The 119,521-nt window shown below is 33.8% G+C and overlaps 4 protein-coding genes and 1 long non-coding RNA gene across 13 annotated transcripts; 3 read left to right on the plus strand and 2 right to left on the minus strand.

The window, feature by feature from the left end:
* Window positions 1-5,539: 5,539 nt before the first annotated feature.
* Window positions 5,540-6,537, plus strand: LOC111420247 (26S proteasome non-ATPase regulatory subunit 10-like). The gene is made up of 3 exons (XM_023053203.2): window positions 5,540-5,686; window positions 5,772-6,017; window positions 6,070-6,537. The coding sequence occupies exons 1-3, from the start codon at window positions 5,582-5,584 to the stop codon at window positions 6,400-6,402; spliced, it is 684 nt and encodes a 227-aa protein (XP_022908971.2). The 5' UTR covers window positions 5,540-5,581; the 3' UTR covers window positions 6,403-6,537.
* LOC111422093 (maternal effect protein oskar-like) lies at window positions 6,492-16,103 on the minus strand. 2 transcript variants are annotated; one of them, XM_071200082.1, is made up of 7 exons: window positions 16,055-16,095; window positions 15,744-16,005; window positions 15,589-15,679; window positions 15,409-15,539; window positions 15,179-15,353; window positions 6,779-6,857; window positions 6,492-6,711 (listed from the first exon to the last, which is right to left on the minus strand). In XM_071200082.1, exons 2-7 carry the CDS (start codon window positions 15,963-15,965, stop codon window positions 6,555-6,557), a joined length of 855 nt encoding a protein of 284 aa, XP_071056183.1. In that variant the 5' UTR covers window positions 15,966-16,005; window positions 16,055-16,095; the 3' UTR covers window positions 6,492-6,554. The 2 variants fall into 2 exon arrangements, with proteins under 2 accessions (XP_071056183.1, XP_071056182.1); XM_071200081.1 differs by having other exon boundaries at window positions 15,744-16,103.
* A 357-nt stretch (window positions 16,104-16,460) lies between these two features.
* LOC111420248 (Imitation SWI) lies at window positions 16,461-39,125 on the plus strand. 4 transcript variants are annotated; one of them, XM_071200572.1, is made up of 9 exons: window positions 16,461-16,620; window positions 16,755-16,960; window positions 17,161-17,542; window positions 27,578-28,351; window positions 28,411-28,652; window positions 28,710-28,944; window positions 29,009-29,251; window positions 29,415-29,426; window positions 38,032-39,125. In XM_071200572.1, the coding sequence occupies exons 1-9, from the start codon at window positions 16,567-16,569 to the stop codon at window positions 38,944-38,946; spliced, it is 3,063 nt and encodes a 1,020-aa protein (XP_071056673.1). In that variant the 5' UTR covers window positions 16,461-16,566; the 3' UTR covers window positions 38,947-39,125. The 4 variants fall into 4 exon arrangements, with proteins under 4 accessions (XP_071056673.1, XP_022908972.1, XP_022908974.1 ...); XM_023053204.2 differs by having other exon boundaries at window positions 29,009-29,245; XM_023053206.2 differs by lacking the exon at window positions 29,415-29,426 and having other exon boundaries at window positions 29,009-29,245.
* LOC111420250 (uncharacterized) lies at window positions 34,923-36,129 on the minus strand. Its single transcript, XR_011642046.1, has 3 exons — window positions 35,791-36,129; window positions 35,451-35,735; window positions 34,923-35,408 (listed from the first exon to the last, which is right to left on the minus strand). It is a non-coding gene; the product is annotated as an uncharacterized lncRNA (long non-coding RNA).
* Window positions 39,126-63,761: 24,636 nt separating the features above from the next.
* Window positions 63,762-111,968, plus strand: LOC111420244 (CREB binding protein nejire). Of its 5 annotated transcripts, none has more exons than XM_023053197.2 (16): window positions 63,762-64,509; window positions 72,156-72,260; window positions 72,734-73,219; window positions 73,282-73,451; window positions 73,508-73,733; window positions 76,726-76,953; window positions 77,009-78,664; window positions 78,718-79,576; window positions 82,962-83,072; window positions 83,141-83,918; window positions 88,366-88,524; window positions 88,590-88,826; window positions 88,884-89,949; window positions 90,379-90,692; window positions 91,177-91,526; window positions 108,918-111,968. In XM_023053197.2, the coding sequence occupies exons 1-16, from the start codon at window positions 64,428-64,430 to the stop codon at window positions 109,375-109,377; spliced, it is 7,287 nt and encodes a 2,428-aa protein (XP_022908965.1). In that variant the 5' UTR covers window positions 63,762-64,427; the 3' UTR covers window positions 109,378-111,968. The 5 variants fall into 5 exon arrangements, with proteins under 5 accessions (XP_022908965.1, XP_022908968.1, XP_022908967.1 ...); XM_023053200.2 differs by having other exon boundaries at window positions 82,992-83,072; XM_023053199.2 differs by having other exon boundaries at window positions 72,734-73,201.
* The last annotated feature ends 7,553 nt before the right edge of the window (window positions 111,969-119,521 follow it).

A 119,521-nucleotide genomic window follows, 5' to 3' on the forward strand; every position in this document is an offset into this window, starting at 1 on the left:
AAGCTTTGAGTAATTAAATGCTTTAATGATAATTTTACATTACTACATCACAGTCAACTATTATTCGGCCAAATTTAATTGGTTCTTTACCAAATCAATCAATTGGTGGATATCCTCGGTAGCATGAGGAGAAGATATCGGTTGGTGAGACGAATTTCCCGCTAAATTCCTCGGTGGACAAGAGACTGCTATAACATTCAAAAACACTATATTAACATAAATATAAGTTATTTATTTAAAAACACTTACACAATCGCTAAATAAAATTTTTGGGTAAAAAATATGTCAAAAATTAGTTTGTTAAAGCAAGCCAAATTTTTACGACTTTGTACAGAAATTTATATTGTGCTCTACGATATTTAATTCGTTAAACAATAATCTTGTGAAACAAATCTCTATTATTTAGAACTTACTTGTCTAATAATATATTCAACCAGCAAAGGTGGGTTGGCTTTCAGAATCTTTAAACCCAAGAGTTTTTCTTCGGCAGAAGACGTTCTTCCCAGTAGCTGTAAAACTTTTAAATAACTAGCTAAAATATTATAATGTCAAAATACACGCCACAAATAACGAAACATCATGTACTAATAACTAAATCGTCACAACTAGTACGTATATTTAATTTATTAAGTAGTTTCTTACTAATGCTTAGAGGGATTTTTCGTCCTTTTTCGTCCATTATGGGTTCGCTTAATAGATATTAGTAGTAAGTGTTACTAAAAATCTTTTGAAATAATTGATAGCTGATTGTTATTATTTTAAAGGATATTATTTGATTGCATTTACGTTTTAACTGAATACCGACTAGACTGCAACACGACGCGGTTGTTATTAAGATACGTATGCAATATATTATGACTCATTTTTAAACACTAAACTCTACAATAATAATGTTTAATTTACATAGCTAACCAACTTTAAATTGGACCGCGTTATACATCACTTGACTAAGCGACATTTTATCGTTTTTACAGATTTTCATGCTGTTTGGTAGGTAAAGGTGTAACTTATCTTAGAAAAAAAATGCAGAATTCCGAATGACCTAAAGTACTATTTGTTTTAAAGGATAAAGCTAGGCGCCAATCACGTTATACGATTTCAAGTCCGATTTGCATCATACGACACTTAGATACACCAAGAAATTCTACAATAGAAAAAATAGATGAACCTACAATTTCGGACCAGTGTCGTTTTCTAGATGTTAGTATAAAATTAAAAGTTTGTCTTTTATTTTACATAGAATTTAAGTCTAACTAGTTTCCGCCCTTGGCCATTCTTCAGCGACTCTACAAATAGATTAACATCTCTCATCTTATCCATTTTACAAACGACAGCGGTAGGTAGCGCTCCTTAGCATAAGATATCACTATGTTGCATATTTTTATTGAACTAAACCTAGAACGAGAACTAGAAACATTCGGGTTTAGTCGTGAAAAAACTTTCAGTTGTCAATGTCAACTTTCATTTTATTATTATATTCGTAATCTTCATAAAATAACCTTTAAAGTGAGTCCAAACTTGACGCATTTATCTCATAAAACCAAAAAGTTCGAAATTTCAACTTTTAATTTTGACATATTTATCAACTTCATAGAAAATCCTTTAAAATGAGTCCAAACTCGACATATTTAACTTTAATATTAATGGAAATACAATCACTTCCGGTTTGAAATGTCAACGTCAATTTTGACATATTTGTCATCTTCATTAAAAAACCTTTAAAATGAGTCCAAACATGATGCATTTATCTCAAAAAACAAAAAAGTTAGAATAAAAAACATTAATCCCGAAGTTAGCAACAATGAAGATAGCAATTTAATTTTTAAATATTAATACCAACCTTAAATTTTTATTTTTTTTTATTATATTTTATTTTTGTGACAATATTAAGACATTTTATAAAAATTAAGAATATGTCAAAATGACATTGACATTTCAAACCGGAAGTTGCTTATATCTCGAGTAATATTGGAATTAAACGTATGATGTTTGGACTCATTTTAAAGGATTTTTCACGACGATTATAAATATGTCAACATTAAGGTTGACATTTTAAACCTGAAGTTAGTTATCATATAATAGACAAATGGACAACTTCATGCCGTTCTTTGATGATGTATTCTTTATTAAAAAAACTTTTAAAATAAATCCAAACAAGACGCACTTATCTCAAAAAAGCTAGAATAAAAAACATTAAATCTTAAGTTAGCAACAATGAAGATAGCAATTTTTTATTATTATATTTTTGTTTTTGTGACAAATATTAAGACATTTTATAAAAATTAAGAATATGTATATCAAAATTACGTTGACATTTAAAACCGGAAGTTGCTTATAGCTCGAGTAATATTGGAATTAAACGTATGATGTTTGGACTCATTTTAAAGGATTTTTAATGAATATTATAAATATGTCAAAATTGAGGTTGACATTTTAAACCTGATGTTAGTTATCATATAATAGACAAATGGACAACTTCATGCTGTTCTTTCATGATGTATTCTTTATGAAAAAAACCTTTAAAATCAATCCAAACAAGACGCACTTATCTCAAAAAACAAAAAGTTAGAATAAAAAACATTAAATCCTAAGTTAGCAACAATGAAGATAGCAATTTTTTATTATTATATTTTTGTTTTTGTGACAAATATTAAGACATTTTATAAAAATTAAGAATATGTCAAAATGACATTGACATTTCAAACCGGAAGTTGCTTATACCTCCAGTAAAATTGAAATTAAACGTATGATGTTTGGACTCATTTTAAAGGAATTTTCACGACGATTACAAATATGCCAAAATTGACGTTGACATTCTTAACCGGAAGTTGACCATAATTTCATTAATATTGAAGACAAATATGTTGTGTTTGTACTCATTTTAAAGGATTTTTAACGAAGATTACAAATATGTGGAAATTGAGGTTGACATTTTAAACCTGAAGTTAGTTATCATATAATAGAAGTTTTATAACTGAAGTTAATCTAGTGTTAGTCACTTTTCCGCACTTTCTTTTTATTTAGCGGCTTCTGTGCTTGTGATAGCAGTCATCAGTCTTCTGTGATAAAAATGGACAGACACCAAGCAATTTCCAATAGTTGTAGTAGAGCCTGTCTATTCTGAGAAATCTTATATTTTTAAAGAGATGAAAACGAAAATCCCGTTTTTCTCGACATTATTCGCTAAAAATTATCGACTAAAATAATTAACATGATTTTTTTAGAATCTAAATTCATATTTTAGCCCTCCCTTTCATAATTTTATATTACGAGCCCTAACAACTATATATTGGGACAGTTTATTTTGTTTTAATATTTTTTTAGATTAATATCATTTGAATAGATAATTAGCAACAATTTTGTCTAATGAACAACACAAAAAACAAAATACATATCCTATTAATTCTAATTAAACTAGAAAAATGTACATTTTACCTAACAACTTAATATTGGGACAGTGTTAAGTAACTTCCATAAAAATGGAACAAATTAAGATAAGTAAACTGTGAAAACAACGTAAAATGAAATGTCAAATTGCCGGTTTGTTCCAAAGCTTGTAACATTGTTGCTGTTGAATAAATCTCTATTTATCAATTAAAATGGTGCGTGGTATCTCTACAGGTTCAAAAATCCGTGAATTAGTAATTAAAAATTATTGCCACAATAAAACAATACGTGAAATTGCAGACGAACTTAATATTCCTAAAAGCACAGTGTGGAATGTAATCAAACATTATGGAGAAACTGAGCAAATTTTAGAAAAAAGGGTAAAAGTTCAGGTCGGCCAAAGTTAGTTTCTGATAGAAATAAAAGAATACTTGTAAAAATCTGCAAAAAAGGACCAAGAAATACTTTAAGACAAGTTACTGCTGAATGGAATAATGAAACTGGATTAAATTTATCAAGGGAATGCTGTCGCAAATGGATTCTTAAAAGTGGATTAAAGTTTTACTAGGTTTACTTACAAGTAATAATTTAAAAAAGCAGCATTTAAAAAATGGTTGTTTTATAAGCAAAAGAAAAACCACTGTTAACAGAAAAACAAAAGAAAGCCAGGCTTACATGGGCAAAATCTAAACTCTCTTGGTCAGCAGAAGATTGGTCCAGGGTAATATTCAGCGATGAGTCGAAATTTGATGTACATATGTGTAACAACGCAATAAACATGAGGCATTTCATAAAGATTATTTAAAACGTTGTGTAAAATTTCCGAAGGGAGTAATGATTTGGGGCTGTATGACAGCTTCAGGATTAAAATGCTTTGAATTTATTGATGGCACCGTCAACGCCGCAAAATATCAGCAAATACTACAAAACAGCTTACTACCTATCGTGAAGTTAAATGTTGGCGAAAATTACATATTTCAGCAGGATGGAGCGGCTTGTCATACGGCCAAAACTATAAAAAAGTGATTTGGCGATCAAAATATTAATGTCCTTTCTTGGCCTTCCAACAGTCCAGATCTGAATGTAATTGAAACAGTGTGGTACAAAATGAAACAAACTTTGAGGAACAACCCACAACGGACATTGCCAGAACTTAAAGCCAAAATAAAACAAATTTGGGATGGATTTACTCCTGAACAGTGCAGAACCTTAGTGAATTCAATGCCCAACCGAATTTAACCGGTTATAAAATCTAAGGGCGATGTTACTCCATATTACAAATACAAATCGTGCTGTTGTCAGGTAAAATGTACATTTTTCTAGTTTAATTAGATGTAATAGGATATGTATTTAGTTTTTTGTGTTGTTCATTAGACAAAATTGTTGTTAATTATCTAATCAAATGATATTCATTTGAAAAATTTATTAAAGCAAAATAATCTGTATAATTGTTGTTAATTATATATAAATTTTATTTTGTTCCAATATATAGTTGTTAGGGCTCGTAATATATAAAACTTAATACTAAATCAAATACATTTTGTGTCAGATAAAGTATTTTTTCTAGCTAGCTAACTACTTAGTAATTTGGAACAACGGAATCGCAAGCAACAAAATGATAGATTTTTGCATTAGTAACCAACTACTAATAGGAAACACGTAGTTCAAACAAACTGAATAGAAAGTTAAGAAACCTCGAAGAGCTAGAAGAACACTGGAATCTCAATGTTAGATGGAATAAGCTGGAACGGAATGGTAAACGACTAGATAACATAGAAAAAAGGAATAAATGGAAAGTTTGGAAAGAAGTTGAGGGAAAGTCAGAAACAGTTCTCTGGGGTAGCCAAGAAACTGAATGCAAAGCAATTGCGAAATATAAAGAACCAAAATGGAGAGTTACAATCATCAAAAACATGCAAAAACTATTACCACAGAAATAGTTATTCTATGCTATTACGCAGCAAGATTTAAAAAAGTAATCTTTTTGTCCCTAAATGAGGTTCATAAGTATCCCACATTTTCCTTATTATATTTTACATCAAAACCAGATAAAAAGATAATTTTTTAAACGATTTTATCTTTTCAACAAATTATTTATAACAATATATTGTTTACATTTATAATTTAAAAATGACCGATAGATGTCGGAACTATATCAAAACGTCAAATTTAAACATTCATTGACATTTTAAAAATGACGAGTCAAATTTCCGTTTACGAATCAGCCCATAAAGGTGATTTTGAGGTAATTCGAGTTGCGGTCGAAGATAATCCGTTATTAGTACTTAAACAAGATGATGTATGTTTAATTTATTGCCCAAAAAAAGCTTTGTTTACTAAATTACCAAATATACACAAACTTAACCTCAAATAATCTGTTTTAGAATGGGAGAGTTTTATTGCACTGGGCTTGTCTCAGTGGAAACTTAAAGTTAGTCGAATATCTAATCGAAAAGAATAGCCCGATCGATCCAGATGATGATACCGATTCAACGCCGTTAATTTTAGCCGCTTCCGCTGGTCGAGTTGAAATTGTTAAGTTTTTAATATCAAATAAAGCGGATGTAAATCATAAAACGAATCAAGGACACTCCGCTTTACAATATGCTTGTTCGAAAGGATGGGAAGAAGTAATAAATAATAAAAACTAACATTAATCAAAAATAATATATTTCTTTATAGATCGTTGAAGTTTTGTTAGAACACTCTGCTGATATAAATATTTCCGATATCAGAGGGGCAACACCATTACATAGAGCAGCTTCAAAAGGAAATCTTTCAGTTATCCAAGTTCTCTTAAAATTTAGAGAGGAAAAACGTTTGAAAATAAATCCAAAAGATTCTTACGGAAACTCACCTTTGCATTTGGCTTGTGAAGAAGATAGACAAGAAGTGGCAAAATTATTAGTAGAAAATGGAGGAGATTTGGATGGTGTAAATGTGGAAAAACAAACTCCTTTGGATTTGTGTAGTAGGAATTTACTAAAAGTTCTTTCTACCATAAAGAAAGAGTAAAATTAATGTGATTAAAATATTTTTAAAAAAATGGTTAATTGTTTCATTTAAGAAACAGAATAAAATTTTAATAAGTAACTGAAATAGAACATTCTTTGTCAACAAACAAATAAAAAATTATTCTTTAAATTTTCATTTATGTCAATTTTGATTTAAAAGCTATTATCTGGAAATAATTTCTTCTTCAAAGGTTTCATAAGATTGTTGATATTGGCCTCTAAAAAATGTGTATCCAACATAAACCTTAACATCATAAACCCCTTTTTGTTCAAATGGATTAAGTCTGGACGAGCTGGTTTAATGTATTGCCTAAAAAATCAAATTTTTTTTAGGGGCAATTTTCACGAAATATTTTTTTAATATCATTTCTACATACTTTTCATAATAATCCATAGATACAGTATTTGAATAACTAATAAAAATACTGCATAAGTCGATAACATTAACAAAATCACCTAAAAATAACAAAAACAAGAAAAACATTTTTAATAACAAATATCTCAAGAAAGGATTATAAAGTCTATAACCCAAGTATAATCCTATAAGGTGGTCAAATATTACACCATAATGTTATTAGAAACAGATAAAGTCTAAGAGATTTCTAAATAATCATGATAATTAAAAAAAAAAATGTTAAGGAAAATAGTACACCTTTTCCAGTAATAATTTTATTTGTTAGTTTTATTTGCTGTTTGTAGTTTTTTAACTTATTGTTAGTTGTTCGGTCTTGATTTTTTGCGAAGTGATACAACTATTTCAAAGAGCCAAAGTTATCTTTTTTTATGTATTTAGTCGGTATGTGCTTCTGGTAACGTGCATGAAACAAAGTGATCAACCTAAATCTAATATAAATCTATGGCACCAAAATGAAATAGACAACTTTTCTGGTTTATTTTGAAACACACCTACACACAATAGTGCGTGACAACGTGGTCAAATGGCCATTGAATTCTGGATGAAGAATGAAGTTTATTATTTTCAACATCATATCAGGAGAATGAATACTGGAGATCGCCTGATGACATACGCAATCAAATTGATTACGTTCTTTTCAAGAGTACATGGAAAAAATCTGCTACTTTAGTCACAGGAATCTGTCTCAAACTACAGAGCAACAAATGCCGCTCTCCAAAACCCAACCCTTGGTATTATGATGAAAAAGCAGCTTTTTAATATGCAGTTAGAAATAATCTTGACAAAATATCGCCACAAAAAGCTCGATCAAACTCTGATGAACGTTGAACAGAAATGAAACACGCTATTAAGCTCGCTACCGCATCTGTAAATTCTAATAAAGATCAACCAAAGAAACCATGGATAATGCAAGAAACTTGGGAAATGATCTTTGAGTGAAATAAACTAAAAATCAGGAACAACAGGCCAACAACATTAATAGAAGTGAAAACCTTTATTATAGCGTTGACCAGGTTTGTGTCGATATCATATCAACTCCAATGTCTCGGCAGCAGGCGACGTCGACGTTTTGACTGTATATGATTCTTTATTCTATTGCAATTCCAGCAGCTAGCGATCTTGGCGTTTTGAGTATACAGAATGTCCCGAAACTCAACGTCAAGCGGGCACCGGGTGAAAAGCCAACCCATACCTGTTCTGGTAAAAATAAGAAAAAAATTCTATGTCTCTTAGTTAAGTGGTAAGAGACATATTTTTGAAAATGTTAAAAATCGTTCCCGTACATCATATCTTTAGGTACTACGGTCAGAAATGTTCGCAATTTAATAGTGATTTTTTTAATAATGTATTCCTAATGGACCATGCTACTATAGCAGTCAAAAATCGAACAACAAAAGTCGTTAGTTTTGCAAAAAAAAGTATTAGTTTGATAGAATTAAGGTTGCAAGAATTTATGTCTATTAAGTTTGACACACGATTGCAAGTTATTTTAAAAAGATGGCCTATTTAGTCAAGATTCCAAAATGGTATAACACTTGCCATTTTTCTTTTCCTAAAAAATATGAATGCCGTTATTTAAAAAATTCCCACTTTTGTATGTTATTTGTATTTCCTCCAAAATGATTTAATAACATTGTTAGAAGATGTGCCACTCAATATCTACAGAGAAATGTGGTTTCAACAAGATGGTTGCCCACCTCATTATGCTTGTCCTGTATGGGATTACATACAGAATGCCCAGAAAGATGGATTGGGCGTCATGGTTCGATTATGTGGCCTCCTCATTCTCTGGATCTAAATCCCTTCTTATTAGGATTGCATAAACAGTGTATTAAACACCGATTGAAAATCTTGCCGAACTAAGCCATAAATGCAAAGAGATTTGCACAACTAGTAAAAAGATCTTTTCTGTGACGATGCAGAGCTTGTATTAGTGCCGACGGCAAATAATTTGAGCATTTCCCTTAGTTTTAAGAAAATAATGCTATAAAATTAATAATAAATAAATTTATTTGTTTAATTTTGTCTTTAGATTAACCTTATTTGAAAGAGTCTTTTTGCAAGACATAAGGGCAACCATCTTGTTGAAACCACATTTTGTAGTTCGTAGATATTGACTGGCACATCTTTTAACAAAGTTAAGAGGAAATAGAAAGTAAATACAAATAACATACAAAAGTAAGAATTTTTTAAATAACATGTTTTTTGCAGAAAAACAGGCAATAATATTTTTTATGACAAGAAAAATGACAAGTGTTGTTTGGAAACTTGACTAAACAGGCCATCTTTTAAAATTACTTGCCAAGGGTGTGTCAAACTTGATAGACTTAAATTCTTTCAACCTTAACTCAATCAAATTAATATATTTTTTTGCAAAACTAAGGACTTTTGTTGATTGATTTGTGACTTCTACAGTAGCATGGTTCACAAGGAATAGATTATTAAAAAAATCACTATTAAATTGCAAACATTTCTGACCGTAGTACCTAAAGATATGGTGTACGGGTCCGTTTTTTAACATTTTCAAGAGTATGTCTGTTACCACTTAACTAAGAGACATGAAATTTTTTTCTCATTTTTACCAGAGCAGGTATGGGTTGGCCTCGCACCCGGTGGCCGCCTGACGTTGAGTTTCGGGACATCCTGTATATGACCACATTTGTGCTAATATCTTATCAACTCCAATGCCTCGACCGCAAGCGATCTCGGCATTTTGGGTGTATACAATGCTTTATTTACAGTGCTTGCCATCTTTATGTCGATATCATATCAACTAAAGCGTCTCGTCCGCAAGCGATGTCGGCATTTTGGGTTTATATAGTGCTTTATTTACAGTGCTGACCATCTTTATGTCGATATCATATCAACTATGGCGCTGGGGCTGCAAGCGACCTCGTTTTGAGTGTATATAATGTGTTATTATAGTGTTAACCACATTTCTGCCGTTGTCATATCAACTCCAACAGAAAACTTTTAAACACTATTACCTTTCAATTAAAGATTCTTCCTGGAAAGCCCGCGGAAGTCCTTCAAGCCTGCGGAAGATTCTGACCCACAGAAGAATCTAACGTTTCAAGTTCGAGAATGTGAATCACGAATTCAAGGGGACGAAATAAAAACAGCTGTTTAAAAATTATGGAACAGAAAATCACCTGAATCACATAACATAGTGGCGGATATGCTAAAATGCACTGGAATCTAGAGTATTGCTTTGTTACACCGAATTTATATAGATTTGGCGCTATTTGTGGAAACGAAAACGAAATGTGATCAAAAAAATAGAATATCGGAACTGTTACGTAATACAAAAGAATGGACACAAAATAGATAAAATCAGAGGGGGATCATAAAAATTGTCAAAGACGGGGGTTGTCCCTAAATATTTTTATATTTTTATCACAAACAACACAGCGATACCGATTAACAGTGAAACCATTAATAAGTTTCAGCTACAATTCACGCAATCCATCATGAAACACTCTCCAATAGTAACATATCACCATTTCGTTAACAAACTTTTCAAAGATATATTGAATCTAATTGTATATGCTAAGAAGACGACATACATCTATCAGAAGACGAAGGACATAAATTTAAAGACAGAATTCAACCGACTCAATAAGCAAACACATAAAGAAGTAAAAGTATACCAAACTAATCAATAGTTACAAGTTTGTTCAGAAATCAAGGAAGACAAAGAGCGCTCATACTGGAACAAAATTAAGAAAATCACCAAATACATACAAGAGATCCTGATCGATCCCAAACTAATGTATAACAATACCGAGTGTGTATTTGACGTACAGAAATGCAACGCTATGGCAGAACATTTTCTAGATGCATTCTGCATGCGAGAAAACGCAGGGTATCTAACACCACCAATACACAATAAGTTTATCTCAGATGTTAGCGAAGACGAATACAATATACATATTCATAAAGGAAAAAAACACCGCGCCAGGACATGACCTGATAACAAAACTTACTTTAAGAAAACTAGATCCAGAGGTTCACAACTATATACGTAGACTCTTTAATTACTATGTACAGGCACAAATATTCCTTTCCGCGTGGAAATTTGGAACCATCATTACAATACTCAAAAGCGACCATTCAAATCAACCAAAAATTACCGCCCATTACCACTCTATTCTCCCATTACTCCTCTACTTCATTACCTATATTATTTATTATTTTATATTATTTTTATTTAACGCCTTCGATAGCCGGGGGCGGCCGATGTCTTCGAAAACGGCCGTGCTAGTTTGAAGTTGTGCTGGAAAATGACGTAGACGATTCGTGTTTGTTATTTATTTTCTGTCCGTTCTAAGTTTACATGTTCAAGTGACATTTTTTGACGTTTCATTATAAAAATGCTAGCCGGAAGTGATCGATTGAAAACGGCCGTGTTTGTTTAAAGCTGTGCTGGAAAATGATGTTGACCAAACAGAAAGTTGTTATCTATCTTATGTCTGTACTAACCTCATTTTTTCAAGTGACATTTTTTGGTCAGTGTGAATACCATCTACAAGAAATATCATTTTGCACTCTGACAGAATGTTGAAGATAACGAAGACTCAACCTTTGATGACGACAACTTAATGTTCGTGTTCAATAAATTTGTTATACCTAGCCAACAATAAAATACTCTCTGCATACAACATATTTCAGGTCAGTTTGATTCGTGTAATGTCCCACCAAGTATAACAGTAGTATGATAAGTCTGACAAACTACCAAGAGCCATTATGTTAAAGTTCCTTTCTTGGAATTCGAAAGAATTTCATTTTTTGACGCGGCAGTGAAGTTGAACCTTTGGACCAAGTGAAAGACAACAAAACAATAATGGTATCCAGACCTTTAAGTTTATTGGTTGTAGCATGCTGTGCTACAACCAATAATAATATTAATTTATCTTATTATATTGTGGACATTTATATACCCACATTGGTACTTTGTACAGATTCCTAATATCTTTTAATTTTTTGATTATCTTCTCAAATTCTGCATCTTATGCTTTATTGTCAACCTAAAAATATAGTAGGAATTAACCTGTTGTTAGTAGAGGTGACGCCGCAGAGGGGAAAAATTCTTACAAATAGATATATTGACAGTGATTGTAATTTAGTGAATAAACTTTTTTATAGTAATACCGGTATCCCGGTTTTAAAAGTTTTGAATACCGGTATTGAGATTTTGGTCCGGTATTGCAAGTCCTAATCGTACAATACGCGGACGACACGACATTGGTCACCCACGCAAAAACCTAATTGAAACAACAAGAAATGCAAACATTCTACAATGAGACACTTGCCTAGTTATTCAAATTGAGACTACAACCCAACCGTTCCAAAGTTCAGCTCTCACTACCTTACCACAATATCAAAGAGAACTCTCCCTACATCCAAACAGAACATGGTAAATTAGGACCTTTGGAAAACATCAAATATCTAGGTATGATTTTAGACAAGAAACTACGTCTTAAAAAACACTACAAAGAAAAAGAACTAGAAGCAATAAGAAGAGCATATGGGAATAATGGAATTTCCACTAAAACGGCTGTACACATCTATAAAGTAATAGTTAGACTTTTGTTGGATTATGAACATGTCCTAACTACAATAAGACCTCGTTAACGCTGATTTGCTATAACGTGGTTTGTTGAAAACTTTAAAAATGCTCAAAATATAGCGGGATTCAAATTATTGCAGCATTTCATTGATTTCTATAATACGATTATTCCCGAATATATACGCTGTCAATCCCCAGAATGTATGCTTGTTTGGTGTATTTACGTTTTGTAAGCTATTACAGAGTGTTCAACACTTTCACGTTCTGCGTAAAACGTAATTAGTTTATGCACCTAGTAATAATAGAGATTGTTGTGTAAGAAAATAATAAATATTTGTGCATTTAAATTTAATCCTTATTTTCTTTAGATTGTAAAAATGAGTGGGTGTAAAGATAATAACAAAAATGACACGAAAAAGCATTTCGCCCGACATTAAAATGCTTTAAATTTGTCTACTTCTACAATAAGAACCATTTTAAAAAGCAAAGACAAAATTAAGTTGTCAGCAACTATTACCACATCGTATAGTGCAGCAAAGATATTTCTATCAAGAACGCTCCATTTTAGAAGAAATGGAAAAACGTCTTTCTATTTGGATTGATGATGAAATCGAACGCAACATGCCGCTAAGTCAAAAAACCATCATGCAAAAGGCTATAAATATTTTGATTCACATTCAAAATGAAAGAGAAGATAAGAGTGAAAATTTTACAGCTAGCCTAGGTTGGTTCGATAATTTTAAAAAAAGAAGCAACCTCCACAACATTCGAACCGCCGGAGAAGAAGCGAGTGCAGATACTGCTGCCGCTTCAATTTTTTCTACAACGTTAAAAGCCATAATTGAAAGAGGAAATTATTCACCAGAATTGGTGTTTAACGTAGATGAAACAAGACCGTTTCACCCTTCTTCTGAGTGGTAACGCCAACTTGTGTATCATGCCAAAACCCTAGTTTACCCATCATTTGGGATTTTAATAAGAAATCTTGGATCACAAGAGACATTTTTCAAAATTGGTTTATCACACATTTTTGTTCATCTGTAAAACGTTACTCTGAACTAAATAATTTTGAAGCAAAAGTTCTATTACTGCTGGATAACGCACCAAGACATCCCATCAACCTATATCGTCGTTAATTCAGCCAATGGACCAGGAAGTTATTGCTAATTTGACGGCACATTATCTTCGTCGCACATTTCAACAACTTATTGATAAAACAGAAGGTGGAGATAAAGAAACAATTTTGTAATTTTGGAAAAAATATAAAATCCTGGATACCATAGGCAATATCGAGGTCACTTGGCAAGAATTAACTAAGAAGTGCATGAATGGAATGTGGAAGAAGATATGACCGGAGGTATCCCAGGATTATCAACGAGAAGAGTCTACTGTTGGTCAAATTGTCAATCTAGGCGAAACAGCAGGACTAGATGTAGATGAGCAGGATATTGAGAAGCTACTGCATGTTTCTGGTGAAGGCCTTACCAACGATGACCTTCAGGAATTGGCAGAACAAGGAATTGAAGAAGGCGAAAACAGTGGTTCTGAAGACGATGAACCAAAACAAGTTACTACAGATTTTCTTAAGAAATTTGGAAATGATAACGGAAATAGTAGATTAAATTGTAGCGAATGAGCCAAATTTTAACAGGAGTGTAAGAGGAGTTTTGGATGTGATTGTCTGCTACCGACATTTGTTTAATGAAAGAAAAAGAAAGCGACTTCTATGGATTCCTTCGCCAAAAAATCAACAGTATCAGAAGAGTCAGCACCTTCATCACAAATATAAACTTTATATATATTTGTGCAAATGTTTGTGTTATACATTTTCTCCTAAAATTGTTAGTTTGATCAAAAAATAAAATAATACACAGGCTCAGGTAAATTAATTCAGAGATTGGTTATTATAACATATGATTAGTCAAAGAAATGAAGTTATGTCAAATTGATCTCAGCATTATTTTATTTTTTGTGATCAAACTAACAGTTTGTTAGTTGTAAAATGTCACGAGATAAGAAAGTTGCAGATTTTTACCCTTAACTTTAAAGAGCTATAACTTCAAGGACCAAAAAGTTGTGAAAGACAATTTCATCAAAGATAATTTTCATTGAAAAATCACCCCTTAAAATCTTTCGCGTCAATTTAGATCCATCCTGTATAAAATATTATATAAAATGCAAATTACTAGTATTACAGTTTAAAATTAAAGTAAAATTTGGTTATTTTTGGTCGCATCTTCCCGTTTCCCTATTTACTAGCTGTTAAAATGACCTCATATAACGCTGTTTGGTTTAGCGCTCCTATCTCCAGGAATGGATCTACCGCGCTAAACAAGGTACCATTGCAAAGATGCGCCATCCGAATAATCCACTACACAATATTCAAAATAAAAAGCTATATGAATGGACAAACATAACACCAATAACAGAAAGACATTGAACAGATATAGAAACAACAACAAAAATCCTGGATAGAAGACTACCATAGCCAAATAAAGATATATTCTCTCTCTGTTAATATTTGTTTTTAACTAACAGAAAATAATGTTGTATACTCATATACACCATTTTTAGTAAACAAAAACTTCATATTCTGTAAAAGGTGTAGAATAAAATCCATAACATTTGTGTAACATTAAACATCTACCTAATTTTGGTTAATTTTACAATTATTGAAAAATTATAAATTTCATCTCAACTCATAAATATCAATTTTTGTATGAATTACATTTATTTTGAAATTATCATTTGAGATGTAAAGTTAAATTAAAAAAAATAAATAAATAAAGATACCATCTATGAAACTGCCAATAAACTGGTTAAATTGCTGCAATAATTTCCAATGTTTTTTATCACTCTCAAATTTAGCTACTGGAGGAACAGTCATTAAAATGATTTTGGAACATTTTAATTTCAAAAACTGGAGTAGTTGGGTATAAGATGAACACATAACTTGATAATCTGTCTTCTACAAAAAAAAGTTATGATTAAATTTATACTTCAAAATCAGGTTTAAAAATTACTTGAATAAAATCATTAGTCCCAATTAAAAGTATAACATTTTTATGAATCTCAAATTCTCCTTTTAATAATCGTTTCTTTAATTCATCTATTTTTTGACCACTTACACAGTAACCAATACGTCTTATACCATCTGAAAGTTTACTATTTTAATTAATTTTAATTTAAAAAATTTTAATTACCAGAATATAGTGATTTAAATGATAATAATTGTTCGGAAAATCTCATAAGTTGACTATCACCTAATAATTGATAATCTTCATATAAAGGTACCTTAAAAAAGCATAAAATGAATTATTTAGGTAATAATAAAGTTTTTTTTTTAATTAAAACGTACAATCGAATTATTTTCAGTAGTTTTCGCTCGTTTAACTCTATTATGATCATCATTCCAGCTCGATTTCCTTTTACCGGGTGTACTTGCACATTTTGGGGTTGATAATAATAACCGTTCTGGAGTTTTCGGATACTTTTTACTTCCTAAACGGGAATCCACGTTGTCCTCGATTTCTCCCCCAACAGTTTTTGTTGCAACTCTTGGCAAGGAAAAATCAAGCATACATCTTCTTTTCGTTTTTTTCGGTTCACTTTTCACTACCCTAGAAGGTACTTTTATTATCGGTGTGGAATTCTGATCCATTTTCTTACTACGTCTTATAAATGTGATCTAAAACGTTTTTTGTGGGTAGTTTTCAAACCGTATGGTTATATCGGAATGATAATAATACCAACCTTAGAATAATAAAAATCACTTTAACAAGATTTTATTGAAAATAATCGTATGAATAAAATTAAATCTATTTTATTTTAAATAATATTTTATTGTTGAGTGGTATTTGAGTTTATTTTGTTTAAATATTTTGAATAAAAATTAAAAAAAAAATTTACGAAAAGAAATTGTGCTTTTTAATTTAGAAAATGATTCAAATTACTCATTCAAATGTAATATTGAGCTAAATAATGCAACATTTTAAATAAATTAATAATAAATGTTATAAATTTGTTCGATACTTTTTAAGTTGGTATTGGATAGCGGCAATTCGCCGAAAATGTCAGTTAAATGTCAACCATAAAGCCGTAACTACCATCTAATACAAATCGTGTTTTACAAACATTTTTCTTCAAAACTTGACTTAAACTCATTAAAACTCTTTAGAAACATGTCTAAAACAGAGGAAGAAGGTAGTGAAGTACCGGATACCGGTGAAAATTCGGTAAGTGCAATAAAAAATGCGCTTTTAATAGATTACAATTGTTGTTATTTTATAATTCTTAGTAGGCTAACCGTTTTATTTATTTATTATAAAATTGTTTAAATCAACTAACGTAACATCACTTTGTGTAACAGAACGAATCTACTTCCGATACATTATCCTCAAGGGGTAAAGAAGATTTCGAAACTAAAATCGAAACTGACCGCAGCAAAAGGTTTGATTATCTTTTAAAACAAACCGAAATTTTTTCTCACTTCATGACAAGTCAAAATGCAAAAGGAAAAGAGAAACCTAAAACAGGAAGACCAAAAAAACCTAAACCGGACGATTCTCTTGGAGAGTAAGATATCAAAACATGAATTTTATTATTATTATTACTACTACTTTTGTATCATTTAATTTATACTTAATCAGAGTATTCAACAATGATTATAAAGCGTTTGAATTTGGCCCACTTATTAATGTTTTGAAGCAATAAATTTAAACACCTTAAAATCATTGTTGAAGACTCTGTTTATATATACATATTTATCGTTATAGTCACAGACATCGTAAAACAGAACAAGAAGAGGATGAAGAACTTTTGGCTGAGTCAAACACTAAAAGTAAAAACACGATACGGTTTGATATATCGCCGCCCTATATAAAAGGTGGCGAAATGCGTGATTATCAGGTAAGGGGCCTTAATTGGATGATCTCTCTTTATGAAAATGGCATCAACGGAATATTGGCCGATGAGATGGGTCTTGGTAAAACGTTACAAACGATCTCGTTGCTCGGATTTATGAAACACTACAAAAGTATTGGTGGACCGCACATAGTCATCGTTCCTAAATCAACACTGCAAAATTGGATGAATGAATTTGGTAAATGGTGTCCCTCTATTAGAGCGGTTTGTTTAATTGGTGATCAAGAAGCTAGGGTAAGTTGAGTATTTTTAAATATATTAAATTGTTGTTTGTTTATTTTTTTGTTAATATTTTATTTCTTATCAATATATGGAATTCAATCCTTTTTCTGAACCTTTTTAAGGTCATAGATTTTAATAGCAAAACATTTAAATGTTGATATGGAAATATTGTGAGTTAGTTGACTTACTTGTCTTATGGTGGAGCATAAGGCAGCAGTAAAGACGCGTGTGAAGTTGGCCATAGATTTTAAACAGAAAAAAATGCGTGATCAGGGTTTTTAATCGATCTAATTTCAATGGCATAGTATTCATGGTCGCCTCTTGTTTCAAATTCGAAAAGAAAATTTTCCTAACCATTTCCTATAGTCCGGAAAAATCGATTTTCTGCAAACTTTCGCAAAATTCGGCCCGTTCGGGGTTTTTAATCGATCTAATTTCAACGGCATCGTATTCCTGGTGTTTTTGCTTCAGATTGGAAAAGAAAATTTTCCTAACCATTTCCTATATTCTGGAAAAATCGATTTTCTTCAAACATAAGCAAAATTCGGCCCGTTCGGGGTTTTTAATCGATCTAATTTTAACGGCTTCGTATTCCTCGTGGTCTCTTGCTTCAGATTCGAAAAGAAAATTTTCCTAACCATTTCTTATATTCCGGAAAAATCGATTTTCTTCAAACAATCGCAAATTTTGGCCTGTTCGGGGTTACATTACATTGCATTAACTATACCGGGTGTTTCAGACCACCCGTACCAGGGATTTTTCTCAAAAACGCGATTACTTATTATTATTATTATTATTGCAGCCGGGCTGAGGAGGGCGGCCCCTCTCGTTACCGCGACCTATAAGATCTATTGTAACTTTAGCCCTCCAAAGGTTTAGGGCAAATGTAGGTCCTTAATGAACCTTAGTATTGTCCTGAGGTCTTGAACCTTTATGTCGGTAGGTAACAGGGGAGTTTTACCGAAGACGTTGTGCCTTAGACGTCCTCTGGCGACGTAATTGCACAGTATATGTTCAGCAGTTTCTGACTCGTCGTTGCATAGTCGACAAGTTTGATCCTCAGCTTGTCCAATGTGGAAGAGGTGGTATTTTAGGGGCACATGGCCGGTTAGGTAGTCTGAGAGCGTTCTTAGATCCCCTTTGCTGAGGCATAAAACCTCTTTGGTTTTGTTTTGCGACGGAGTTATCATACTCTTCGCTTGTCTGTGACCTGGAAGTTCTTTCCAGCGTAAGGCTATCTTTGAAGCCTCCCAGTTGTTGATTATTTGTTTTAGGTGGCTTTTTTGTAGTCCACATCCAGGTTGGGGTCCAATGAAGGGCGTGTTTGCTGCCTCTTTGGCCAGCTTGTCGGCCTTCTCATTGCCCTCAATGTTGCTGTGACCTGGAACCCACCATAGGGTAACATCATTGCCCCTAGCGAGTTCTCTCAGGTTGTTGGTGCACTCTCTGATCAGTGCGGAGCCACACGTGTAGGCCTGAATTGCCTTTAAGGCGGCCCGACTGTCTGTCAAAATGTTTATGGATGCACCTTTTTGTCCCTTCTGTAGATTCAAAGCGGTGCAGAAGTTTATAGCAAGAACTTCTGCTTGGAAAATTGTTAAGTCCGAGCTGAGGGGCAATTTGATGTGGCTATTTGGTCCACTGATGCCCATGCCTACTCCAGATCTTACTGTCTTTGAAGCATCGGTGTACCAGGCTAGGGCTCCTCTTTTTAGTTGAGGCCCTCCTTTCGCCCAATCATCCCTGCTACAAAATATGACCTTACACGGTTGGTTGAAATTGTATTCCGTCGGTATAAGGTCCGTTTTAATTTCAATCAGGTGATTTAGACATGGGTCTTTGAGGATCTCGAGGTGTCCTCTGAGATTACCCTGCATCAACTTGAGTGAAGAAACTGTTTTCAGTGATAAGGCACTTAAGGCTGCCTCCTTTTGTATATATATGTGGAGCGGTGTGAGACCAAGTAGGGCTTCCAAAGCAGCCGTCGGACAGGATCTCATTGCACCCGTTATGTTAAGACATGCTAACCGCTGGATTTGTGCCAGCTGTTGTTGAGCTGTCTTATGTTTTGTTTTTGGCCACCAAACCAATGAGGCGTAGGCGACCATGGGTCTGATTATTGCTACGTAGGCCCAATGAGCCATTCGTGGCTTGAGACCCCAGTTCCTTCCTAGGAGCCTGCGGCAGATCTGGTTTGCCATGATGGCCTTTTTCCTCACCTTATCTAAGTGTGAGTTCCAGTTTAGTTTACTATCAAGTATTACCCCTAGGTATTTAGTTTCTGTTTTGAGGTTAATAGTTCTGCTTTCAATGGAGGGTGCTTTTATTTGTAGCTTCCTTCTCCGAGTGAAAGGGACTATTTCGATTTTATTGGGATTGATGCTAAGCCCATTGCTTCTGCACCAAGTACTGGTGAGTAGTAGGGCTTTCTGCATTAGCTGAGTTATGATTGAATCATATTTACCTCGGATTGTGATTACCAGGTCATCAGCATACCCTTGTATCTTAAATCCGTTTTTAGTTAGGATGTTCATCAAGTCATCAACTACCAGGCACCATAATAGAGGTGATAGCACTCCCCCTTGGGGACATCCTCTTGCGATTACTTAAGAAGTTGCAATAAAAAAATATGATAATAAAATCGTATATGAAGAATCCAATGCACCAGTTTTTATCACGCTGGTAACACCGGAAGTTGGTGGTAATGACATCAACTTAAAAATTTTTCAAGTTGTCATATGAATTAAGTTTTATCGTAGAATAGATATTTTAAAAATAAACAACTTTTGCTTTAACTCTTCTTAGATTTAATGCAACGTTTAAGTGCTATTGATGATTACAGTAATGATAACTAAACATGTTAAACAATTAAATAGCAATCGGAACAAACAATAACCATGATTTTTTAAGCACCAATTTAAAATTTTAAGAACAAAAACGAACGTAAAGAAAATTTAACGTTCAAAAACGTTGCCATCAACAGCCACATACCTTCTTGCTCGCCTCTTTACAGCATTAACTGCACGACGAATTCGGAGTTTCATATTCCCCCTTGTTGTAGGCGGTTCCATGTAGACTATTTCTTTAATTCGGCTCCACAGGAAAAAATCCAGTAGAGTTAAATCTGGTAATCGAGGTGGCGATTCCACTGGACCCCCACGAGCAATCCAACGCATGGGATAACGCTGGTCAATTACTCTACGTGCAACAACTGCAAAATGTGAAGGACACCCATCGTGTTGATGCCACATTGTTGTCCTTACAAGTAAGGACACATCGCCTAAATAGTAGATGGTCAGCACAATTTGTACAAAGTGTACATACCCAGGCTGTAGGCTTGCTTAATTCGAGGTGTCTGACAGTATACTCCTGCTCCGACCCCTTCCGGCGTTTTAGATCCATCTAACACGCAAATATCTGCCTGAACCAGAGAATTTTCGTTTTCGATCCAGGACTGTCGCTCAGGCAGTACAATCTGGTATCGAGCATTAATCACTGATGGTGATACCGCCAAATCTGACGGCATTGATAGCACAGTATCAGTGCTTATAATGTCTTCCGCAGCCCATTGGTAGGACATGTCGAAACAGTTTTGAGCATATTGCTTAAATCTGTAAATGGTTGTTCTAGCCACTTTCTCTATATGCAAATGCAGAGGAGAAAGGCCAAGCAGAACCTCCATTGCTAGAGTTGGCGTTGTGCTTATCGCACCAGAGATTGCCAATTCAGCTACTCGTTGAATTCATGAAAGTTTACTGAAGTCTGTCGGACTTTCCTATACCAAGCTGCTGCTCTGTATGTGATCATAGGTCTAACCACCAGAGCCAGTACACTCTTTCAGGGGTAAAACCCCAATTTTTTCCACAAATACGCTCTCTGACCCCACGCTGATCGGACCTGCGCCAGGCCGTTGAGCGAGTCGTGCGCTCTGCCAGGACGTTGAGCTAGCTGTGCGCTCCACCAGGTCGTTGAGTGAGCCGTTGCGCTCCTCCGCCAGGACGTTGAGCTAGCCGTGCGCTCCGCCAGGCTGCGGCCGAGATGAAGTGCGGGTCGGGGGGTTGGGGCGGCGGTAACTCGTCATTGGCAACGAGTAAGCGGTATCGTCACATAACGAGATACCTTCTCATACCACCTCAAGCCTCCAAGGGAGAATGCACAAGGGGCCCACTGGGGCCTAAGTGCGAGCGTAAAAAATTACGCACTCCACGCTTACATACATACATGGTATCTAGGGTCACCTGTAGAACTTTAGATATCCTTGGCAAACAGGTTCCTTTGACCATAACGACAATGTCCGAAATGTCGAAATTCCAAAAATACTTTTCCCTATATTACGTAGTAGTCATTGGATGATAATGGTAGCAAATGTTGAAGATCGGCAAGTTTTATTTTTTGATCTAATGACTACTGAAACTAGAAAAGCACAAACTTATTATAAACAATAGTCCAATTGATTGTTGGATTGGCGATTGTTTGAAGAAAAACGATTTTCCCGGAATATAAGAAATGGCTACGAAAATTTTCTTTTTGGATCTGAAGCAAGAGGAGATTAGGAATACGATGCCATTCAAGTTAAATCGATTAGGAACCCCGAACAGGCCAAAATTTGCGATTGTTTGAAGAAAAACGATTTTCCCGGAATATAAGAAATTGTTAGGAAAATTTTCTTTTTGTTTTTGTATCCATTCCGTATGTTCTGTGGTTCTCTGGCAGTTGATTGTTTCACTACCGCCCATCATGAAAGCTTGAACGCCCACTAATAGGTGGTAAGGACCTTGAGATGATCTGAAACAGAAAAATCAAATGGTGTTCTCTTCTATATACATGTGATTATCATCTGAACTAGAATTAAGCAAAAAAAAAATATTGACAAAATGGCGCATTGTTAAATTAAAATAACCGATTTTGCTTTTAAAATCGGTAAGTTTATTGCAAAAAAAAACAACATATGTATACAGGTGTCTCAGCGAGACCGGTCATTAGACGTTTCTGGGGTTGTGGCCAAAATAAAAATTTGAGAATTCAGATTTAAGTATAATCAATTGCGTTCTCTTCGACTAAAATATTTTCAGATTTCTAGCATTTCCGGTTATACCGGAAGTCGCCATCTACTTTATTTTTTTTAATGGAACACACGGTACATTTTTACATATTTGGATTTGTCTATTTTCGAGATTTTTGAATAACTTTTTGCAATTTGATCTTCCGTTCTCGAGTTATTCGATTTTTTTTACAAAAATCTGCTCTAGCAGACATCTCTCTGTTCAAAAAATCAGAGAACACTCGATTTTTGAGATATCAATTTAGGATTCAGAACATGCTTAAGCAACATGATGGAGTATGTTTTGGTGCGAGAACGGCTGTCTAGATCGTTTGGTCACTTTACTATGGCACGCTAACTTTCCGAAATTGTGAAATATCATAACTCAATTTTTTTAAATGGCACCCCCCATATTTTCTTACTTAGTCGTCTTCGGCGTCTCATTTTACATCTTTTATACTCCATATGTCCTATACCTAACGTTAATAGTTTGGGAAATAATTAGGGTTTTTTGAAAAATGCTTACATATATCGATATAAACCTAGTGTGTCATGGAAAACAAATGTTTAATGACTTATTAACATCAAAATCTGATTTACGTTGATGCTTGTGGGTCTAAAACCAGTTAAAATGGTTATTAATAACGTAAATAATGTTTATATACAAATGAAGAAATCCTTAATTTATTTTTTATGCACGGAAAGTGCGACAAAGTTCTTAGAATGTTTAATGAAAACTACCCACATTTATCTCCGATGACAAAAGGTAAATTTAGAAGAACAGAAGCAGTTTTTTTGCGTTTTGGACGAATTAATCACGTGTTAAACTGACCAAAAATGTAGTAGATAATGCAGCGGAAGAGATGAATAACCTTGGCTTATTTCGAGTTCAGTCCCAACGCCTCAATTTGAGGTGCCAAACAAGATCTGGGAATCATACTACGAACTTTGTCGCGCTTTTCATGTATAAAAAATAAATTAAGAATTTCTTGATTTGTGTAAATATTATTTTCGTTATTGTTATCGATTTTAACTCTTTTTAGTACTAATATTAAGGGACCTAACAGATAATTATTAGCTCACATGCATCAAGTGACGTAAACAAGTGAGTCTTTAACAAGAACTCATTGAGAAGGCTTGTTTTCCATGGCACACTAGGCTAATATCCACATGATATGCGTACATTTTTCAAAAAACCCTAATTATCTCCCAAACTATTAATGTTAGGTATGGGACATATTGGGATATAAAAGATGTAGAATGGGACACCGAAGACAACTAAGTAATACAATATGGGGGGTGCAAGTTAAAAAAAATGAACTTATGGTACTTACAAATTTCGAAAAGTTAACATGCCATAGTAAAGTGACCAAACGTTATAGACAGCCGTTCTCGGCACCAAAACATACTCGATCATGTTGCTTAAGCATGTTCTGAATCCTAAATTGATACTCCAAAAATCGAGTGTTCTTTGATTTTTTGAATAAATGTCTGGAGCAGATTTTTCTAGAAAAATTGGAATAACTCGAGAACGGCCGAATCAAATTGCAAAAAGTAAAATTATTTATAAACCTTGAAAACAGACAAATCCAAATATGTAAATATATACAGGTATATATACTTCCGGTATAAGTCTGAATTCTCAAATTTTTATTTTGGCCAGAAACCCAGAACAGTCTAATGACCGGTCTCGCTGAAACACCTGTATACTAAATTGTTGTTTGTTTGTTTTTTTTGTCAATATTTTAGAATTTTTCTAAAAAAATTTGTATCATTTTATTTTAAATGATTATTTATTTCTTATCAACATATGGAATTCAATCCTTTTTGTGAACCTTTTTAAGGTCATAGATTTTAATAGTAAATTTTGTGCTTTTTAGCTAAACACTTAAATGTTGATATGGAGCAAAATATTATGTTATGGGTTAGTTGACTTACTTGTCTTATTTCCTGTCGCTCCTGGTAGACCATAAGACAGCAGTAAAGGCTCTCTATCTGGTCTGGTTAGCAGCAAGACGTTTCTTCTCTTCCACATGTGTGTTGGGCGCCCTCGTCTCTGTACTCCTTGTGTCATAATTCAACGTCATTTCTTCTCCTTGATTTGGTCATTAATGGGTGATTGGTTTGTTCTCTCCCACAAGTATTAATTGGCTATCATGGAGGTGGTTGAAACCTCACGTTTATAATACGTCGCAGGCATTTACTAATGAGCACTTGTAATTTATTCGACATCCCCTTGGTGGCCTTCACACCCATTCAAAAGGACTGGCTTTACGTTGCTATTGAACAAGCGAAGTTTTGTTCTTTTTGCAATGTTTTTATTTTGCCAGATAAAGTACAATTGCATTCGTTTCTTTACACCCTTCATCTGTTGTGACAATGCTACCAAAGTACACGAAAGTTTCAAGTCGTTCTAATCCCTTCCATTAACTGTTTACAGTGTTGTGCGAAATAATAGGTGGAAGTATATTTATGTATTTTCAAGCTGGATCAAGCTCCAGCTTAATCTCCTGACCTTAATCCAATCGTGCATCTGTGGGGAGATGCAAAAAGAGCAATTAGTAATAAACGTTACTTAAATAAAAAGGATTTATAGCGTGCAGTCGAATTTGTTTGGTATAACATACTGGTGGAAAGTTGTCGCCGGTTAATGAAGTTAATGCTTCGTCGATATTCTATGTAATCCAGGGTAAGGCCTTTTTCTTAAGCACTCTCCTCACAATAGGTGCATTAAAGTCAAATAAAGATAGTAATACATCGGAAAATAATTGAGCTTGTCATTATTATTCTCAAAATAATAAACAGCCTCTCAGTTCATTAAATCGAGGTCTCTGCTAAATTTATTCATATCGATGGCATGCAAATCACGGAAGCTTATAAGTTTGGCTATAGGTTTAGCACTTGTAGGAATTATCAATTGACAACAGGTTAACAAATGATCTGACACCATAATATCTTCAGTATCACAAAGGAGAAGAGGCAATACTTTAGATATAATAATAACGTCAATTAGGGTCTCGGAGCAATCAGTAATTTGAGTCGGTTGGTCAACAATTTCCTGTAAATCAAATGCATCCAAAGTAGAAATCAGCAGGCATCAGCAGAAGATTCAGTGGCCAAAAGGTTAACATTAATATCGCCCAAGATTATAACTCCTCCAATACTTCCAAAAACGATCTCAAATCAGAAGATGGCGGTCTGTAGATAACCCCAATAGCAAAATTCAAGCTATTCACTGCAAACTCCAATCGCAGCTCCGAATTTAAACACCTACACCACCACCCCTGTAGGGTCTGTTCGCTCTAAAGAAGTGAAAATGATCCAAATTAACAGCCGAGTCATCGACATTTACACCCAACCATATTTCGGACTCTGCAAAGACATCATAATCAGATTGCATCACATTATCTCGCAATTCATCAAATTGCGCAACCAGTGATGTCAAAAGTAGCAACCAAGCCATAAGGCAAGGAATCAAAATTGGAGTGCTCAAAAAATGTTAAAAAACCAAAAATACAGATAAAATATAAACTAAAATAAAAATAAACCAATGAGAATTATATTACTATAATAATAAAAAAATAATATTATTTATCAAAAGAAGAATCAGTAAGAACAAACACTATTTTGCAATATTTCCCTACTAACGTGTGTTACAAAAGCATTGTGTCGTTAAATTAACATCTAATAACGTACGCCTTCTTATATTACCAGTCTTCTAAAGGTCAGAACAACTTTTGACGGTCATGATTGAACCATTGTCTTTAATTCATACTCTTTCATCCCTAGTCCAACAATTACCAATTCCATATTTTTCACGTGAGAGCATAAACATGCAAGTCCTGTTCTTGCATGTTTCGAGACTCTTTCGAATTTATTTGTGATTAAAATTTTGCCACGACTTATAGAACCACTCGAAGCTAAGAAATTGGATTATTCGATATAATCGGGCATTGTTCCATCAGGTGTTAATAGTTTGTCTTTCACCGCTTCAGTCGCAATTTAGGGAGGTTATTTTTCCCCACCTGAAGAGTGAATGAGAACACCTGTCGCAGTTCGTCCTTATTCGGTTGAGTGATGCCCAGATTCATCTTGGTTTGTCGAAACTCTCTGGCTTGCTTATAGCTGCACTCTTTTCTTAGTCTTCTTTCAAGCGCTCAATTATGTATTGAGTGGACTCCACTTATGTTCTTGCCGGCAATTCCAACGTAGAGGCACGTAGGGGCACAGGGTCGGCGTTAATCTTTCCATATTCTTCTTATATAATAGAAGCTATATGGCTCAGTGGAGGCAGCCAGCAAGTGGGCGGGGCCTTGATTATGCCTGATATAGATAGTACGCATAGTTTAGTTGATTTGGACATCAATATGATTAGTGCGCGAACTATTGATCCACACTGGACACTGCTATACAATTTTTTGCGACGAGTTACACCAGACCCAATGCTGTCGATCTATATGTGGACGCTGAGGAGTCTCATATGGTGCCACTCAGCTTTTGCAGAATGTTATTTCGTTTTCTGAGTTTTGTAGTTGCCTTGGTAAGGTGTTCTTTAAAGCTTGCCATTATCAAGAGTGGCACCTAGGTATTTTGAATGTTTATTGTGACTGAGAAGTGTCTTCAAGGTAGATTTAGTTTAAGTGGAAGCACGATACTACAGTTTAGGTGGTAATGGACTGCAAAATGTTTAATATATTCGATTCGTATTTTGTAATGTTGTTTGAAATTTCTTAAGGATCATAATATAAAAGACAAATTTTGTTATGTTAAAAGATCGATTTTCTAAAAAAGTTTGCGTAATTTGCTGAATTTAGCAGAAAAAGTGTAAGACTATTTTTGTGCCTAGACCATGAAAGTAAACTTTACAGACTATATTTTTCTCATTATTCTAAATCTAAACTATCAAAAGTAATTAATTCACTGTGTTATAATTATACTTTATACTTTTAATGGATGTTAATAAATTCAAATCTGATATAATATATTTTTTTAATGTTTCAATTTAGAGTACATTTATAAGAGATGTATTAATGCCAGGAGAATGGGACGTTTGTATAACATCATACGAGATGTGTATAAAAGAAAAATCAGTGTTAAAAAAAGTTAATTGGCGTTATATGGTGATTGATGAAGCTCATCGTATAAAAAATGAAAAATCCAAACTCTCCGAAATTCTACGCGAATTTAAAACAACCAACCGTCTCTTATTAACGGGTACCCCATTACAAAACAATCTCCATGAACTTTGGGCTTTGCTCAACTTCCTTTTACCCGACGTTTTTAATTCCTCCGACGATTTCGACTCCTGGTTCAACACCAATCAATGTCTCGGCGATAATGCCTTGGTCGAACGGCTACACGCCGTCTTAAAACCGTTTTTACTGAGACGTTTAAAATCAGAAGTGGAGAAAAAGTTGAAACCAAAAAAGGAAGTCAAAATCTACATTGGTTTAAGCAAAATGCAAAGGGAATGGTACACTAAAGTATTAATGAAAGATATCGACGTTGTAAATGGGGCGGGTAAAATCGAAAAGATGCGTTTGCAAAACATTTTGATGCAATTGAGAAAATGCACGAATCACCCTTATTTATTTGACGGGGCGGAACCTGGACCACCCTACACCACCGATGAGCATTTAGTTTATAATTGCGGAAAGATGTCGATTTTAGATAAGTTATTGCCTAAGTTGCAAGAACAGGGCTCGCGAGTGTTGATTTTTTCACAAATGACAAGAATGTTGGATATTTTGGAGGATTATTGTCATTGGAAACAATATCAGGTTAGTTTTTATTTACATTTATATAAGTTTGGTAAAAATAAACAATCTTTTTTGTATAGTATTGCCGTTTAGACGGCCAAACACCGCATGAAGATCGACAACGTCAAATTAACGAGTACAATGATGACGATAGTAAAAAATTCATTTTTATGTTATCAACCAGAGCTGGAGGTTTGGGTATTAACTTGGCCACTGCTGATGTGGTCATCATTTACGACTCTGATTGGAATCCCCAAATGGATCTCCAGGCGATGGACAGAGCACATAGAATTGGGCAAAAGAAACAAGTTCGTGTATTTAGGTATGAAGAAAAATGGTTTAATAATTGTTAATAATAAAGATGGTTATCTTGAATTAGGTTTATAACAGAAAATACAGTTGAAGAAAAAATTGTAGAACGAGCCGAGATCAAATTACGTTTAGACAAGTTGGTTATTCAACAGGGAAGACTTGTTGATAGCAAAGCGAACGCGCTCAACAAAGATGAAATGTTGAGCATGATCCGTCACGGGGCCAATCACGTTTTCGCATCAAAAGATTCGGATATCACTGACGAGGATATCGATACTATTTTGTTAAAGGGAGAAACAAAGGTGGAGACACACAACTAAATATATATTTGCTCATTTTATGCTTTAAAAAAATTTTTTTTTTTAGACGGCCGAATTGAATCAAAAATACGAATCTCTAGGAGAATCGTCTCTTCGTAATTTCACGGTTGATACGCCTACGGAATCCGTATATAAATTCGAAGGGGAGGATTATCGAGAGAAACAAAAAACTCTAGGATTAAGTAATTGGATCGAACCGCCAAAACGGGAACGCAAAGCGAATTATGCGGTGGATGCGTACTTCCGGGAGGCGCTGAGGGTGTCCGAGCCTAAGGCTCCAAAGGTATCTGTTAGTATTCGTTCTATTTTTTTAGATTTCTCTTTATTTATTTTTAGTTTTTAATCAATTCCCACCAAAAATGTCGAAATTATTATTACTGTTACTTGAAAATTGTCGTTCTTTGTTCTTTGCCATGCATTCGCAATAATTAACAATCTGATGATTTGCCTAGCCGAATGAAAAGGTAAATATAAACAAATAAAAGCTAAATAAAGAGCTGAGAAACATTTTAAAAAATAGAATAAAACCAGTTGGAAAATATTAATTTTAAATATGCGATAATTTTAGTTTATCTTCTACTTGTTTTATCCATTTCTTGTTAATAATTTATAATTTTAACATGTCTCATAACAATCATAATTCAGAGAAACGTAACATACTCAAAATTATTTTTTCAAATATGATGGTTATTTTCCATTTTTTAAATAAAATTACAGATATTTCTTAAACACAGTCAAGTTGGCATCTCTTTTTCATATAAGCAGAAGTGATATACATAAAATTACCCTGAAAATGAAGATTCACTTAATCTTTGTATCAATTTGTGAAATCAATTATCATTAATTATATATTTTAAAGGGAACTTTGAAATGTCTTAAATGTATTAATGTTTTGGAACAGTTAGGTTTTATATGATACACTCACTTCTGAAACAAAAATAAGAGTTAAAACAGTTACCATTGTAAATCTCTTGCCCTACAATTAATGTTTAACAGTGTGGTCTCCAAGTGTAAACAAATTGCCGATTCTTCAAATAAATTACAAAAATACAAGTGAAAAATTAAAAACGAACAAATGATTAAAACTAAATGACATATTAAACTAAACAACAACAATTTCTGAATTAGTTTTTGGACAAACTTTACAAAACCTTGATAAGTCTTGACTTTGATGTTGGGTCAATATGCTTAGGAAAATGACCTGAATATGTCGTGGTAAATCTCTTTTTAGAGATTTTAATACTTTATAGTCTTTAGGTTCGGCAATTTCAATCCTGTATTCTACGTAATCTTTATTTTTTTCGTTATTTATTTTGTTGATCAAAATATACGAGTAAAAATGGCAATATCGAACATATAAAAGAAATTTTTATGATTTCCTTTTGGATATTTTCTCATTATTAGCAAGTATGGTAAAATCTGATCTTACCGATCATTCCTTTGTTGTACTCAATGCCACATTTGAGGTTGAGAAGGCATTTAGTGAAAATTGCAACATCAAAAATTTTATCAAAACTTCAAATATTGTTTTCTCAAATACTAAAAGTTATTTTTCAAAACGGGTTGGTTCATTGGAAAGAGGACTTTTATCGAGGGGTAAACCGCTAGTTCAAATTTTGTACACCTACTTCCCCTTTGACATATATTTCTTATACTTCCTACTTATATTCCTAGTATTTCCCCGTACTTCCCCGTAATTCCTCTTACATACTCGTACCTCCTCTCCCTTCGGACGGCATATCCACGTGTGTATTTAAGTAAAACACCCAAATAAAAGTCAATAAAAATTAACATATATTCTTTGGCAAATAAAAACATTGAGTTTTTCTATATAAAAACAGAAAATAATAATACTGACAAAACAGATTTAAAGCTTTTTATAATTTTGTTTGAAAGCTTTGTATAATTTCTTTATTTCTACATCATCATGTCTGCTAATTTGAAATATGCCGTTACCAAGTAAATTAATGGGACCGTAAAATACATACTCTTCATCTACAACCGCGATGTCTGGTGTTTTCGGCCATACAAAAAAATCCAAATCTTGTCCACAAAAGCAAGTCACAGTGCAAGAAAAATGTTTATCTAATCCTTTTTGAATTTTTAGGCTTATACCATTACATTTTGATTCAAATATTAACCATTGTTCCTGACTAACTTTTGTTTTAAGCCAGCACTTAAGAGCTTTTAATATAACGCACTTCTCTGTTTCCTGATCTGTAGCTGCCGTCTCACTTAATGGTTGTGCTGAGGGGTGTGGTAATGTCTGTTCAGAAATGTTTTCAATTATGTCGCTTTGCGTAGACTGAGTCGATATTTTTCTCTCGTATTTGGATTTATAAAATTTGGAAATTAAAACTATTTGTTTTTTCGTACCAGATAGCAATTTAAATTGCTGCGGATTATTTTTAAAAATCCCGTAAAACAAATTTTTTTCTTCCAAAGTTAGTAATTCAAGGTAGTCATTTCTAATAAATGCTTCTATTTTTTCTAGATCATTTTCGTCAATCGTACCAAGCAGCACCTCATTATCAAATCCGCTAATAATAAGAATTTCCTTAAGATTTTCATTTAATTGAAATTGTAGAAAATTTTCGGCCTCTTGAAAACAGCGATAGCGATTTGCCGTCATCCTGGCGCCTAATACAAAACAGAATTTACGAGCGAATCTAGTACCATTGACTCTTCACGATATGTTAATATAAATTTAAATTTTAATATGATACTCATTCAATCTTACCTTTGAATGAAAACGATGCTTCTACTAGTAACAATTCACACACCCTTTATGAAACAGAAACTGCGCACCTAATACTAGATCTAGCTTGTTTATGGAACATCGTAACTTCGATCGTTAGATATCGTGTTTAATCGTGTTCGATCGTGTTTCAATATATCCCCAAATTTCCCTAAATAATTTCCCGTACTTCCCCAATAATTCCCCCCACTTCCCCAAACTTCCTCGATAATTCCCCGTAATTCCTTGTACTTCCCCGTAATTACTCGCATCTCCCCATAATTCCCCAGACTTCCCCGTAATTCGTCGAACTTCCCCATAATTTCTCCGCATTTCCCCTATTTTGTACACCTACTTCCCCAGCGGTTTACCCCTCGACTTTTATTAACACTGGAAAATTTTCATACTCATATTCCAAGAAATGGATTTTATACGAATTTTTAAAACTTAATCGATAAAATTGAAAAATTTTAAAAAATTGTTGATCATTTCAAATCTTATTTTTCAAAAACCAAAGCGATTTTTCAAAACGGCTTGTTGCATTAAAAAGAGGATACTTTAATTAATAATTGGTTATATTTTCACAAGGATCCTTCAAGAAATTAATTTTATTGCAAATTTTGAAAATTATCGATGAAAATTGCAACTCGAAAATTTTATCAAAACTTCAAATATTGTTTTCACAAAAACTAAAAGTTATTTTCCAAAACGGGTTGGTTCATTGGAAAGAGGACACTTTTATTAACACTTTGAGAAATTTTCATACTCATATTCCAAGAAATGGATTTTATATGAATTTTTAAAACTTAATAGGCGAAAATTGTAAAATTCGAAAAAATTGTCTATCATTTCAAAAATTTATTTCTCAAAAACTAAAAGCGATTTTTCAAAACGGCTTTTTGCATTAAGAAGAGGATACTTTAATTAATAATCGAAAGTGATAACAGCAACAGTTCTGTTAGTAATTTATTTTACTTATTTATTTCCATTAAACCTCTACAGGGCAAACCCCAATTACAAAGGTTTTACAAAATTAAACAATAACCGTAACTTAACATTAATCCGAAAAATTTAATTGAATAGTATCTAACATCAAAGAAAATAAACAGTTGTAATCGTTAACATAATGGAAAAACAAATTCTCAAATTAATACTTAATAATACCAGAATTATTAGAGTTTATAAGATTTTACACATAATTTTTAAAAGATTTTGAATCCGAAAAACGAAAAAAATCAACATCCCAAGATTATTAACCAAACAAGAGGTTCTGTAAATAGGTGCGTGAAACAAAACGTCTGTACGGCGCTTGTCTACATAAAAAGTGGTCTGCGACCGTGAAGCACATCTCGGTACATTTAAGGCAATGTTCTCAACAATTTGGTTACCAGTAATGAATGTGATGATGAATTACAAGCGAAGAGAAGGAAAGTAAACGAAACTGCAACAAGAGATTATATATATCGTATTGAGATTCTTACAGCTAAAGATAAACCTGATATAAATAAAGTTGTATTCAATGAAAAAAGCCCTATTGGGGTTGAACTTGATTATTATCTGCAATGTCCAACACCTAAAACAGATACTAATTCCTGTGAAGTGTGGAGTATTAAGTAATAGAGTGTAGATCCATGTTGCAAATGAATTATTTAAGAAATAAAACGAAAAAACTTCTTAACTTGCTATATTTAATAAATTTGAAGTCAAACTAGTTTCGGGGCTTGCCCCATCCTCAGTGACAATGTCAATAGAAGACTAATATTGTAAACTGAATATCATCAAAAAGGCAATTAAATGCATGTATAAAGCTGAAGGCGATATAATGCGGTGTTAAACGTGATCAGTCTCGTTTCTTCACGTCTCTTTAAAGGTTCAACATGGTTTTTGATTATTTTTTAACAAGCGTTTAAAATAACGTGCTTTTTTGCTGTCGCCATTTTAATCCATACATACATTTTAATACATTTTAATTAATTTCGGGGGTTGGGCAACCCCCGAAACTAGTTTGACTTCAAATTTATTAAATATAGCAAGTTAAGAAGTTTTTTTGTTTTATTTTTTATTAAATAATAGATTTTTAATATCCGGCCAAAGCCGAATATTTGGTAACTATCCGGTATCCGGTCGGATTTTAAAAAATGGCCGTATATTCGTTCCACCACTAAAATATAGCAATTACATATTACGTTCTATGGATGAATCTATCCAAGTAGACGCTATTTACACAGACTTCAGCAAGGCGTTTGACTGACATTACCATAATCTGTTAATTTCAAAACTTCAACAGTTTGGTATCGATGGCTATTTGGTATGATGGTTAGCCTCCTACATGCGCGGAAAAACTCAGATAGTGTTAATCAAAGGACATAAATCTAGTTCATTTTCAGTGCCTTCGGGTAAAGTCCCTAGATTATCAAAGTATCGCGTTTGCCGCCATTTTGGCTCGAAAGTCAAGCGGGAAATTTAAAACTATGTCGTTCTGTTGATAAAATTACGCCAAATTTCCTTTCTTTTTTTTCTCGTGGTACTCTGAAGAGTCGAAAGCCCTTCTTACTGCTATTTTTGCAAGAAGACGGCTTTATTACATGTGCACTTTTTGTATAATATGTTTTTTATTTAAATCACTTGTCAAAGTGTCGTCAAGTTGGTATTGAAAGTAAAAGCGCATGTCGTGACTTTTACTTTAATTGTGTGCCACCACTGTCTATCAAATTTGTTAAGATTGATTAAAAAACAATTTTCATATAATTTTTTTGCTGCTAAATCTACCATAAAAATGTTAAGAAAGGGTGGAACGGGATGTCAACTGTCTAAACGCGAAAAAAACTCTATAATTAGGTATTGTGAAGAAGTACAGACGGAGACACCAAATACGAATTTAAAATATATATGTGATAAAGCTTCACGTATTTTTGATGTATGTGTATTGCACTTGAGTTTTAAAATTAAATTTGTATTCAACATAATTGTATTAGGTTCACAGCACGACGCGACGGTTTTTTAAAATTATGCAAACCTACAAAAAATATCAAACTGTAAAAAAACCAAAAACACAAGGGCGTTGTAAAATGAGCTACAAAACGGATAATAATTTATATTTTATTAAAGAAGAGTTAGGAAGACAAATACAAAAATTGCATGAAAAGAAACAGTATTTTAATCTTAATGATTTACTTAATTTTGCAAGAAATGAATGTGATTTTACTAATGGTAGATGAAAATTACATAAAATTATAAAATCTATGGGATATAGATATAAAAAGATTAGCAATAGAAAAGTGTTAATTGAACAACCACATATAGTTTCAAAACGAATTACATTTTTAAAGACATACTTGCAATACCTAGAATCCGGAGAGTATACTTTTGTTTTTCTTGACGAAACTTGGATTTACGAAAATGCCACCCAAGTTTATCAATGGGTAAATGAAAATGAAAGATTCGGTATTCCGCAAAGAGCAGAAGGCGAAGGAAAAAGATTTACAATCTTGCACGCAGGCACTTCGTCAGGGTTTTTGCCAAATTGCGATCTCTTGCTCAGTGACAACACGGAGCACAGAGATTATCATAAAAATATGACGTCAATTATTTTTATGGAATGGGTGAAAAATCAATTACTTCCAGCATTAAATAATTTGGGTGCGAAGTGTGCGGTAGTAATGGATAATGCTCCATATCACTCAAAACAAATCGAGAAAGCTCCAAGTTTCTGCACAAAAAAATATGAACATAATATACAGTTTGAACCAACCTTAAATAAAAAATCGTTATGGGAAATAATCCGTTATTGCAAGCCTCAAATTGAAAAATCCTTTGAAATTGACAAATTAATAAGAGACCATGGCCATACTGTTCTTCGCCTTCCTCCATACAATTGCCAATATAATCCCATTGAACTATGTTGGGCGTTCTTAAAAACTTATTACAATAAACATGTTCAGTCCAGCTCGGAGAAAAAGATCTGTCGTGTCAAGGAGACTTGGCAAAAAGCTCTTGGTCATTACACTCCGGAGATGTGGGCAAACACTGTGAAGAACTAATTAAAAAAGATTGGACAACATTAATGGGAAATGCATTAATAACTGATTTACCTCCTGTCATCATCCAACTAGCGGAAGACTCAGATTCTTCCAGTAATTCTGATTTTTAAACAATATTCAAATTTTAATTATAGCACTTAATTATGTTATCTTAATATATTGCTCACGAGTTTTAATTTCAAAACGTAGATATTAGCCAAGTGACGAGAGATTAGTGGCTTCGTCTTTAAAGTGACAATCAGTGACAACTTCGTTTAGAATATACACAACCTTACTTATTATTTAGTGGAAAATATTATAAAGCGTGGTCATAGAACATGGTATCTAGGGTGGTACAGACCGTTTTTTTATAAAAATTTGGCAATGACAATTGATTTAAATAAAAAACAAATTATAAATAAGTGGTGACATACACTGACAAGCTGTCAAACCGCCATTTTGGCTCGAATACACAAGCTTCATGAACCGCGGTACTTCGATAATCTTGGGATTTTACCTTCGGGTGTTTCTTATTTGTTTAATATTTATATTAATGATGTATTTGCTGTTTTGAAACATTCTCACTGCTTAATGTATACTGTTTCCTCACATTGACGCTTTGCAACTGTACTGCGACTCGAACCTCATTCATTACACTCAATTTGAGCAAATGTTATATAATTTCTTTCACAAGAAAGTTGAATTCAATTAAATGCGACTATGGTCTTGGGGCGCAGCCATGTCGAGAGTATCTCATATTAAAGATCTTGGTGTGACAAACTTACCTTTAAGAAATACGTTGACGGGGTGGTTTCCAAAGCTTATCTTTGTGCTTAAAACAACAGAAAATTTTATAGACTGGATTATTTGTTTTATACTACTATTCCTCGTTCAAACATTTTTCAAAACTCTCCTATGCTGAGAATGGCTTGCATATGCGATCATTTTCAGCACATCGGTTTGGGGATAGACATCCGCAACTCTATTAGGGAATTTAAGCGCTTACTTTCTGTCGCTCCACTTCCTCTGGTCGCCTATTCTAAATTTGTTGGCTCTTATTTTGTTTCCTTTTATTCTTGTTTCTCGTTTGTTTTATTTTTATAAATACATTCATTAACAACAACAACTACCTTGTTCTACTGCAAACACACGCACACTGTACTTGTTCCTCGCTCTTTTCTCTCAACTTCTTCTTTTACCGATCGGTACTGTTCTTATGACTCCGAAGCATTCAATAGGTGTTGCGGCTTCGCTACCTGACGAATCGTCCTCGATTCCATCGTCGACATCACCATGCTTTCATGAGGTCTGCAGCAAAAATTGAACTGAACTTTCGCTGCCAGAATGGTGTTTATTCGATATTACTTTATAAGATGGCGTCATCTTTCTAAATTGTCCCGTAGCCGCCATCTCTCGTCTAATCAATACTAGATCTCCCCCTTGGAATTTTTGAGGTTTTTTGTATTTCTTATCACTCCTCTCTTTCTGTGTTCGTTGCGCCGTTTCGAGATTTCTTATCGCTTGATCGCGTAAATCGTTTAGTTTATCAATAAATGTTCCGTGGCAGAAACCAAATAGTAGTTCGTGAGGTCTTCGTTTACGTCATATTCTATCTTATCCTTTTCAATCATTATGGACGACCTACATCGGATCGAGCATTCATTTTCTATATTTTCGTCTTTCTTTCTGTCGTTCTTTCTCTCTCCATTAAGGTTATCCTCGAAATTCTCCTAAGAATTTTCATCTCAGCTGTCTTAAGAAGCCTTGTATCTTGTATTTGATGTATCTGGTCTCATTTTCCCTGTATAAGCCATAATCGTTGTTTTATTTATTCTTGCTTAATCGATTAATATGTTTGTTTCTCCAACTCAGTTGGTTCCAATAGTAAAAATAGTTTTAAAAATAGAAGAATTACTTTCAAAGAGGGAAAATTATGATTATGAAATGGAATGATAATAATAACATTGCAGAAATAAATATAGATAAAATGGGCAGAACTAGAAATATAATTGCAAAAAAACTAAAGTCGTAGATTAATATATAGATAATGACACTATTTATGGATATCACTTCCAATATTTGCTAATACTTGCCAAAATGAATACTAACTGCTTTTAAGATATATTTGAAATTTTATACATTAAAAAGTAAATCGTTAAATCGGCTTCTTAGTTGGCAATCATTTGACATTTTATTTTCTAAAATATATAATTAAAAATTTTTAATTAAGAAAATAACATTTCATCTCCCAACATAACATTTTCATTAATTAATTTTGTAACATTATTACTCCCAAAAAAACCATACTTTCAGGCACCACGTCCTCCGAAACAACCGATAGTTCAAGACTTTCAATTCTTCCCACCGCGACTTTTTGAGCTGCTCGATCAAGAAATCTACTACTACCGGAAAACGTTGGGATACAAAGTTCCGAAAAATCCCGAGTTAGGACCGGACGCAAGCAAACAACAAAAAGAGGAGCAAAGGAAAATCGACGAATCCGAACCGTTAAGCGAAGAGGAACAACAGGAAAAAGAAAGTTTACTTACACAAGGATTTACTAATTGGTCTAAACGAGATTTTAACCAATTTATCAAAGCTAATGAAAAATATGGGAGAGATGATATTGAAAATATCGCTAAAGAAGTTGAGGGGAAGACTCCGGAAGAAGTTATGGAATATTCGGCCGTTTTTTGGGAGCGGTGTCACGAATTAACTGATATCGATCGAATAATGGCCCAAATCGAAAGGGGCGAAGCGAAAATTCAAAGACGAGCTAGCATAAAACGTGCTTTAGACGCAAAAATGGCACGTTACCGGGCTCCTTTCCATCAATTGCGAATCTCCTACGGTACAAACAAAGGTAAAAATTACATGGAGGACGAAGACCGTTTCTTGGTTTGCATGTTACACAAACTCGGTTTCGATAGAGAAAACGTTTACGAGGAATTGAGAGCAGCTATTAGGGCTTCGCCCCAATTTAGATTTGATTGGTTTTTGAAATCTCGTACTGCCATGGAATTGCAAAGAAGGTGTAATACTTTAATTACGCTGATTGAGAGAGAAAATCAGGAGTTGGAGGAGAAAGAAAGGGCGGAAAGGAAGAAAAAGAATCCGAAAGCGGGTTCTGGACTTGGAGGGACGCCTCAAACCTCATCCAAAACCGGACAGAAAAGGAAGAACGAATCCACTGGAGGAATGCCGGATAAGAAAAAGAAGAAGAAGTAAAAAAGAAATGAAACAAATTATAGGAGTTAATAAGGAGTAATGAGAATTTGATGTCAAGACGTTTTTTTGGAAAAAAGATTTTTGTTTCGGTCTTTTTTAGCGTTTTTTTCTTAACTTAATCTATAGTAGACTGTCCTGAATGTGTTAGATTATTTTTTTTAATACATGCTATAAGTGAATAGGCGAGTTTTTTTTATTCTTTATACCAACTACAAAATCGGTATTGTGTCAATATTTGAAAAGTAAAAAGTTATGTATATTTTCTTTCAAATCTCAGAATGCCTTAACACTTAACACATTGGCTACCATGTGATGACCTCATGAATGTCATTCATATATGAATGACTTGGCAGCCAATGTGTTAATGATAACAATTGAAATTAATTTAATGATGAATTTGAAAATCTGATCATATACAGTGTGTCCCCGGATAGGTGAAACGACTCTTATAAAATGTTAAATTTTTTCTATTATAATTGTCATCGTTTGGGATTCAGCCCTACTTGGTTAAAGACTAATTTTGAACATATTTTCAAATTTAAAAAAAAAAGAGTGTTGACACTAAAGCAAAAACTTCTTGTGTGACAGGTAAAGTACCTTTTCTATTTACAGTATGGTAAAATGTTACTAAGAAATTCTATTCAGAATGAAAAGTTATGACCATATGCAAATTTTCGTAATCATCGGCCTACTTTGATAAAACCCATTGTTTATTATTTTCCTCAATAGTACTTTATTAGAATTTTTTGTTTTGAGATTCAGATCATTCGGGAGAAATAAACAAACCGTTCTTAAAATGTTCACAAAAAATTAAGTGTGTGTTCGCCCACAAAAGAAAACGGTTAATAAGTTTCATCATAATTTTTTTTTCTTAGAGTGAATACTTCCTGCTGTAAGAAATCTTTTGATTAAACGCCAACAAGTACTTCTTTTAATTCCAGTATTTGGAAATTTTGCACTAAATAGAGCAATAACCATATTTATCGGTTTTTCCCCGGTTCCATAACACTGAATCACATAAACTTTTTCCTCTAATGTTAACATTGTACTTAAAAAACTGTTTAAATTTACTAAATTACAGATTAACAGTGACAGGAAAGCAATTTTGTTTTTCCATGACAGTCTTTGTTAAAAATAAAATTGTTTGATATGGATTATTCAAAGTAGGCCGATCATTCCGAAAATTTGCATATGGCCATAGTTTTTTATTCGAAACAAAACTTCTTAGTAACACTTTCACGTACTGTAAACAAAAAGGTACTTTACCTGCCACAAAAAGCGTTTTTCTTTCACTGTCAAGGCTCACTTCTTTTTTAAAAATTGTAATTATGTTCAAAATTAGTTTTTAATCAAGCAGGGCTAAACCACAAAAATGACAATTAATATCTAAAAAATTTTACCTTTTATAATAGTCGTTTCACCTATCCGGGGACAGACTGTATAATATAACATAGGCATCATACAATGGAAAAAAAGTCGGGGTCACTTGAAACATTTTAATAAGGAGTTTCTTTTAACAGAATTATTTATAGGGTTAGAACCTGCAACAGCGATGACTTAGGAAAGTCTTCAGCAAGAAATAAGTAAAACAGAAAATAATTGTTATGGTGCGGAATAAATTTATTTTTAAATGATCTTTCATAATATAATAGAATAAAAAATAAGGATTATCACTAAAAACACTTAATAGTTATTTATATTATAAGTGGGCTAGAAACAGAATTACAGTACGAGTGTGGAGAATTGCGTGTAATCACACAATAAATGAATCATTTTATGAAACATTTTTTTCAGGTGAATACATTTTATGTTTTGACAGATTCTAATTGTCAATTCAAATTTCTATATTCAAGTGTTACCGTGTTACCAACTGCTGCATACCTATTTCCCTACATTGTCAAAATTTATTTTATTTTTGTTAAAAAAAAAAAGGATAAAAACGCGAATTACAAAAAATAGCATAAAAAACACGTTTCATAAGACTTAAAGCACTCATTCATTAAATTCAAATTGAATTCGTGCATTTCAAGCGTGTCTTACGAAACTTGTTTTTTAATATACTATTTAATAACTCAAATAATAATTTAATACCTAGTCATGTTTTTTTGATGTTTTTTTGTAAAACATTTTTCCGGTCCACCGGAAGTAGACCACGAAATCGTTATTTTAGATGGAATGCTATGGGTTTTCATACGTATTCAAAGTCTTTATACAGGGTTCGTGAAATGTCTAGAATATAGTTAATAATTTTGCCATTTGTGGTTTTAAAGAAAAATGATACAAATAAAAAATTCTGTATTAATTGGCTATATTTGCTTGTTTACATTGTTTTTGTTTCGTTGTTATCGCAACCAATATTATTTTAAATGGTATGTATATGTTTTTTTTTGCAAATTTTGATATGATTTTGATAGAGGATAAATCCCTCTACGCAATGAACATATCAAATCATATCGATCGTATCGAGCGATCTCTGAAAATATTAAATCAGCAAATTACAATCAAAGTAGGCGCCGAAATAACGCCGTTGACAGCTTTAAATGTCAAAAAATTGACAGTTCCAACAAATATGGCGCATTTAAGAATGCAAATATGTATGAGTACGGTGATAGAAAACGCACTTAAAGTGAAGTTTGTAGACTAATCAGTAATGTTTACCCAGATACACAAATTACACAATGCGTAGCATCCAAAACCTAGCCAACGAAACTACATTAAATGTGTGTCACCGTACCCATACATTATTAATTATTCATAATTGTTGAAACTGTCATTTTTTTGACATTTAAAGTTGTCAACGGCGTTATTTCAGCACTTACTTTGATTGTAGTTTGCTGATTTAATATTTTTAGAAAATCTCGTTTTTTCTCGATTTTTTTCTTATACAACCATATAACACATTTGCTCAAGTCTTTTTTTATACAGAGTGTTTTATTAGCTCACCATCAAGCTTTGACATATCATAGCTAATCCAATTACCAAAAGAAAATGTTAATGAACATATGTCCTATTTCAATTATTTACGAAATTATAACACTTTAAAGTTTTAATTTTTATACCACAATTACCTGCTACATTTTGTTGAACACATAAATATTACAAATATTGTTCAAAATAGCCTCCTTCTGCTAGAATACATGCTTCACAACAACAAATTAAAGAGTTCTTCAGCCGAATTCAAATGTCTGATTGATTTCTTATTTCAGTAGCAGCCATTTCTATTCAGTTTAATAAACTGTTCTCGTGTGTTAATTACCACTTGATACACAATTTGTTTCATTTAACCCCATAAGGGGTATAAATTAATCCAATGGATTAAGGTCGGGGGATCTAGGTGGCCAAGCAAATGGACCATTATTACCAATCCACTTGTTTGGGAAATATTGGTTTAACCACTTGACAACTACTCTTCCGCGATAAGGTGGGGCTAAGGTTGTAATTTACAGCGTTCAAACGTTCATCAAGTACATGCTAACCTAGTAAATTGTTGTTAAATATTCCACCCCAAACGTTGATGCTGAAACGTTGTTGAAATTTCCTTGGTCTAATCGCATGCGGATTTTGTAATTTAAAGATATGTTCATTATGGTAATTATTTATACCATCTTGTGTAAAACATGATTCATCTGTCCAGAGAACATTTGAAATAAAGTTATTATTTTGGGCATGTTGCTGCAATAACCTTTCACAAAATGCTAGCCGTTGCTGATTATCTCCTGACTGTAGAGTTTGAACATTCTGTTTACGATACGGATGAAGGACTTCGCGGTTCAACACGCGCTATGCAAAATTTTGACTTACATGTATGTTGTGTACTATTCTTCTAGTGCTGATAGAAGGATTAGCAATGACAGCATTAATTACAGCTTCTTCATCCTCTACATTAACTACATGCGGTCGAATAGCTTTTGCTGGAGCAGGATTACCTGTTTCTCGAAGTCTTCTGAAACAATCGTTAAAAACTGAATAATATGGCAAATGACTATAGTATTGACTTATTGCATGAGGTTGCGTAGCTGGCACCTTCTTTTCTGTTTTGATATTCACCTTTCCAGTTTATATACAGGACGCGTAGAATCATAAGTACTGTCCATCAGACCTATTCGGTTATCATGCCAACTTGTGACAGTTATCTTATTGGCAAGGTCTGCACAATAGTCATAGAAGCCTCTGTCCTTCTTTTCTAGTACTTTTGAAGGCATTATGGGACACTTCTTAATTCTATTGTATTTGATAATTCTCGTATATTCAATACCTTTTGCCTAACAATAGCCATATAATAGTAATATTTCTGTTAAAAATGATATCATACTATCATCAAGAAAAAGCTCAAAACATTCCACCGGATCAGAAGGAATGGGTGTTGATTGCATCGATTTCTCAAAGTTGGAGATTGGATTTTTGTCAGTAACTTTTTTTCGGTAACTTCTTTGTATTTCTGGCAATGAAATGTTCCAACTTTTGGGAAAAAAATTTTGCTTTTTTTGTACTTAATTTATTTATTATTATAGATGATATATGGAAATGTGTTGAGAATTGTTGGGGCAATAAACACAACATAAAATAATAGATAATATTAGTTTAAAAATAGAAATTGTCACTTATTGTTCGCTCGATAGAAATCAGGAACGAAAGAAGAAGGTGCTGATTTGATGTAATAATAGATAATAAAATGTGAAATAAATGATCTTACGTTAATTTCTCTTTCTTTTCTCGTACTTCTAACCAAATTTTATATACATTATCATAATTATGTTATCACAATTAACTTGTTGAAGATAATTTTAAATTTAAAAAAACGGTGTTTACAACGTGACGTTCAAAACGATAAGAGATCGTTTTATATGATATGTATTATATCGAGCACGCGCATGACAAACTTATACCGGCGCGGGGCGAACAAACTCCCCCTGTGAGCGTGCGTGAACACTTATCTTTTACTATCTATTTTTTACGAAAAGAATTTCCAACTTTTTCTACACGTTAAAGACACAATAATTCGTCAAACAATCACTCTCACTAATCAACATGTTTACTGGAAATGGGGGGAGAAAAACGGGGGTGTTCCATTATTGGAACTGTGGGCATAAATGGGTTAAATAATAAATCATATGCCATGTTCTATTCTCACACCTCCTTTTACTACCGTAAAACGTGGTGTATAGGGACAGTCCGCCAACTTTATGAAGATGTTGCGGCTTTACTTTTTATTTTAATATTAGTTTCTGTGGGGCAAAAGTCCGAACATGGTGTGTACTTTTCATACCCAAATAATGGCATTTTAAAAAAAATTTTAAATGATAGTTTTTTTAAAAAAGCTGCGTTGTCCCTTTTCGCCTGGAAATGTGCTGATTAAGGACGGTCATGTTATTCAGCCGTTATTCTCATTTAAAGCGGCTGAGGTGTAAAGGGCAACATTTAGAGAAAATATATTGTATAAAAAAAAGCTTTGTCCCGATTCACATGGAAGTCCCTATACACCTCGTTTTACGGTAATCGTGCGAAGAATTTTACTCTCGAAGATTAGCAGGAGGTCAACGTTTGCTTATCCACTGATAATAAATGTTAAGTAATTTTTTACATTTTGTAAGGGAACATGTGCAAATCCAACTTCAAAATTTGCCACATCGTCATCGTACGGGGCCAAACTGCTAAGCGCGGAATATCGGCACTTATAGTAGCTATAGCGTCATCATTACGGCGTGTACGGGTCTTAACTTTGGGCTTCGATATTGCCAATGAACCACTGGCATTGAATTTCGCCACTAAACTTCGAATTGTCTTGGCTGTGGACGTTGGACGACCGCGATATTTTGTTCTATACACGCGTTGAGCAAGCGCAACAGAGGAACTTTTTTGGAAATAAAATTTCACAATTTCTGCACGTTCTTTAGGTGTGTAGTGGACCATGGTTAAAATTATACTACAATAACGTTTCCAATGCACCGTCAAACATGGCGATTTGATAGCTGGTTGTCAAGTTATTCAAAAGAAATATCGGTTACAACAAAATGGTACATAGCTGATACCCTTTGAGGACGAAACAATTGTTTTGTGAAGAATTCTGTTCTTCAAAGGTTCATCACAACATGATTATTTCATGCCTTTGGTGGATTACTACCTTGAGCTACCAGTCTGAGTGATGAAATGTATAAAACGTACTTATGATATATGTAGTTATAATGTTGAACATTCTTTGATAAGTGTGTTATTGACATCATATTCTAAAAAGTTATGCACTTCAAAAGTATTTAACGAATATAAGCATATTTTACTTTATAAATTTTTCCAACACTCTGTATAAATATCATTTCTTCATCATCCTGTATAATAATGTAAATATTATTCCTGATTTAAAAATAATAATAACTAGGCTATCTAACAAGGTCATCATGTCCACAGAGAGATTCCAACAGTTCTTCTTTTATACTTAATAAAATAAAATCATAATTTTATTGAAATATTTTTAACCTAACCTCAAACTTTGTTTACAAATTTTTTTTTGATTAGAGAACAAAGTTTAACATTACATTCCTATTAAAACGACCAAATACAGTAAGTATCGATAAAAAATACAGCAAGATTTGATTTAATTCAAATTTATCATCGTAATATCATAATTAACATGGAAAATAGCGTTTCTAATAAGTTATTAAAAACTTTAGAAAACCTAAATGGTAAGCAAATTTCATGTTAATAAAAGGATATTGAATTATAAAATAACATTTATTTTAGTTAAAGAAGAAACACGTAGCGGTTGCAACAAAAAATGGCAAGAAACTTTATCAAGTAATCAACGAGAGAAATATAAAAAAAAATTATCAGAAATTCTATTAAACAGTAAATTATTTAGTAATCAAAGTACGGATAACTTAGCTAGTGATATAGAAGAAAATTTCTTTAATTTGGCAGAAAATAGGGCTGAATATTATCATATGATTGCTGAAAAAATTTATAGTATTCAAAAGGAGTGTGAAAATAATAGTTAAGTTTATAAGATAAAATATTTTTGAAGGCGTTTTCTTGGAAGTGAATTAAATAAGAAATTATCTCAATAAGAATACTATAATTATTTACTTAAAAAGTGCACAGAAATAGAACCAAACTATTTAGAATTTACTTTACACTTTGCATTAGAGAATGTATGTAGTGTTTTTGAATTACCTTTTATTATTTAATGTGTTTTATCTAATGAATTGTTGAAATAAGTTGTTTTAGTTGCTTCTTTATGATTAATTGGTAAGTGGTAGTAATTAAATAAAATTTTACATAAAATACAATAAGATTTTCTTTGATTTAAGACTTTACAAACATATTAATGAGATATAATCAGTATTATATTAGTTTTTCTTATATATTATACAATTTTTATTTTCTTTGTTACATAAATTGCGTTTTCTTAATTTTATATTTTGATTAATTTTGTATTTTATAAAAACTGGGTTTGAGTTGAGTACGCTTTTAAACTGTTTATTCTTTATTGTACAATAAATTATTGTAACCTTTATTGCACATTTAGATTTTAATAATATGCCAAATAGGTTTAGTTGAATTAAAGACAGGCAACCAAATATACAGTATAGTATGAAGCGTAATCGGTTACTTGTGTAATTTGGAGAATATAATATTGTGAGTGGCTTACACTCAATTTTTGCTAACACAACTTGTCAAATTCATTTTGGTCGAGCACTTCAAAAAATTTTGTTGTGCAAGGTTGCAATCAAAAAATTATAACTCCGAAATTTGAAGATTCGAGAAAATGATCCTCATTGCATTAAATACTAAATACTTATTGTTTTTTATTTCATGACGGTATCTCCATTCGTTCTTGTGATACGATGGCTCAAAATTTATATTTTAAACCCATAACAAACAAACATGCAGAATTGAATTTAAAGAATCATAATAACGATGTTTATTGAAAATAAACAATTATTAAAATATTTTTATTTCATGATGATATCACCATTCGTTTTGAGATATGATTTTTCAAATCTATAACAATCTAGCATACTGAGTTGGATTTAAAAAATCATAATAAGGATGTTTATGGAAAATAAGAAATTATTTATGGCACATTAAATCTTCATAAATTTTGCTTTAAAATGTTCTTTATTTCCTGATGATATCACCACCCAGTAAACAAGAAACATCTGTGAAACATTTCAATTTTAACGTACAATGAATTAAATGAAACATTTTACAAGTACGTTTCATATACGTGACAGATACGATTGTTACGAAACGTATCTAAAGATATGTATCAAATACATTTCAGTAAGAATATTTATGAAATATCATTAAAATATGTAGCAGAAACATTTCATTTGAAACATTTCTCTACAAATGTGTCTGAAACATGTCTGAATATCTTCATCAGCGCCTGTGAACGTATGCGCATGTTCAAGGACGCGGTGACTCATCAGCGTCTTGTCACGACTTGTTCTATTGTGTGTTTTGTTCTGCTCAGTTCTGTTCTCAGCGTTCTCAGTTCCTTCGAATCGTTTTCTATATATCTGTTCTGTGGCTCGAATATTGGTTTAGAATGGCGCAGGTAAGTTTCGTATAAGTTTTTTTATATATCACCACTAGGTTTAGTTATTTTTAAATTTATCTAAAAACATTCTTGTTTAAAATGGTGACTTAATTCTTGTGATTGAATTTAACCGAAGAATATTATATTGACATAAAGTTATTCCTTAACCAACGCGATGTATTCGCTTCGACGGCGATTGTTACGCTTGATAATGTTGTCGCCAAGTCGACACGGCGGCAAATGAACATGCACAAACGTGCCCAAACCGACTTTTTCAACTGTCAGGTGACAACGACAAAAACCGTGGGTGTAGCGATACTTTCGCGTCGGTCTGGCGACGTCATGCGAAACAATCGCCGTTACAGCGAATAAATCGCGTTGGTTAAAGAGGAGTTTAAAACTTTTTCCATGACCGAATTCTAATTTAAACATACATTTTAGTAGCAGTTAGGAAGAGCTTCCATTTAACTGATAAAGAATATGAAGTGGTAGTAAGCAATTGGTTACGACAAGCGAATTTACGTTATAATAGGCGAAATAAGGAAAACGCAGATGAAATAATAAAGAATATTGTTATTTTCTTTTAGTATTCTTTCTTTCGTTTACTCGTCGGGCTGGGGATCTCTGGCGAAACATCACAAATATATGTGTTTTAATTGAAACAATGTTTCGTTTGAGAAAAAAAAATTCTTTCGGTTATTCATATATAAACAGAAGTAAAAATAATTAAAAATACCACTAATATGATCTAAATTTAACTTTATACACTGTTGGAAATAATTCACGAGCACACCCTATATAATCTGAACGCGTGAAGATAAATCCATAATATTTGCGGAGCACAAAGGTTTACTGTAGACGAGTTTATTCAGGGAGTTTCGAGTTGTTCCGTCGCGGCATTGTTGACTGAGCCGCCCTTCCAAGTGGAACATTCCGTCGTTACGGAGACCGAAGTGGATGGAAAATACCGGTCGTTTTTAGTGTGGTGTGAGGGACCACATTGTTATCTTACTCTGTGTGCAATGGATGGGCGATCGCGTTACTTAAGCGAGTTTGGGCGAGGAATGTTTGTGGGTATGCACATTGAGGGTGTATCGTTCTGTGAAATTGCGCGTCGTCTCGAGCGGTCGTTATCGGCAGTGCAACGGGCATGGCGAGAATGGTCTGAGGTAGGACATAGGTACCTTCAGCTGTGGCCGGAACGGCCCTGCGCGTCCCCATCACACGAGGATTGCGCTCTTGTGCTCAGTGCTTTAGCGTGGTATGTGTCCTCCTCAAGGCAACTTGGAGCTGTTTGGCCACTGGCAGGGGAAGGCGCACTCACTACACGAACAGTACGGCGGCGTTTGGTAGATAGTGGACTGGCGCGCGCGTCGTGCGATACAGCGGATTGCAGTAACACCCAAGCACCGCAGCATACGTCACGAGTGGGTCGACGCTAGGCATTAGTAGGTTGTCGAGTAGAGGGACATTTTGTTTTCCGACGAATCAAGATTCGAATTGAGCACCGGTGATGCGCGAATTTTAGTTCGTCGGAGCCGTGATCACCGTCTACTTGAGCAGTGTGTGCAAGAACGCCCTATCCACCGACAACCGAGCATTATGGTATCGGCTGCGATTACATATGGTGGACGTACACGTCTGCTACGTGTATAGCAGACCATGACGGGTCAACGATACGTCGACGAGGTGCTACGGTTCGTTGTGCTTCCCTACGTTCGGCGGCTCCTAGGTCTGCTATACATGCACGACAACGTACGACAGCACATCGGGCGTGTTGTATAGACCTTTGTGGAAGAGCACCGTATACGAATGCTTCCATGGCTAGCTCGGTTTCCGCATCTGAATCCGATTGAACATGTTTGGGACATGACTGGTCGGAGACTTCTACGTTATTCGGCTTCCTCGGCTAACGTTGAGGAGCTATGGAGGCGAGTTGAGGTGGCATGGTTGGCCATCCCTCTCGTTACAATATAGCGACTTATAGACTCCATGCCACGTCGTGTAGAGATGGTACGCGAAGCTCACGGGGATACTCTCTCTATTGATGTTTCTCCTCCCAGCAGAGTTGTGCCGTTCTCCATGTGAGAGTAAGTTACACTACTTTAGTACTACTTCCATACCAAATTTTATTGCGCTAGACACACGCGTTCAGATTATACAGGGTGTGCTCGTGAATTATTTCCAACAGTGTATTTAAATGACCTACATAAATTATTGGAATGTTTATGTTTAATTTGTTTACAAATAAGAATTTTATTTTAGTTACCATATTAATATATTTTGTATACATATTTACTAAATATATTTAATGCATACCTACTCTTATACTTACTTTATATGTCCTAATCAATGAAAAAACAGAATAGTAGAAATTATTGACTGATAATTTTGTACGTTTCAATAAAACATAAAAAGGGTCGGACATTAGCAGTTTCAGACACGTTTCATCTTTGTTTCAGAAATATGTCGAAGAAACGTTTCATGTTTCAATAATATGTATCAGAAATGTTTCTGAAACGCAAATTTGTTTACTGGGCATTCGTTCTAGAGATATGATTTTTTCAAATCTATAACAATCTAGCATGCAGAGTTGGATTTAAGAAATCATAACAACGATGTTTATGGAGAATAAGAAATTATTTATGGCTTATTAAATCTTCATCAAATTTGCTTTATAACGTTTTTTATTTCGTGATGACATCTCCATTCGTTCTTGAGATACAATTTTTTGACATTTATATTGCATATCTGTAATAAACAAGCATGCAGAGTTGGATTTAAAAAATCATAACAACTATGTTAATGGAAAATAAGAAATTATTTATGGCACATTAAATCTTCATCAAATTTACTTTAAAATACTCTGTATTTCATGATGATATCTCCAATCGTTCTTGAGATATGATTGTTTCAAATTTATAACAATCAAGCATGCAGAGTTGGATTTAAAAAATCATAATAACGATGTTTACGGAAAATAAGAAATTATTTATGGAACATTAAATCTTCATCAAATTTGCTTTAAAACATTATTTATTTCATTATGATATCTCCATTCGTTCTTGAGATATTATTCTTCTAAATCTATAACAATCAAGCATGCAGAGTTAGATTTAAAGAATCATAATAAGGATGTTTATGGAAAATAAGAAATTATTTATGGCACATTAAATCTTCATAAATTTTGCTTTAAAATGTTCTTTATTTCCTGATGATATCACCACCCAGTAAACAAGAAACATCTGTGAAACATTTCAATTTTAACGTACAATGAATTAAATGAAACATTTTACAAGTACGTTTCATATACGTGACAGATACGATTGTTACGAAACGTATGTAAAGATATGTATCAAATACATTTCAGTAGGAATATTTATGAAATATCATTAAAATATGTAGCAGAAACATTTCATTTGAAACATTTCTCTACAAATGTGTCTGAAACATGTCTGAATATCTTCATCAGCGCCTGTGAACGTATGCGCATGTTCAAGGACGCGGTGACTCATCAGCGTCTTGTCACGACTTGTTCTATTGTGCGTTTTGTACTATGTTAATAACTATGTTAATGGAAAATAAGAAATTATTTATGGCACATTAAATCTTCATCAAATTTACTTTAAAATACTCTGTATTTCATGATGATATCTCCAATCGTTCTTGAGATATGATTGTTTTAAATCTATAACAATCAAGCATGCAGAGTTGGATTTAAAAAATCATAATAACGATGTTTACGGAAAATAAGAAATTATTTATGGAACATTAAATCTTCATCAAATTTGCTTTAAAACATTATTTATTTTATTATGATATCTCCATTCGTTCTTGAGATATTATTCTTCTAAATCTATAACAATCAAGCATGCAGAGTTAGATTTAAAGAATCATAACAAGGATGTTTATAGAAAATAAAAAAATATTTATGGCATATTAAATCTTCATCAAATTTCTTTTAAAATGTTCTTTATTTCATGATGATATCTCCATTCTTTTTTGAGATATGATTGTTTCAAATCTTTAACAATCAAGCATGCAGAGTTGGATTTAAAAAATCATAAAAACGATGTTTATGGAAAATAAGAAATTATTTATGAAACATTAAATCTTCATCAAATTTGCTTTAAAATGTTTTTTATTTCATGATGATATCTCCATTCGTTCTTGAGATATGATTGTTTCAAATCAATAACAATCAAGCATGATTTAAGAAATTATAAAAACAATGTTTATGGAAAATAAGAAATTATTTTTGGAACATTAATTCTTCACCAAATTTGCTTTAAAACATTCTTTATTTCATGATGATATCTCCATTCATTCTTGAGATATGATTGCTTTATATCTATAACAATCAAGCATGCAGAGTTGGATTTAAGTAATCATAAAAACGATGTTTATGGAAACTAAGAAATTATTTTTGAAACATTGAATCTTCATCAAATTTCCTTTAAAATGTTCTTTATTTCGTGATGATATCTCCATTCGTTCTTGAAATATGATTGTTTCAAATCTATAACAATCAAGGATGCAGAATTGGATTTAAAAAATCATAACAACGATGTTTATGGAAAATAAAAAATTATTTATGGTACATTAAATCTTCATCAAATTTGCTTTAAACTGTTTTTTATTTCATAACTATATCTCAATTAGTTTTTGAGATACGTAAAGATTAATTACCCTAACATTTACATTTAATGTAAAAAAACTGCGATTTTTGCACTTCAAATGGATTAATTTATTTATTTTCGCATCATCAGTAGCATCATCAGGAGATTTCGTCAAATGTTCACAAAAGATTTTTAAGATAGATGATGTTGAGCATTTCTTTATTTGTTTTTATTTTCAAAATTTCACTGAAACCTTGGAGTATCGAGATTAGAGAAGAGAAAGAAATTACAATACGTTATGCATAACGAATTGAATATAAAATGGAAAGAAAATCGTTAAATAATATTTACGTTTAAGGTTATGCAAGGTTGCAATCAAAAATCATAATGAATTATATTCGAAATCCATTCTACCAGTTTTTAACATTTAGGAGAAATAATATAAAATATTTTTTGTACTTTTAAACTGGTCTTTAATTAGATAATAAGTTTGTGTCTTACTAGTTTCGGCTACAAGTCATCTTCAGAGATTAGCTTTTTGGATACAATATTAGATTAAAATATCAAATTTTTACATTTTCTTCTTTCAAAGTTACAAATTATGACCGTTCAGACCGTTCAAAATTTTTATATTTTAAAAATTTGGAACAAATTTGGAAAATTTAAAGTGGTTGTAAGAACTTTGCTGTAAACTTTGTATTTTGTTTTAATTTAAGTTCAAACTGTTCCATAATTTGTCTCATTTATTTAAAAATTTGTTTTGTTTGTTAAAACTAGTTGCTCTAATTCGACTGAAGCACAATCTTCATCCAAATTGAAAATCCATTTGTTACTTTATTTTCTACGCTTTCTATAAGTTTTGAAAAATTAACTTTCATACTTTTTGATGGAATGCTGCGAAGATGACATCAAATTGAAAAAAACTCAGCGAATTCATTCAATCGAAAAACAAATAAAAGCTTATTTAAGTTTAGAACATTTAAAACTTAAAAAGTATGAGGTTCATAATTAATAACATTCATATATCAACCGGAAAAAATGCCAAACACATTATAGCAATTACTCAAAATACAAAACAAATAACTCCTCAGATTAGATCCAAAAAATTAACAAGATTAAAATAAAACAAGATTACAAATTTATCTTACTTGATATCAAAAATCTCTATAGCAATGTTCCTACTAAAACAACATTAATATTATTTAATATCGCTCAATAAAAAATAAATAAAATCTATATTTTCTACACGGTATGGTAACCTTTAATATTACATCTTAATATAACATGTGAAGAAAAGCTCTTTTCATTTAACGATCATTTCTACATACTTCAATACGGTTCACCCATGAGATTAGAAATTTCAGAACACCTTTTTCCGATAAATATAAATTGTTTAATAACGATATATTTTTTAAGATTCTTAATTACATTTATCATTTGTTCAGTGATGGGCGCTGGGTAAATATCTGACGGGTAGGTATTTATAAAATGGTTATTTATCTTCATTCATTTTATCTACCCTGGGTCGGGGTAAATAACCAAACAGTACGTATAAAAGTGATAGAAGTAAAAATATATCAAATTCCGAAAAAATGAAGAGGAAGATGATGAAATGGACGTTGAAGACGAAGAATTGTCAACAATCGAAGATTTATTACCATCAGACGAATCTGCCGTAATTTAGATTAGATCAAGTCATTATGATTATTATCATCAAGCCATTGTTGGACATAGGCCTCCCCTATTCTGTTCCATTCGATTCTACATATTCTGAATATTCTATTGTTGAACTTTGCCACAATGTTGACCACATCATTTGCGCCAGTTCTTCTTCATAGGTCTTCATTTCGGTCTTGGCGTTACTTTGAGCCTCCTGGCAGTGGCTACCGTTAATGTTAATGTTTCGGAACCGTATGTCATAAGCGGAAACAAGCATTGATTGAAAGCCTTTCTTTTCAAATATATAGGAATATCGCTCTTGAAGATGTCTCTAAGTTTCCCGTAGGCTGTCCATGCGAGTGTGATCCCTCTTCTGTTTAGTTCACTTATTTGATTATCTCCATACACGAACCTCATGGCCAAGATCAATTATCCCCAATGTTAATGTTAGACTTGGAAACAAGATTTGTCATAAATTTTGATTTCTTTACGTTAATATGTAACCCGACTCATGCACACACCTCCTTTAAGTCGTTCACCATTAGTTTCATCTCTCCAAGGCTATCCAAAATAAGAACTATATCGTCCGCGTAGCATAAATTACTTAGGTATTTGCCATCAATGTTTATGCCTTCTTGGGTCCAATCCAGTTGTTTAAATGCATTCTCCAGGACTGTGATGAACAATTTGGGTTCAACATTGTATCGCCTTGTTTTACTTACAATCAGTAATTTTAGGCAGTTTTACCGTCATTGTAGCATACTTGTAGATGTTGTAAATAAGTTTGGTGTATCGATAATCGACTCTGCAGTCTTGAAGTGCTTGCAAAACTGCCATCAACTCAATTTAAATTTAAATTTTATAAATACCTCTAAATACCCATCATGGGTAAATACCCACGGGTATATATCCAGGAAATTTATCCTTGAAAATAAATACCCGGGTATTTAACAACACTGCATTTGTTATTTACCATAGATATTAGTGATGGAACGGATAGTGATTTTGCGAAAAACCGGATATTCGGCATCCCCTTCGGCCGGCTATCCCGCATATCTATCCGGCCATTATGGTTATAATTTTTGGTGCATTTCTGAAGTGACACCATATATTGCCACATTATTGCAATATTTGAATAAAAATGAAATTAATAAGCAAGCTGATAAGATATGCTAACTTATTTGGATCCAAGATACAAAATGAATTTTTTTGATGCTGATTTAACTAACGAAGCAACTCTAAAAAGAGGTTACTTTAATTAATAATTGGCAATATTTCCACCAGGATCCTTCAAGAAATGAATTTTATAGCGAATTTTGAAAATTATCGATGAAAATTGCAACATCGAAAATTTTTTCAAATATTGTTTTCTCAAAAACTAAAAGATGTTTTTCAAAACGCGTTGGTTCATCGGAAAGAGGACACTTTTATTAACATTTTGGGAAATTTTCATACTCATATTCCAAGAAATCGATTTTATACGAATTTTTAAAACTTAATCGGCGAAAATTGTAAAATTCGAAAAAATTGTCGAAAAATTTCAAAAATTTATTTCTCAAGAACTGAAAGTGATTTTTCAAAACGGCTTTTTGCGTTAACAAGAGGATAATTTAATTAATAATTGGTATATATTTCCACAAGGATCCTTCAAGAAATTAATTTTATAGCGAATTTTGAAAATTATCGGTGAAAATTGCAACATTGAAAATTTTATCAAAACTTCAAATATTGTTTTCTCAAAAACTAAAAGTTATTTTTCAAAACGGGCTAGTTCATTGGAAAGAGGACACTTTTATTAACACTTTGGGAAATTTTCATACTGATATTCCAAGAACTGGATTTTATACGAATTTTTAAAACTTAATCGGCGAAAATTGTAAAATTGGCAAAAATGTTCTATCATTTCAAAAATTTTTTCCTCAAGAACTGAAAGTGATTTTTCAAAACAGCTTTTTGCATTAAAAAGAGGATACTTTAATTAATAATCGAAAGCGATAACAGCGACAGTTCTCTTAGTAATGAATGTGATGATGAATTACAAGCGAAGAGAAGAAAACTAGACGAAACTGCAACAAGAGATTTTATATATCGTATTGGGATTGTTACAATGAGGTTGCTAATGACAAAGCTGATATAAATAAAGTTGTATTCAATGAAAAAAGTCCTATTGGGATTGAACTTGATTATTATCTGCAGTGTCCAACACCTAACAGAGATACTAATTCCTGTGAATGATGGAGTACTAAGTAACAGATTTTTAACATCCAACCAAAGACAGATATTAGGTAACTATCCGGTATCCGTCCGGATTTTAAGAAATGGTCGGATAAGTCGGATATCGGATAGTTGCCGGATATCCGTTCCACCACTAATAGATATTATAGACAATGATGGAATAACTTAGAAATAGGAAAAGCTATTTTAATAATGCAGATTAATAATGTAAACTGACTTCTTTTCTTTTCAAACATATGTGCCACGAATTTTGATTTTTAAAGAATGTGGAATTGGAGATGTTGTGAGATTCACTAGAGGAAGAAGAAGAAAATGGACAGAATACGTCTAAACAGCGCAACATGGACTAATAAATATAACAAGATATCATAGGAGAGGTTCTGAGAAACCGTTAAAAAGATGGAAGAAAAGTTGGATCTCCATCTCTATTTAAATATCATGAACAATGATAGAAAAAATGAACGTAATCTCTAAAAAGGAGTGGGCAGACCATTTTCAAAAATTGTACCAGGCAGTTCCAAATAACACGGGGTAATCAGGAAATAGTGGGAATTATGAAGAGAACGCTGGAACGGAAATAGATTTTACTCAAAACGCCATAACCACCACAATATCAAAACTCAAAAACCACAATCACCAAGCGACGACGAAATTGTCAGCGACTCTATTCCAAAAAATACTAGAGATCGGAAATATACTGGACCAGTGGCGAACGAGTATAACGATACCCATACTCAAGAAAGGACAGAAAGAAGATGCAAGAAACTACAGAGGAATAAATATTTTTGCACAGACATAAAGTGAAATCGCAGGCCACAAAACCGAAGAAATATCTGATTGCCTACGAGTCATCATATGGCACAACATACCATTAACACAACCAAACAAGTCATGAGAGCTACAGAGATAAAACCAGCGAAGTAGAAAACTAAGAATTATTACGAGCTTAAGCCTGCGTGACAAGGTAAGAAGCGCGAGAATTCGCGATATGCGCGAGGTACAGGATGTGGTCAGATGGACAAGATCGAGGAGAAGATACTGGAGGGATCATGTTGAAAGGATGGGCATTAAAAACCAGTCGCATTAGAGTTGGACGTCGTCATCATAAAATTAACCAACCTACAGGAACAGAAGTGGGAAGCGGAAAGAGCTTCTCACTAGAAATTTTTGATTAGACGCATCGTTTTAGAGTTATTCACAAAAAGATACAACCTTAATGTATGAGCTTAATTAATCGTATGAGGCCATGAAAAGAAATGACAAGTAAACCAATTTGTCAAACTAATATCCAACGTAGCGTAAAATCTGGATTTTCTTCAGTTCAATTATGAGCATTTCTCAAATTAATAGTCATCAGTAAAAAGTATTTTGTTTAAAAACGCAGCATCAAGTACATTTTTCCATCATAGTATGGCAAAGCTGTACTCGCAACGCATGATCAGCAATTTTTAATTCTTGTATTGTCGATAAGTGGTATGGATACAATTGCTGTTCGTATGGGTCATCCCAAGCCGTAATTTTGGCTATTCCGAAATGTCTTCTTATATCAACAGTATAATAGTACTACGATCTGTCACAAAATCCATAATGATTTCTTCAAGTTCGGGTGTACAAACTGATCTCTGATTCCCGTTATTTACATACGTTTAGAAATGTTTTTTTATCAGGTTGTCTGCGGTTGGGAAATTTTTTGCAAAATCAGGTCGCTGCGTTAGTATTAAACACTCTCCCAACGTTAAAAGCATATCAGTTTGCTCACTAAAACTGTAATTATTCGCCATTTTAAAGAACTATTAGAGATTAACGTTATTAACAGTTAAATTGTTACCGATTTGACAGTTGCTTTACTGGTTTACTCAATTTTGTTTTCATAGGCACCTACCATTGATAAAAACATTTCAAAATCGAGGTTGTATCTTTTTGCGAATATCTCGAAAATGATGCGTCTAATTAAAAATTTCTAAGAGTGAAAATTTGTTACCCTGTTTTATTTCTCATTTATATCAATGTCCTACCTAATGTACTAGGTGAAGATGTTTGTATGTTGTATGCTAATGATACTACATTTATTAATCGGATCTTTTTTTGAATGCTGCTACAGTGGTACAAAGTAATACATTTGAATTAGCTAAGGTTCGGTTTAATAACAATAACCTGACCCTAAATGCCAGTAAGACACTTAACTACTGCTTTTTTGCTGGTACAACTATCTGCTACAATCCCACATCACTTATCGACTAATAGCCTGGAGCCACTCTAGTATGGCTAAGCGTATGTTTGGGATACAAAGAGGAGCAATAAGTATCGTTGGAGGTCTATATTACAAACAATATGGCTTTACAAACGAAAAATAAGCAATTACATAAATATCGAACCAAGTAGCAACATGACAACATACGGCAAAATGGGATCCGATTGGATCGATAAAAAAACGGTGTAAACTATTATCCGTGCAAAAAGTCAATACCCCTCACTTTAGAGATCGATATTTTCGCAACCAAAAAAAAATTGCAACAAAGTTTGTTGTAATCACTGAACATTTCTACGTAACTTATGTTAATCTGAAAATTTTCTGATCCACGGTTTTCTTTTTATCGCTAGTTAAATGAAAAATGTACCCGATTTTTTACGAAACTGACAAAAAGTTGTCAGTTTCTTCTTTATGAGTGGATAAAGATCCACCTTGCGATTTTTTTTCTCGAAAACTATCGTACGGAAAAATTTGAATTTTGAACAGGTGGTAGCCTGATGTGTTCTTAATGAGTGGCATATTTTATTTTTTCGATATTTCATACAGTTTCGCGGAAAATCGCGGTTTAGTAAGACGCCGTTATGTCGAAAACGGTTGGGTGGAATTCCTCGTGGATTTGACCAAAATATGTCAAATAATGTTGGTTGTCGGATTCCGTTATCAGTTTTTCAAAATTAAGGCTCCCTAATTTTTTAAGAGCGATTTAATGGAATTACAAATTTAAAAGAAACAGAAATGAGCTTTGCGGGGCGACGGAGGTTCCGGCCAATCGGAACAGATGGTGCGTCCCAGACAGGACGTCGCGCCTTATTTCTTTATGTAGGTAAGATAGAGGCGCGACATACTGTCTGGGACGCACCATCTGTTCCGATTGGACGGAACGTTCCTCTCCCCGCACAGCTTATTTCTGTTTCTCTTTAATTTGTAATTCCAAGTTGCTGCAAAGTTTCACTTAACTCGCCATAAAAGAAAAACCGAAAATTTCCAAATTAACATGTGATACGCAGAAATGTTCACTGATTACAATAAACTTTACAACAATTTTTTCCATCGAGCGGTTACGAAGATATCGATCTCTAAAGTGAGGGGCCTTGACTTTTTGCACGGATAGTAGTGGTGGAACGGATATCCGGAAACTATCCGGTATCCGGCCTATCCGGCCATTTTTTAAAATCCGGCCGGATTCCGGATAGTTACCAAATTATATTAAAAACCTATTAGTACTCCACCATTCACAGCGATTAGTATCTTTTTTTATGTGTTGGACACTGCAGATAATAATCAAGTTCAACCTCAATAGGACTTTTTTCGTTTAATACAACTTTATTTACTTCAGGTTTGTCATTAGCAATCTCATGGTAACAATCCCAAAACGATATATGAATTAAATCTGTTGTTGCAGTTTCTTCTAGTTTTCTTATCTTCGCTTGTAATTTATCATCACTTTCATTACTAACAGAACTGTCGTCAATCCTCTTGTCGTAACCGACTTGTGCGGTTCTTTCAAACCTTTCTTGAAGTTTTTCAAATGCTTCAACGCTAAGATGTCTACGCTCTGGAAATTGTTGCCCGTAAATTCTAGAAGCAAGAAAAGCATTTCGTTCTTCCGCTCCCAAAGAATATCTATACCAGTTCAATAAGTTCTTCTTGTCTAAAATTCTTTTTAATCAAACAATAGATTTTAGAAACACGTTATGAACAAACTCTATTTAAGACAAAAAATTAAGTTGAGTACGGTCCTGGAATAGTGAAACAGCCTGTATAGCTGAAAATAATTTTCATCGATGGAGCTTTGGTAATACAGGCTATACAGGGCAAGAGAAATAACTGAAAATTATTTTGAAGTTCGTAATTCGACCGCTAGGGGGCGTAACTACCATAGAGAAATATAAAATTCCCGCTGTCTCAGAAAGTTAGACGATGAGCTATAACTTTGATAACATTATTTAGTAGCTTGAATAATACCGCATCGCTTTTGTTTTGCGATATTTCTCATATCTGTCATAATAAGGGTGGGGGAGGTCAATGTTTATATTTTAATATCTCTTGGACCATTCAACCGATTTGAATATTTTTGATTTTGTTTGAAAGAGCATTTTATGCTCTTTCAAAGGATTTTTTCAGTAAGACCGTTTGGTTTACAACTAATCAGCTAGAGGGCGTTATCTACAGCAATTACACTTAGTCACCATAAAATTTGCTAAATATTAGTGAAAACCGTATCTCGATATCTCAATCTATTCTCGAATCATAGAAGAAAATGTTAAAAAGTCGACTGCCATCAATCGGATCCAGTTACCTTATTGACAAAAACAAATCACATAACCATGGTAACTGTAAACATGTCATTTACTAACGCAGAAGCGTATGATAGAGCGTATGATGATTTGTTTTCAATGTTTCGAATATGATTCAACTGCATGGAAAAAATGTGCAATGCAACTACGACAATGAAAAACATTTTTCTCTAGAAGTGTTTCAGGACAGCCGCTTCGTACCATTAACGGGACATCCTGTATATGATGACATAAAAACATTTTTTTTATTTTCAACTGTAAAACCACTATCTTCTGTCCGTGCACTATTGACTCACCCTGTATACAGGATGTCTCAACGAGACCAGTCATTAGACGTTTCTGGGTTCTGGTCAAAATAAAAATTTGAGAATTCAGACTTAAGTATTATCAATTGCGTTCTCTTCGACTGAAATATTTTCACATTTCTTCCGGTTATATCGGAAGTCGCCACCTACTTTATTTTTTTTAATGGAACACCCTGTATATTTTTACATATTTAGATTTTGCTAAAAAAAATGAAGTTATGGTACTTCAAAATTTCGAAAAGTTAACGTGCCATAGTTCTAGACAGCCGTTCTCGGCACCAAAACATACTCCATCATGTTACTTAAGGGGGTATGCCACCTTTGAAATAAAAAGAAATCGATTTCTTTAAAAGTGTTCTTTATACTGTCTAGAATGAGAATGGACAGAAAACATTTGCGGAATGTTTTTCTGTCTAAAAAATTGATTTTTGTAACACACCTCACCGGAAATTCTAAGATTTCTGTAACCACTTTTTGTTTCATTTTTTATCCATTGTATATGCAGGTATTTTGACCTTGTTGTACAAAAAAGTTAAAAAAAACATAAAATATCATTTTTCAAAAACGCTATTGAAGGAAAAATGGAAGTGAACTACGTCGTAGTGATGTTTCAACGATCCGAAGAAAAACATAATTTAAAGAACTGTTTTTACGCAGGAGACGGAGACAGCAAAACCTTCAAAGGTATTATGGACGCTCAGCCCTATGACAGTGTAATAGTAACCAAAAAAGAATGCGTTGATCACGTTCAGAAACGAATGGGCACACGGTTACGAAATCTAAAAAGAAACACCCGCGGATTAGGAGGCAAAGGAAAATTAATTGATGAACTTTCCTTATATTATGGATTGGCTGTTCGCAGAAATCGCAATTCCGTGAAGGACATGAAAAAAGAGATCTGGGCTACATTGTATCATAAAATTTCAACAGATGAAACTCCAAAGCATGACAATTGTCCACTTGGTGCTGACTCGTGGTGTTCCTGGAAAAAAGCGTACGCTTTGTCAGAAATCGATGAGTACACTCACAAGCCAGCAATGATGTTTTCAACGCAGTGAAACCTGCGTACGAAGAACTATCAAGAGAAGATCTTTTGATAAGATGTTTAGGGAGATGGTCTATCGCACCAAAAACTATTCATAGTGGCAAGAAAGTGATTGACATTGCGTCTGATATAGCTGCTTGCAATTTTAATGACTTCTTACAAGCATTATGGAAATAATGCAAGCACTGAAATTAACAACCGGAAGATCGTACTTCGACTTTTGTTATGAAACGGATTTAAATCGCATTGCTCGCGCTGAGCGCTCCATGACTGCTGAGGCTAAAAAAGCTCGTAGAAGCTTACTGTCAGACAGAAAAGCTGTAGAAGATGAAAATAAGCTTCAGGAATGGACAGCTGTATGGTGCAGGAATCGCTGATTAGATGTATCTAGAAAAAATATACAATTTTTTACATTCGAAAACTTAAAACGCCTTTTTCTGGAAACTACATTTTTCAAATCTGTGCACACGATAACTTCCACATTTTTCAACGGATTTTCAAGATTTTTTTTTCAAAAGTTTGTATTATCTTATTCTAGGTAAGTACGAAGCCGTTTTTCGATATGTTATATTTTTATGTACGTTTTTATCGATAAATACGACATTTCTTATAAAATCATCACCATTTCGTCAAAAATGAATATTTTTTAAAAATCCTACGTAGTTCTCTAGTTTTTAATTTTACTAAATTAATCGTATCGTATCGAAATCCTGCGCACAGTATGACCCTGCACGATTTGCAAGCCTAACATTACCGACATCTAGCGAGTGCAATTTTAATAACTGTTAATAAATAAAATATGTATTCAAAACTAGAAAAGTGGCTTATTCACACCCTGCAACCAGTTTTTAGAAAACTTCTTTCGTCTGATGACAAAAAATTTTTAAAAATACCTATTATTTTCGGGTCTTCAAGGTGGTTCCCCCTTAAGCGTGTTCTGAATCCTAAATTGATTTCTCAAAAATCGAGTGTTCTCTGATTTTTTGAACAAATGTCTGCTGGAGCAGATTTTTGTAAAAAAATTCGAATAACTGGAGAACGGCCGAATCAAATTGCAAAAAGTAAAGTTCAAATGTAAATATATAAAAGTATACAGGATGTTCCATTTAAAAAAATAAAGTAGATGGCGACTTCTGGTATAACCGGAAGTGTTAGAAATGCGAAAATACTTAAATCTGAATTCTCAAATTTTTATTTTGCCAAACGTCTAATGACCGGTCTCGCTGAGACACCCTGTATAATTCGAACTGGTTGCTCAAAACCTCCAAACATTTATAAATTCTTATTTTCGCCTTAATGTTATATTTTTTTATTTTATCAATTTGGTTGGTTAATTATTTCATGGAAATAATTGAATTGAACTGAAATTTTAAATTAACGGATGTATGCAACCAATTTTGCAAGCGCATACAAAACAAATTTTTATAGAAACTTAATTTAATATTCAATTAAATGATAATAAATTAAAAATCAGTTATTATAAATGAAACAAAAGTTTAATTGAAAAAAAGTAAAGTTGAAAGTTGTATTAAGATTTGAAATAGTTATATTTTTAAAACCGGCGATTAAGTAATCGATTAAAAGTGAATTTATCTTAAAATAATTGGTAGAAAAGATATGAATAACGAAATGTTTAATGTAAGAAAAGTAAAGTTGGTAAAGTTTAATTGCGGGGAGTGTAAATAGTCGAAATGGTCGAAATCGAGCGGACGCGAGCGTAAGTACGTCGAGTCGACGTCGAGCGTGACGTAGCGCGACGTCACAACATTCTTCCGGCAACGAGAGCGAATCAGAACGGTCGGTTCGGTCACGTGACGGCGTTCGTCCAATAGGGGGCGCCGGTCGAGTTTAATAGACAGAACACTTCTGACAAGCGTAGAAAAAGTTGCATCAAACAGCCGCCATATTGTCTCGTCGGGAACGCGTTGAATTTTCGGGATAAATAGTTATTTGCATCGCGGGCCGTATTGAATGAAAGTTTCGGGGTTTGCGTCGGATCGTTGGTGAGGAGGCCGCGTCCGGTCGAAAGATCGGGCCGATGTTTATTAGAAAAGTGATAAAACGGTGATATCATTGTCGAAGCGAAGGAGATATGGTGGTGAGCGGCGGACGGCGGTAGAAGCGGAGTGTAAAAAGCGGACTCGGCTCGGAAAACGGGACCAAGACCAGTATCAACTATGATGGCCGATGGTTGAGTGTTGGGTTTTCGCGGTCGGTTTTCGTTATTATTTCGTTATTTTGACCCGATAAAAAATAAAGGGAAAATAATGTGCCTTGTGAGATGCATCGGCCACACCAGGACGCTGCTACGTACGTGGACTCTTCGAAACGGATTATTTTATTGTATTTTCGAACGCAAACGATGATTCGCGCGCCGTGTTCGCGCTGAGAGACCGCAACACCGAGATTTTAACGCTTTTAGTGTTCACGTTATAGGGATTTATAGGTGCCTCGGCTTCTTCTCCTACTTTTTTACCTTAACGCCTTGGTAAACACAGCCAGATTTCACCCAGACTTTGATATTTTTTTTTGATATGGCCGATCACCTAGTAGATGGGCCGTCAAATGCCAAAAGGCCGAAACTGTCCCCTTTTCAGGGGACCTCCGATTCCTCCGGTGAGCTTACAAACATTCTTTTTTACTTGTTATTTTACTTTTTTAACCTTAAACAATGTCTATCAACAAATCACTACGTTTTCTAACCTTAAAACCAACTTTTTTTACGACCACCTTTTTCTCATGCCTCTCTGTATGTATACATACCTATTATGTACGGCATGTTTTGACATGTTGCTAAACATTATCACAGCCAAACACAAATATAGAACAGCTGTTTTACATTCAAGTTAAACTTCCAATCAGTGGTAAGATTCTTAAACCCACTTACTTTTGGGATTTTTACAGTTTATTTCATTTTCATATTTTCAGCCCTGATTCTAATTTCATTCTTTTTTTACAATTATTATTATTATAATCAATAGTTTTTAGACAACTTTATGAAATTCATTCCCAGAAGATTCAAGAATTTCATCCAGATTTAAATCCAGGACGATAAAAGATACACCTTTACTAACTAAACGATAAATGTAATTTCATTTAATAAAATAATTCTCATTAATCTTTTTACCGCCATCTATCGATTTTAATTGCAACAAATTCATCTATGAAATTAGGCACAAATCATTCTATTAAATTTATTAATTTTACACTTAATTCATTTTCCAAAAATAGGCAATTTTTATTAATTTACTTATTTTTATATTAATAAAGCCTTTTTTTATAAACATTATTATTTAAAAAAAATAAATTAATCTTATTATAATTCGTACCTAACTTCACTTTGTTTATGGTTATTATCATTGTCATTCTGGATAGTTTTACACCCCTTATAGATGTCCAATTTTAACAGTTTAGTCTTCTAAATCATATTAAATTAAGTATCCTACCAATTTTTTGATGTCCGGATTGTGAAACAATTATTACATCTTCTATTATTTAAGTTACCCATGATTGTTGCCATGGTTACAATTATTTTTTAGCTTTCTCAAGAGGTGAACCACAAACTTCCAATATTTACAACTAATTGTTATTTCTTATGAAGATCTTAGCTATTTTAATGTAATTAACCACAAAAATATGAAGAGAATAACTGGAAATGAATGGAATAATAATATCTTCAACAAAGTCCACATTAAAGAGGAATTATTGAATTCAGTAGATGAACTAAACACCAAGAAAAAATGAATGATGTTGGAAACCAAGATGATTATTTATTAAAACTTGCTCAAAATATCATCTTTTGCAAGACAAATTCGTTTAGTGCCTAGGAAGATTACACAAGATAGAATCAATTCTTATCAGAATATTTCTAATTGAAGTAGTACGAAATGCAACAAAAAAATAAGTAATAAAGCATTTTTTACAGCAAAATCTACTTCAAACTAACTTTATTTACATTCCAAATCTGCAAGGATATCTGTGTTTAAAAGCTGTTACTTAGAACTAACTAGAATTTTCTTGGATTTGATGTATGTGATATCACAATTTAGCAGAAACGCAGTTTGAAGGTGCAAATGTTGCAGAAGATAGTGTGTTAAAATATAAAAGGAAAAATGTCTAAAATGTTGTTGGAGAACTGAGATGAATGGCAAATAACTATGGTAGAAATAAGTCGAATTGAATTTATAGTCATAAACATAATTTAGAAATATAGAATTTTTTATTTATCTAGGGTTGAAATTTGGTTAAAATGACTAAAATGATATGTTGCTCATACTTTTGATGGTTCACTTCATTATTCACAAGCTTTCTATAAATTTGTTGCAATTAGCAATAGATTTTGAGTATCAACACTTATTTTGTATCTTATCAAAACTGGTTGTGTTATATGTTGATCTTTTTCCAACTTATTGTTTATTGCTGGAACATTCTATCTGAATACAACACCAAATCGTCCAGTAACTTAACAGATTAGGAATTTCTCTTCATTATCTTTTGATTGGTTTCATCAGTAGAAATTATTTCAATGATTTTGGGCCTTTGAATTTTGTATCAGTTCATCGATATAATATATTTTCTTACAATTTTTTACTTTCCAGGGATCAGAACAATAAATTTTAGATAGGAACATAGTGCAGTACTCTTTAATACAATGATGTCTTTTTCAGATTCACAAGAATTGTTACTATCCCCTACATAATTAGCTAACTTGCTTCTTTATTAAACTCTTCAGAAAAATATATTGTATATGTCAGACCGTCACACTCACAGATCAAAATTTATTATGGACGATTCATACTGATTTAAACTTACTACATATACAATTAGGTAGTATTATTTAGTATTTCCCTCTCTTAATTTCTCTTTCACAGAATTTTTCAAATGACTACTATACTGATCTAGCACAAGAACAGAACTCTTCTTCAATAAAGCAGCTTTACTTCTCTTCCACATTCTATTAATCCATAATTTCATATACCTGGAGGTATTTCAGAAGGTTTTGACATTGTTTTACTCATGATGTTTAGTATTGTCTAGCACAACATGAAAGGACAAACAGTGTAGATCATTTTTTTATGTCCACTTGTTTTTATAGTTACAGTTTTAGCACCTTTCATGGCAACAGTTTTTTTACTCAGCACATCAAATGTCAAAGGAGTTTTGTCCATATTCGCTATTTGGCTTAGTTCCACACTGATTTTCTTTCGATGTTGAATAAAAAGCGATTGAAAGATATATTTCAAAACATATATATTTAGAAATATAAATTTTTTTATTTATCTACGGTTGAAATTTAAATAGATATGGGAAATCTAAATTAAATCTTTCAATTTCTTCCTCCAAATCAGCCTAAAATGATATGTTGCTCATTCTTTTGGTGGTTCACTTTATTATTCACAAGCCTTCTATAAATTTGTCGCAATTAACAATAGATGTTTAATATCAACACTTATTTGGTATCTTATCAAAACTGGTTGTGTTATATGATGATGTAGCAACAATTTTGTGGTTCTCTCTTTCCAACTTGGCGTTTATTGCTGGAACATTCTATCTGAATGCAACACCAAATCATCTAGTGACTTCGACAGAAGTCACCATCAATCAAAGCATAATTAGTATTAGTCGCCATAGAGGCATTAAGCATTTCTCTTCATTAACTTTTGATTGGTTGCATCGGTAGAAATTATTTCAATGATTTTGTTCAATTTTCTAGTTTCCAGGGATCAAAACTATACATTTTCGATAGGAACATAGTGCAGCAGCACTATGTTCCACTCTTTAATGCAATGATGTCTCTCTCAGATTCACAAGAATTGTTACTATTCAGAAAAATATACTGTATACATCAGACCATCTCGCTCAGAGATTAAAACTGATTAAACAGGACAACATAAAAGAACAAACAGTGTAGTGCATTTTTTATGTCCACTTGTTTTTATAGTTAACAGTTTTAGCACCTTTCATGGCAACAGTTTTGTTACTCAGTACATCAAATGTCAAAGGAGTTTTATCCATATTCGCTATTTGGCGTAGTTCCACACTGACTTTCTTTCGATGTTGAATAATAAAGCGATGGAAAGATAATATTTGCTCTTCATACTCTTGTGGTATTTTCCGAGATATTTTGGTTTTGGTTCGCATGCTAACGCCAACCTGTAGCACCAACGAACTTCACCCTTAAAGTCTGTTCCACTGTACACTACTTACTACACATACAATTATGTGATACATAAATTCAAAGACTTTTCAAATTGACGATTTACGTAATTGAATTCAATGGTTTCTGATGAAATTTGCAAGACGCACGGCTTTACCCGTAAGTTTCTAGGTCTAGTGTTAGTTCTAGTGATTGTGCTAGTGTTAGTGCCTTCGTACTTATAAATACAAAAGTGTTAATAAACACAACAATTGAACACCGAACAAATTCAATGATTATTTAACATAGTTCGTTTTTTAAATCAATCGAAGACAAATGTTGGGCCGCTTGTCAAAAAACCTGTGGCTCTTCCACTCTCTCGAATAATAAACAAATGCCTTGATGAAGATTACCGATTTATACCTCAAGAAATAAGTTGAGTGCGAAAGGATTTTTTTGCAAAATTTCTTTAGATAGACTTGTAGCAGCTACACTCTTTATCATTAAGTATTTGGACACATGTAATAGAATATCCCTTTTCTATTCATATTAAGCCTCAACACTCTAAAGCCCGCTTTCCACAATTTTTTGTATGATGGCCACTGGTATTTTCTTACACCTGGCTTGGACAAGACATTTAAGTTCTTTCACTCATTTTGGACTTTTGTTGCACCCCTTAACTCGTCGATCCAATATGTCTCACAGGTTCTCAATAGGGTTGAGGTCTGGGATCTGGGTAGGCCAGTCCATAAGGGTAAACCCATTGCCACAACATCAATAGATGGTGTCCTGAAAGTAATATGGGGTAACTTTTGTACATGCCAACCTCTTTCTTTTTCATTATGAAATGGCCAATAGAAAGCCATAATTCTAAAGCCAATGTGTTTTCTTGTGACATTATCGGACTATTTGACCAGTTATTTTTTTACCACTGCTTTCTGGCAGATGTTATCCAGCTTGATTATTATAGACAGTTACGTACCTAATGAATACGTAAACATGAGAAAGATTTAGTTATCTCAGATTTTCAATTCACATTTATGTCCATTGTTCTGAAAAGTATAACCTAGCTGTCAGAACACTCGAACAAACGCAAGGCCTCGGCAAAATAACGCCACTTGCCACATCTTCTCAGATTTGGAATCCCGAAAATTTAGACAAACTAAACTCTTAAATGCCCCTAAGTAGCAGTAGAGATTTTCTTATCTCTCAATATAGAATTGTTGAATAAAACGTTTTTTGATCAAATTGTTGTTTTTTATTACGTAGTTACAAGTCGTTCTTCTGGTATCACTTGCTGCGTTTTCTTCGTCGAACGATTGTATATTTTGTGGAGTATGTGATCAAATATTAGTATTTTCAATCCTTAAAAAAGTTCTATTCCTGTTTATGGGGTGAACGCCATACTTCCTCTTCGTTTTAAGCAAGGTGCGATTCTATAAATAACTGTTTACACTTAAAGCGAGAAATTTAGCTATTTCATCGGACGATATCATAATAGTAACTATAGAAGATACTACGTTCTGCATCGTGGCGAAGCCCACTATTTCTCCATCGCATCGTATGTAAGGCCTAAAACTTATTGAAGATCAGATCTCAATCAAATCTAGAACAGTCAGCGAAAAACAACCAGGTAGTCTAAACTTAAACAAATTATGTGTCTTGTAAATATGATGACATATTGAATAAAGTATACACTAATACTTGACTTCAGAACGACTAATGTGCATGAATTATCAGCTGCGATGGATAGCAGTATGAGATATTTCAAGAAGAACACCAGAGAGTTCAAGTATATTACAAAGAAAATGTTGACTGCGTATTTTTAAGATTTTGTTGGTTGATTTCGTTATACCATTCAATAGATTTTTGCCAACACAGCTTTCTGCGATTTGGTGCAACCACATGAGACGAAGGTTCAAAACTAATGCTGTTGCAGATTCAAAAGGAAAAGCTGAAACAATAAATAAATTAAAATCCGGGCTTTGAGCAGACCAGTCCTTTTTTATGTCACCAACTTCTCCAAGGTACTGTGTTACGATCCTTGTGTGTGGTCATGCATTATCCTACACCACATACTCTTCTAGGATGTCCACTAAAGTCGTGTTGTTAATGCGTTTCTAGCAATTGGAACGAGATCCCTGAGTATTTCAAGAAAAATTCCTACCCAAAACATTGCTGAGCCACCCACAAAAACAAGTCCATGTAACCGAGTACAAGCAGCATAATTTATTTCAACCATTTAATAATATATACCAATATCTATTGCAGGGCTTCTGCGCCAAGCTTTATACAGAGCGTAGGTTATTACCTGCTTAAGCCGAGGTCGTTTGTGGCCGACGTACTACATCTGATGCAATATCAACCAATATCCATTGTAAAGCTTTTACTCCAAGCTTTGCACAGAAAACTTAGGTTGTTATTTGTTTAAGCCGAGATCGCTTGCGGCCGAGGCTCAACGATCGTTGTAATATCCATAATATTGCTGCAAGAGACCTCGGCTTCAGCAGGCAATATCCTCCGTGCAAAGCTTAGTGTCAAAATGCTGTAATATATGTGGTACAATATTGCATTAAAGTGATATCTTTGTCTTCAGTCAACCTGTAGAAGAAAACATTATGTAGTGCCTCGCCTGCAAGCGACCTTGGCTTAGGGAGGTAGTAATCTACACTCTTCATGAAAAGATGGATGCAGAAATGCTGCAATAGATCTTGGTTTAGCTGAACACGGAGGAAGTATGAGTTTGCTTAATGAAGACTAGGTTGCTTGTGGCGGAAACGCTGCAATATATATTTTCCAATATCGCATCAACATGGTATCCAATGTCAACTGTAATGCCTCGCCCGCAAGCTGCTTCGGTTTAAGTAGGCAACAACCTACTTAGTACCTACTAGGATATTGGTAGATATTGCATCAAATGTAGTGAATCGGGCTCAAGTGTTAATCAAGCAAACTCATACTTTCTTTGTCTTCACTAAAGTTATAAAAGCGATCTTCTCTGCCTGTTGTAATCGTAAAGAATCAGTCAATATTGGACAAATCTAAAAATTAAATAAACTGTAAAATTATTCCCATAATGGTCTCGCTATGTAATGGAATGTTAATTTTGTATTTATAAAAATAAACCAAATCAGAGAAATTATTTAAAAGAACGAATAAAATCAATTATGTTATTCTCGAAATTCATTAAAAAAAAATAAGAAAATGTTGTGACTCATGTTTTTACCAAAAAACTTGTATTTTAAGCGAACTCAACCCAACCCATCATTAGCAGAACATTATTTTAACCAAACACGAACATAAAACAGCTGTTTTAGTGGAATGCATTACTCCAATACAACTTTTAAGTTGATTTCTTCAAATTAAGAAAGCACGAAACGCACCACTATGTAAATATAAACTTTAAATTGAAATCTTTTTATAAAATAAAACTGAATCCCATGCGTTGTAGTAAAAGAACTTATTCAACTTTATTATTTTTGGTTACAATTTCTTATTGGCATGATGTTTTATTTTGGTTGTGGTTACGCTTGTATTTGCATGCGTTAATCGTGTCTACCCCCTTTTTGATTGTCTTTTTCATATTATCCGTTTCTATTGTTTTATTTTTCTTGTTTTAAAATAAATAAATAATCCAACAATTATTCTTAATAAACATGATCTTAAAGTTGCCTTTACAGGCTGATGATTTTGATTAATAATTGGATAAGAGGAATGATTTTTTTTTGTGGAATCTTGCAAACACTTTTTGTTCTCATTGTCTGTCTTTGTAAGCTTTCTGGATAGGAGGCTCAGGTTTAGCTTTGTTGCGGAGAGCACTCTTTCAATCTGAAAACGCATCATAACCAAATTTATAGTTGACCAGAATGACAAAAATATTTGTTTTTGAGTTGCATGATTTTCCACAAATCTTCTTTTTCAATTAATAATTCGCCCTGTAGATAATTAGTCAATAATCAAAATGCACAATCAATTAATTTAAAGATAAACGTCAAAAAATGCCAAAATAAAACTTGTTCTATTACCGCCAAATACGAATATAATTATAGTATTAAAGCGTTGAGACCATCCCCAGAAATGTATGATAAAACCACTTTAGTAATGTTGGATATTAACCGATATATAGTGACTATGCAACATTTCGCCTACGGCTTGGGGCCTGGACAGGGACAAATACTTGGTGACGGTTCGTCGATCCCGCTCCAACAATGGACTTTACGCCAGCAGCAAAGTAAATACGACTTAATAACTAAAATATAATAGTTTCCGTTTATTTTTTACGTTGAACGTTTGTTTCTTAAGGGGGTGAAAAGGAGATCATCCGAATCTCTTTTAACGGTTTTATATTAAAAGAGTTAAACATTTATAAATCTTGATGACTTCGTTTTATCTTTACAAAAACGAACATTCAGCGTAATCACTATTATAATATAAACTAAACACTAACAATTTTGCAATATAATTAAATGAAAACCGCTAAAAATTCAACCAACTCAAATGTAACAATAAACAAATTCTTTTAGTTTTTTTTGCACGTAGAGAGAGAGCTTTACGATTCCGTAGATTTGCATGGAAACGTTTTTTTCTCCCCCTCAAAAGAAAAACCTCAAAAGAACTTTTTTTTTTCATTTACTAACATATCGTAGACTTAGAAAAATATTTTCGATGTATTACACTGTATGAATTACGTTTTTGTTCCTTTAGATGTTTTGGCAAATGTTGACATGCTCGATTTGGAAAAGAGCCTTCCCGATGAATTAATCGGCGACCATGGATGGGGCCTCCCGGACCATTTAACAGCAAAGACACCGCAAGGACCCGGGCCGGGGGTGCTCCAAAACGGAATCGATACGTCCGACGGTCAGAGTGCAGCCTTAAGACACCAAATTCACCACATAATACAACAGCAGCAGCAACAACAACAGCAGCAGCAACAGCAGGGCAATAAAAATTTGGTCAACAATGCACTTTCGATGGCCGCCGGAAATCAGTTGGGGAGCAAGAGTCCCAATCTTCAATCACCTCCTAATGTTTCCATTGCGAAAGGCAATGGGGGTGTAGTCGATTCACTTTCTATGGGGGGCAGTTTGCCTTCTAGTATACAAAATAATGTAGGATTACAGACTATTGCGAATAATGGGAGTTCGCCACAAGTGATGAGCTCCATACAAGGTAGAAAATGTCGAAATAGTAAATTTTTATTTAAATGTTTTGTATGTTTATTTGGTAACATATTTTTATCTTGATTTAAGGTATGAATAATACTGTAGGAAACATGGTAATGACCAATAGCAACATGAGCAATATTAGTATGGCTGGAGGTGGCCTTGTCGTCAGTAGCACTGTAAATAATAAGACATTAAATGCGACGGGAATGATGTCAGGCCAGCCTCACCACGCGCAAAATCATGCGGTGGCACAGGTAAAAATTATTTTAGAGATAAATTAAATAGAGGTAATTGATTTATTTCGTTTTAGGGTATCCAAAACGGTCCAATGCTATCCCAACGATCGGTAAATATGTCTCATATGACCCCTCGGCCGCAAGGGCCACATGCGGTGCCTCACGGGGCGATAGGCGCGCGCATGCAACCCCCTGGCATGCAAATGCCTTTAAATTCTATTAATCAGAATATGCCTGGAAATACTCCTTACAATACTTATCAAAATCCGGCTGGTGGACCTCCACAAAACGTGCAAGTTGGTAAGTAAAAAAATTTACCTTAAAAAAAAACCCAAAAAACTTTTTTGAAACTGAAAGGCGATCTTTATTGTTTTTTTTGGATGCTGAATCCGGGAAAAATAATGAGAAATTTCCACCACTCTTAGTTTTTTTGCAAATTTAATCTTTTTTTGGATCTTTCACTATTTGAATTACGTCTGCATTACGCGTTTTCCTATTTCATTTGTCATTAAAAAACACCAGAGAATCATTATAGACTTTGTTATGAAAGTGTACTACTTTTATGTCAGTGTGAGACTTGGGGGCCCAATCATGGGCACCTCACATAGTGTGTTCTATTTGTGTAGAAGATGTCAGGAAGTGGTCATCAGGTAAAAAAAATCATTCAAATTTGGTATTCCGATGGTGTATGATTTTAATAGCTATAACTCTAAGAGTGAAAGAGATGTAGTGTACCACAACTTTCCATTTGTAATGCGACCTGTAGCTCATGGACCAGATGTGCTTGTATCTCAGCCTCCAGCAACGCTAGGTGAGATGAGCTCTAGTGAATCTGATGTGAATGAAGATGACTGATTTCCAAGATCCTTCAAATAATGCCATAAATAAAATTAAATATACAGATCATGACTGGATAGTTTGTGGCGATCTGAAAGTTTTGGGCATGATGCTTGGTCTGCAGGGAGGAAGCACTAAGTACCCATGTTTCATTTGTGAATGGGATAGCAGAGCAAGGAATGAACACTGGACTAAAAAAGTATGGCCAACCTAACAAACATTGGGGCCAGATAAAAAGAACGTTTTCCACAAAGCTTTAATCGATCCTAGAAAAATTTGTCTTCCCCCTTTTCACATCAAGTTGAACGTCAGTATGATGGGTGACTACTGCTGGTAACAGTCGTATTACTAACGCTAACTACCTACACTGCTATAATTCAGCTTTTCCTGAAAGCATAACAAAAGAGGCAAAAATGAATTGTGAAAATGGGAAACAGAAACATAAAAAAAAAATGAGAAACCAGTCCACCAGACTAAACGATACATATAATAATTTGTAAAAAAGTATAGAGTAGAAATAGATGTGGCAAAGAAAGAAGTAAATGGTAGATTTATTCAAAGTTCTGAAAATAAGGTCGCAGCCGCTTGGAAGCTTGTAAAGAAAGAATGCGGAAAAGGTGAAAATGAATCGCAAAAGCCCTCTAACTTAGACATAAACGTTTTGAATGATTCATTCGTAAACTGCAGGCAATTAGACTCTAGCAACAATTCGAATAATACAAATTCATTTCTACTATCGAAACAGAAACAAACAAATACATCTCTTAATCAAATTACGGACTTAGAGGAAGAGGAACTGCTACAAATAGTAAAAGACCTGAAAAAAACGAGTATTTTTCCAGAAGAACTAAAATACGGGAAAATTATGCCGAATATAGAAACAAAAAATTATACAGAAACTTGTAATTATTCAGATCCCAATGACTTGAATAATTATCGTCCAATCTCTGAGCTACCTACAATGTCTAAAATTTTCGAAATTGTCATAAAGAATACCTTACTTAATTATCTGACTTTTGATAATTTATTAACGACTTACCAACACGGTTATCAACCAGGTAAATCCACAAACACGACACTGCTTAATGTGTTACAAGTGACCATAAGAGGTTTTGATAAACAAAAATATACCCAAATCGCCTTCTGTGACCTTAGCAAGGCTTTTGATCTTGTAAATTATGACATTCTTACTAAGAAATTGAATAAATACGGAATAAGAGATAAGGCCCTTCACCTGCTAGTTTCATATCTGGATCAGCAACAACAACAAACTCACTGGAAAGGTGAAATATCGAAGTGGAACAGAGTCGAGGAGTTCCGCAAGGTTCGGTTCTTGGACCGATTCCTTTTTTGATCTACATAAATGATCTGCCGGATTTTATAGCATCGGATTCACTTTGTCTTTATGCGGACGATACTTCCTTCATAAACGTGGAAAAGGATATTGAAAAACTTCAGAAAAAAACTAGTACAACAACGGTTGAGGCAGATAAGTGGTTCAAATTACAATTAAATAAACCAAAACCAAATTACTCACGTTTTATACGAAAACCAATGATCACGTTACAAATCAAAAGACCAAATTCCTTGGCGTAGTGTTTACGGAAACCTTGAGTTGGTCAGAGCACATATCTCAGCTTAGAAAGAAACTAGCAACTTTAATATATTGTTTGAAAGTAATGGTAAAAAACTTACCATTGGCTGAATCACGTAATGTGTATTTCGCATACTTCCACAGCATGGCGGTGTATGGCATAGCAATATGAAGTGCTTCCAGTGACCTAAAAGAAGTTTTCAAACTACAAAAGTAAGCGATAAAAACGCAAGTAGGTCTAAAACAAAATCAGAGTTGTAGAGGTTATTTTAAAACTCTAAAAATACCGACATTACCAACCTCATATATACTTACGTGACTAGACTATATACACAAAAACAAGAATTCACTAACCACAATTACAGAGTCTCACCCCTACTGCACCAGACAAGGAGATGATATCAAACTTCCATATCGCAGAACAACAAAATTTCAACATATATCTATAAAGTTATACAATGAATTATCACCCCATTTCAAAACATTGAATATGAAGAGTTTTAAGAGACAGGTAAGAATATGCTCTTAGAAGAGGAATAGACGAATACTTTGCATCAATGAAGATAAACTAATGAATACCTGTTTTCTTTATTATCATTATTGTTACGACTTTTATTTGACGAGAATATTGTACATTTTGATGCATATTCAATAAACTTATTATTATTATTCATACCAGTTAGTTTCAGATTATTGTGTTGAGATGCGGAAAAACGATGGGTGATGGGAAAAAACTGTTGTCATTTTCTGATTCAGCACCTTTCAAAACTGTTAGATCATCCTAAATAATCTAAAAAGTTTTTATGAAATTAATTTTTGCACGCCTGTGTTATTTCATACTAAACATTTTTGTATGTGTAGGGGTGATAGCACCTCAGCAAAGGCCGGGCGGCATGAATATTCCCCCAAGGTTTGTTTCTCCTCCCGGTCAAGTTGGTCCAACGGCGGGTGGTGAAGGTGGAATCGCCCAAACGCAACCACCGGCACCATCGCCCGCCCAACCTCAATCAGGGGCACCCAGTAGTTCCCAGCCGGTCCCTCAAGCTGCCGCTCAAAGTCAAGCGGGTGGTCAGGCAGCACCATCTACAGGTAACAATTTAAAATTTTTAACAAATATTTGTAATTAGAGTATTAACATGTTTAGATCCAGAAAAGCGGAAATTGATTCAACAACAATTGGTGTTATTGTTGCATGCTCATAAATGCCAAAGGCGAGAATCTCAAGCGAACGGCGAAGTGTGGCAGTGCACGCTGCCCCATTGTAAGACAATGAAAGCTGTATTAAATCACATGACGTCATGTCAATTGGGGAAAAATTGTACAATGCCACATTGCAGCTCGTCAAGGCAAATAATAAGTCATTGGAAACATTGTGCAAGAAGTGACTGTCCGGTATGTTTGCCATTAAAACAAGCAGATAAGAACCGCAATAATCCAAACGCCGCAACAACAACGCCGCAAACAACCCAATCACCAAATAACACAACTACTCAGGATATAAAAAAGAGGTGCGACGTGCTAGGATTAAGGCCGGAAACGGCGCCTTTAGGAGGATTACTTCAAACGCCGAATTTACCCCCTAGAATACGATTACCTGGTCCGAATATGCCCATGACTAATGTGACGGTTTTACCGTCTCAGCAAACGCCTACAAATGTTAGCTTACCCATGGGAAGTGGGGACTCTTCCGTGCCTGCGCCGGCAACGCAAATCGCGCCCACCTCGATACAACAACAACAACAAAATATGACCAATAATACATTGTTTGGCGTGGGTGGTACGGACGGTCCAAATATTGGTGATGGTCGAATAGGAGGTTTACAGCCGGGTCAGGTGACTGCGACGCCGGTACAAGATACAAAGGAATGGCATCAATCTGTGACTCCCGATCTACGAAATCATTTAGTACATAAGTTGGTCCAAGCGATATTTCCAACGCCTGATCCACAAGCGATGCTCGACAAGAGAATGCACAATCTTGTCGCGTATGCGCGAAAAGTAGAAGGCGATATGTACGAAATGGCCAATTCTAGATCGGAGTATTATCATCTACTCGCAGAGAAAATTTATAAAATCCAAAAGGAACTGGAAGAAAAACGACAGAAAAGGAAAGAACAACAGCTACAGCAGGTGCAACATCCGGGAAGCATTCCACGGCAACCACTTCCAGGTCAATTAACCGGAATCGGGCCGGCAGGTCCTAGAGCACCTCAACCCCACCAAGTCTTAGGAAGCCTCTCGCCTCAGTTACAAAATATCAACATCACTAATCAACCGGGAGGACCGCGCGTCATCTTTCCAGGACCCCAACAACCTACCCAACAACAAATATCCCAACAACAGCAACAACCAAACCAACCGCAAAACGTAGGACTTCCAGGACCGTCTCCCACCACAGTTAATAACCCTAGTTTATCGCCGTTTGGTCAATCCTTATCTCAACAAACCTCCACAACACCAACCCATACACCTCAATTCACCACTACGAGTAACGGGCCGAACTTACCATCAACTTCACCTGCCGGTAGTCAACAATTTAACGATGTGCTACAAAATAGATTAGCGCAGTCCCCGTCGTACACTCTCCCGAGTAGTTTAACGACGTCAATGAACAACCAAGTGAACAACACTACCACCAGGTTACCAGCTTCCACTCCAACCGATGCAACGAATATGGCGCAATCAATCGCGACAGGAGTTCCAGGAGCCAGACCAAAGTCTGTTAGCTCATCGCGGGGGCCTTCACCTGCACCCGCTACCCCTGTAGTCAATTCACCCCAATCAACAGCCGCTAGTTTAGGTAAATAAATTATCTTAATAAACTATATTATCTTAACTGTTACCTATGTTTAGGTAAAGGTATGACAACTCAAGAAAGAGCAGCATTATCACTTCCTGTGAGATCTTCCACAATATCATCACAATTCTCTGCGATTGTGGCGGCTTCCGGTGCGGACGAGGATTCTCCAACACCGTCGGACGGTGACGTAAAGGGAAAACTCGACCAACAGACCAAACATCACCGATTAAACGAGGAAACGCCGATGGATATTAAACAGGAAGACGAGGAAATGAATGGTCACGTGGATATATGCGGGAAAGGCGGAATCAAAACTGAAATCAAAAAGCGAGAGATTAAAATGGAAGACGAAGAGATTAAAACGGAGGTTAAGATGGAGCCTGCGAGTCCGTCGGAAGTATCGGTTGAGGTGAAACCATCTCCAATGGAGATTATTCCGACGCCTGCAAAACCGAGAAAGTTTATTTTTAAACCGGACGAGTTAAGACAAAAATTAATGCCGACTTTGGAAAAGTTGTATCGACAAGATCCAGAAAGTCATCCATTTAGACAACCTGTAGATCCGCAAACGTTGGGTATCCCGGATTATTTTGATATTGTTAAGAAACCGATGGATTTGTCAACGATTAAAAAGAAATTAGATATTGGACAATACGCGGATCCTTGGGAATACGTCGACGATGTTTGGTTAATGTTTGATAACGCTTGGTTGTATAATAGAAAAACAAGTAGAGTTTATCGGTACTGTACGAAATTATCGGAAGTTTTCGAACAGGAAATCGATCCAGTTATGCAATCGATGGGTTATTGTTGCGGCCGAAAATATACTTTCAATCCGCAAGTTTTGTGCTGTTTTGGAAAACAACTTTGTACCATTCCAAGAGAAGCTAAATATTATAGCTATCAGAACAGGTATGTGTTTTCTTATGTATGTTATTTTTTTTTATTCAGGTGTTTTGGAAATTTTTGAAAATTATTTAGATTCTGAGCAATTTATCGAATTTAATATTCTTAGCGAATTCTTTGTAAAAAATACTATTGAGTAGAAAGCTCCGAAGCTTTATATAAAGTTTCTCAAATTTCAGACACCTGCTTATAATTTCTGTTTAATAGAAAGGTGTTAAAATAAATGAAAAATGTTGATATTATTGTATTAACGTAATTTTAGGTTCAAAACTGTATTATTAGGGTTATTACCTTTTGGTAATTTTGGGACAACAGAAATGCTTATCCTTAGAGGTGTGTTTTTTGGGTCTACAGTTTATTTTTCCATATTCTAATTAAATTATTCCATACCAAAGCTTACAGAGCTTGTAAATTAGTCACAATCCTTCTATAGTGTGAATAACTAGACACTTAACACGTTTATAGCTATGAGAGACACCATATGTGCCTCACAAATTTTTGTGTTTGTGTTGCGTGGTTGTTCAATTTAGTTCTTATAAATTGATTAATCTTTCATGGTCACTTCCTGTATTTGATTTAATTTTTTCCATGTTTGCGAAGTATTTCTTTAAACTTCTCTCTAAACGCAATGTTTATAATTTTGTTTTTATCACTTTTGAATATGCAATATTTGCAATTACCACAGTTGCTCCCAGAAGCAATTCTACTGCCAGCTTCCTCTTCCAATTTATATACTTCCTCAAAGGATAGATGAAAATTTTTTGTTGGTGTGATAAGTCTACAAAGGATTTGCAATTATTGTAGTTGAAAAATTCTTTCGGCTTGGGACCCTTTTCGCTTGGTCTAGATGCTTTGTACTTAGAATCATGACTATTTTTATATCATTACGACTATGCTTAATCTACTCTAATAAATATTCGCGGAATTTTGCTTCTATAGTGGTCTTTAGCAGCATACTTTATCAGCCAGTTCGATCTTTACCATAAATATTTATAAGCTAATCTTTAAACAAAAAGACAATTATAGCTTTAAATATATCATCAATTTATTATCAATTTTATCGCGATTTAGCTTTGTTCACATCCTGATTGTTACATTTCCTTTTTTGTTCCAATAAGATGAGTGGATCTGAAAAGTGGAGTCTTGGTTAAAGTAACACGGATGTAATAATTACTAATTTTCATTTTCTTTCCAGTTTATTTTTCGGCAATAATTGTCTAAAATTAACATGTTGAAGACTTCTTTTTCCAAATTTATGGCGCTTGTTCTTCATATATTATCGGAATTCCATGTGGCTTTCACTGGAATCAGTCTCTTGTAAATACAAACATTTTCTACTCAAGTTTTGACATTAACATCTGAGAATAAGTATTTCAAATAAGGATCCAAATGTGGTATACGCTCCACACCATCTAATGTAAAAATGCCTTCGTTACTATGAGCATATATAATGCCTTCAAGTAATAATAAAAATTACTCCCAGTAATTAGTACATGTAGGGCCGTACATTTGGGTTCCTCAAACACTGTAACCTAACACTTCACCAATTCATTCCTAATTTCATCAATATTCATCTTCTTGATTTGCGTAGAATTCATCGCACATTCTCTAAACTCCCTTCGTCTAGTTTCTTCAACAGCCTTCTTCTATTGCAAAACTCTTTCTTTACTTGCTTCCAATCGTCATAATTATTTGATGCCCACTCAATGATACTTCATCCAGAACGTTCCAATTGGAATTCGTATCTCCCCTCAAAGTCATGACATCTATTCACCTGCACCGATTGCTGGAGTGGAAAGTCGATTCTCTATCTTCTGGATTCAGTATCTCATATTCATTTAGCATTAACTATTCGCTCAACCTAACCCCTCTGTCATCATAAATTCAGGTTGGATGCCTTGATTTGAAATTTTCGCTCAAAGCAATCTTAATTGCCTGTAGGGCAGTACAACTTGACTTGTTCAGTATACCAGTCATTTACTTAACCCTAAGTATATCTTCTCCAAGCAGCGCGATCACGTATTTTCCACTGTCAAACACTACTCTTCTCCCATACATCTTTTCTTGCGAACGATTCCTGCATCATCAGGACACTCACCTTCCATTTTTTGCGATTTATACCACATTTAGTGTGTCACATATCACCATTATGTCCCGTTAACACATATATTTGATATCATGTTCATATTCCTACCTCCTGTTACATTTTACATACATCATCGCTTCTTGGTTCCTTCCACAATTCATGATTTGTGGCCCCTCTTCGCACAGTAACCGCACACCACATCCGATTTTCAGGCCTTCTGGAGATGTCCCAGAGTTTTATAAATTTACGCCCAAATCTTAGCAGTTTTTTCTCAGCCACTTCCAGAACATAATTGATTGTTTGTGAATTTCCACACCCAGCAACCACAACATCTCTCAACTCTGCGGTTACTTAATATAATTATTTGTGCCAATTATAATATGGTTCAAAATTATCAATAATAAATGATTTGAGAAAAATCGCATGAGGATTTGTCGAAATATTACACATTTTAGAACAATATATTTTGGTTTGGTTTCGATTTTTTGTAAAATCAAGAATTTATTAATCCATGATTGTAATGTAATGGAGACTTTAATTTAGATTCTTTGCAAAGACACAAATTTGGAAAACATTTTTAATTAATTTACTCCAATTTATGGTTAAATCAAGTATAACGACATTATATGTTGATTTGAACACCTTTCTATTAAGATTATTTTTATATTTATATTGGGCCTAAAATTTTGTTTAGATTTTAACATTAATTAGTTCAAGTTCAGTGCCGAATTCTTCGGAGCATGCTTTCTGATCGATTTCATAACCAATTTTAGCTTTTAACGTGCTCAAAGTTGTTTTTTTAAAAAAAAGTTATCTCTATTATAATTGTTATGAAGTCGATCTACATCGTTTATTGTTACTCTTATTAACAGTCAATATGAAATTGGTATATTTTGTTCTGTTAGAAAACTTGTAATTATTAATTCTATAATTAATTTTAAACGTTAATTCTTAATTAAATGACCGCATTGGTTAAATTTTGGGTTGATATGAACATTTAGTAAATCAGAGTTATTTTATAATAACCTCAATTAGTTTAATATTTTAGTTATTAATTAATTTTTATTGAATGTTCATATTTTAGTTAAATATTTAGTATAACCGAGAAGAACGACAATTTGAACTTGAAATAACTTTTTTTTATTTATTTAATTGGGCCTGGCACGTAAAATTTGCTTCTAACACGATTTTGGTGTCTTCTTTTTTTTCTAACACACTGTTCACTACTCGCTTCCGCTTCCGCCTCGGTGTCGTGAACGAAAAATAAACCAAAAACAAAACAAAAAAATATCGATGCACTCTCAGTCTAAAAGCGTATGGGCTCGGATCCAACAGATACACCTTCTGCCAGAAGTGTTTCAACGATTTCCAGGGGGACACCGTTACGTTAGGAGACGACCCTACACAAGCTCAAACGTAAGTAAAAACACTACATTTTTAAAGAAAATAAAGTACCTTAATAAATAATAATATTTTGTATATAGGGCAATCAAAAAAGATCAATTCAAAGAAATGAAAAACGACCACCTCGAATTGGAACAGTTCGTTTTGTGTCAAGAGTGTGATCGAAAACTTCATCAAATTTGCGTTCTTCATATGGAACAAATATGGCCGTGTGGTTTTGTTTGTGACGAGTGCCACAAGAAGAAGGGTACGAAGAAACGCGATAACAAATTCAACGCAAGACGTCTCCCCGTAACGAAACTTGGCGTATACATCGAAACGCGGGTTAACAACTTTTTAAAGAAAAAGGAAGCGGGCGCCGGCGAAGTGTCGGTTCGCGTTGTTTCCAGTTCGGAGAAAATGGTTGAAGTAAAACCGGGAATGCGCAGTAAATTCGTCGAAACGGGTGATATGCCTGGGGAGTTTCCGTATAGGGCTAAAGCGTTGTTTGCGTTTGAGGAAATCGACGGCGTCGACGTGTGCTTCTTCGGGATGCACGTGCAGGAATATGGTTCGGAGTGCCCGGCGCCGAACACGCGGCGCGTTTACATCGCCTATTTAGATTCGGTGCACTTTTTTAAGCCCAGACAATTTCGGACGGCTGTTTATCATGAAATTTTGTTGGGTTATATGGATTACGTGAAACAACTCGGTTACACGATGGCGCACATATGGGCGTGTCCGCCCTCCGAAGGCGACGATTATATCTTCCACTGTCATCCAACGGAACAAAAGATACCGAAACCGAAGAGACTCCAAGACTGGTATAAGAAAATGCTCGATAAGGGTATTATCGAACGAATTGTTTTAGATTATAAGGTAAGAGACTTAAATTATTCTAAAATTGATCCTTAAAGTGATTTGCGGCGGACTATGAGTCCGCAATTGCCGCCAATAGAAACGGTCACGCAGAAAAAAATTACGTTAGTTAGAAGTTATTAAACTTTAAATTTATTATCTAAAAACGCACAGCTTAAACGAAGCTAAAGCAACAAACGTAAGCAACCTCGGCGAATTGAGGATAAATTATTTCTTATTTAAGACAGTAATGCCAGGTTTATACAGAATTTAGCTGTAAATTTAAATATTTAGATTTAAGGATTTTATTTAGCTTTAAGAAAATAATTGATTTATACAGAATTTAAGATTTACAGAATCGCAACCTCAAGAAACAAAATATTACTGGTTTTTGTATTGCCATTTTCTACAATATATCTTATCTTTATGTTCAGAAAATTTTTTATCGTAAATATATCAGTAGTTCTCAACAATTTTAATTAATTTTCCATCGAATTCACTCATTTTGTTGGCACAGAAATAAACAACAGTTGAGGTTAGGTTATAACGCGCTATTAACACCGGCCGATCATTGGATACAGCTGATTGAGGTCGTCTTGCTCATGTGTGACGCTGTAAATTTAGAAAAGTTGACCAACTTTATGTTTACAGCTAAATCTTACAGCTTTGTATAAACGATACATGGGGTTTCAATACATTTAACTCTTACAGCTAAATTTTTAAATTTAAATTTGCAGCTAAATCGTCTGTATAAACCCGGCTTAAATGATATCTAACATCGCCGAAGTCGCTTGAAGGCGAGGCGCTGGACTTGACATATCAAGGCGAATTCATCAGTTTTTAAGGTATCTAGCGCCTCACCCAGATTGGAAAATAAAGAAAATGTTCAACACTTTCGTCAGAAATATTTACTCTCATTTCGCCGAGCTTGCTCGCGGGCGAAGCGTTAGAACTGATACATTAGATACGTTAGAAAGATTCTAAATTGGATATTTTAGAACGCCTTGACCACAAGCAACCTTGGTTAAATTTAAGATAGGGGATGTAAGGTGTTTTTAGGCCGAGGTGCTACAATTTGTTTTTGTGCTTTTGTTTTTACCAGTTTTTGGTAGATATGATTTAGTACGCGTTTTGCAGAAATTTCACTATCATTATGGGTATTGTTATTATTTGATAAAAACTTCTCTATCAGTGTTAGTAACTTGTAAACAAAACTTATTTGACAGGTTAACGTTTGACATCGTGTTTGTACTCGTTTCAAAGGACTTTTGATGATTTACTATGACTAATTTTTAATTATGATTATTTTCTTTTTCAAATAATCATCAAGTTGCTAACACTGATAAATAACAATGACAAGAACAGTTATAGAGAAGATTCTGTTAAATGATAACGATGATGACACTGAAATTTTTGCAAAAATTGTACTAAATTGCATATAGAGGAGCGTCTGTTCAAAATGGGCTATTTCCATACTAAAGAAATTTTAGAAAAACTAAAAAAAATGTATAGTTATTAAAAAATGTATGTGCAGGTATATACAGGTGTCCGGAAATGCGTGTACAACGCAAGACCACAAGTACCTTGACCAAAAATATGATTTAACTCATCTTATCTATATACAAAATTACTTAGTTTAGCTGTGTATTTTTTAAATTAAAATAATTTAAAATAGGTGAATAATGCAGATCCTACTTCAACTGCCCTCTCAAAGATTGTGTTTCTAACCATGTAAAGAATAGATAAAGGAATATAGATGTAAAGATGAAAAATTTTTTATTAACTATTCAGGATCTGTGCTACATATGTTTCGACTCACCGCAGAGTCGTCATCAGGCACGACTAAAATAATATATAAAGTAAATAATATAAATAAAAATATTAAATTAATTACCGTCAAATGGATTCACAAGTGAAGGTTGTAGAATATTGACCTCATTATAAATATTAATGTTTAAACAAAGTTCTTCTCGTGTACAAACAATACAACCAAATGTTATGGCACTTTAAATCAACGGAAAAATCCTCGAATAATCAGATACAATCACAAGTTAATTTGGTACACATTAAAAATTAAAACGAATACGATATAAAACCGGATTAGGCGAGAGTTATAACCTCAAATGTTAAAGTGTATGGCAGGAATATGGTCACGTGAACGAAATAGAGTGGCAGAATTAAATTAAAAATCACTGCATCAGTTTTGGAAATATTCTGTTGTTATTGATGTCAGTTATATCGTTTAATAATAGCTCTGGGAAATTCTTTTTGTTCAGCGTTATACAGTATTCCTCATATAGGTCCAACAATTTTGATTTTTTAAGATTTTTAATAATATTGTGTAGCACAGATCCTGAATAGTTAATAAAAAATTTTTCATCTTTACATCTATATTCCTTTATCTATACATCAAAGATGAACCTGGAGAATCTAATAGCTATATGTAAAGAAAGTAGGATTTTTTGAATTCAATGTTATAACACATAAATTATATAAACTTATATGTCTCCAATAGTATGCATCTTGTATAGGAGTTTTTGGTAACGGTTCCACTTTTTACATATCAAAACACAAAGTTATACTGTCAGACACATCCTGACGAATCATAGCATAAAATGCATTGGCCCTCATAGAGTGAATCCTTTTCTCCACTATTAATTACTGGTATTTTTTCAAAGAATGCAAGTACCACAGATATCTGATGACGGGATTTTAAAACTAATGTTGTATTCTTTGTAAAAAATTTCATAATACATTGTTCGTGAAACTCTAAGATCAGCTATGACTGAATCACAATAATACTGTCTTAGTTTTTTGGAATTTAATTCTGAAGATAAATGTATGCGTTTGCTTTTGTTTCGGTTGTAGTGGTTTTCACTGGCTGGTCGATTATTCAAAAACTTTTTGGTACTGTCCTCTTTATCCTTTGTTTTATTTGACTTCCTATCACCGCCGTGGTTTTCTTTAGGTATTCCACCTTGTATCAAAACTTTATTCAAGTTTTGAAGACTTTTTCTTGAAACATTGCAAACTTCAATAAAAAGGGTACCTACAAACTCTTTCCATCTTCATGCCTTAAAATTTTATTACATAGTAGGTACCACTAATAGCAAGGTGTTTTGTACAGAACCTGGGATTAGATTACTCTTTCCTTTTAGGTTCTGAAGGGCCCAAACGCCTTGCTAAAAAGATGTCTTACTCGACGTTCGTAATTTTATTATACACACGTTTCCTGTTCTTGATTACATCCTCCATGGTTATTGAACGACACTTGATACAAATTGCTTGTATATTTTCTGACGAATAAAGTGAAATCATATGAGGAAACCAACAGAAAACACAATATTCGTACACAAAAAAATAAGAGTACCAAAAGCACTTACTTTTTACAATAGGTGGAGCGATCATTTCGTATTTTCTGTCTTACACCACTGTTTATGGCACGTACATCCATGTTTCAGTCGGGTTTTATAGAATTTTTGAATGAATTTGTCAAAATCGATAAATTAATCGACGAAATATCCGCGCTGAGAAATTTGGCACCACAGTTAATAGTATTTTGACACTTGCAGTATAATAAAAGCTGTATTTTGTAGTTAACTTAAATGCAAAATACTTAACGAATGCTGCATAGAAATCAAGGAAATGGTCTTTTTTGAACAGAACTTGTTTTCCTAACTGACACTAACATGAAATATAGCTCTCTTTGAACAGAAATTAATTAAGTATTTAATAATCAGTTTCATTCAGGAAAAAATAGCACTTTTTGAACAGAATCAATAAATTTGTACAAAATTTGAAGAAGATATGATCAGTTTTTACCAAGACTAAACACAGTCTGTAGTAGGATCTTATATCACTAGTACATTTCACTAAAAAAACGTATGAAGCACCCAATACGAAAATTGCCCCTTTTGAACAGACGCTCCCTCATATATCCAAAACTCATAAACAAATTGAGACATCTTAAGAGATGTACTGCTAAACCCGAATATTTCTAGCTCTAGATCTAGAGTTCTTGTAATTCAAGGTTTAGTTAAATAAAAATGTACTACAATCTAGTGCTGAATAACAACTAAAGCTAGAGTTAACACTAGCACTAGAACAAACACTTGACCTAGAACTAGAAACATCCGTTTAACTATCTTAAGAGACGTACGGCAAAACCCGAATATTTCTAGTTCTAGGTTTAGTGTTAATTATCACTAGATTAGAACTAAAAAGTTTCGAGTAAAATATTAATATTTATTAGAATTCTTATTGTTGCTCATCAACAATATCGAATGTTTGTGTTCATTTAAATATTGTTATTAAAAACAGCTAGCCAACAAAACATGGCGCTAGTGCGAAATTAGAAATTCAAATTACGCGGACTGATAGACCGCGCGCGTGAATTGAAAGGTTAATTGGCAACTTAGAATTTAAACAGTTTTCAATGTTTTATTAACTTTTATTTAATTCTCATTAGGATATTTTAAAACAAGCAATGGAAGACAAATTAGGTTCTGCTTCTGATCTGCCCTATTTTGAGGGCGATTTTTGGCCAAATGTGTTGGAAGAAAGCATTAAAGAATTAGATCAAGAAGAGGAAGAAAAACGGAAACAAGAAGCGGCAGAAGCTGCAGCGGTATGCTTTTTTTTAATCATTTCGATTCAAAATAAATAAATCTAATTGTAAATTTGTGTGTTTAGATTTTCTCAATTGAAAATGAGAGTGAAATCGGTCCCGACGGGAAGAAGAAAGGTCAAAAGAAAGCAAAGAAAAGCAATAAGTCCAAAGCAAATCAACGAAAAAATAGTAATAAGAAATCGAATACTCCCCAAACGGGAAATGATCTCTCCGCGAAAATTTACGCTACAATGGATAAGCACAAGGAAGTGTTCTTCGTTATTAGATTACATTCAGTACAATCAGCTGCCAGCCTAGGGGTAAGTAAAATAAATTTATTGATTTGTAAAAGAAATAATAATCTTTGCTGTTAATAGCCTATTCAAGACCCAGATCAATTCATTCCGTGTGATTTAATGGACGGTCGTGACGCGTTCTTAACGTTAGCAAGGGAAAAACATTACGAGTTCTCTTCATTGCGACGCGCGAAATACAGCACGATGGCGATGCTGTACGAGTTACATAATCAGGGACAAGATAAGTTCGTGTACACGTGTAATAGTTGTAAAAAACACGTCGAAACCCGTTACCATTGCACGTTCTGCGAAGACTTTGACCTGTGCGTACAGTGTTACGAAAAAGAAGGACATCCGCACAAAATGGAAAAGCTCGGTTTCGATTTGGACGACGGCTCGTCGCCGAGCGATATCAACAAACAAACCAATCCCAACGATGCCCGTAAACTATCGATACAAAGGTGCATACAATCGCTGGTGCACGCGTGTCAATGCAGAGACGCGAATTGTCGATTGGCTAGCTGTCAAAAGATGAAACGCGTTGTTACCCACACGAAAGTTTGCAAAAGGAAAACGAACGGTGGTTGTCCGATTTGTAAACAATTAATAGCTCTGTGCTGTTTCCATGCCAAACACTGCCAGGAGACGAAGTGTCCGGTGCCGTTCTGTTTGAACATTCGACACAAACTCAAACAACAACAAATCCAACAACGTTTGCAACAAGCGCAGTTGCTTCGAAGGCGAATGGCGGTGATGAACACGCGAGTTCCGACCGCGGCGAACGTAATGGGCGGCGGGGGTAATATGCAAATAGGTGGAAGTGGTAGTAGTGTGCCGCCCGTGTGCGTACCGTGCGCCGTTAGTCCCGTGGGGTCGATGGGCGGAAATAATACGATTGGGGCAAACCCTATGACGGGCGGAATGCAACAACCGCATCAACCCGGAATTGGACTTAAACCGGGAACGCAAACACCGCCTGCGAATGTGTTGCAAGTAGTCAAACAAGTTCAAGAGGAGGCGGCGAGGCAACAAGCTCCCCATGGGGTCGGATTTGGAAAGGTTAATCCAGGAGCAGGAGTTCCGGGACAAAATATGCCTCCACCACAGATGCAAATGCGACTGGGAGGTCATCTACCACCTGGACAAGGTATTTATATTTAATTAAATATTTATTAAGAAATGTAATAACTTCATTCTTGTTTACAATTCATTGTTCTACATGTTGCAACCATACTTTTTTTACGTGGTTGAAATAAGAAACAGTTGTAGCCTGCCTTTTGAGAAAACACTTAGATTGGCTGATGTAGCTTATGGGTATGATGGGACTTGATCTCCCGTATCATATACAGATACAAGAGTACTTATTAACTTAATTAAATTATTTAATTGTCAAGTTGAAAATTTTCAAAGTACGATTTGTAATAAACTGCAAAATATGTAAAAACTTGTTTTTCTTAAGCTGTTGAAATTATGATTTGATAGTTAGTCTTCTTACAATAAATGGAAAGTCTTAAGAAATAATTAAAAATTGTAAATAAAATATCTGTATTATAGAAACTTAATTTAATTTTTTTAGGTGCTGGGAATTTATTACCAATGGATCAATGGCAAAGATATCCAGGACCAGCCCAAGGTTTACGACAGACAGGACCTCAAGTTGGACAAGCACAAGGTCCGTTAACAACAGCGTTAATACCACAGGCAAATCCTGGTGTTGGCGTCAGACAGTCGGCGTCGCCGTTGTTCACTCCGGGTGCGAACAACAAACAAGCGCTGCAACAGCTGATGATGGCGCTCAAGTCGCCTTCAACGCCAGAGCAGCAGCAACAAATACTTCACATTCTTAAAGCAAATCCGCAACTGATGGCCGCGTTTATTAAGCAAAGACAGGTTAGCAAAACATACCTTTTATTACCAATCTCTTATTTGCAATAAATCTAAGTTCCTAAATATATTAGTAGAAAATTCTTAGAGAATCTATTTAAATGATTTTAAATGTTTCTTTTGTTTAGAATGGTGTAGATCAGACTTAGGATTGGAAAAAACTGAATGTGGATGATTATAAATCTGAATCGATGTTGTTCATATTTATTTGTCCTGCCTTAATCCCAAGACCTATTTCCTTTAAAGATCTTTGTGGTATGTCCCATAAGTATCCTCCTTTTTAATAAAAGCACCATAATAAAAATAATGAATTTATTAAAAGACGTTGGAACTTTCAGTCAACCGGTTTCAACTGGTTTGTTTTAGAAACGACATTATAGTGTTGAAACCAGTTGTACAAAAGATAAATCCATTAAATATTGGAATACCTAAAAAGAAAAATATCATTAAATATAATATATACTAACTTTGTGTGTTAATAAATTTATAGCAGGCACACGTTCAAGCTCAATGTGGATCGTCGGGTGTGGCAGGAAACGCGTCCCAACAGTTGCCGCATATGTTACAACAGCAGCAACAACAGCAAGCGGTTGTAGCGGCCCAACAGCAGCACCCGAACAGTCGGATGCAGCAGGCGCAGAACGTGCTACAGGGCGCGGGCGGTCCCGGCCAAGGAGTTGGAGCTGGACAAGCTGGGATGCAGCAGCATCAGCAGTGGTTCAAGCAGAGTCAGCTGATGATGCGCGTGCAGCAACAACAGCAGCAGCAACAACAACAGCAGCAGCAGCATCAACACCAGCAACAACAACAACAGTTTCAACAACCACCTGCATATCAAAGGTATTAATATAAAATTACCTTTTAAAGAAGTCCTGTATTTTTCCTACTTGTGTACTATTGACAGAAGAGTTCACCAGCATAATCACTACCTGTTGCTACAAATTTTGGAATTCCAAAATATGAGGGAATTCAAGTTTGTTGATTTGTAGACATTTTGGAAATCGCAGTAACTATTGATTAATTAAGCACATGCCATAATAGACTACACATATATTTGAAAGTAATGATCAGCCATTGCTGTGATTTTAAGAGATTTCAAGATCCAAAAATTTTGCCTAGATTTTCTTCAAAGATTTAAGTTATGCGAGGCGTAATTGTGTAAAATTTGATCATTTTGATCAAAATTAATCATCACAATCCATTGCGTCACAATCACTTGCACAAAAACCTGCTTTCAATGTCAACAAGCAAAAGTAAACAAACACAAAATCACCTGTTAGCAAAATTCCGATATCAAAATTAAAATCGATTTGGTCGGTCCTTTCACTCTGTCTCTTGACTGCTCATATGTACTTACCGAAATTGAACGATTCACGCGTTGGCCAGAAACCTTTCCTCTCAACGATATCACTTCTTGTACTATTAAAAACATTTTTTCGGCACTACTTCAGCCGATTTGGCATTCCAAGCACTATCACTCATTTCAAAATTTCACACTCTTCTAGGGACGCGTCAAATTCTCACCGTTCCTTAAAAACAGCCAACACTGCCAGAGGTGGAACAACGTTTCTACCAGCGGTTTTCTTATACATTGTAATTTGCTTGTTATTTTTGCTAGCATTTGCCGTCAGCACTCTAACTGTCACCCAGAATTCTATTTGGGTGTATATTTTTTGATCACCGATTTTTCGCCCTGACTATTCTCAAAGGTGAATTTGTGTTTTGGTTTGTGAGGGTAATGTGTTGTTGTTGATTCGTTAATTACATACACATAGCTGCTTTTTTAAACCTAGTCTCGCAGCATTTCCAATTTTAATGTTGTTAAGTACTGCTTAAAAGTGCTTATAAAAATCACTTTTAAATTCTCTTTGGACTTACTAGTCGCTTCCTGAGTATTATATAGTTCTATGATAAAAAATACAAAACTGAGAAAATCTCTGTTTAATATTTTGACCTACAGAAAGTTTGTGAAGAAGTATGTTGTTGTAACAAATAAAGGGATTTCTAGGTCTTTTAACCCTTTGTGTCACGACGATACCTTGAAGTATTGGTAGTTTTAAATACTCATTTTAAACTGTAGTCATCTATTCGGCGCATTTAGAGCTGTCGGTACTTTTTACTATACAAGAAGGAATCTGTATAAAAAATAACGCAATCCGCACTGTAGGTTTTTAGGTGTATTTAAACTTATTCATCTAGATGTGAGGTTAGAAGTTTAGTGAAAAGTGGTGTTGCTGAATTTTGTTGCTTAAAAAGCTATCCGTTTGATTAATGGTTATTAGGTGTGACTTGTAAGCAGCTTCGTGTATTGTTTAAATAAATAAATAATAACAATATTGAGATTGATGTAAAAATAATACAAGTGAATACAGATACGTTTTGGTATTTGAACAAAGTTTTGACTGATGAAGAACTTTTGGTTGAGGCTGAAAAAGTTTATGTTGAATTAGAAAATCTCCCGTGGGATAATTCTTAACAAATAGACATTTTTATGTTGTAATGAAAGAATGTTTTTTTTCAATATCATAATGTGATTTAGATAAAGCAAGTGTTACCTATTTACTAACGTAATAAAAACAGTATTATTTTTATATTAGCAATAAAAGTTGTTGTATACTGCAACATCACTAAAATATATTTTAATGTCTGATGGTACTCTCAAGTACCATTATGCCCCTGCAAATTAATTGTCATATTTTGCTAAAATTGATTCCAAAGGCTTTTCAAAATTTTTGACTTCTTGGGACACAAAAGGTTTTATTGCGTTGGAATAAATTTTCAGGATTTGATGTTATAATTATAACATACATTCATGTAATTTCAAAAATAAATTAATTGAATAACAAGGTGTTATGTGTAGCAGCGAACCATACATAGAGAGAGTTATAGGTCAATATCAACCAGGTTTTAGGCCAAACAGAGAAGTACTGGGAATTAAATACACCGGGAATTTCCTATTACTCGTAATACATGAATGCAATAACCATAGTTACGAAACTACTATGCACTTCCTCTATCCCACAGAAAATGCAACATAGCTTAATAGTACATGCATTGGGTAGTTTTGCAAATGAAAAAGGTGACGTCCTTATGACAACCCTGAGTGTTCGGCCGTCTTGAGAGACGCACAGCTAAACCCGAATGTTTCTAGGTCTAGTGCTAGTTCTACTTTTCGTTCAATAAAAATATACCACAATCTAACGTTGAATAACAATTAAAGCTAGAACTAACACTAGAACTAGATCTAGAAACATTCGGATTTAGGTGCACGTCTTTCAAGACGGCTAAACCCGAATGATTCTAGTTCTAGGTCTTATGTTAGTTTTAATGACAATGCTAGTGCAAAACTAGAACTGACACTAGATCTAAAAACATTCGGATTTAGCCGCACGTCTCTTAAGACGGCTAACCCGAATGATTCTAGTTCTAGGTCTTGTGTTAGTTTTAGTGATATTGCAAAACTAGAACTAACACTAGACCTAGCACTAGAGAGTTTCGGGTTCTAAGAATAAGGAACACAGTGATATCTAATGCTAACTAGCATTAGAACTAACATTTGACCTAGAACTAGAAACATTCAAGTTCAGCTGTATTAAAAAATGGTGGCTAAACGGAATGTTTAGGAAATAAATAAAATACAAAAACGCGAACACTGTAATACGCTGAACACATGTTTAGGGTATTATTGTTTTTGTTATAATTCCGCATTATTACTCGCATTTGAATCGACTAGGGCACTAGGTCACTAAGTCGAACGGCTTCATCCTTTGAAGGCAACGCAGGACATCTTCGTTGTCGGTGTTTGTTATATACCAGGGTGCATTCACTATGCACCTTAGCACTTTGTTCTGGAATCTTTGAATCAGACTTGCATTTGTCTAGCAGGTACAACCCCACAGCTGGATTCCGTATGGCCATTTTGGTTTTAATACTTGCTTGTATATTAGCAACTTGTTACTTAGTGATAGCGTTGATTTTCTGCCAATAAGGCAATATAGGTGTCTAAATTTGATATCAAGTTCCTCATGTTTTTTTTTTGACGTGAGCTTTCCATTTGAGTTTGGCATCCAGCGTCATACCAAAATATTTTGCGGTGTCGGCGTAAGGGACGGCATTGCCATTTATGTGTAAACTGGGACATAGTTTACTTTTTTATAAGTAAAGTTTATGTATGTCGATTTATTTGTATTTAGTTTTATTAGCCGTCGTTTGGTCCAGTTTTCTATTGAATTTAAAGCCAATTGTAACTTATTTGCTGCAACAGCCAAGATCGCTGTGTCATTTGCGAATGTAGTTGTTAAACTTCCTTGAGGAACTCCGGCTCGTATTTCATGTAGTGGTGAATAAGCGTTTTCATATTTTACTCTAAAACGTTGATGGTAGTATTTGGTCTAGTTTGTAATTTAAACCATCTAACCAGACTTTGCCGAAAGCTTGTGCAACATCCAGAAATACGGCGGAGCAGACTTTATTTTCTTCCATTGCTATTTCGATAGTATTCGTAATTCCGAGACCCAAACTGCTGTGTTGGTATTAGGGCTTTTTCTTCTATGACAAGTTTTAGTCTTTTTAATAGTAATTTTTCAAGCAGTTTTGATAGTAAGGGTAACAATGAGATTGGCCAATATGATGTAACATCTGTGGGGGGTTTACCAGGTTTTGGTGTCATTATTATTTCAGCAACTTTCCATATGCTTGGGAAGTATTTCTGTTTAAAAAATTATGTGTAATAGTTTTGTAATCGCCCGTTTTGGTAGATGTTTCAATGTTTCTCCATTAATTAGGTCATAGCCTACTGATTTCTTTATATTTAGTTTTTGTATTTTATAATACAGTTCTTTCATTCTTACACATGGTATATTACTCTGCTGATCACTTTGAATTACGTTAGGGACACTATTTAGCATAGTTGTTGGACTGTCTGATGTAAAAGTTTCTTTCAGATGTTCAGCAAACAAATTAAGTTTTTCTTGATTGTTCTTAGCCCAATTTCCATTATTATTTCGAATTGGAGGTGTATGTGTTTTTGGAACTTTAAGCTTTCTTGGTGCATTTCACAGAATAATCAGTTCTGGCATCGTCAGTAAGGTCTTTTAAGTAATTTTGATTATTATTATCTTTGTGGCTATCTATTAATGCTGTTAATTCGGCTGTTATTTTATTTAATTTAGTTTTACTAGGAATTCTATTGGTTTGCCATTTCTTACTTGCTTTCCGTTTTTCTGTAATTTTGTCTCTAATGAATTTAGGATAAATATTAGATTTAGGTTTGGGTGTTAAAATTGGTGTTGAGGCCCAGGCTGCGTTTTGTATGTCTTTTAAAAACTTTTCTATAATAGGTATTGATTCTATAATAATAAACTTTCTAACTACGATTGATAACCTTTTAGTTTTCTAGCTTTTACTTACCAAAAATAACAAACAGAAGATCAAATAAATGAAACAATTAAAACAAAAAATTAATGACAAAAATTAGATTTGGATAGAAATATAAATTTATAACATAAATTTCTTAGTAACTTAAATTTGGAAATGCAATAAAATACGATAAAATATTTCTGTCGTTGTCTTCATCACTGATGAACGGAAATATGCGGTTTCTTTTGGTTTCGATATGTCCAGTACTAAGAAAATCTTTATCAATTTTTTGAAATGTTTCCTTTTAACGGGCGTTAGGTTTTTTAGGCATCTCTCATTAAGTGTTAGACCCGTCCTGTCCAAAAGTTTATTACATTCGCCATCAATACAAAATAAGTTTCAAATATCGGCGTTGGAATAATCTGCCATGTTCAATGACTTATACCCGTCATCGAATGTAACTAATGATAGAAACTTGGACCAAAAACTGTCAAAATTTCATAGCTTTCTAATAAATATACCTGCATTTCGTGCATGTTTTAATAAATTTCGCAATATGAGGCAAACTACAATAAATAGGTATAGGAATGTTTATAGATAATTTGTAGAGAATTAAATTCGATTTCTGAGAGGCCAAAAAAATATGGGGCGTTCCATTGAAAATTTTTGACCATACTGTATAAGATAATCCAATAGAACAAATGACAATCAATTTTTTTTTAATATAAAAAATATAATAACATGTATATAAACACTAAAATATAACAACAACGCAAGAAGAACTACATATACAACAAAAAAAAAAACATTTCGAAATCAGTTTAACCTAAGATTAAGGTAATAAGTCCTTGCTTCTCCCGCAAAGGAGTCCAGACCATTCTGATTCTTCACCCGTTGTGGTAAATCATTAAACCACTCCGCCGCTGCTGCAACACTTCTTCTCCGAATGTTTCTTTCTTTTAATTTTATATATTAGCTTCCCACTATCAAGCTTAATCATCTCATGTACATTAAGCACTTTTAACTCATTATTAAGGCACGGAACTTTTGTAACAAAAGGATACGATTTACCCCCTCCACTTGTTCTCAGTGGCTTCCTAGAAAACAAACCCAGAAAACTAGCCAATGAGAACAAGTGGAGGGGGAAAATCGTACCGTTTTGTTACAAAAGTTCCGTGCCTTACTCATTATACAATGATGTAGTATGTGGTTTACAAAAAAGAATCTTTAGAAACTTATTTTGTGTAACTTGTCAAGGTCTTTTTTACGAGCGTGACCCCACAAAGCGCAAAGATAATTTAAGTAAGAGTGAGTATAGGCATAATAAATAGAAAATCTCGTTTCATTGTTGGAATATTGACCATTACGTTTTAGATGATAGCTTATACCATTTAACTTCTTTTGTATTAATTTCATATGGTATTGAAACGTTAATGTGTTATCTAAGACAATGCCCAAATAGGTACTATTTGTAACTTCACTCAACCTAATACCAGAGATTATAAGTTCATGACTTTTCGTAGTGGCCTTTTTGTGAAAGATCATATATGTACATTTATCGCTGTTTAATTAAATATTATTTTCACCTACCCAAGAGCAAACATTGTCCAGATCACAGTGACAGATCCCTGGGGTACTCCATACTTTACATGAGTCCTGCTGCTAGTAGCAGTATTGTAAACAGTGTACAGTTTTCTATTCCTTAAATAATTTTTAAAAACTCTCAGTGATGGTCCCTGGACTCCCAAAGCTTCGAGCTTACTAAGCAGTATGGCATGGTCAACCACATCAAACGCCTTACATAAGTCTAGGAAAACAGCCAAAACAGTTTTGCTGTTATTGAAACCATGCTGCTCACAAGTTTGGAAACCAATTGTATTCAAATGGGACAGTAGTCTACTTTTTAAAATTGATTCAAATATTTTGGCAAAGACCGATCGGGAAATTGACCAAGTTTTATTTTTCTATGGATAATAATAATAATAATAATCTTTATTGTGTTGTAGACAAATCAAAAAATTACAACAACAAACGTCATTTTTAAGATTTTACATTTTAAAATCTAAATATTCAGCAACATTATAGGGTTCTACATCGATTAGAAAATTGAACAAATCCTGTTTAAACGTATTAATTCTGGTAATATATTTTATCGAGTTAGGTAATTTATTATATAATTTTAGGGCCGCATAACCAGTTGAAGTTTCACTAGCAGCTAGGCGATGTCTTGGGTAGCAAAAATCGCGCCTATTTCGAGTTTCGTAATGGTGATTAAATGAGTTTTGTGAAAAAAGACTTTTGTTATTAAACAGAAAAACTAAAATCTCATAAATATACAGGGTGATTCACATAAGAACCGACAGAGAGCAGGAACACGTAGAGGACAATAAATTAAGATGATTTAACGCAACTTATCTCTATACCAAGTTGTATCCCTGAAGAGTTATAGGCCTTCAAAGTTTAGTGTTAAATTTTTAAAACATTCAATATCTTCGTAATACAGTAAGCCAGAAATACCAAATTTGGTATACGTTATGAGTGTACCAAGGGTATTGGTAGCAAGTTGAGATCAATTGAGGCATTTCAAAGGGTTGATTATGGGTGATGGTACCCTAAATTTTGACAGATCTTTTTAGCCTTTTAATGGATTTAGTACATTATTACCTCATTTCATGTTTAATTTAATTCTAAAACTTTTCTTACTCTTATTATTTTTTAAAAAACTTTGTTGTTTTCATAAAAAACTTAAATAACTAAAGACACTTATTTCATAATGTTACTTAAAATAAGCGAAAATTCAGTAGTCGGCTATGAAATTGTACGTCAAACTTGACAAATAGGTTATAAAATTATTTGACAACAAGGTTTTATAACCTATTTGTCAAGTTTGACGTACAATTTCACAGCCGACTACTGAATTTTCGATGATTTTAAGTAGCATTAACGAAATACGTGTCTTTAGTTATTTGAATTTTTTATGAAAACGACAAAGTTTTTTAAAAAATAATAAGAGTAAAAAAATTTTTAGAATTAAATTCCACATGAAATGACGTAATGATGTATTAAATCCACCAAAAGGTTAAAAAAATCTGTCAACATTTAGGGGACCATCACTCATAATCAACCCTTTGAAATGCCTCAATTGATCTAAATTTGCTACCAATTAATACCCTTGGTACACTTATAACGTATACCAAATTTGGTTTTTCTAGCTTAATGTATTACGAAGATATGGAACTTTTTAAAAATTCAAGAGCCAACTTTGAAGGCCTATAACTCCTGAGGTGTACAACTTAGTATAGAGGTAAGTTACGTTAAATCATCTTAATTTATTGTCCTCTACATGTCCCTGCTCTGTGTCGGTTCTTATGTGAATCACCCTGTATATTGCAGACGCAGTTAACAACCTATTTTTCCTAAAATTGCCTCTACACGATTGTCCGTAACTTAAACCGAGCATGGTGCGTATTATTCTCTTCTGCAACACAAATACGCGACGTAATTCGCTATATGATACCAAACCGTATTTGCGAATAGCAACAACCGTAGTAGCATAAATGTATAACGCGATCATTCACCAACTTTTTCATTTGACGTAGAGCGTAGCAAAAACTGCTCGACTTTTTACAGAGTGCATCAATATGCGATTTCCATTTAAGAGTGTCGTCGATAACCACTTCAAGCAAACGTACCCGTTCTTCAGTTGTATATAAACGATGATTGAAGGTTATAGTATTGGGATAAGAGCTATTTGTAGTTTTAAACAGAATAACGTTAGTCTTGTCATGGTTTATAATGAGGTCGTTGGTGGTTAGCCAATTTTCTACAGTATTTAACAATTCTGAACCACCAGTAAGAATAGATTCAAATGTATCACCATATAATAGAAAGCTGGTATCGTCAGCGCAGTTAATAGCGGAGAAGTTTGCATTTACGTGTTCGGTAGCACTGTGTATATCATTTATGTATATCAGGAACAATATAGGACCCAGTATACTGCCCTGCGGTACACCTCTCGACATAGTGGTCTCCCTTGAAATAATTGGAACGCCATTTTCCGTAATTCGCACATTTTGTTTTCTATTACATAGGTACGAAGCAAACCAGTCAAGAGATCTCAGTTTCGAGATCAGTATTTTGTGATTAATTGTGTCGAACGCCTTCGATAAGTCCAGGAGTACACCGCAAGCCATATCTCCTCTCTCCAGAGCCTCATAAATGTCGCACGTGTACGTGAATAATGCAGTTTCCACACTTCTCCGTTTCAGAAAACCATGTTGGCGATCGCTCAGTAATTTGTGCTTTTCTAAATAATTATCTAGTAAGTTAATTATAAAGTAGTCTGTTGTAGACTACTTTTTCAAAGATCTTAGAGAAGCCAGTTAGCAAACTGATGAGAACTGGAAATATCGTTTGAATCGCCTTTCTTATATAGTGGTATAAGCATTGCCTTTTTTAGGTATTCAGGGAATATCCCGCACTGCCATCCACAACAGTTTGATAATACTTGATAGAACTAGTGACAAAACTTCTTTCAGTACTTTCACCGCGTCTTGTTTTATACCGTCATCGCCTGATGCTGCTTGTTTTTTATATTATCAATTATACGCTCAATTTCATCTGCAGTTGTAGGCTTAATGTATATTGAGGAATCTATCCCGCAAACAACCTGTCTACACTAAAGGTGAAGTGATCATTCAGAACATTAGAAATTTTCCTAGGATCCACTACGTCTCCCTTACTGCTTACAATCTTAGGAATCCGTTTATTTCCTATATCAATTGACAGGGCATTCTTAATAATACACCACTGCTTTCTCGGACATCCATCAGTATTCTGACATTTTTTATCCATTTGTTCCTTCTAATAAGGTTTTTGACTTCTTTCCGTAATTTGACAAAATGAATAAAAACGCCTCGTCCCAATATACGCTTTATCTCTTTCTTTTATTTTATTCTTGACTGCTGTAGTGAACTATCCCTCACTTATATTTGTTGTACGTCTTACAGATTATTCATGACTTTACCAATTTCCGCTTGAAGAACGCCAAGCAAAGTATCCATTTCAATGTTTTCGGTTTGTCTAGAGTTCAACACAATTTCAACATTTTGCTTTAAAGCATCGTAGTTTAATATTTTTGATTCATACGACTGCTTTGCTATCTTAGTCATTATATCTATTGTAAGTTTTATGTCTATCAATTTATGGCCAGAGACGAAATGATCAAACATATTAACATCGTGCTGTTTAAAGTTAGTAAAAATATAGATTTTGTTCTTGGTCGCTGATCAATTCTAATGGGATTTAATTCACTTACTTTGTTCAAAATTTTATACCCATTAGTTTTCAATGTTTCCATGTAGTCTAAGCAGTTATTATTCTCCAATAGACATATATTATATTAAAATCCCCAATATACCGGCTGTCCCTCAAAAGTGGCTCACCCCCATATTTTTTTTTTATTATTAGTGATATAAGAAAACCATTTGGAATGCATAATTAATTAGGCCGTTAAAACGGATTATTACGACAGGAAATCATTTTCTTTGTGCTTCCGGTTATACCGGAAGTGAGTACTAATTTCGCTATTTTTTTAAATCTATAATTTTTTTTCTTCAGTTGGGCAGACAGCATAATTTCACATAACTTTTACATGGAAAAATTTTCACGATCGCTTATAATTTATGAAAAAAAAATTATTTTCATTATTTTTTAACGTTTTGAAGTACCTTCGGAAAATGTATTACAACATTTGACGCATAGTACCTAGGTTAATAGTATAAACTACGTTATGTTCCTCTTGATTTACCATTTCTCGAGCAGTGATCACTGCTATGCTTTAGTCGGTGGTTCTTTTTTAATAATGGTGTAAATTAACAGTTGTATTAAATTAGTTTTAAAAGAAAAATTCGAAACAACAAATAAATTTAATTCAATCATAAGTACAAAAAAACTAATTTTCTAAATTTTCCCTCAATTTTGACATAATTGTATCTTCCGTATTGTCAATCTAACAACTCGACGTAATTCCTGCGGAGATATTTGGGTAATACAGTTTCTAAAACGATTAAAAAAAATCTAAAGGTGTGAGGTCAGGTGATCTGGAGGGTAAAAAGATAGGAATAAGGAGAAATGTGAGAAAGAACCGGTTTGTTCTCACCGTGGTGGCTACTTTATTGGTCCATTATTACCAATCCAATCGTTATTATACTTTCTGCTTAAAAAATCAATAACCACTCTGCTGTTGTGAGGTGGGGCGCCGTCTTGTTGGAAAATTGGTCCATTATAAGTTCCAACTGGTAGGTCCGCCAGCAAATCCTCAATTTCATTATTAACAAAGTTGAGGTATCTTTGCCCTGTAAGATGACCATCAAAAAATATTGGACCCACCACTGTTTCTCCAATGATTCCCATCCAACAATCTTTCTTGGAAATTCCCTTCCTCCATCAAATATAAATTTTCTTGTGCCCAATACCTCTTTTATTATTTCGATTAAACATACCCAAGTTAGTAAATCGACTCTCATCTGTATACAGAATTTTGAAGGGAAATGCGTTATCGTTTTCGTATCTTTCTAAATACCAATTACAATACTGGAGTCGTCTTTCATAATCATTCTCGTACAAATGTTGATGTAATTGGTATTTGTAAGAACGAAGTTTATGCTTTTTTAAAATCCACCACACCGATGTTTTTGAAATTTCGCACTGTATCGCAATCACTCTAACTAAAGCACTGTTGTTATTTTCGATACATGCCAAAACATTTCGTTCCGTATCGAAACTTACGAATTTTTGAAAAGTAATGCCTTGTTGGGTGGCGACGACCAGGAAATCTCTGCGCGTAAAGTCTAGCAGCAGCAACTGCGTAAAGTAAACAATCCAAACCATAATGTACACTTTACATTGTACATTGTAATTTAATATCAGCTACAGAACATTTAGTGTAAAAGAATAAAAAATAAAAGATCAAAAATAATTGAATTAAATTTAGTTGTTTGTTCGAGTTTTTCCTCTAAAACTAATTTAATACAACTGTTAATTTACACCATTATTAAAAAGAACCGCTGACTAAAGCGTAGCAGTGATCACTGCTCGAGAAATAGCAAATCAAGCGGAACATAACGTAATTTATACTATTAACCTAGCTACTATGCGTCAAATAAATGCGAAAAACAACAAAAATAACTGTTTTTTCAAAAATTATAAGCGATCGTGAAAATTTTTTTTTTGTCTACCCAACCAAAGAGAAAAAAATTTTTGTTTTAAAAAATAGCGAAATTTGTACTCACATCCGGTATAACCGGAAGTACAAAGAGAATGATTTCATGTCGTAATAATACGTTTTAACGGTCTAATTATGCACTCCAAATGGTTTTCTTATATCACTAATAATAAAAAAAAATATGGGGGTGAGCCATTTCTGAGGGACACCGGTATAGTCAATTATTTACATGTAGTGTACAGGGTGTCCCAATTTCGATGTCCGCATAGGCTATCTCCGAAACTAAAAGAGATAGAAAAAAAGTAGCTTACATGTCATGATCTCGTTTTTCGAGAAAATGCTAATTCCGAAAACTCCGAACAGCTATCGTCTTTTGTTTTCGCCCTATCGGCAAAAACTGAAAATTTTGCAAAAACGACAATCGCGAATATCTCACTTATTATCAAAGATGGAGTATTATAAATAAAACATTATATGGGCAACTTTTTACGAAGAATTCAGTGGCGTAGGTAGAATTTTTTTCCCATCTTTTATTTTCGAGATTTTAGACATAACTTTATTTTTTTAAATGGAAACCGTAGTTGGCTATGACCTAAAATAATTTGTTATTTTCTCCTGATAACAAATATATATAGTTTGTGGGGTATATTTCTTATGGTTATTGAATAATTAACAAAAATTCATTTTGTTCTGTCTAAAACTAATGTATGTATTTAAAAGTTAATGTTGCTATGGTGATAACCATACATACTATGATGGAATATAATGTATCAATTTTTTTTGTTCTTTCTAAAACTATTGTGTGTATTTAAAACTTAATGTTGTTATGGTGATAACCATACCATGAGGGAAAGCATTGTTTCCAATTATTGCCAAAGTTTGTAGCAAGGACAATAGAATCTAACAGGACTGCTACATCCAATGTAGTCGACTACGGGTTGGTTGCCCGCACTCTACGTCACACTATTTGCCACGCCTGGTAACTGTCTATGTTTTTAGAGGTTATATGGAGGACATTAATACGTCTAAAAACATAAAACTTCAAAACTAATATGAATACGTCTAGGATATAAATATAACCTCTCACAGCAAACGCATAGACCATAACAACAGCTGGACGTGGAAAATGGTATGACGTAGTTTGCGGGTAGGCTGTTACAACAATGGATGTAGCAGTCCTGTTAGATTCTACTGTCTTTGAGTTTGTAGTAGTACTTATAAATTCACTAACAACTCTGGCATTATGTGCTGGTGCTCCGTCATATTGAAAATATATCATTTGAGACATATTTAGTGGCAAATTGTCGACCAAAGGCTCAATGTGCTGCTTTAATATATTGAGGTATTTCCCTGAGTTTAAGTTTTTATGGTAGATACTATATGCCAAAATTCTATTATCTAAAAGGGCACACCATACATTGAACCCCAATCTTCTTTGAACACTCAGAGACTTCATCGGTCCAGATAACATTTTGAACAAACAGCAGATTATTTAATTTTTTTAAATATCATCTACAAAATTCTAATCTTCGATTGACATCTCCTGCACGTAAATAATGAGTTAGCCCCGCTTTGTATGGTTTATACTTATTTTTCTTTCATATTCCGGAGCAGCGGCTTTTGGGTCAGACGTCTTGTTACAATTTCTCTTGCAGGTCATTTTGGTATGTTTTTGTATGTGGTTTGGGAAAGGACCAAATATCTATTAAATTTTCTGCTAATCAGCTGAAGGTTTGTTCGTGCGGTTGTCTTCTTTCTGGATATCTTGTGAAATAAAATTCCGCGGCTAACGTCGCATTCTTATCTGATGATAACATATAGCATTCCATCATGTTACATTTTTCATAATTTACGAAATTCATTGTAAAGTTTTATTCAGTTTTGTTATACTTTGACACTTAACATGCTGGTGCATCGTACCAGCACATAATGCCAGAGTTGTTATCGAATTTTTAAATACAAACTTTGGTAATTATTTGATACATTATGTTCCATCATAGTATGTATGGTTATCACCATAGCAACATTAACTTTTAAATACATACATTAGTTTTAGACAGAACAAAATGAATTTTTGTTAATTATTCAATAACCATAAGAAATATACCCCACAAACTATATATATTTGTTATCAGGAGAAAATAACAAATTATTTTAAGTCATAGCCAACTATGGTTTCCATTTAAAAAAATAAAGTTACGTCTAAAATCTCGAAAATAAATGATGGGAAAAAAATTCTACCTACGCCACTGAATTCTTCGTAAAAAGTTCCCCATATAATGTTTTATTTATAATACTCCATCTTTGATAATAAGTAAGATATTCGCGATTGTCGTTTTTGTAAAATTTTCAGTTTTTGCCGATAGGGCGAGTTTTCGGCATTAGCATTTTCTCGAAAAACGAGATCATGACATGTAAGCTACTTTTTTTCTATCTCTTTTAGTTTCGGAGATAGCCTATGCGGACATCGAAATTTGGACATCCTGTACTTTCCAACGTTCTCATAAATGAGTTGTGCACACCAAAAACATGAATATTAAATGGCATAATTTCAATACCCAGAATATTATTTCTCTCCAAGTACCTTCGCTGCACAACCTTACAATCATAATTTGTCTTAGTAAATATCGACACGCCACCACCTCTATCCCTTTTGCAGACATGCATCTCATTATATCCTACAAAATTTATAGCGACCGATTCATCCTCATAAAGCCAAGTTTCCACGAGCACCAGAATGTCAGGGTCCCTCTGCGCCAGAATAACATCAACTTCATCAAGCTTGTGTCGCAGACTTCTTATGTTAATGTAAAGTAGTTTAATATTTATTGTAGCAGCTTGTTGAGTTTTCTCTAGTTTTTTGGCAAGTCATCAGCACAGTTTATGAAAATAACTTTTATCAAACGGTGTAATAAAAACTATAGCATTCTATTTAAAATAATGAAGTTATGGTCTACTTCCGGTAGACCGGAAGTGGCGGCCTCTAACGAACCAGTTACGTGAGACACCCTATATATTGAATCAGCAAATACGTTTCAAACAAACCCCAATATGTCTCCATATACCTATATACCACACCAATCTTTTTTTTACTTATAAAAATTATATATAGTAGAAACCACGAGAGCTGGCAGTGACTTGACGTTTAAAAATGGTATGAATCAAGATATGGACGTACGACTTAGATTATTTCACCACATTCATTTAAATGTATGTTAGGTTAGTAATGGAGGTTATATGTCAAACATTGTCAAATTTAGGAGAGGTTAAGCAGCGAAAAATCGTTAATATTAATTTATAATAAAATTTATGTAATTATTTATTTATTTATCAAATACTTTAAAAGGTTATTTACAAGTCGCAAGGGACCGACGGTACTTTAAAGTACCGGTAATTTTAAACACTCATTTTAAACTGTAGTTATTTATTCGGCGCATTTAGAGCTGTCTGTACTTTTTACTATACAAGTGTATACAAGAAATAATCTGTATAAAAAACGTCGCAATCCGCATTGTAGGATTTTTAGGTACACTTTAAACTTATTCATCCAGATGTGAGGTTAGAAGTTTAGTGAAAAGTGGTGCTGTTGAATTTTGTTGTTCAAGAAGCTATTTCTTTGATAAATGGTTATTAGGTGTGAAAATTACAGATCATTTTAAAAAGAAAACATTGAGCTTAAATTTAAAATAAGTCTCATTCTTTAATTTCAATAAACACGGTTTCTAAGAATTTTTAAATTAGCATCTTTTTTGACTCTTTTAAATGTAAGTGTTGTTTCAACATTTTTTTTCTTAATATTTTTCCAATTCAACCCAACAATTATTATACATCATTTTCAAGAGAAAGCTTTGAGCTTTAATTTAAAGTTTCAAAAAATAAGTTTCATTCCTTAATTTCAATAAATACGGCTTCCAGGAATTTTTAAATTAGCATCTTTTTTGACACTCTTAGGTTATACGAAAATGTAAGTTTTATTTCAACTTTTTTTTCTCTATATCTTTCCAATCCAACCCAACAATTATTATACATCATTTTAAAGAGAAAGCTTTAAGCTTTAATTTAAAATAAGTTTCATTCCTTAATTTCAATAAATACGGCTTACAGGAATTTTTAAATTAGCATCTTTTTTGACACTCTTAGGTTATACGAAAATGTAAGTTTTATTTCAACTTTTTTTTTCTCCATATTTTTCCAATCCAACCCAACAATTATTATACATCATTTTAAAGAGAAAGCTTTGAGCTTTAATTTAAAATAAGTTTCATTCCTTAATTTCAATAAATACGGCTTACAGGAATTTTTAAATTAGCATCTTTTTTGACACTCTTAGGTTATACGAAAATGTAAGTTTTATTTCAACTTTTTTTTTCTCTATATTTTTCCAATCCAACCCAACAATTATTATACATCATTTTAAAGAGAAAGCTTTGAGCTTTAATTTAAAATAAGTTTCATTCCTTAATTTTAATAAATACGGCTTACAGGAATTTTTAAATTGGCATCTTTTTAACATTTTTAGGTTATTCGAAAATGTAAGTTTTGTTTCAAAATTTTTTTCTCTATATTTTTCCAATCCAACCCAACAATTATTATACATCATTTTAAAGACAAAGCTTTGAGCTTTAATTTAAAATAAGTTTCATTCCTTAATTTCAATAAATACGGCTTACAGGAATTTTTAAATTAGCATCTTTTTTGACACTCTTAGGTTATACGAAAATGTAAGTTTTATTTCAACTTTTTTTTTCTCTATATTTTTCCAATCCAACCAAACAATTATTATACATCATTTTAAAGAGAAAGCTTTGAGCTTTAATTTAAAATAAGTTTCATTCCTTAATTTCAATAAATACGGCTTACAGGAATTTTTAAATTAGCATCCTTTTTGACGCTCTTAGGTTATACGAAAATGTAAGTTTTATTTCAACTTTTTTTTTCTCTATATTTTTCCAATCCAACCCAACAATTATTATACATCATTTTAAAGAGAAAGCTTTGAGCTTTAATTTAAAATAAGTTTCATTCCTTAATTTCAATAAATACGGCTTACAGGAATTTTTAAATTAGCATCTTTTTAACATTTTTAGGTTATTCGAAAATGTAAGTTTTGTTTCAAAATTTTTTTTCTCTATATTTTTCCAATCCAACCCAACAATTATTATACATCATTTTAAAGAGAAAGCTTTGAGCTTTAATTTAAAATAAGTTTTATTCCTTAATTTCAATAAACACGGTTTCCAGGAATTTTTGAATTAGCATTTTTTTTGACACTTAGACTATGCGAAAATAGGGGGATTGCATATTTTGCTAAAATTTAATCATTAATTATTAATTTATTTCATTTTCGGCTTGTGAAAACACCAACAGATTCACAAGACGTTTCGATTTGAGGTTATAATTATAGAGTTACATCCCTTAGAAGAACAGACGTACTTTTTCGACGTGGCTATTTGAATTGTACAGCAGACATATTAAACTAATGCTATCTCTTTCTAACACACATTACTCTCTAGCGGTTTGTGAATTTTAATTTACTACGTATGGCATTTGTAACAGCGGAAAACGATGATTTACTGCCAGCTCTCGTGGCGTCTACTATAGTAAAGTTGTTAATAAGATTTGTAATAATTTTTAAAAAATATTTTTAGGTTACCGGGAATAAGACAACCACACCTCGGTTATACCAACCAATTTCAAGAACAAACATTTCCGCCAATGGCTGGGTTGAAACCAACACCGCCACCCGCTCCGTCACCGTCTCAAGTGGGCGGCGGTGGAGGCGGCGGCGGGGGAGTAATGGGTCCACCACAAGGGGCCATCTCACTACAACAACAGCTGATACAGAGTGTGCGTAGTCCGCCGCCGATAACCAGCCCGCAGCCAAACCCGTCCCCGCGCCCCGCACCAAGTCCGCGATTGCAGCCGGCTCCGAGTCCGAGAGGGCCGCAACCGTCACCTCACGACCTCACCGAAATGTTACTGGGACAGAACAACGGCGGTTCGGGTGTCGGTTTACATCCGCACCCGTCGCCGGCCTCCTCTCAGCCGCAGGATGCTGCCGATATGACACCTCAAGACCAACTTACCAAGTTTGTTGAACAGCTTTAGTGGTGAATTTGATTTTTAAAGAGATAATTAATTATAGTAAAACAAAGTTGACGAGAGGAAAAAACTAATGTTTTTAAATAATGCAATTTGAAAGTAATTAAAGAGAGAATAAGGAAGAGAGAAGAAGGTAACGATAATAAAATGGGAAAATGAGGTTGGTGTACAAAAAAAAAGTCTTGGGTTGGGTTGGGTATTGATTTATATTTATGAGATTGTATTTAATGAAGTATAACTTTTATATTGTTATTAGTTTTTTATAGGTTATCTGAGAATTTGTTATATTAACTAATTAAGAAATTTCAATAATTTTATATTTTTGACAGTGATTTCAATGTTATTTATTTCAAATTTAGCGATTATGTTTGTAGTTATTATTATATACGGAAGTGATAATTTCTGTAAAGATAGTAATTTACATAAAGGTGTTTTATGTAGGTCTTAAAAGCTTATAGAGTGTTTGAACAATACTTTATATAGGTATATTCACTTTTTACGAAATGATCAATTTTATTTAAAACGAGATGTTTTAATTTATTTTTTCCCCAATTCTACAACATGTTCATATTTTTTTTATTTTATTTTTAACTCGATTTACTCACCTCTTTTGAGATTTAAGTTAAATTTAAAGCGAAATCAAATTGAAACTCAACCTAACCTCGTTTATAAGGCTTATTTTTTGTGTACACCATTTTGTATAAATTTTGCACACCTTGGGACAAACATTTTTTGGTGCTGTGCTAAAATGTACAAAAAAAAACAGTGAAAATGTACAAGAAATAAAAATAAAAGTTACAAAGAGAGAAATAAATGTGAAAATTGAAAAGAATAACGTATACTTATGGTGGGACTTCACCCCGGAGGCAATATCCCCGGCCTCTTTGTTGCCCCCCTCGCCCCCACGTGTAGTTATTGTATAAAGATTTAGATTTTAATACTGATGGACGACGTAAATTTACGTTTTAAACAAATGAAAATTAAAAAACATAAAACTTGTACATATGTTTCATACAATACAATGTATTATATACAATGTTAGTGAAAACAAAAAAAGAAGAATGTTTACCTACCTACCTTACTACCTACTACGATTAGGATGTGAATGATATACCTAAAAAAGTATTTTGGCTTTGCGAGGCTGTGTTATATATTATTATTCTTAACGGATTGTTACCTAATATAATGATGATGATGATGCAGACGAAGACGAATGATGTTTTGCACCGCAAAAAAAAACAATTTGTTTATTTATGTGTTTTCTCCCTCACTCCCAAAAAATCCATCGTGATCGATTTTTTTTTATTTTAGTTTTTTCATATTTTGTATACATACATAATGTATCTTAATGTAGTAAGTAAATAAGATGATGATGATTGATTGTTTCATAAATTGATTATGTATAAAAAAGATCGTGTCGGTAGCTATTGTGATGATAAAGCCCCTCCCTGCTTCCCCCCACCGACACTCTCTTCCAGATTTCAGGTGGCGGGAAAAGCTCCCTTTCCCTCATTTATATATATATATATATATTTTTTTTGCTTTACATATTTTATTTATAATTTATATATATGTATCACGTGTACATTACATTCCACACACCCCATCCATGTGGAGTGGTGCTGGCACCTGACAATCGCAAACCTCGCCAGTGCAATACTTAAAAATAAATTAAAGAAAAACATAAAAACAATTATGTAAATATTGTTTTTTTAAACAAATGAAGAACACAAAGAAACAAACGATAAACACTCCCTCCTTAATTTATTTGCTATTTGAATATGAATTAAGTACTTTGTAGCGTTAAGTGAATATAATATAGAAATATTAAAATGAAGAGAGAATAAAAAATTATTAAAAAAAAATAGTTTTTTTATTTTGTTTTAATTTTTTTTTAATTTCATACAGAGACACAAAAAACATACAAACGAATGGCTGTAACTTGTTGATCGTGCCTGCGAGTAAAGAAATCGTAATAGGTGTCGGCGCTCCACTTTGTAAATATTATAAATAATAATTATTATTATTATATTATGCATTATATGCAATTTTGTTTTCAATCATCACGCAATAGACCGTCACACATGTACTGATAAAAATAATAATAATTAAAAGATGAATTTTTAAAAGAAAAAAGTAATAAACGTGATCTCTCTGAAAATTAACTAGATTATAATTATTACTATTAATCTTGTTATTAGGTATTCAAAATCTTAAATTTGGCATGTATATTAAGTCAAATATGCTATGGTTGTAGCATATTTAACTTTATCATGTTAAACTCAAGATTGTGAATCCCATTATATTATTATTATCTATTATTTTTAATTATTTAATTTTTTGTACAATATAATTTTTGAAATCTATTTAATTTTCAACTCTTCAATAACATTTTCTTGTTAAGTGTAAGCCCGACAGATTTTTAATTTTTTTAAGTATATCATAAACATACTAAAGTATATCATTTACATCTTATGATTAGATCGAAAAAAAAACTGTTTATATGAAATAATCTCCTTTTACTTTTCTTTTTTAATTTATATCGATTTGTGAGATGTTCTAATTGTTTTTTTGAAATATACAGAGAACAAAATATAGTTTGGTGGTTGTTTAATTTTTCAAATTTAATCAGTTCATTCTTATCATTATTTAAAATAAAGCGATGGAATTTATTTAAATCAGGTATAAAAAAAAGTATTGAATTTTGTTTTCAAAAGTATAGTTTTATTAAAAAGATAAAAGAAAGATTACAGAGACGCCTGCAATTGCAGTGCGTCATGCGATCAACCCAATTTTCAAGTACTTTTTCGATTATTTGTGTTTGAATTTCATAAAAGTTTGTAGATTACCGAGTCTGGTCAGCGCGAAACGTTGCAATTACAACATTACATGACAGTTTCCATACTATGTTAGCATAAAGAATATACAGGCTGTTCATTTCAAAACTTTCCACCTCAATTTCTGTAAATCCGGAAGTTTAAAAAGAAAATCGCTGAAATAGGTAAAGAATAAAACCAAGGGGGACCAGTTTTTATGCAAAAATTGACTCACTCACTTCAACCCCCCGCCGCCAGAAACCAACCCCTTAAAAATCTTAAATGGAAAGGGGTGTCAAGTGATACCTCATTTTAAAGGTCTTTTAAGGTACTACATGTTAGTATTTATTTTTTTTAAATTGATCGAAATTTTTCTCTTTCTATAAACGAGTTATAGAATTCTCACAGTGCGAGAAAAGAATAAAATAAAAGTGCAATTTGGTTATTACTTAAACAACTTTGTGTTATCCACTTAACAAAGTTATTTAAATAAAGCAGCAATAATGGTTTACAGTTTGCAGGAAAGGATTGAAATTGTATTAATTGTATTGACGGCGCTCGACCCAAGGAGTTGCGTGATGACCCCACTGTTAAATATTTCTTTAATCGTGTAGATTACGAGGCGTTTAACAACGTCCTTCTAGATCTTAATTGGTCTGATCGACTGGTGGGTCGTAGTGTAAATGATGCGGTTAGCGTATTTTATAGTACCATTTACGACCTTATTGATGCTCACGTTCCGCATCGGCAGCTACCTAAACGCAGATTTCCCATCTGGTACTCTGCATCCACGATGAGAGCTATCCGCGAAAAGCTTAGATTCCATCGTAGATGGAAGATTTATGGTGATAGGGCTGATTATCTAACATTCACGATTTTACGTAACCGTACCAAAACCCTCATTAAATCGGATTACGATAACTACATTAAGTCAATTCAATCTCAGCTGATTGAGTGTCCGGATCGCTTGTGGTCCTTCGTTAAACATCGGAGGGGCGGATGCGCCGGTATTCCAACTACCATGAAGTTCCGTGGTGTTCATGCCGACAATTCTCAGGATATTTGTTCTTTATTCGCCCTTTACTTTAATTCTGTTTTCATTGATGGTAACCCCTCCGTTCCTTCGCGTGTTATGCCCATTGGGGGTTTTGCGCCCTGGTTTGGTGAAGAGGATGTTTTGCGTGCTCTTAATGAAGTAGATGCTAAAGCTGGAGCTGATCCGGATAAACTGCCGGGTTGTTTTATTAAAAACTGTGCTACCGGTTTAGCAAAGCCCCTATTTCTTATATTCTCCTTATCTTTACGCTCCGGTGCATTCCCCAGTGAATGGCGACGTATCCCAGTATCGCCCTATTTCATGTTTGTCTTTACCTTCAAAAATTTTTGAAAAAATAATTTACCCTAAATTATTATATATTCTGAAGCCCTTCATGATCGTTGAGCAGCATGGCTTCCTGCCTGGTAGATCGGTCGAGACCAATTTAATAACCTGTACCAATTTTATTCATCGTGCTTTCGACCGATCTTGCCAAGTGGACGCCAGCTATACCGATTTTAGTAAGGCCTTCGATAAAATCGATCACAACATCATAATAAGAAAGCTGTCACTGCTTGACATTCCTCCGGGTCTTTTAGCGTGGTTGGGTTCCTTCGTCAGTGACCGTTACCAGGCGATTCGAATCGGCAATTGTGTGTCTGCTTATCAACGGGTCACTTCTGGGGTTCCCCAGCGTAGCCACCTCGGTCCCATTCTTTTCTTGGCATACATTAATGATGTTCTGGCATGTTTTGAACATTCTAAATTTCTGCTTTATGCTGACGATTGCAAATTTTTTTTGGATTTATCATCTAACTCCGACTGTATTAAACTTCAGGCAGATCTGGACCGGTTCCACAAATATTGCGCTGATAACAACCTCTTCCTAAACTACGATAAATGTTATAAAATTACTTTCACTCGCAATCGCTACCCTCTGAATTTTCCCTACAGGCTGGGTGGTGCGGACATTCAATCGGTTGATCGTATTAGCGATCTGGGGGTTACTCTTGATAACAAATTATCGTTTAATTTACATGTGGAATCCGTTATTTCCAAAGCTCTGAAGAGGTTGGGCTTCGTGATTCGAACCTGCCGCCCTTTCACAAATATTAATTGCATCAGATTGCTGTATTTAACGCACGTGAACAGCTAAGTAGCTATGCCTCCACCGTCTGGAATCCCCAGTACCACGTTTACATTAACGGTATCGAAGCAGTTCAACGTCGCTTTTTGCGGTACCTATGTTATAAAACAAATTTACCTATTGCGATTACTTTATGCGGTGCAGAGTGCTGGGTTTTCAGACACTGCAACGGAGGAGGCTGTGTTACGATTTACTGTTTATTTTTAAACTTTGCAATGGCTTCATTAATTCGCCTGAATTGGTTGGTGGGTTACGTTTTTACGTTCCTCCCTACCGGACTAGGGGTGGTCTGATGTTTAGACTTGATCGTTCGAATACAAATGCCTACTTCAATTCACCTCTTCAGAGATTAATGCATTTATTTGACTCTCACTGTGGAAATATTGATATGTTCAACACCTCACTGGCTGCGTTTAAGCGGTTTTTGCGTGGCGTGGGCGTTAATATCTCAGGTCATTAGAATTTAATTTTTCTTGTTAGTACTACATTTTTTTTCTTGGTTTGTTTTATTTTGTTTTTTTTTCTTCTCAAATCATTAATTTACAATTAAGTCCGACAATCCGTCATTAATTTGTATAGTGGACGCTTCGCTGGGGGTTAACCCTGTTTGCGTCCCATTTAAATAAATAAATAAATAAAATAAATAAATGTATGGATCCCAAAATGAATGTGTTCGACGAACTGTCGCAGTTTTTAATGAAAGGCATCCAGATCATGAAGAAATCATGATCAGAAAGCGTCAGGTATCTCGTGCAACTGATATATCCTTGGGTTCTGTTCATAAAGTTGTAAAACGTGACAAATTCCATCCTTATAAATTGAAAATACATCAAGAGCTAACTGAAGACGATTTTGACAGGAGAAGTGACCACTATTATTAATAATAACAAGGTTTTTGTGAAAAATATCTGCTTTAGTGATGAATGCACTTTTTCTTTAAATGGATTTGTAAATAAACATAACTGCAGATATTCTCATCTGACTGTAGAAGGGCATACACAATATCCTGAAAAAGTTAATGTATGGGCCGGCATTTTGGGAGATCAAGTGTTTATCGATGGAAATTTAAACGGCGAAGTGTACTTGGATATGTTAGAAAATACTATCAATCCACTAATTACGGAAGCTCTCGAGAATCAGTTGGATAGAGAAGAAAATACCTTACTTGATGAAAATAAATTACATTTTCAACAAGACTATGTTCTCCCAGTACGACAGTGGTTAGATAATACGTTTCCAAACAGATGGATAGGACGAAGAGGTCCTATAAAATGGCCAGCCAGATCACCAGATTTGACGCCATTAGACTTTTGTTTATGGGGTCATTTAAAGTCTGTTGTATTTACCCCTCAACCTCAAAATTTAGAAGAACTTCGTCAGAGAATTACTGCAGCTTGCCGTGGAATTCAAAGGAAGTTTTTGAAAATTGTTTAGCTAATAACGGACAACACTTTGAACAATTATTAAGTTGATTTTCTCTGCAAAAAGTTTTTGTACATAATTAAATAACTGAAAATAAAATAGAACGTTTCAAGCAGTTAAAAGTTGTTTAAGTAATAACCAAATAAACCTAAAAGAAAAGAAAAATGAAACAGAAATAGTTTTTTCTAAATATCTCTGACAGACGCCAGGCAAGCTAGCCAACGTAGGTATATCATTGTTAAAATAACCTAAATATCAAAGATTTCGGATTGCTCCGAAATGAAAGTTTAATGGTCGTTGTAAAAACGAACATGGTAATTTAATTTTATAAATTAATAATAAAAGATTACTTATTCTTGCTTTTAAGAAGGTGATTAAAGTTTTTAATATTAATTAAAGCGGGATGTAGTACCTTAAAAGACCTTTAAAATGAGGTATCACCCCTTTCCATTTAAGATTTTTAAGGGGTTGGTTTCTGGCGGCGGGGGGTTGAAGTGAGTGAGTCAATTTTTGCATAAAAAGTTGTCCCCCTTGGTTTTATTCTTTACCTATTTCAGCGATTTTCTTTTTAATATTCCGGATTTACAGAAATTGAGGTGGAAAGTTTTGAAATGAACACCCTGTACATGGTGTTGTATAATATATACATAATTTTAATCACAAATATTAGAGTTAAAATGACCATTCCTGTACAATTTTTGGGTCTAAACTAATGGTGGAATAGATATTCGGCAACTATCCCGCTTTGGCCGAATATTAAAAACCTATTACTTAGTATTCCACCATTCACAGAAATTAGTATCTCTTTTATGTGTTGGACACTGCAGATAATAATCAAGTTCAACCCCAACAGAACTTTCTTCATTGAGTACAACTTTATTTATCATTAGCAACCTCATCGTAACAATCCCAATACGATATATAAAATCTCTTGTTGCAGTTTCATCTAGTTTTCTTCTCTTCGCTTGTAATTCATCATCACATTCATTACTAACAGAACTGTCGCTGTTATCACTTTCGATTATCAATTAAAGTGTCCTCTTTTTAATGCAACAAGACGTTTTGAAAAAGCACTTTCAGTTCTTGAGAAATAAATTTTTGAAATGATCGACAATTTTTTCAAATTTAATTCTCGCCGATTAAAATTTAAAAATTCGTATAAAATCCATTTCTTGGAATATGTGTATGAAAATTTCCCAACGTGTTAATAAGAGTGTCCTCTTTTCAATGAACCAATCCGTTTTGAAAAATAACTTTTACTTTTTGAGAAAACAATGTTTGAAGTTTTGATAAAATTTTCGATGTTGCAATTTTCATCCATAATTTGCAAAATTCGCTATAAAATTCATTTCTTGAAGGTTCCTTGTGGAAATATCACCAATTATTAATTAAAGTATCCCCTTTTTAATGCAAAAAGTCGTTTTAAAAAATCATTTTTAGTTCTTGAGAAATAAATTTTTGAAATGATCGACAAGAGAGAGAGAAAGAAAACAAATTTTATTTTTGGATGCGAGAAATATAAATTGAAAAAAAAAGGGAGTATATAAATACAAAAAATGTTATAAATTAAAACTCAGCCAAAAATAGGGCTATCGACCGGAGTCTTTCTGCCCATGCAAGTTCTAGTTAACGGCAGAAGATAGGTAGGGAAATTTAGGGTAGTTTTATGATATAAAGATTGTTGACGGAGGTTAATGGGAGGGATATTAGTGAGGTTATAAAGTAGATCATTGCTAGGGTTGAAAAGAGGATTTTGGTAATTCCTTATTCGTGTTATGGACCTTGATGTGCTAGGCGCGTCGCGTCGTTTAGAAGTATAGATCCATATTCTATAATTGGTCTGCATATGGATTTGTAAATGTGCGAGGCACATTTTGTGGAAATTCCCCGACCTCTGGATAACAGGGATATGAAGTGCTTGGCGCGAGTTTTCACATTCATCTTCACTTTGATGGCGTGGGTAGAGAATTTTAGGGTTCTGTCGAGTGTTATGCCTAGGTATTTGCAGGTTGATGAGACTGAGAGGGGATTGGACTGTGATTGTAGGAGAAGGGGCGTGGACTAGGAGGAAAGGGATGAAGAATTGCGATTTTGAGAAGTTGATTTGAATGCGCCATTTTCGGTACCAGCTCACTGTTTTATCGATAAGCACCTGTAACTTTCGGACCGAAGAGGCAACGTCCCTGTCGTACGAAACCAGTGTTATGTCATCGTAGAGTAGAGTATATTTATTCACATCAAAGTCGTAAATATCGTGGCAGAAGATGTTGTATAGAGAAGAGGAGATGGGAGGCCTTGTTGGATGGTGAAACTGCGGGAGTGATGGGTTTTCAGCTTCATAAAATGAAGCGATATGAAAGGAATTGCCTTATCAAGTGTAGGAGGTAATATGGAACATTTAACTCATCCAGTTTGCATAGTAGGCCATTGTGCCAGACTGAGTCGAAAGCCTTTCGGACATCCAGAAACACAGCCGCGGATTTACGTTTTTGATAGCGTGCCGCTTGAAAGTTGGAAATCCATATCGTAAGTGGCTGGGATGTGGATTTGCCGGGTTGGAATCCAAATTGGTTGGGTAGGATGTTCTTTGAGACGACAGCCAGGAGCTTGTTCTTGAGATGTGTCTCGAAAAGCCTTCCTATCACTGGCAGCAGTGAAATTTGGCGGTAGTTTGCTGAGTCGGAATGTGATGAATCCTTCTTGGAGACGCAGATTATGATAGAGGTCCTCCAGTCTCGTGGAAAATGTTGAGTCATGAAGCAGAAGTTAATTTTTTCCCTGATGTAGGAGTGAATATCAAGGTCTAAGCTTCTCAACACCTTTCTCGAGATGTTATCATAACCATCATAATCAGCATAATAGCATCCTCAGGTGTTTCAGAGTGATTGATAAAAGCAAGTTGATACCAGTTGTCTATGGTGCTTTTGTTCTGGGAACAAAATGAGGCATCCTCAGGACACTAAAATATTCCTTCCAGGTAATCAGCATGGATGTTAACAATCTCTTCAAGGTTCGAATGTGCAGTTCCATCAGTGGGATCAGTGAGCTCTTTTGTTTCAGGAAACTTTTGATATCTAGACAGTTTACGAACTTCCTGCCAATAATTATTCCCTTACATGTATTGATTTTGTCGCCGGCTTCCATAAATTTCTCCCTTCTGTATTGTGTTGAGCTCGTAACACTTTTTTTTCAGTTCAGGAATCTCGCATGCTCTAAAGTCTCGGTACAGCCGTCTCTTATCTTTGATTAGGCGGATAATGAATGGTGGTAACGGAAAGGTGTAATATTTACAAATTTTAGGTGGGCTCGCTTCGTCTACCGATTTCTTAAGTTTTTTCATTAAACTTTGATATCACCTCCGGTGTAATTACAGGATCTGCTCTTATGAAGTCTTTCATTACTGAGTTGACTCTCTCCATGTTGCAAAGATTGTAATTCTTAGTTATAGTATGACCGACAATTTTATCGAATTTTGCAATTTTCGCCGATTAAGTTTTAAAAATTCCTATAAAATCCAGTTCTTGCAATATGAGTATGAAAATTTCCCAAAGTGTTAATAAGAGTGTCCTCTTTTCAATGAACCAACACGTTTTGAAAAATAACTTTTAGTTTTTGAGAAAACAATATTTGAAGTTTTGAGAAAATGACTATTCAAAGTAAAGATATTTTTCAGCATTTTCTTAAATATTTTCAATATGGTTTGTCTTAGAAAGACTAAATTTGGTACAA

This window comes from Onthophagus taurus, chromosome 11 (assembly GCF_036711975.1).
Source record: "Onthophagus taurus isolate NC chromosome 11, IU_Otau_3.0, whole genome shotgun sequence".
In the NCBI taxonomy this organism is placed as follows: Eukaryota; Metazoa; Arthropoda; class Insecta; order Coleoptera; family Scarabaeidae; genus Onthophagus; species Onthophagus taurus.

Excerpts from the sequence above, each read along its gene's own strand:
- LOC111420248 (XM_071200572.1), top strand. The coding sequence starts at position 16,567 with ATGTCTAAAACAGAGGAAGAAGGTAGTGAAGTACCGGATACCGGTGAA. Across the intron at positions 16,961-17,160 it reads CCGGACGATTCTCTTGGAGA|TCACAGACATCGTAAAACAG; the intron begins GTAAGATATCAA and ends TTATCGTTATAG. Across the intron at positions 28,352-28,410 it reads GTCATTGGAAACAATATCAG|TATTGCCGTTTAGACGGCCA; the intron begins GTTAGTTTTTAT and ends TTTTTTGTATAG.
- LOC111422093 (XM_071200081.1), bottom strand. The coding sequence starts at position 16,046 with ATGGATCAGAATTCCACACCGATAATAAAAGTACCTTCTAGGGTAGTG. Across the intron at positions 6,858-15,178 it reads TATTGGCAGTTTCATAGATG|GTGATTTTGTTAATGTTATC; the intron begins GTATCTTTATTT and ends TGTTATTTTTAG. Across the intron at positions 6,712-6,778 it reads TCTATGGATTATTATGAAAA|GCAATACATTAAACCAGCTC; the intron begins GTATGTAGAAAT and ends TTGATTTTTTAG.
- LOC111420247 (XM_023053203.2), top strand. The coding sequence starts at position 5,582 with ATGACGAGTCAAATTTCCGTTTACGAATCAGCCCATAAAGGTGATTTT. Across the intron at positions 5,687-5,771 it reads TAGTACTTAAACAAGATGAT|AATGGGAGAGTTTTATTGCA; the intron begins GTATGTTTAATT and ends AATCTGTTTTAG. Across the intron at positions 6,018-6,069 it reads GTTCGAAAGGATGGGAAGAA|ATCGTTGAAGTTTTGTTAGA; the intron begins GTAATAAATAAT and ends ATTTCTTTATAG.
- LOC111420244 (XM_023053197.2), top strand. The coding sequence starts at position 64,428 with ATGGCCGATCACCTAGTAGATGGGCCGTCAAATGCCAAAAGGCCGAAA. Across the intron at positions 72,261-72,733 it reads GACTTTACGCCAGCAGCAAA|ATGTTTTGGCAAATGTTGAC; the intron begins GTAAATACGACT and ends TTGTTCCTTTAG. Across the intron at positions 89,950-90,378 it reads TCATCTACCACCTGGACAAG|GTGCTGGGAATTTATTACCA; the intron begins GTATTTATATTT and ends TAATTTTTTTAG.